General features: G+C 40.6%; 11 protein-coding genes and 1 long non-coding RNA gene across 22 annotated transcripts in view; 6 read left to right on the top strand and 6 right to left on the bottom strand.

Moving 5' to 3' along the window:
- The window catches only part of Scgdelta (sarcoglycan delta), a 178,227-nt gene extending 116,765 nt beyond the window's left edge, over window positions 1-61,462 (bottom strand). The window contains exons 1-2 of one of the 4 annotated variants that reach the window (XM_069049979.1): window positions 61,287-61,462; window positions 34,365-34,420 (exon numbers count right to left, since the gene is read on the bottom strand). The gene's annotated coding sequence lies outside the window, so the exon portion shown is untranslated. Of the gene's footprint in view, window positions 1-6,209; window positions 6,474-34,364; window positions 34,421-44,815; window positions 44,832-61,286 lie in introns of those variants that run through there. The other 3 variants (XM_069049985.1, XM_069049981.1, XM_069049980.1) reach the window with 3 other exon arrangements.
- Window positions 33,603-36,094, top strand: LOC138132483 (uncharacterized). Its single transcript, XM_069049989.1, has 5 exons — window positions 33,603-33,987; window positions 34,041-34,231; window positions 34,736-34,874; window positions 34,934-35,125; window positions 35,183-36,094. Exons 1-5 carry the CDS (start codon window positions 33,865-33,867, stop codon window positions 35,615-35,617), a joined length of 1,080 nt encoding a protein of 359 aa, XP_068906090.1. The 5' UTR covers window positions 33,603-33,864; the 3' UTR covers window positions 35,618-36,094.
- Window positions 36,236-41,898, top strand: LOC138132466 (proton channel OtopLc-like). The gene is made up of 9 exons (XM_069049954.1): window positions 36,236-36,687; window positions 38,911-39,019; window positions 39,306-39,507; window positions 39,784-39,892; window positions 39,946-40,219; window positions 40,279-40,454; window positions 40,507-40,876; window positions 40,933-41,161; window positions 41,217-41,898. The coding sequence occupies exons 1-9, from the start codon at window positions 36,280-36,282 to the stop codon at window positions 41,782-41,784; spliced, it is 2,445 nt and encodes an 814-aa protein (XP_068906055.1). The 5' UTR covers window positions 36,236-36,279; the 3' UTR covers window positions 41,785-41,898.
- A 14,233-nt stretch (window positions 61,463-75,695) lies between the features above and the next one.
- On the top strand, window positions 75,696-87,523 carry LOC138133110 (uncharacterized). The gene is made up of 20 exons (XM_069050914.1): window positions 75,696-76,153; window positions 76,209-76,502; window positions 76,559-76,776; window positions 77,128-77,241; window positions 77,385-77,548; window positions 77,805-77,834; window positions 78,718-79,084; window positions 79,149-79,445; window positions 79,497-79,998; window positions 80,113-80,137; window positions 80,898-80,935; window positions 80,991-81,101; window positions 81,154-81,265; window positions 84,233-84,326; window positions 84,727-84,816; window positions 84,882-85,042; window positions 86,115-86,496; window positions 86,555-86,769; window positions 86,817-87,037; window positions 87,092-87,523. The coding sequence occupies exons 1-20, from the start codon at window positions 76,128-76,130 to the stop codon at window positions 87,456-87,458; spliced, it is 3,828 nt and encodes a 1,275-aa protein (XP_068907015.1). The 5' UTR covers window positions 75,696-76,127; the 3' UTR covers window positions 87,459-87,523.
- Window positions 87,524-91,469: 3,946 nt separating this feature from the next.
- Window positions 91,470-91,843, bottom strand: LOC138133334 (uncharacterized). Its single transcript, XR_011160328.1, has 2 exons — window positions 91,710-91,843; window positions 91,470-91,657 (listed from the first exon to the last, which is right to left on the bottom strand). It is a non-coding gene; the product is annotated as an uncharacterized lncRNA (long non-coding RNA).
- Rpt3 (26S proteasome regulatory subunit Rpt3) lies at window positions 91,472-93,450 on the top strand. Its single transcript, XM_069051204.1, has 4 exons — window positions 91,472-91,625; window positions 91,752-92,002; window positions 92,375-93,134; window positions 93,186-93,450. The coding sequence occupies exons 1-4, from the start codon at window positions 91,593-91,595 to the stop codon at window positions 93,369-93,371; spliced, it is 1,230 nt and encodes a 409-aa protein (XP_068907305.1). The 5' UTR covers window positions 91,472-91,592; the 3' UTR covers window positions 93,372-93,450.
- Window positions 93,451-93,587: 137 nt separating this feature from the next.
- Window positions 93,588-100,014, bottom strand: bbx (bobby sox). Of its 2 annotated transcripts, none has more exons than XM_069051201.1 (4): window positions 99,621-100,014; window positions 96,640-97,197; window positions 96,059-96,586; window positions 93,588-95,136 (listed from the first exon to the last, which is right to left on the bottom strand). In XM_069051201.1, exons 2-4 carry the CDS (start codon window positions 97,144-97,146, stop codon window positions 94,546-94,548), a joined length of 1,626 nt encoding a protein of 541 aa, XP_068907302.1. In that variant the 5' UTR covers window positions 97,147-97,197; window positions 99,621-100,014; the 3' UTR covers window positions 93,588-94,545. The 2 variants fall into 2 exon arrangements, with proteins under 2 accessions (XP_068907302.1, XP_068907303.1); XM_069051202.1 differs by lacking the exon at window positions 99,621-100,014 and adding an exon at window positions 99,246-99,400.
- A 169-nt stretch (window positions 100,015-100,183) lies between these two features.
- Window positions 100,184-101,555, bottom strand: Ype (yippee zinc finger protein). Its single transcript, XM_069051207.1, has 3 exons — window positions 101,405-101,555; window positions 101,130-101,343; window positions 100,184-101,079 (listed from the first exon to the last, which is right to left on the bottom strand). The coding sequence occupies exons 2-3, from the start codon at window positions 101,328-101,330 to the stop codon at window positions 100,912-100,914; spliced, it is 369 nt and encodes a 122-aa protein (XP_068907308.1). The 5' UTR covers window positions 101,331-101,343; window positions 101,405-101,555; the 3' UTR covers window positions 100,184-100,911.
- Window positions 101,556-101,587: 32 nt separating this feature from the next.
- Window positions 101,588-105,074, top strand: Aasdh (Aminoadipate-semialdehyde dehydrogenase). The gene is made up of 4 exons (XM_069051200.1): window positions 101,588-101,955; window positions 102,000-103,628; window positions 103,679-103,991; window positions 104,463-105,074. Exons 1-4 carry the CDS (start codon window positions 101,759-101,761, stop codon window positions 105,066-105,068), a joined length of 2,745 nt encoding a protein of 914 aa, XP_068907301.1. The 5' UTR covers window positions 101,588-101,758; the 3' UTR covers window positions 105,069-105,074.
- Window positions 105,075-105,218: 144 nt separating this feature from the next.
- On the bottom strand, window positions 105,219-107,715 carry Gdi (GDP dissociation inhibitor). Its single transcript, XM_069051203.1, has 3 exons — window positions 107,168-107,715; window positions 106,767-107,121; window positions 105,219-106,519 (listed from the first exon to the last, which is right to left on the bottom strand). The coding sequence occupies exons 1-3, from the start codon at window positions 107,516-107,518 to the stop codon at window positions 105,894-105,896; spliced, it is 1,332 nt and encodes a 443-aa protein (XP_068907304.1). The 5' UTR covers window positions 107,519-107,715; the 3' UTR covers window positions 105,219-105,893.
- Window positions 107,716-107,900: 185 nt separating this feature from the next.
- Window positions 107,901-134,898, top strand: LOC138133323 (phospholipid-transporting ATPase VD). 7 transcript variants are annotated; one of them, XR_011160324.1, is made up of 12 exons: window positions 107,901-108,057; window positions 112,227-112,733; window positions 112,784-113,128; window positions 130,302-130,506; window positions 130,566-130,758; window positions 130,809-131,053; window positions 131,104-133,177; window positions 133,229-133,491; window positions 133,547-133,734; window positions 133,846-133,931; window positions 133,987-134,071; window positions 134,138-134,898. XR_011160324.1 is itself a non-coding variant. In XM_069051195.1 (11 exons), the coding sequence occupies exons 2-11, from the start codon at window positions 112,237-112,239 to the stop codon at window positions 134,184-134,186; spliced, it is 4,218 nt and encodes a 1,405-aa protein (XP_068907296.1). In that variant the 5' UTR covers window positions 107,901-108,057; window positions 112,227-112,236; the 3' UTR covers window positions 134,187-134,898. The 7 variants fall into 7 exon arrangements, 4 of the variants coding, with proteins under 4 accessions (XP_068907296.1, XP_068907299.1, XP_068907298.1 ...); XR_011160325.1 differs by having other exon boundaries at window positions 134,120-134,898; XR_011160323.1 differs by having other exon boundaries at window positions 133,846-134,071.
- Window positions 134,899-135,520: 622 nt separating this feature from the next.
- On the bottom strand, window positions 135,521-138,831 carry Tis11 (Tis11 zinc finger protein). Its single transcript, XM_069051206.1, has 2 exons — window positions 138,613-138,831; window positions 135,521-136,789 (listed from the first exon to the last, which is right to left on the bottom strand). The coding sequence occupies exons 1-2, from the start codon at window positions 138,661-138,663 to the stop codon at window positions 136,088-136,090; spliced, it is 753 nt and encodes a 250-aa protein (XP_068907307.1). The 5' UTR covers window positions 138,664-138,831; the 3' UTR covers window positions 135,521-136,087.
- Window positions 138,832-143,075: the final 4,244 nt, after the last annotated feature.

Here is a 143,075-nt window from a genome sequence, read left to right as displayed (position 1 = left end):
GCACGCACGAGTTTAGGGCACGACGAGCTTGCGAGGAGTGTCATGAAGGAATAAGTGCTATAAAATGCCGTATAAATGTGGTATCATACACTGTTTTTTCTATTTTGCGCTTTTTTATACCCTTTTTAAATAAAAAATCTCAGTTGGTAACACAAATGCTGCACTGGAACATTTGAAAGTTCAATTAGAAGTTATCGTTATATCGTTTGTTTAGCGTGATTTGGCATTTGACATTTGATGTTTGACAGTTACCAACCTTGAAAATGTAAATTGTACTGGTCTATTACAGCACTCAAATCAGCTACTAATGCACTATTTTGAGTGCTATAATAGCTTTGTTATCAACGCAAAATAGAAAAAAAATTTTTTAGCTGTTTTATACTAGTGAAGTTCTGTTAACTTAGGATGTAGAAATTACTCGGTGTACAACGGGTTTTTATTTTATTTTTAAATAAGCGAGATGTGAACACATCAGAGAATAAAATCATTATAAATTAAGCTAAGAAAAATTGTCTAAATAAGAGAATATAGACATTTATAATTCATTCATCAGCAAAAAAGTGTCTCATTTCTGCAAAGAATCAAGACCAGGATTTTTTAATTTTTTTAATAGTAGTGGTGCTAGATTCATTTCTATGTTACATGAGATTCGCCATAATGAAATCTATTAATCACACTTTTTGGATTTCAACTAGCTCTAGTGCTAACAGAGATATCATATTTAGGGAAGAATATTCCGGCGCCTCCACCATTTTTGCAAAACATAAATCTCTGTGTTTTTTTTTTAAACCAGAAGTAAAGTTACAGCTATGAAATTTGTTGCATTCTATTTGTCACTGTTAAATCCTTCAAAAAAACTTTTTGGGTTCGATTTAGCTTAAGCAGTAACGGAAATATAATTTTCTCCGGAAAGATTTCCCGGCGCCTCCACCATTTGTGCAAAATAAAATTGCCTATTTTTTTATTCGTAGTTATAAGAAGAGGTAGAGTTGTTTTCACTCGATTCACAACAATTAAATCTCTTAAATCTTTTGAAAACAATTTTTACGTTTCATGTGGTTCAAGGACTAACAGATACATATCGTCATTTCGACTGAAAAAATATTTTCATTAATTAAAATATAACGCCATCCCTCGGTTGCTGGACTGACAAGTTTCCCCTCGTGACCTTGAAAAGGATCTAGTGTCACGGTCACAAGCAAAAATCGATTGGAAAAAATAAAAAAGGGCGATTCTAACCGGAAAGCTTGGTTTGGAAAAAAATACAGCAAGAAATGGAGGGGGACAAATAAGATAATAATGGTAATGGTCGGATGTTTTATTTTGTGGATAAATTTGTCCTTTTCTTGAATTTAACGCGTCAGCCTGCGCCTCCTACCGGTACCTTAAAAAAGCAATAATTAATGTGCATCGTATGTTTGTATAATCTATCCAGTTTGTCATTGATGATGGTTTAGGGACGGCAGTAGATTAATTTAGGGGTGGCCGGGGACGGGACGTTAATATTTATCATCGAATCGGCGAAAACGCAATCCGACCCTGGTTCTCTTCCCTCTCGCCGTAATCTGTGTATATACGTGTGACATTATACAGAATTGTCGGCCCCGGCTTTGTGCTTCTCTTGTATTTATGATTACGTGCTCGCCACATTATTAAACTAGATATCAATCTTTTTACGTGTTTATACACCTATTATCAACATGTGTTGCCTTGTATTACCACCGACTCGATGGCTTTTTTCGCAGGTTGCGCCGCCGACACCGTTACGTGCGAGCCGGTGATTTTTCATTTTTGTTTTTCGGTTTTAATTAACGTTTCGACTGCATAATTACGACGCGCGATCTCTAATTTTTACGTTGACGACCCATAAAACACGGCCAAACGACCGCGATTGTTGCAGGCTAGCCACCCCAATCATATAAAAATTACTGCCGGATTAACCTGCGCCAAACCGAACAACATGCACGAAACGAAGAATTTCAGTTGTGCGATTTGATTTTTGGAAAGTACCTGTGTCGCAGGTGGCGTTAAAAATTCACGTGTGAGTCTGGGGGCGGCTCGAGACGATTGTCGGTTGGGGCGCGGAACAAAGCCCCCGCGGCATTGTTTGTAAGAAACTAAATACGGCCGTTGTTAACTGGAGAGGAACCGTCGAAGACAATATCGTCGTATCGGCATCGCAAATCGACATCTCTTTACAACCCAGCCAGCTTAGATTGAGCGTTTCAAATCCGGACCACGAAAAGGTTTCCTCGTTGAGACAATGCCTGCGACGCCATTATTCGAGGCGAACATCACGATCCGGTTGCACCGTCTCCTCGTGCATCACGTGCTCGTCGATGGGGGCGGTCGGGGAAATGACAGGCTTATGCGCGACTGTAAAATAAGTCTTGCAAGTGAAATATCGCTGTTAAATTGGCGGAAGCGCTTGTCGGGCCGGTCTTTTCAATTTTCATAATTTTCCACTGGGTGAACAATGCGATCAAGGGAAACAAATTTATTTTCGAGGGAAGAATAAACGCGATCGACCTTTGCCGCGGCCACCAAACGAAATTGAAGATTATTTAAGGTTGGCGTGTGATCAGGCCGGTTTTTTTTATCGTTAAATCTTCAATCTGCATGAGAAATTCCGCCGTGTGCCACTTCCAGCCCTTCAAGATCCACCGCGAGATTACGTCCGGATCATCTCGACTTCAATCCCATTTCATTTATCAGACGATTGAAAAACCCAACTAATAGCACGAGGACGCAAGATGCAGAAATTAACACAGACGCCTCAACAAAACTACTGCGAGGACGAGGCTCAATTAGCTCAAGATCTGGCTCTTCCACAAGGGATTATCACAAGTGTGGAACAAATCTGCGTTTTAACGATTGGGACAACTTTGTCTGGAGCACCCCAAGGCTCCAATCTTGGATTTCTGTTACTCCCGGGACACAGTATTACGGAGATGCGTGCAATTATTTTAAGGAGGTTTCTTAAATTCGATTTTTCAATCATCCTTTTAGTTTTCATTTGATAAAGAAAAATCCAAAGGAGATTACGCTCCCAACGATCGATTTAATACGAAACATGTTTTTAAATTGCGAATTGTTGTCAAATATTGACATAAGTCAAGTGTACTTTTTGCACTATATAATGTCCTTTTCGAGGACTCTATTTGTTCTTGTTATGATTATTTTTACTACTAAAAAATTTAAACAACCAACAGTTTATGCAATTTTCTCCGCGAGATTGTGCAGCCTCGGCCGCAAGCGGCCTCGGCGACAATTATTCTCTCAGCACGTTAAAGAAGGATTTCGCGTCCTTGATATAGAAATAACTATAATAGACTTAATTATGAAGAAACATTAAACTTAATGAAACTATCACCACTACTAATTAAAGAAAGAATTTAATTTATATTTAACACAAACGCTGGAGGCATCTTCATTAAATCGTCAACAAATGGGTTAAAGAAACTTAATAATAATACATTAAAGCAATAAATTGATCGAAAAAAAACTGCATTGAATCCAACCTAGAAGTGCTTTACGTAATAATGCTTGACGAGAATCTTCCAAATGAAGAACATTTTAGTGCAGTGCGATGAGTTTTCATGAAGTTTTCATTGAAGGAGCTCTAAAATAGTTAATTGTGTATCAAGGCCAAAAAGTGCATCTTTTTCGTCCGAGTCTGGGTTTTCTAGCCGAGGCGCAGCCGAGGCTTAAAAAAAGTTGAGGACCAAAAGGCACTTCTTGGCAGAGGTGCATATCAAATTTTTTAGGCATCCGCATGAACTACAAAGCAAAAAAACATCATTGGAAAAATTACAAATTTATTTTGTATCTACTTTTTTCAAATAGATAAATTTATTAATACATATCAACAATTTTTTAATTGTATTTTTTATCAGCTTGCCAACAAAACGAGAAATTTACTATTTACAATACAATTACTTGTTTACATAATTTAATGTGACAGGACAATTTTGCGATTATTATCTGCGATGTCCGGCGGCGTATTGGACATTGTTATTCATTAATTTCACTGTTGTTCATTTTCTTATTATGCACCAAATAAACGATACTACACTTTTTCAGGCAAAATTAAATTAAGCGTCCGAAAAAGAGTTACTTTTCGTCCGCTTGGGAGTACGTAAAATTACCTTTTTGTAGAAAATACTATTATAATTAACAAACACAATTATTATTATACATTCGCGCTTGAATGGTACTTCCTAATCGGTAAAACGTCTTTCGGAAAACCTTCCGGCATTCGGGAGAATTAAAAAATGGCTGGATCGCCATAACGAAATGCTGAGTATTCCGTGAGCGGTCCTGGAAGCCGTTCAGTTCCGCTTGCTGCATGTAAACTACAAACTGCAATATCCTGGCCACGTCTACAAAAATCACCACCGCAAAGTGTAGGGTAGGTAAAATAGAGCCTCGCCAGTTCTTATCGGCACCCCATGGGAAAATCATTACCGACGAAAGAGAACGGCAGTTACAGTTTTCCTGTAAATGATTTGACACCATTCCGGCCACCTGTTATGTTCCGGAACGGCGGCGGGGATGTTCCGGTTAATTTTTAAAACTGTCACATTCCGTCGATGGTTCGATCCGGCACCGTGCAAAGGAAAAATCGTCCGGACGTGTTGTTTGTTAATTTTTAAATATTCATGGGGGAGCGAGGGTCCGTTAATTGTGTCCCGCAACACGCCAAACGTGCGGTCGAATCTGCGGTGGAAGTACATTAGACAGACCGAAATGGCTCGCTCGATAAGTCGTTAAAGTCATCATAGGAAATTTACCGGAAGAGAAGTATATAATCGACAAAGCGCTCTCATGTGTCCGGGAACAAGTTCCCCGCCATTTCCGTGATTGATGAACTAATATAACGTTTTATATCGCGGCTGCGATAACTTTAAAACTTCCCAGCCGGATCGGAAACTCGCGCCAGGAAGTAATTTCGATCTTTTAAACAAATCGTCACGGTTTTGTTGTGGATTTTCCGGAAGCTGAGTCATCTCTCGTGGAACTGACAAGACACAAATTGGAAAAACTACAGGACCGGATAATTATCGACGACCAAACGAAAACTACACTAATTGCTCCAGTGGATTATCGGGATTTGATCGCGGAGGCGCAAAATTATGAAAGAGAGCCATCTCTCGTTCGGCGAGATGAAAGCGTGACGAGCCAAACCAAGGATTGTGATTGCAAAGCACGTGAAGCATTGTAGGCAAAGTGCACACAGTCATCTCCAAACAAAGCGGCCAGCTGGAGCCACTAACGAGCGGAGCCCGAAAGCTCCTACATCAAAGACGGTTTTATTAAAACTCCCACAAAGAAAGAATTTCAACGTACGAAATAATATACATGAATAATCGGACTGCGGAATCGAAAAGCCGGTCCTGACGATCCGTCCGGTGCTTACCGTTAAAAGGCAATTAAGACACTCGTGATTCTCGCCGGACGAATTCTTTAACGACGACGGAGATAGGGTGGCGAACGCAATAAAAACGAGGACCGCCTGGAAATAAAAATAAATAATTACGCTCCTCAGATAAAATGGAACACGATTTTTTCCCTTATCTTGTTAAGGTTAAAGGGGAGTTATCGTTTTAAAATACTGGTACCGTCGCTAATGTGCGCCGAGCTGGCCAACTGTGGGAAACTTGATTTGTCGCGGGGCTTCCCGTAATTACCAAGGCTTCGAAAGGGTTGCGTTTCGCGTAAAAAATCAGCACGCGCGTCCTATCACCAATTAGGGGTTGTTCGGACGCATCTTCGAGACGTCGACGTTCGGTATAAATACCGCGGCGTCGACGAGGAATTTATGTGGGCTTCGGGATCCGATTATTTCTGTTTGTATTGCTCCCCGAAAGGCCGTGGAAAATTTACTTTTTAGACAAGATCCAATTTCGCGATACTTCTTATAAGTTGCGGCGCGGAGGACGATCCACCAGTCAATCCGGGCGTCTAAAAAAAAAGAAGAGGGAAAAAAACGAAAAACCGCCGTTACGGCAAGCCATCCGGAAACCAATAACACCGGCGCCGAGCGAAAGAGATATGTATAGCGTCAGCTTCCGGAAACGACAGAGAGGACATACGTCAAGAATGACTGCGTAGCATCTGTGCAGATTCCCAATAATGTGCAGCAGTCGGGTCGAAATCATATTAAAATACCTAGAGTGTACCCCGAGGTGTATTTGGTAGCCACATACCTGCTTTATGCCCGTCGATCTGAAATCGATACGGCGCCGCTCGCGGTCACCGAGTTATTCCTCCGCCAAATTCCGGCCTTTTGTGACGTCCAACTGCATCTACCGTCGAGGTAATGATCCTCGTAAATTGAACACATCAGGAATAACAGCTACGATAAAAGACCGGAAAGTGATTACCGTTTTTTCGATCGTCCACTTCCTGCAGGTATGTTGTTAATTCTGTCGTCACTGGAGGAGAGGAATTCGACGGACGCGTGGCCCACACCATCCCTATTCGGTTGTAGGACTTCTAAGAACGAACGAAGGTGTAAACAGGCAGAACAAGTGAATACTAGGTTTTCGCAGGATTCACTTGGTCGAGAAATGCAAAATTGTTGACCTTGACCTCAATAGGATGGGGAAAAGAGAAGGAAAGTTTGATCGAATCGTGGCACTGTACAGATTTTCTCTCTCTCTCTTTCTCACTCTATGTTTATCTAAAGTAGTTATCAAAAGTAACCAGGAAATAACTTTTTCCCATTAGAAAAATGAATTTCCGATACTTAATTGTTTAAAAAATGTCTAGTCTGGTAAACCATGAAAATCTGAAAAATAACTGACGCATTGGGAAACTCGTGAAATAGCATTGAAATGCCTTGGAGTAATATTTGGTAGAAATCTTCAGCATGTTCTGCCTGTGCAAACTTGTTGCCGCAAGTTACTTTTACTCGCTTTTACTTTCTGAGCAGAAGTAATTTTCTCAATAATCACAAACTGATACGTCGTGTGTTAAATATGTTACCTTATTTGTTCGTATTTATGATGATGTTTTCATAAAATATCTTTTTTTAAATTCCTTTAAAATAAGTAAATTTTTTTTTCATAGATTTTAGTGTTAGAAGTGTCACTGTTTTTCATTTAGTCCACTAGAAATTTCCGGATCTGAATCACTCATTTTCACTTTTATTGAAACTGACATAAAACTGTCATAGAAGATAATTTCAATAAACACATAACATTTCCTTAGTTACCATAACTAGCCACCGCACTTGACCAAAATGGAAGAACAAATTACAGTTAAAACAGGTTTTGATTTAATGGAATTTAAATTTTTTTATAGACAACTCGTGTTAGCGTGTTTTTTTTTCATGCGTGTGGATTATCAACTCGCCAACGGCTCGTTTAATAAACTTCCACACTCATGAAAAAAAGTTGCACTTCTAACACACGTTGTCTAAATAACTATTTTATTATGCCTGAATCGTAATCTATGTTTTTGACACTAAAATGCCTGCGAAAAAGGGCCTTTAAAACACTAAACTGTTATAGGCACGTTAAATTTTAAGAAAAAAGTAAAATCTTGATGCATGCGTCTGACCCTAAAATGGATTATTTTCTCGGAAGAAGGACATTATTAATTATCTCAGCTGGCGGTGAAGGCAGTTTTGCACTGTTCTTCATTCTACCTCTCAAACAAAAATCTTCACAATGTCAACTACCGAGCTCGAAAGACAGGAGACATCGATTGATTTCTCCGCTGATAGTGGAACAGAAATTTGCAGTTTTATTTATTTTCATGTGAAAATATTTAAATGGATAATCCAAAGTCTTCCTAGCTCGAACAAGCCGACTTTTTTCGATCTTTTTTAGGTTAATTGTGATTTTTCTCGACTGACAGCAGAGATTTTTATTCGATTTCTAATGTGAAATCTTACAAAAGACAGAAACCCCATAAGGATAAAGTTGAGAATAAAATTTTATAAATACTGTTCTTGTAATTAATCCAATTTCTACATCTCATAGTTCTTATCTGAAATCTGATACTTTGCAAAGACAACAAAATAGTTATATACAGGGTGATTTACGAGGAATAATGAGCCCGACGGAATAGAAAATGCAACCCGCAATTCATCAGGAGAAAAACCCGGACATTTACCGCTTCGATATCCGGCTTTTTGTTGCAATGTATTGTGGGTTGCATTTTCTATTCCGTCGGGCTCATTATTCCTCGTAAATCACCCTGTATTTATAATATAAGTGTTAAAAGTAAGATTTTATTTTGAGAGAAGGGAAGATTTCGGAACGAGCGCAGCGAGTGGAGAAACCCTTCGAACAAAATAAAATCACTTTTAGCACGAATATCATACACTAAGCATTGAGTCATGGAGTGTTGCATGTTTTCAACACCGTCCCTCGATTGTAGGTAGCTAGAGCTTATTATTCTGGTATTCATGAGTTTTTCTTTTAACACTAGCGGAAAATTTTTTAATTTTTAATTCATGTACGCCGTGTTAAAAATTGACTTTTTACTACTGTTTGTAGAAAAAAAATATACAGGATGTCCCAAAAAAATACGAGTCCATAAGTCTTTTATTTATTGGAGGATTTTAATTATTTATACACCAAATTAAATGGTCATGTATAGGCTACAAAAAGGCCTAATAAATTCCCGTATACCCTTAAGGACTTCAAGGCTAAACTGTCAAAAAAATTTTTTAAATGGGAACATAATTTTTTTTAGTAATTCTAATAGAGATTTTTATTTTGAAAACAACAATGTATCACAAGTATACACTTACATACCAAAAATACAAAAAAAAAATTGTCAAAAACGCTACTATCGTCTATACTCCATTTTGCGCTAATCATTGGCCGCATATCTGCGCAATCCCATATGTTATTATTTGTCATTTGTTTTTCCAGCTAACTTAATTTGGTTATTACAATGCAATGCATTTTGATAACTTCTCGCTTGGTGTTCGTCATTTGTTACAAAAGTTAGTGTTATTTTTGTACGTGAAGTTATACTTGTGATACATTGTTGTTTTCAGAATAAAAATCTCTATCAAAATTACTACAAAAAATATGTATTCCCATTTGAAAAAAAAATATTTTGACAGTTTATCCTTGAAGCCCTTGGAGCTATACGTGAATTTAGTAGGCCGTTTTGTAGCCTATTCACAATCATTTAATTTGGTGTATAGATAATTAAAATTCTCCGATAAATAAGGGCTATGGACTCGTCTTTGTCTTGGGGACACTCTGTATATAAAAACATCTACCGCTTTTAGATACTCCTACGTCAATGCTTACAATTCTACCGCACTTTCTCTTGGGTAGGCTAAAAAATTTACTGATCTGCAGTCAATTGGTAAAAAAATTTAAAACTGTGATTTTTCATTTAAAAACGACACAAATAGGCTCAAAATAGAAAAAAAAATTAGCCTATGGCATCTTGTTTATAAGGGATTTTGTAGCACTTACTCTTTTACGGCACTCCTCGCAAGCTCGTCGTTCCCTAAACTCGTGCGTGCTACAAAATGCTTCTTATAAGACTTGTATCATAACATACTATTCTATCGTATTCTCCACTGCTCCAGTTCCATCTTTTATTTCGTCATCAAGATATTTAAAATTCTTAATTTGCTTAGTATACGTCAAAATTCAGCTATTTGTAAAAAATTTGTTGCAACTTGTGTGCTCTTTTGAATGCTAATGAGGGGACTTATTATCGGACGGCGAGTACATTATTGTCCGGACTGTGAAATTTCAATACCTGATAAATGGAGTGTCGGCCGTATTAATCGGATTTCCAGGGAATCGTGATATTAGAGCGCACTTTTTGCATACGTCCGTCCCCTTCGAACAAAATGTAGCCGTCACGTGGCCGAACGGAAATCATCGCCCCGTCACCGCTGCATTCAAATTTCGCAATTTCCGATCTGAATCGTGCTCGTAATTCCCGTCGCTTAAGTGTCCCTAACGTATTTATATCGCAATTTGCGGCTTCTCTTTCCAGAGATCTGGATCGCGGAACGACGTCTCTCCATGCTTATGTTATTATTTCATTTGGATTTCTTCATTTCCGGCGACGAATTGATGGCGCGCAAAATAACTTATCAAAGTCGAGACCCTCGCGCGAAAGGCGCCCCCCTTTTTAATTTCCAACTTACGAAATTTCAATAGGAAAACGCCTCGGAACCATCGCTCTCATTTGCCAGCACGCAGAAGCTAATTTCGCACAATGGAACGGCGGGTGCCTCCGGGAGGGGGCATATCGTGATGTGGCGATATGTCATGACCGCATTACGGCGCCGGCTTCATTTCGAAAAGGTGCAACCGGAAAAAAATCCACTCCGCCGACTAGGGATATTTCGAGTGGAGTGGAGGAGGAGTAGGAGAGCGCCGACCCAGCGGGTTTTTTGTGGATTTATGGTTAATTGCGGTTTAATTTGGTTAAGGCCGACGCGGCCCCCTCGTCGATGACGATCGGCGCCATCGGAAATTGAAATGATGATTAAAGACGTCTGTTTGTCCAATTTAAATGGAAATTAACGTCGAGACGGGGGTTTGTCTGCGTGTGGGGATTTTTGCGTGTTCGGGGATTAGGTAAAGACCGTGAGAGGGTATCGAGTCGTGAAAATGGCTTCCGACCCATCACCACCGCAAGCGGATTACCAGTGTCGAGGTGCGAACGTCTGCATGACAATGGATGTGTAAATAAGAAGAGGTGTTCGGGTGCGAGAGGACGATCGCGACCATCTTAATTCCTTATTCAGACTGTCGTTCGTATTTGAATCGCAGATTTAACCCTCAAATCCGGGAGAGGAGCAGGACCAAACGTCATTCGCTTTGATGTTTTTTGATTAAGTTGCTTGCCGGTGTGTAATTGAAACAGAAACTATGGTCGGGTAGGCAAATGCGTAATCTGTATGCAAGACAACTCCCAATGCTATCTGGAGATGTACGGTTTAGTACCGATGAATGCATCGATCCCGGACCGAAACTCCTAATAACAAAAACTTAATTTCGTCCCCACGTTCTATTAGATTATCGTTATGAAGTACATTTCCATTTCAATGGAAAGCCGCATCTACACTCTTCCGACTGATTATCGCAATTAACCAACTTGCCAATCAGACACTTAGACGTTCACCGGAATACAACTTTTTTCCGGACAACCCCCAAAATCAATTAAGCCCGTTCCGGGTGCAATATGTACGACCGCTAAAACTGAACGTTCGGCATTATCAATGTCGTCTATCTTGCGGAGCGCCTAAAACATGGAGGTCAGGACCGAACATATCTCATAGTCTAATTTCCGGAGGTCGCTGACTAATAACGGCCCTTTTACATAACTCCGGAGCCTGGAACGTCCCAAGTTTCCTTTCTAAGACGCCGACGTCGCTCCTATATGACGCCGTTAATCATACGTGCTCGAATTATCTCGTGCAGGCGCAATGCAACATATCGATGATCTATCATTGTCAAATTTGGCGCAGGTACCGGAGTTATCCATGTAAAATTCATACGTCAGAACAACACCAGAGACCCACACGTTGTTCACCTTCTCTACCTCAAACCTTCCTCCTCTCTTTTCAACCCCAAAACAACACGTCCAATTATTATCCTTTGTTAAATTAAACGTTGTTATTTCGAAAAACTTGCGCGACTTCCTGTTCCCGAGACACCCAAAAATAAATGAAAAATCTCCACACTTTAAGTGCTCTTATTGTGATATACGCTGCACATTAAAATGACCTCAAGCTTAGCTTTGCAAATATCGATTTCACCCATAATAGACAGGACGAAATGTGAACGCTACACATCAAAATGTGTTTACATATTTTAACAAAAATAATAAATATGCATTATATTATTTTGCATATATTCACAAGCACTGTTTTGTAAATCGAGGATTTAGGACGCAATAAAACTTCCATAAATATCTTGTTAAAATGTCAATCTTACTTCGTTATGCAGTAACAATTAATTCCAGTGTACTGTATTTTTGCATACATTTCTTCTACAAATGCACTACATTTTCATACCTCGGATAATTATTGCCCTCGCCGCGCTCGTGCACACAGTACAAAAACATGTACTTTCTTCCATACTTTATCATATTTCGCCCTGTCCTATTAATTTTATTCCAGTTTTATTTAAACATTCTCCTTCTTTTGCCCTCAAACGATGCACACGTACTTGTTCGTCATTAAACTGTGTTTTTTCTCCGGATCGTGTCTTAGTAGAAAACCCAAGACCTGAACCGGCACAATCTTTATTGTCAGGTATATTTGAGAAGCTCTCGTATTTTTATTAACTTCAATAACTCCCATATTTTCATGTTCGCATTTCAGTTTCATCAATTTAATGCTATTGGTTCTATTTTCCCTAAACTCTTCTTCTATTTCGCGATTTTACGATTGGACTTGATAACGTGTACGTTGTCACTTCTGACGCGTTATTAGATCTCTGTCCGGTGTCGTAACGTCGGCGTAACATTTTACGAATTTAATATTTCATGAAAGTTACTTCACCATTAATGTCTCGGCCACTTTTCTTAAGTTGAGCGTGTATAATGTTGCATGAAGAACGGCGAGAGAGGAACAATCATCAAATTGTAATCAGAAGGCGTAGTAAATCATGAGCGTTGCGCGCGACTGCCAACATCTGTCGTTGAAAAGCCCTGTTACGTCCGAGCTCGATATTATCTGCTGTCTGATACTTGGGCACAATGTTTTTATAATGCGCATCCTCTCGACGACGAATAATTGATTATTGTCGAGATCGGCGCGGTAATTAAGTCATTATGTTCGAAAATTTGCAAAGGAGGGCGCGCCCGGACAACATCATCCATTATGCCGGATCGAACTCCTATTTTTTGACGAAAGCTCGATTAATTCGTTACACGAATGCGACACTTCGCGATTGTCTGAACTGTAGTTCCATCCAATCAAACTACACCCAGAACTAATCAGAAACACCAAACTGCGACCATCTGTAGGTAATAACGACAACAACCGCCCTACCACGAATGGTGCGCTGTTCAACTTCTTCCAGTTGGTCTGATGCAGTTACAAAGAACAAAGCTCCTAATGGTCACTTTTTTCTTTTCAAATCTACCGTAAAGAGTCACACACCTTCCTGAACGGTTTTTGTTCTTTTCTGGCCCCGCGTTGGGCGCCAACCTCTTAGTAGTCAGGCGTTCGACAGGCAAATAAAAAACCTTGAACAGTTTCCCTACGATTGTGGTCCCCGTTGAGCGCCAAATTGCTACGAGTCAGGCGTAGGATAGTTAAACAAAACGCTTTCTTGAACGATTTTTGTTTTTTTCTGGCCCCACGTTCGGGGCCAACCTGTTATAATTCAGGCGTCGGATGGGCATATAAAACTTTCTTGAACAGTTTTCCTTGAGCTGTTCCCCGTCGGGCGCCACATTGTTACAAGTCAGGCATCGGGTGGGCAAATAAAAATCTTGAAGAGCTTCCCTTCGACTGTGGTCCCACGTTGGGCGGCAAATTGTTACGAATCGGGCGCCGGATTGGTTCATAAAACACAGTATTGAACAATTTGCCGTCGATTCTGGCCCCGTGCCGGGCGCCAAAATATTACAAGTCAGGCGTCGCATGATTAAACAAAACACCTTCGTGAAGAGTTGTTGTCCTTTTCTAGCTCTACGGTGCCAATCTTTCATAAGCTAGACGTCGGACAAGCAAATAAGAAACCTTGAACAGTTTGCTTTCGATTGTGGTCCCAAGTTGGGCGCCAAATTGCTACGAGTCAGGTGTCGGATGGTTAAACAAAAACCTTCTTGAGGGGTTTTTGTTCTTTTCTGGCCCCACGTAAGAATCGGCTTTCGGATGGGCACATAAAACACGTTCGTGAACAGTTTCTCTTAGACTGTGACCCCGCGTTGGGCGACGAAATGTTACAAGTCAGGCGACGGATGGTTAAATAAAATACCTTCTTGAGGGGTTTTTGTTCCTTTCTGGCCTCACGTTGGGCGCCAAACTCTTACAAGTCAGAGGTATGAAACAAACCCCGACTGCACATGCTTCTGCCCACCAGCCAACGTAGCAATCGCATAATCTTTTATTACTCAATTGCGGAACTAGTCTCTAGTCTTCCTTATGGAGAAGTCCGTTTAAATTTTGATATATTTCGTTTCTGATCCACGGCAGATCGGATTCCTCCAGCTCTGTCGTGAACCGATGTCTAGAGGTTGTGGACCTTTTGCTTGGATCTTCCTTTCACTTCTTGTGGTTCAATACAATTATTTGTCGGATGTGGTGGGGCTTATCGAATCTCTCTCGTCTCGTGATGATTTCCAATAAGTCTGTTGTAGCCGGTCTGATGGATATTCATAAAACGGGATCGTCCGGCGGTCGGGCCGAGTGTTAGACCGGAAACGGCGCGATATAAGAAGACGTCCCCTTATCGGAACACCGCAGGCGTCCCAACTTAGGCAGTGAATCTTGCCGCTGTCTTATTACACGCCGAGTCCTAGTTAGTAGCCGTAATGCTGTGTTAGTGCGTACTTGGCACGTTATGCCGTATGATTAGACAGATTTATTCCGGAGATTCCCGACATTATGTCAAAGGAAGTACAGCAAGACGGGGGCTTTATGAACGCCGTTCCGTCTCTAATGAGATTCTCTCTTGACGGCCATTACAATCATTTCCCAGTTATTACACAATTTACATATGCTTATTAAGTCCCACTTCTGTTGGTACGTGAGCGGCGCTCTTCCTTTAATTGTGCCCTACCACACACACACACACACTTGCCGAACCGTCTTTTACGAGGCTGCGCTCCGGGGTATCCACTCAAACAAATAAAAATTATTGACAATAACTCCGCGACGATAAACGCCCAGGATTGTCTCGTAAAAAACCCTCACCTGTAATTTATCTTCGTTTTATGGCGACGACGCCGCTTAATTACAACGGAAAAGACGTAAAACTGCCGCATTAACGGTCCTCGCCGATCAACCCGCAGACTGGTACACTCAGCCCGTATCGGGATTAATAATGTGCAACGAGAAGTTATTCTGCCGCCCCCGGCGCCTCCGCCAAAAACAACCACTACATCGGTAGTTGCAGAAACAAAATGCCGACAGGATACGGTCTCAGTCGACGAGAAAGCTCTCCGAAATGCGTCTCCTCTGCTCTCCAAAGCTATAATAACTACTGCAAATGGCACGTCAATTTTGTATAACAAATTAATCAACTCATTAGTTTCGTCCCAGTCCAACAGGACATCTATTTATTTTTTTTTTAAACAACAATAATCATTTATTTTATGTATGCCCGTGCGATATCATCCCATTTATCCCACCCATTTCAGACAGGTAATGACTTACTTTACCGCACGCGTGCGATAATATTCGCATTCGTACAAATGTCCCTATTATTTTCAAAATAATTCACTTTCATTTTGACTTTAAATTCAATGAAAAAAAAAATTCTAAGCGGGTGTAGATACAATGTTGTACGCGACACGTAGGCTACTATATTATTATCGCACCTATGTCATTACATAAACTTGGCGACGGCTTCGTTTTGTAAACTTCACATGTGTGCGATAATAATGTCCGCATCCCACTTGTTGCTTAAATAATGATTATGTTCCAACAAGGATTGACAACCCAATTACAGGTTTTCAATAGCAGTTCAATACTATCTCTTGTGCATCGAAAAGTAGTAAAACTGCTTACACAACGGAAAGGGGAAGTCTTGTTGGTAGATGTTGATGAATTGGATAAAATTAGGGGAATAATGAAGTATCTGAAAGGAGAAAATGAATTGGAAGAATGAGTGACTAGAGGGGGAGAGAAATGAGTACAACTAACAAGATTTATTTCAATGAAAATGTAGAATAACAAAGACCAGAATAAAATTTAAAAAAGGTAAATGAAGTTTTAGTTTATCTTCTTGTTTTTCCTTTCCCAAGTCCTTTTTTACCTTTATGCCAATCCAATTACTGTTTATTTACTGTAAATTTTACTGTCTTAATTAGACTGTCAAATTTTCGTCTTATTAACTCACAATTGAGTTTATTTCTTTCAACTATCATTATCATTTCTTCGTTTTCTTCGAAGTTTTCATCTTTACATTTTTACATTGTTTATAAGTCTAGCTTCATCAGGTATTTGTTTATTTCTTGTTGAAGAATCTTTGATGAATGTTATTAAACACGATAGTTTTTGAGAAAACAAACAACAGTACACTCTAAAAAATAATTTTCGGGTGTTTCGTTATTAATTTGTTATCTTCAATGTAGAAAAAATTCAAATAAACATAAAAAAGTTTTAATATAAATCGAAAAAGAATTCTTATTGGTCTTTTGAGTCACGCTTTTTTTTTCGATTTTAAAAATTTCCAGATGGTGGTAAATGACATGTTTACACATTTTGAACAGCTACAGTATCTTGATTTTTACACACTAACCAAACTATCTGTCATTTTACAGCGGTGTGTGAAATACCACGAAAATTTTAAGCTTTCAGGGACCTCCAAAAAAACTCTTAGCTTATCATAAATAAAGTCTATTTATACTAAGACAAGATACCGCTACGATTGATCCGTTCAGTTTTCGAAAATGAACATAATTTAATTATTTTCTTATGAAAAATTGTGAAGTCTTATGGCGCCATCTTGTGGTATAAATCGTAAGCATGTCAGTTATCGGTATAATAGATAACTTTCTGGTATTTCATTAATCAAATGTCAGTCTTTGACAGGTTTTGCAAAATTATTGGTTACAACAAATTTCAAATTTGAGAAAACGAGTCGTCGGCCAAAAAGATTAATACATTACTAATGCGGTAGGTATTTTACATAGCTCGGTTTTTGTTTCAATTTTTAAACCTCCCGCTGTAAAATGTAGCCTACCGCATTTGTAATGTAAATAACTATTTATACTGAACACGTGAGACACTACATTTTTATCGTGTTGATGCGATTACACAACCTCGACCTTGGGCCTCGTCGTGCAAACTTCACACTCGTGCGACAATAACGTATCGCACTTGTTCCGTAAACATCTATTATTCGTCAACGGGGATCGAAAGATGTTCAGATTTTGCACATATTTTCCTGAAAATTTGAGTATTTTGGAAAAATGTTCGCCCCGGGAACCGGTTCCCCGTTCGGTGTAATCCTTGCAGAAAACTTGTCACGATTAATCTGAGATCTATTAATTGGCGGAGAGCAGCGTTCGCGTTTGGGGTTTTCCGCCGTTAATTATGGAGTTTTTCGGGCAACTTCGTCGAAAGTTGTAAATGTGCGTAAGTATCGATTGAACAATAACGTACGAGTGGGCTCGCGGGAACGAAGCATAATTTGTACCTAATTTTGTATCGGTCTGGGTAACGCCGTCAGGATTTGTGTTCTATTCAAGGAGGCGGTTGAGGATCTCAAAACGCCTGGTAACTTCCAGACAGTTATTGTAATTTAGGAGTGGCAATTCCTTTCGAGACATGTGTAAGGCACGATATGAAATTCTTACTCGTTCGTAATTACTTCCACGTGAAAATATATCAAACTTTATTAAAGCGACGGCTCACCCTCCAGTCCGCCCGGGCCGCCACTTCCACCGATTATTATTGTTTAATCAATTACGGAACGAACAAGTCGAACGGTCCTGGAAAAACGCGTCTGCATCCTTCCCTTTGAATATTTCAAGACGGGAATGAAGCTGGCGGCACGTTAATCCGACAAAGTTTGCTCTCACCCGAGCGGTTTCGGGAGGAAGCAAAGTCGGAGAGAGGGCAGATGACGACGTTTCCTGCCGATGTTGCTGTCTTGTCTTCTGCTTTACGACTGCATCAAGTGTGGCACGAGTCCTCGAGCCGTCTCTGTCCCACCTGTGGCCGCCATTATCCTCGTATGGGGGTCATAAACTAGCCTACTTCAACTGAATGTATGCATTGTTCGAACTGACTGCGACATCCGTTTCCGCTGACCGCAGCATCACGCCATTGTTACGACGTAATTGGGGTTTTTCGAGACCGCCTGAAATATTCAAAACACGGTTTGTGCACCCGAATGCACAACCCGACCCTGTGATCGTCGCCCCTCGGCCCTCTAATTTCTTTTTTCTTCGCCCCATCGTCGTGGTCTGAGCGTCCGCCCCTCGAGATGAATATAGAATTCATGTCGATCTTCGAAATCCGGGGATCCACCTTTTCTGCGCTCGCAATATGAGATATTATTTTACCGGAAAAGCAATAAAAATTTGACAGACAATCCATAGCACTGATATAACTGAAATACAATTTTAAAGTAGCAAAGAACATGAAAAATAAAAGTTCGCAACAGCCGATCGAATGCCCTCTTATATGTTACGGGCGGCTGAACGCGAATCGCAACCGGTCAGACACATGATGATGACGACTGCTATTATGTCAGGACTAGGCCGGCGATCCTTTTTCGATCTCTCCTTCTCCCCATCCGACGGGACGCCGCCGCCGCCGCCGCCGCCGCACAGATATGCACTTTATGAGATTACGACTGTGCAGGTGGACTATATATCGGCATCGGGTCCGTTTAAACTCTGCTCTCTTCCTTCAGACCCCCACATTAAGACTGATACCCCCTTTGTTGCCTCGGCTCTACAAAAGAGCTTTTCTGCAGCCCATCAACATATCCGACTATATACCCACTTTGTCGTTCAAACGAAAAAATTACTTCGGCTTCTTCTGATAAAAGGCGACTCGCTCTCTTTCTGACTCCACCCTTGAACTCGGCCCTTTCGCCAAATGGTCCACAATATCCTTTGTCGACACCTGGATGATTCGACCTAACACGACGATATCATCAACGAGAAACGGCCCAAAACATCAGGGAAACAATGAAGACGGTAAAAAAGGGATTAGGGACGACGCTTCCTCGACCGGCCACGACTTAATCTCGCACCATTCCGATCGAGAAGAAATTAACCCCCACACTTCCTCTGCAGATACTAATCTACATCATGGCAAAAGCGCAACCCACAACTACACTCTGCAGCTTAAACAGTTCGTGCACGTCTCCAACATTCTTCTTCTATTTCTATTTAGATGTTTCTGAGTAAATTTACGAAACTCAAGAAAAATCCAGGAGCTCAGATGCGACAAAATATTTATATGAATAAACAGAGAAACACTTTTTGAAAAATATGTTATACAGGGCATTTTCACGAGTGGTAATGAGCCCGACGGAATTAAAAATGCAACCCACAATACACTTGCAAGGTAAACCTAGATATTTACCTTGCAAGTGTGTTGTGGGTTGCATTTTCAATTCCTTCGGGCTCATTATCACTCGTGAAATACTCTGTATTGTCAATTACCTACACTTTCTCCGAATTAAGACCATCAGAGTGAGCACACCTGCCGTTACAGTTGGTGGATTCAAAAAAAAAACGGGACAAACAACAAAAAAACTCATTTTTTCTTGCACTGTTAATGAGTACCCATAAAAAATATAATTTGTCAAAGTCTAACCCATTTATTTATAAATTGAGATACCCTGAAATCATTCTAACCGATTTCTAATAAACCTTTTTTGTTCGACACTGTCAGAATTTGAGAATTTTCTCCTATGTGAACGGATTTTGACAAATGTGACAACTTGTTTTTAAAGATTTTAAGCGATTTGGAGCCTTAAGGGGGTCGTCGAACAAAAAAACGTTGTATTCAACTCGTTCTTGCGTAAACTGGACTTCTTTTGGGTCTGATGGGCCTTTAAAATGCTCGTTTGACTCGCGTTTTAATCTGGCTCACTCATACCAAAAAAAGCCCAATTTACACACGAACTCGTTAAATAAATAACTATTTTCAAACTTTAAAAAACCAAAAAATTGTATCCATTTTTTTGGCGTGTCCCGTTTTTTTTTTAATCCAAGTGTACCAAGAGGTTGCCTTTTCTAAACAATTTATATTATTCTTGCAAGTTTTGGTTCGTTTTCAGTAATTTTTGAGGAACCAATTCCGGGAGTGACTCTGACGAAAACGTTCTCTTAAAATATCGATGACACATAATTGGATTTTTTCACGATTGGGGAGTAGAAATCAACTTCTCGGATGTCAACGTCGTGACAGAAGTAGAGCATTTTCTCCCTAGGGAGCAAATATTTGTTCCCTAGTGAGTTTTCATTTTTTGACAGTTGTGACAAAAATCTAATGGGAGTTTTCATTTTTTTTGACAGTTGTGACAAAAATCTAATTGTGTTGTCAAGGCAAGTACTAATTGCATTAAATTCATCGAAAGATAACAACTCATTTGTCATCATTTTTTTATTCTTAAAATTTGAGATTTTTGTGCTGTTTCTACTCACTACCGTGAAAAAAATAGTATATATACTTCTGAGAATGCTCATTTTTCCCTCGGTGCTTTATAAACTGCACCTCAGGAAAAATCATGCATTTCTCTCCCTCAATATATAATATACTAATATTTTGATTTAATTAAAAAATGGATGGCGGAAAAAATTGCCAAAAAATTCCGCGAGATATTATTTTGTTTGTTTTTCAGCAAGCTGAAAATGTTAAAATAATATTCCACGTTTAGAACGAACCCGGTGATTATGAGGAAATATGTGGAATCGATTTTATAATATTGTACGATTAACGTTAATAAATAAACTGTGATCCTTGATAAATCTAATTAATTATCTGTCATTTTTGGCAAAATTCGAATAAATATCAACCGGAAATTTTTACTTTTACTGCAAAGAGCGTAACGGTATATTATTCAACAAGCATGTAATGATGGCTATTACCCACGAAGATTGAGTTTACGGCAGGAACCTCAGACGAGTACTACAGCCGTCTACGAGTACGTGCAGAGTCAGCATCATTACATGCGAGTGGAAAACGATACTTTTTCTACGAGGTACACTTATGACATTTGAAGATAATTATGACATATGAATAATTACGCGATAGCAACTTTACAGTCTATGCGATGATTTGTAAATGTAATTTTTATTGTTCAGAACATGTGGAGTAATTAGTTATTTCATACTCACCGCCGTAATTAATGAAAATCATTACTTGACAGCTGGCTCATATAATGAATGTATTTTTACTCCCTATAGGAAAAGAATGCCGTACTTTCGGCCCTAAAGCGAGAGAAAATGTCTGCTCTCAAATGATGTAATGGAAAAATTATGCTATAAAACAGTCTTTATTTCACAACCTTTGTATACAGGTGTCCCAGAATGAACCAGCATAATTTTAACCACGAGCTACTGGCTTCATGTAGAACTCGGAAAAAATATTTAAAAAATTCTGTCAAAAAATAAAGTCATTTAATTTTTGAGGTACAATTTTTTTGATTGCTTTTAGTCTTCTACGTTGTCCCACAACCTCCTAGGTAAAATTTCGGCACATTTTAAAAATACACCCTGTATATCATATTTTATAAAACGTACACCAATGCGGTTTCCTTGTTTTAAAGCATATTTCCTAGAGGTTACTTCGCGTACATTTTATAAAATATGATATACAGGGGTGTATTTTTAAAATGTGACGAAATTTTACCTACGAAGTTGTGGGACCACGTAGAAGACTAAAAGCAATTAAAAATATATATATATAGCGTTATTTTAGTCGCCCAAGAGAGGAAGTAAAGTAACGCTTTTAATCCCTTGGAGACTTGACAGTTGTACCATTCACCCATGCTGTGACTAAGAAAAAAATGTGTGTCCCTGTCTTACTGTCTTTTTGCCCAAATCACCTTTACGATTAAACGATTGAATGAGTTGAGTCGTGCAAAAAAAGGGTAGGTATATACCACGGGACTGAAATGCTTCTTCATCCCTCGCGTATTCATTGCCCTCGCTGCAACAAACTTGCACGCGGGACAAAAAGACACATTTTGATGCCTCGTCATATAAAATGGTTCGGACCTCTGCCTGCTTGACGTTTAGCAAATTACAATTTAAAAACTAGCAATAATAAGAGTCTCGATTCGTTCAATTCGTAATGGAATTTTTCCATATCCTCGTCCTGGGATTGCGGAACCGCGTTAGCTGCAAGAAAGCTCGAGATTCCAACGTCGGCCGAAAGAAAATGCGAGCGGATGGGAAAACAAAAGTAATTAAAGTTATTTGCAAGCAGTGTAAGTCGCAAATACGTATTTCACCTGCTAATTGCTCGGCTAACACGACACGCGGCGTCTGGCCCGGAAGGAATTCTCTCTCCTTCCGACGCTGGTCCGTTTCCTCGTCCTTATATTCCATTAAAATCCCCGCACAAATCATCCTTGACGCTAAGAATGCAATATTACCTCTACCTACTTTTCATCAAACTGCGCTCTCTTACATTTTCTTGTTCAATTCTTATCAAATTAAAATTTACTAGCGCGATATTGTTCGGAACTTATCGTATATCATTTGATATGCACGTGCCTGGGATGCCGCCCCACATCTCGCCGCCCCTCCACCACCATCAGATAAAAATATTTCACGGCGCAAAATGCCGATTGTACTCGCGTCAGAAACCGCAACGTTTTGCCGAAATCCGAAACGCTCATCAGCAACTTTCGCCGGCTCCCTTCTGATCTTGATATTCAAACGCAGTTGTTGTTTTTCTTATCGTTTGTCTTAATATTTTTTATTTGTTCCGAGGTATTTACGCACCCCGGGGATTACTTCCGGACCGGTGGGTGGGGTCGCTCCAACGATTAAAATTAATACGACCTCGGGAAATTCCCAGACTTTTTCCGTTCCTCACCGAAACTTCCTTTCACCTCCTCTTTATCCACCGATGTCGAAAATTACGACGCCACTTTTTAAATATTGACCTGCTGATCTGTGTCGACCAAAGCAAACACGACGGTTAATGTTTCCATTGTCCAAACTCGCTCATATTGATTTTATACAGATACCATTTCCATTTGTACTCCACTCCGAGCCCATTTACCGGATCTTTGTCTTTTTCAGAAAACCTACTGCTGCATTTTATACATCACTTCTTTCAAAAGCGAACCGACAGGATATTCCCCTCACGAAAATTTCTACTTCATTCCTAATTAAATATACAAAATGTGCAAGCAAAATCTTTTACGCTGCGACAGTGTTCTCGATACATTCAACGATCCAAAAGGAATTCTGTAAAATTAGTAATGACCTCCGGTAAGTATCCGTAATCGGCTCACCAGGAGATGTTAACGTCAATAAGAAGCATCTCACAACACAGTCGCTACCGTCAATGCCGGAACTTTCTCTAAGGTTGCCTTACAGCTTTTTTTAAATTAATTAAGCAAAAAGCTACTTACAAAAATGGTGGATGCGCCGGGAAAATACAATAAATCAATGATTCTCTGATTGCACACATTCAGATCTAACAATAGTTAATTACCACTTTTTGACAAGTGGGAAGTATACACATACGAGAGCAGCCAGTGTTGTTATAAAAAGATTCTTAATTTTTGTGGCAAATTAAACAAGACTGGGCCAGGTGTACTTGTATTCGCTACGCTCGCGAGCGTGACCTTCCTACTTGTAAAAAAAGTAGTACACCTGCTCATTAATAATTATTATTTTGCACTACGCAGTAAATTGCCCTTTCAGACGCATGATATTGATTTGGATCGATTAGATTGTCAGTTTTTTTACTGGTGGTGCAAAAAAATGTTTTTGGAAGGTTCTGGCGACCGCGTCGCGGGACTGCATTAATTGAACGAGCGAAATTCTTGTGAACAATTCCATTTCGGTATTTTGTTGTGGATTTTTGGAAATTTGTACAATTAAAAATCCGCAAGCGGCCCCGGGAATGCTGTTGTCGGGTGTGCGCGTTTAATCGCCGTCTAAATTGTGATGGGGAGCAATTATGGGAGGGCCGCGATGACGTTGATAGCGCTAAACTAATATATGTCTTCGTTGAAATTTAAGCAGTTTTCTTTGAAGGGCAAACATTCATTTTCACGCCATTAACTGAATCTTAATTAAATATTTTCCACGAGCTGATATCTCCAAGTGTCACATAACTATGCAGGAGCATCTCACCGGGGCCGGAAGCCCCCTTAATTTCGGGTCGGTTGCCAACTAGCGCGGTGGCAGGTGGAGGAGCTACGTGTGGCATTAGACTGGAAATACAGGTGTTCATATATCTTCAGTTACTCGAAATCACCCTCCTAATATCCTGCACTTCTGTTACGTTAATGACGCAGTCTTAAATTTGACCCCGGCAATTTATCGATTCCGACAACAAGAGGAGAGCAGAGAAAAAAAAATCTCGTCTAATTAATGATTTCCATCGCTTTATAACACGCCGCTTGTTTCCCGCCCTCATATTTCACCGCGGAAATTTAAGAAATGAGAGGGCATAAAAGGAGCGCGAGGCGCACACACACACCTCGCGATCTATCATTGTAAATTAAGAAACATAAAGAGCTGTGACGTAACGTATGTGCGCTATAAATTCGCAAAGAGGCGGTATCTGTTTACGCAAACGTGTCGTTGCGGCCGGAATAAACGATATTTGTGAAAGTTCGGCGCGCTTTCGATAAATTAGATAGGGAGAGAGAGCATAGTTTAATAAAACCGAGGATATCACATAATTCAAGTTAATTATGAAATTACTTGTGCATAATTAAAACAAGGTCGTAAATATTTTACAAGATGCGGTAAAGATGTTTTACGCGTTAAGTAAGCGCTCGCCAAACTCGGCTGCTTTCTTTACCGCCAGGGCTTTTATGAACAATATCGTAAACCACATCCTAGTAACCGTCTAGCTGCATCCTGTCTATCGGAGGCCATAATTTTACATAATTAAGCCGAAATTTTTAACTTCGACCAACTTCAAACCTGACCTGCTCTGCTTGCTTTTCGACGTCGACTTCCTCATCGTGGCCTGATGTTGGGGCCGAAGAGGATTCGATCCTTCATTGTCCTTCGCCCTCAAGGACTTCCGTTGGGCTTGAAACCTCGACACGACATTTCTATTCCAGTTAATAAAAATATAAAAATCAAGATGTTGTCGCAAATGTCACAATAAAAGTTTCATTTTCAACAAAGAAATGTTTTACGTGAACTTCTTCTAACGACCTATCAGATGGAACTCCAATAAGTTGGTAATAATCGAACGATCTGTCACAAAAAAAAACGTTTTAAAAACTTGCTTGGGACTGAAATCTGAATCTTAAATGTCTTTAATATTTTATTAAAAGGAAACAATTTCGATAATTGCTTGTGGAACTAGATGAACTGTAAAACCGGTGTTTTATAGAGTTCGATGCAGTAAATAAACCGCTAGACTGTTATGAGGAAATTTCTAGTATTGAAATGCCGACGTCTCGATTGTCTGGTGAATTATATCAAGTAAAAGAATTATATTGTGGAAATGTAGATCTAGACAACAAAATTATAAAAACGTAATGTTCGAACTGTTTTTTTAAGTATACCGGGTGCGATATAAAAAACGGCCACTATTATAGTGACCAAAGAAAATCTTTCGAAATCGATTATAAGTAGTAATTTACAATTTTTTACCACGGACCCATTAATGTTCGATTATTCATTTGTCTTTTCATATATCAACGCTTATTTCTATAACTGACTTTGGTAGATCCTTTTAAGCTCTATAAGAAGTAGAGACGTAAAAATGTACTTATAAAAAAATACAAATTCTTTAAAATTTAATTACTAAATACATATACTACTTATCATGGAAAATGCAATACCCAGAAATAGCATATTTTGATGAAACTTTGTACAATAATTGGGCCATAACTAAGATAAAACGGTGAAAGTTTCAGTAACATTGATCTTCAAACCTGGCACGACAACATCGTAACACAGTGGCCACATTTTGTCCCACACGATGAGCGATTGCCCCTTTAAAGAAAGTTATATGCAAAAAATGTTGTTATTTTTTGCGATTTTCTTGAAAATGAAGAGGTACCTATAATTCCTCAAAGGAAGCGCCTTGGCTATAGAGGAATCGAATAGTGCAAGATTCATTGCGATATGTTGCTTAATGCAGGAGCTATGGCTGTTTAAAGCTTTTTCTTAGGCAAAAAAAGAGATAAGGAGGAGTAGGTCCTTTTTTCGATAAATGTTTTGTTGCGAATCCGATCCAAATCGGTGTTAAGTTAACGGACGAGTTGAATTCAAAAATAGGAAAGTTCCGCTGACAGACGGGGTTTTGTGTCCTGGGAGCTAAAACGAAGAAAGAAAAGTCATCTTTAAAGCTAGACTACTCGGCAACTACACCTCCCAGGGTCAATTAGTTTATATAAAATGCATCAGGAGAACGAGGAGAATCCAACGGTGCAAGAATCCTTGCCGTATCTTCAATAATAAGCGAGATCGTGTGCAAACCTAAAAATTCCAAAATTCGAAAATTTTCGATCACCTCCATTGTGAATGATTCCAAACTAAAAGTGGTCTACATGATAGAATTCGACGAAAGGATCCCATTGAGGCAAGAATCATCGCCGTAACTTTAAATAAAGTTATGTGCAAAAAAAAAGTTTTTTAGTTTTTTGCAATTTTCTCGAAAACAAAAAGACCAAGGGATAATTATTTCACCTCAAAAGAAGCACCTTGGCTAGAAGAATCCGATGGTGCAAGATTCATCGCAATATGTTGCTTATTACGGTAGCTATGGCCGTTTAAACATTTTTTTAGGCGAAAAAAGGGGAAAAGGGAGAGTAGGTGTTTTTTTTTTTGGAAAACTGTTTTGTCGCGAAACCGACCCAAATCGGTGTTAACTTAATGTAACGGACGAGTTGAATTCAAAAATAGGAAAAGTTCCGCCAATAGACGCAGTTTTGTGTCTGGAAGCTAAAAAGAAGAAACTTGCAAATCATCTTTAAGGGTAGATTAGTCGGTAATTACTAGGGTCAATTAGTTTACAGAAGATTCATCAAGAGAACAAGGGGAATCCAACGGTGCAAGAATCATTACCGTATCTTCAATAATAAGCAACATCGTTTGCAATTCCAAACTGATTTTGACCAGTCCAAAATTCAAAAATTTTTGCCATTGTGAATCAGTCCAAACTGCAAGTGGTCTACGTGATAGAATTCGGCGAAAGGATTCCATTGAAGCACGAATCATCGCCCTAGAGCCACTTTGAAGAAAGTTATATGCAAGATTCCATTGAAGCACGATAGCCACTTTAAAGAAAGTTATATGCAAAAAAATATATATTTTTTTTTAGTTTTTTACGATTTCCCCGAAAATGAAAAGACCAAGGTGTAATTCTTTCACCTCAAAAGAAGCGTCGTGGCTAGAGGAATCCAGTGGTGCAAGATTCATAGCGACATGTCTCTTAATACGGGAGCTATCGCCATTTAAAAATTTTTCTTAGGGGAAAAAAGAGAAAAGGGGGAGATCGTTATTACGCACAAGTGGCAAGTCTAAAGGTGGCCTTACACCAAGGCAACAATTGGCAACATATTGCCTGCAACATTTTTTAGTAATGTTGCCGGTCATTACTAAAAAATGTTGCCGATTGTGGCCTTGGTGTAAGGCCGCGTTTACACCGTTACTGTTTATCTTGAAGTGCATAGGATATTTTTTATCATTTACTCGTTTGGCTTTGAATCACTTGCATTCAAGTTTGTGTTCCAACAACATTCGTCGAATGTCGGGACGGTGATGCTGACAATGTTTGGAATCTTTGATCGGTCGGCCACTCTCAGAACCGTTATAATAACATAATCGGTGCGGTTGTCTGAAGCTTTCGAGGCATTACGTGTGTTGTGTACAACGTTTTAATTTATTTGGCTAGTGTCAGATAGGATGTTGTAAAGTTATCTTGATGGTTAATGACGCACAAGCGGCTTATCTACAATATGACAAATTCGCCCCCATCCCATTTCCACGTATTGTTAATTGAAATTGCTATTTAACCACAACTCATAATACGTCTCACTGTTCCATCCTGATAAGGCCGTGGTCGGATTCTTGATACGTTCACATTCTAAACCCACCCTCGACGTATATAATACCAAAACCACTAGAAGAAAATGAGATATATAAAAGTCGAGCTAGATAAATTGTTAACGTTTTGTAAAGCGCCATACATGACATAAATTCGTGAAATTCCCAGTAACAAATTTTATTTTCTCAGAAATTTGCCTCCGCAATATAACGGCGTTATGATGATGAGGGGGGGCCTGGGGACGTGTCGGGACATATTAAATGCGTTCTCGCCACTATTAAAAGGGACGATAACAAAAATTAAGAGCTGTTGCCGCGCCGCGTATATCACAGGCTTAGGGGGTTCCTCCGTGATATCTCTTCATATGTGCGCGAAAGTGTATTTTTGTTGCCTTTTTACGAAGACGAGTGTTCGTCGAGATACCAGAATTGAGCTTTTAGCTTCTCCTCGAGGCTCAACACCTAATTCCCAACCTGATGCCACTTACTCAACGAAAATAACCGCCGACAACGACACAATATCCCGACAGCTTGCCAATTAAACCGCGATAACTACCCGCCCTGATTACTCCCCCCAAACAAAAACAAAAAACAATTCAACCGATCAAATTTTCACGAATTACAAAAACAAACAGACGGAAATCGTTCCGCTACGGCATTTTTATTCGACAAACGTTAAAAATGTTGTCACCCGACTCGCAACTACAAAGAATTCTCTCGCACGCTCCGACTGCACAAACTTCTTGATTCGACTCGCGTAAGAGAATTAAATCGCGAAAGGAAAACACAACACAAGAAGCGACTTTTAAAACGGAATACTTCGATATTTGTCGCACCTGTTATAAATACACTTTTCTTTGCATATCGTTAAAACAACGCGAATCGAGCTCGTTCCGTTCTTTTAGATAATATGAAAGAGGTTGTGAAAGGTTACCTTTGTTACAGTTTCAACAATACCGACCTTTGATATCTACTTCAGTGTAATCGGTGTGGCTTCAACCAACCATCATATTATCCCAGGCAGCAACATCATCAAATTTACAGACTTGTCTCGACTCAGCAAATGCATCGTCAATATTACGTTATTCTTAAAAATTGACAAAAGCGATATACTTTTACTATTGCGATCGATGTTCTGCAACAGTGGCGTAACAAATTCTTTGCCAAATCCGTCGTAACACACGCCTGGACTCCTCTAAATCCCTAGAGTCTGTTAAGAATCTAACTCTTAACTCATCGTCTTTCGACCTCTAGAAGAGTTTACAAATTTTTTTGCAGCGCCTCTAATGTAATGGACGTTGTTTAGTCAATTCTGAAACACTTGGCTCGAGGCTTTAAAAGATATGAATCGTCACTTCGTCAGATGCGTACGACGCCAATTAGTGAGCGCTCCTCTTAACCCTCTGCTGGATGAAACAGTCAACGATATAGTGTTTTTTAAAAACGTTCCCGTTCCATTTCACTCAATAAAAATGTTTTGTGCTCTTGAAAGCTACTCAATATTTATGTTTGTGTTTCTCTGATCAGAATATATCTGTTAAAAGTGGCTTGCAGAACACGCTCATTCGCCCATGATGTACACACCGGACAAAAAAATAGCTATTTTCAATACAAGTGAGCAAAGTAGTGCATTTAATCACGAGTACGGAAGTTGGGCGTCTGAGCCGAGGGCGAGGACGCCAACCGTACGAGTGATTAAATGCACGTTTGCTCATGCGTGTTGAATCTGATTTTTCCCATGATCATAAAATAGAGTCGCGGAATTGAAATTTAGGGCAGCATTTTTTTGTCACTTTTTGAATTTTGTGTTAATTGCAGTAAGTGTATTTAAATCATCGCTTTCACCTGCTACATACCCCTTATTATGCCACAAATCACTATTTTTTAATGTAAATAAAACAAAATGACAAAAACATGACAAGAGTAAAAAATGAGGTTACATTAACGTAAACTGTACATATCATTATCTATCTGAATCACTATTTTTCATAACTGTTAAAATCACTGAAACAATAACTTCTACAAAATTATCCCAACAGGGAACTCACGAATACAGTTTTTCACAACAAAACGTGGATCAACAAAATTCCAAACAAAAGAGGTTATGTTGTTAGGCGTTGCGTGTTTGTGATTGGTTTACTGATTTTAGTTTAATCAGTGATACCAACACATAATGCATTTAGCATGAATTTTTCCAGAAGTTTACCCCAAACAATTTCACGTTTTTTCGTCAATTTCGTCAATTCTAAACAACAGGTTAAAAATTTAAATAAGACAAAAATAAGACAAGCTTTAGTTATTAATGAAGTTATTAAGAAAGTATTTTGAAAACAGATTTAAAAAATTGTCAGTACCTACAACATATTTAGCACCCTCTATCGACAAACTCGCAAAACATTCACTTTGCTCACTAGTGAGAAAATATTTTTTCTTCACTAGTGATTCAATTGCCATCTTTGGTCACTATTTTCAGTGAGCAAAGACGACTGAAATTCAATGATCATGGAAAAAAGTGTTTTTCTAACTGCAAAATACATTTCTAAAACGGGATCAAAACAACAATAGAATTTTTACACCTTGAAAATACAAAAAAAATCATAACCGTCGCGGCAACGTGTACTATGCGATCACGTGATTGTCCTATTTATCCGATGCGTACGACGTGACCCAGTGAGCGCCCACCTTAATTCTCTGTAGAATGAAACAGTTGTCAACGTTGTAGTGTTCCATTTCGGGCGGTAAATTTTTTTGGAGAGTTCTGTCTTGCACCAAATACCTACGTTGCGATCCTTGGTCATTTTTTCTCGTTGAAGTTTTCTTTCGAATTTTCCCAAATGATAACTCAGCCAATTCCGAAGGCTTACCACGCTTGCATTCTTGAACGCTACTCAATATTTATGTTTTCGTTTCTCTGATCAGAATAAATCTGCTAAAAGTGAGTTGCAGAACACCCATAAAGTACATCCCGGGCGTTTGAACAAAAATTTCTTCACAATTTTAAGCCTGGACCTTAAGAATGCAACTTTTCCGCCGGACTGCCCAACATATTTCTAAGACGAAATGAAAACAACAATAGAATTTTTACTGCTTGAAAAGTGCCAAAAAAAAAATAGAATCCTATCTTCAACGTGTACAATGGGATCACGTGATTGTATGCTCTGTCCGATGCGTACGACGCTCACCTTAACTCTCTGTAGAATGAAATAATTATCAACGGTATCGTCTTTTTAAAATCGTTCCATTTCAGCCAATATTTTTTTTTTTTGAAAGATTCTGTCTCACACCAAATACCTACACTTCCGATAATTTGTCCGTTTTTTCTCGTTAAAGTTTTCTTTTTAATTTTCCCAAGTTATAATTTGGTCAGTTCCGAAACCTTACCACGCTTGTGTTCTTGAAAGCTACTCAATATTAATGTTTGTATTTCTTTGATCAAAATACATCTGTTAAAAGTGAGTTGCAGAACACGTCCATTCGGTCGTTTGAACAAACATTTCTTGGCAACTTTAAGTCTGCACCTTAAGAATACGACTTTTCCCAAGTGCGCAACATATTTGTAAGACGAAATAAGAACAAGAGAATTTTTACTGTTTGAAAAGTGCCAAAAAAAAATCATAGTCCGTCGCTGCAACGTATACTATGCGATCACGTGATTATCCCGTCTGTCCGATGCGTACGACGTGAGTCGGTGAGCGCCCACCTTAACCCTGGATAGCATAAAAGAGACGTCTAATGTCTGTGCCATCGCGTTTCTTTAAGATTGTTCCATTTCAGCTAACAAAAATGTTCTTGTGCCTCGCGAGAGAAATACAATTTTGATCGTCTGCAATTTTTTCGTCGTCGAAGTCTCCTTTCAAATTTTCCCAAATTATACGTGGCCCAGTCCCGAGAGGTCGGCACTCTTGTGTTTCCAACATCTGCCGATCGAGGAGTACTGACACGTGAAGAATGTAAGTTTAGAGGTTATCGTGACAGAAATTACGACGTCCGTTCTTTGTGTCGACAGGAGTTTGCGAAGATGATCGCGTTCATTACGTCGTTACCGTTTCGACAAAAGAAAGTCTCCGATCTCTCATTTCGGAGTAGTTGTCGGGATTGTCGACCCTTAGCCGTCCTAAAGGGGATTGTTGTTCGGTCGGGGATTGCGTGGAGTCGAATTAGATGCGATGCAACTCCCGTCTCGAATAACTTTTCAATTTTCAACTTATTTCCGATCGGTCCTCATCCTTGATCGAATGTATAAGGTGAAACTGCGTGTATTCCAATGTTCGAAGGTAAACCAATTTCGGTTCGGCACAATGCGGATATTCCTTTGTGTGTAAGTTAAAACGTTGTAAAAACCGTGGCGCCGGTGATTGGGGTACCTCAAGGTATGCAGCTGAGGTTATTGCTTTTTGGTGTCTTTGTGAACGGCACAATTTCAATATGAGGAAGACAAAGTGCCGGGCTTATAATGATAAAAACATCAAGGCCCGAATAATCTAATAATATAGCATGTACGAGTATACGGATGGGTTTTGCATACGCGCGGCCACGTTCGAGAGCCGATATATCCGTTTTTATTTATTCCCCTTTCGTGTTTATGCAACATCTTCTCCGAAGACGCGGATTAAGCGGTCCCGGAACGGTTTATGCCACAATTAAAATGATTTAGTGCCGGTTTCCGTGCACTTTTATGCCTGAGGAGCGCTTTGCTACATTCTTGCCGAAAATGTTGCCGAATCCCGCGATTGTCGCCCCGAACATTCGCGACCCCCCCCCTGACACGTCATCCTTCGCTCCGGACCAGGTGGGTCCGCCGCCCCCCGATCAACTTATAATTTAATCAGAAGCGAGCGATTCGCGTCGAAATGCAAATGAAATTGAATCTTTGGTCGGCGGCACTTCGTTTGCGGCAAACGAGAGCCGGGATCTCGGAGGCGGCTCGACGAAGGGGGTGGGATTTGGCACGCGAGAAGTCGTGAGCGGAATTTAATGCGTGCATTTGCCGGCGGAGTGCAGGACGACACGAAGTTTCGCATTACTGCCACCGTTTACTGTTGTTTGCCTGCTCACTATCCCCTCGTTATTTGCCCAATTTACGGCGGGACGATGCAGCGCCGCCGCCGCCGACGACGCCTCCTCCGCGAATGATGTTTTTTAATAATATCTAATTGAACGGAGGACGAGCGAAAAGTGTACATTTTTAATGAAACCCTCTTTTAATTAGTTTCATTATTTTTGAGCCTTTGTTTAGCGCCACTTCGGGGAGTAAATACTGAAATTAAATTGTGTCACGGCTAGGCTTGAACACCTCAATCCTCACCGTTATTATGACGAAGCAGGGGCGGCTCGTCACCATCTCCACCAAAAAAACCTTACTCCAAATTTTACCGAGTCGATCCGGGGTTTTTTCATCCGGAATCGTGCTCAAATCCGGGCACTTGACGAGCCAATGCGATCTGAATTGTTATTTGCGACGGCTCCCAGGATTTAACGACCTGTTATGCCAATAAAGGGTCGTAATGACGGCGAAAAAACTGTTATTAGTAACATATTGACCGATTCCGTTGGCATTAATGGGCATTGAGTCATTTCCTTCGTTTCTTTCATTCCGCTCCTCATTCCTCTGCATACCAATTTCCTTTTCAGGCCATCAATCCGTTTTCGCTTTGAACTCTGACTTGGCTCATTTGTCCCATTTTATTATATCTTGTAGCCATCAAAATGTATTTCGCCGTTTCCCCTCTCTCGGTTTCTTTGCTTTAATATTGTTTCAAAAGCATTTATCCAAGGGGAATTACAAGATGTATTTTTTTATTAAGCGAAAATAAATTCGCAATATACAAAACGGTTAAAGATATTAATATTTGTAGTCGTCGGAATCCGAATCGATAACGTATCCTGGTGCCCGTTTTCCGTGTCTCCGGTCAAAATTTGACATTTTATCGACAAAACCGCACCGGTTGCCATGCGAAAACTCCGACCGTCTGTCAGTTTCCTCCGAAGGAAGTGCCAAAGGAGTTGTCCGCCATGGATGTCGACCGGCCCAAGTGTTCTCACATCATCCATCGCAACAAATACGAACGCAACGCTCCGGAAATAACCAACTGGTGGCATAAACTGTTCGATCTGTTGGAATCCGAAGCGGCTATCGTGAGTTGGTAAGTGAAGTTTTTAGAGCGCCCTCGGTTATAACCCCTTTTTAGCCGCCCGATAGACGACTCGACGTCGTAAACGAGATATTCCCGCAGAAACTTCTCCACAGGATTCTCTCCATATTGAGCTTCATAAGGACTTGCAAAGAGCAAAAGGACGATGAAGCCCCCAGGAAAGCATCCGACGACGGCAAAACGACCATGTCTTTGTTCGGGTCCGTGTCGGAAGGGGGAACACATCGGTAACCGAATATTCACCTTTTCAAAAAGATTCGAATCTGACGTTTTCACCCTCACCTTTCGAACTTTACCCCCCTCGTTTCCGCATAAAACTGAGCTTTCACCAGGACCCCTACCCTCGAAATTAATACTCACTTAACAGACTCGGCCCCAAGACCGCTCCCCGGTGAACTCCCACCAACTCCAGCAACCTACAAAAAAAAAAAAACATCTTTAAACAAAAACTCACGTTTCATTTGTGGAAGAGTAAGTACGTCAGATAAACGTTACAATTTCTTGTATTTTTTTTTCAACATTAATTATTTGATAATTTGTGGAACATAAAAAACTGCTTGGTTTAAAGAGAGCTGAGCCTTTGATGTGCACTTCTGCATTAATTTTGGTGGAGATAAGGGGTGATTTTTTCGTCTTAAGGCGGTATAACTTATGAAAGGCGAATAATAAAAGGGTTTTATTTGAAGGGAAGGTTCCGCCCGGAACCCACCCTAACTGATTACGTTTTCAAGGGAAGAAATCGGCCCGAACAACCCCTACACGAGATTCTTTCGCCGGCGTCCGGATAGGGCCGCGATCTGGCATACCTTGCCGCCCTTATCTCTGGAAGAAATGAATTTGACTCAAAAGGCAGAAGCCATTACGACGGCGGTAAAGGAATTCCGATTAGAGAGGTCGATAAACGTAATTAGCATCGTTCGTAATTAAAGATAGCGACCGACTTCGTCGAGTGGATGCAGAACATAAGCGACGAGGACTCCCCGACGTCCTTGACCGTGCCCTTGGTGTTGAAGATGTTCGAGATAGGGTTCGACACGCACGCGGCGCGTTCCCTCCAAGTCAGAGTGAAAGAGATGGCGTCGGTGCCGGACGGCGTCGCCATCCTCAAGGGTGTACCGGATGTGAGTCGAATCGGCCACCTCTGGCGCCCTCTCACCGGCTGAAACGCGCATTTTCAGATGGCGAAGCGAAGCCAACTGCACAGACAGCTCCTCCGAGACTTGGAAGCGTCCAAGCTGAAGAAGAGGGTGTTCGCGTTCGGCACCAAGCTCGACAAGGAGTATCAGATTCTGCCGCCGAAGATGGCGGACATCAACAAGTGGCTGACGTGCAAGAGGGTGCCGCCGGAGCTCGAGTCGATGGCGGCGGTCTGGCAGGGAATCACCCATCTCAGGTCCACCAGAGCCTACTGCGAGTACCTCCTGGAGCATCCGGACATAACTCCCCCCAAATATCTGGTCGATATGAAGATGCTGAACCGCGAGACCTTGCGCGGCCAATCGCAGTATGTCGCTGAAGTCGAGAAAGACGCTGGACCGACGACAATACCTTCGAGAACTCTGACAGCCGAAGAGAAACCTCCAACGAGTGGGCCCTTGCTTATCGGCTCTTAAAACGACAAGAAACCTGTAACATCGACCCATCTCTTCGCCGTACAGCGCCATCTACCACACAGGAGAAGATCAATGACTGGTAGCAAAAGCGGAAGTTGACAACGCAGTCATTGAACGTTTCCGTCCGTTTTTACGAACTTGGCCCTAATTTAGTAGGAAATTCGCCTAAAATAAACAATCCAATAAAAACATTAATCTATCATTGAGAAACCGACAAATTTTAGACCCTGCGCCCGATGAGACATACATATTATTTAAAAGTATTTTTTTCACATTTGCAGCCAAAGCTTTAAAAAGATTACGCCTAAATTTTATTGTTTTGTTTTGCGACATTTTTAATTTTGCGCTTGAAACCACCGCAAAAATCACCAAAAAAAAAGTTTATTATTATTTATTATTTGCGTATCACAGTTTTATGACAAGTGTCCTGTGTCTGCGTCTTTTAATTTATAACCACAGATCCGGTTATTTATTGTTCCAAACAATATTATCTGAAATTTTGTCAAGATAATTTTTTCGGATTCTGTCCTGCCCCACTCAGATGCATTTCGAAGAATTAAAGTAATAAACCACGAAGTGACTAGAGGATAAGGAAAATTTACAACGCTTCGATAAAATCGGCCAAATTGTTCGTTTCGAGTCCACTTTTGACACATCCATCAATGGCTTCATCACGTACGAATGGTGAGAGCCAGGATGGTTCCGTGGAGTTGCGCAACAACCCACGGTCGCGTGTGTCAAGACAAGTTTCCGGTGAGAACCACGACGGTGTGGAGTTGCGCAACCACAGGTTTCAAGTGTCCAGGTTGGTTTCCGTCACAGAAGATGGCAACATGGTAGGGCCGGAAGTCAGCCCCGGCCGAGACAAATCGGAACGATTTGCGTTTGGAAATTTCCAAAATGGAGGGGAAAATCAACAGGTTCCTCCGATTTTGCACAGGACTTTGTCGTCGGTGTTGCCCAGGTGTGGCGAAAATCAATCCGAACATCCGATTCTGCACAGGTCGGTCTCGACGGTTTTTTCCAAGAGGGCACCATCACCCACACCCAAAGCCGAAATTTTGAGAAGCGTAAGTTTGGCTCGTTGAACAAAGTGAACCCCAATTAAACAATTTGCGTTGTTTTGTTGTGGGAAAATTGTGCAAACAATCAAATCTTATTGATTGAGACCAGTTCCCACAGTTTGTTCTACAACATTTCACGTTGTGGTTCCCAAATTTTTAATTACAAACATAATTACATGAGCAACTATTCTATTTACAAAAATATTTTCATTTAGAAACATTCTCCAGGTCTCCCGTGCTGCCTTCAATGCAATTATTTTCGGAAATTTACTATTCAAATTACTTGTTTTTCGAAAAACATAACTGAAAAAATTTGTTCCTACAACATTACGATAGCAGATTACCCTGTCAAAATAATTTATAAGTAACGGGTGTTCAGAAATTATCTGTTTGGAGTAGGCTGTGCACCTCTGAAAATATGTCTTTTCGACACAGAGGTGACGTTTCATTTTATGTTATGTGGCTTAAGTAACGGCAAACATTTTTGAAAGCACAGCCAACTTTAAATGTGATAGTTTTTTAACGCCCGTTGCTTATTAAAAAAAAATGAAAAGATAAACCCTTAAGAATTAATTATTTTCACATTGTTTTGTTCTTTATCACGTAATTATAGTCCATTCAAAAATCAAAAAACCACCAACGTCGCATATTCCTCGATAATTACTATCAGCAACGCTGTCTAGTGTAAAATTTGGTGAGAATTGTAATTTTGAGGTTAAGTATTTATTAAGTGTTGTGTTTCTGGGCATGTTTAAGCAAAAATAATAAAAATTAATAAATAAGTGAATCGTACTGAGCAATAATAAAACAATTTGAACGGAATTCCAAGCAATTGAATTTTATTTCGAATCAAATGTCATAATTTATAGTTACAAACATTGCAAGAAAAACAACTACCTAGGGTTTTTTAAATTTTACCAACCTAAAGCAACAAGTGATGATTTTTTTTATTTTTGAATGGACTTTAATTATTATTTAAAGAAAAGCGTGACGTGTAATCAGTAAGTACATTAAATCCAATTTAATCAACAATTGCGTCAAAAACTTATTAAGGAGAAAAACTACAGATAAAACAATAGATAGGAAAATGACTATCTGTGGGGTTTCTAAATCAAACATTGACGACTTGCTGATTTATTGTACATAAATAAGTGCAAAAATACAACATGTCGTAAAATAATAAACCAATAAAAATTAATAAAACACTGATCCTGGCGTTCGTCAGATGCGGAAATATTTTTTAAAGAAAACCATAAATTGCACAACCGGTGCAAAAACAAAATCGATTGTTCAGGATAACGGACCGAAAATTATAATCGATGTCATCAATCTTGTCGCTTGCATAATCGACTCCGGTTAAATATCTGTAACAATTTCTCGAGAGGGGCTCTTTCACAAACTTACACGGTTGCGATACGATTTCATTGTTTGGTTGGCGGTTTCCGAAGAGAATTTCACAGTTTCGCAGTCTTCGCGCAGTGGTCCGGGGTGATTGATCGTCGATTGATTTGTGATTTTCGGTAAGCTCGGTCCCGACTTAATCAGGTTCTTGATCAAGTTCGCCCTCTCATTTTCGCCGAGGCACCCCGGCGTTCCGATTAATTTTCGAAAAAGGTAACAAGACGAAGAAATCCACCGTGAAACTCGAACTAATTGGAAAAACTGGTAAAACCGAGGTTTCCCCGGATTCGCTTAGATGCAACAATTTAATTCCATTCATGAAACTTTCTGACGTTCAACATTAGCACTCATTTACGTCGACTGTCGCGAAGACAAGCCGATCTAATTGGTCGCGAGATTTTGCAAAACTGAAAGGCACAGCAAAAAATTTTATTTACTCTCCTCATCCTGTCACAATTTGATCGATTTATCGCCGGGCGGTCGCGCTCTCCGCACTTCGATTCGTCGAGCCGCCAATTAAGTCGCGTAAGTGAAATTAAAAGAAAATTACACGACAATAAAAGATTGTTTTACATGGTGGAACGAAGAAAAAAGCCGTTCCTAATGCTCGCCCAGCGAAAATACAATGCGTTCGCTTTCCGTTGTTCTTGGCGCAGTCTTGTCGAGGGAACCGTAACAGTCTGACAAATTAGCGATGTCTGTGAAAAAATTCGTTGCAAAATGCACCGCACGCATGATCGGCTTGTTACACACACTTTTCTGAAACAATCCTGCCGTTTCCGCAACTCGAACTTGCACAAGCCTAACGACTGCCTCTTGTGCACGCAGAACATCGGCTCGAAGAATGGCAACATGGTCCTCCAGCTAGTCCTGCCCTCCAACAGCAACGCCGACAACGGGACGTACCTCACCAGCAACTCCTTCGAAGAAATCTTGGGTGAGTCCACCAAGACTAGAGTACGTTCAAATCGAGATGTACACGGGCGGTCCTACGGTTTACGTGATGGCCAGACGGGCTGGACACCACGTGATGTGTACCTGCTTGCTCTTTGAACGTGCAGCAGCATGGACAATTACTTGGAGATCCGTTACATTTGTTTTCGGCACAGTTTAGAAAGAAGGAAGATACCTATATGTATTTCTTTTGAACACTAACAAAGATACTAAATTAAAGAAGGTGCGGAAGATTGTTCCGGGTTTAAGCTTTCATCTGTGCCGTTTAGGTGGACAAAACAAGAGTCGAAGCATCAGTGGCAGCCAGCAGGAGGAGTACTCGACCGTCGGTACCGAATGCTATGTCAACCAGGGCTTCACCAACGACCTGTCCGAGTATGGTCGCAACTTCGCCCAGACGCCGGTGTCGTTGGCGTCGACGCCCGATCAAGTAAAATCGACGAGCCTCGAGGACAAAAAGCAGAATTTCAGGTGAGGACAATGCGAATAGTTAAAAACCAAACGAACAATAAAGCGAATCGTGCGATGAAACATGTCGAAAATAACGCTCGCAGAGCGGGGAACGTATTATTGTAATTGCATTCTGCGAGGAAATGGCAATTACGTTTTACAGTTGGGCATTGTTGGCGACATCGGTGCCATTTGAATCCGAAATTATGGCGGAATTATGTGAAGTATTCAGTTACGAAATGATCTACACGCGCAATTTATTCCGCACAATATCCCGATATTCATCCGGAATTTCAGGAAACACCTCACCTCCATCCTCAGCTCGATCTACGCCCTCTTCATCGTCACCTTGGGCCTGGTGGTCTACATAAGCGACATCGTCTTGGGCAACAGCCCTCTGGCGGAAGTGAGTGCGAAGCGGCGACGCGTTCGATCACGTTTCCTCACGTGTTCTTTCAGACGTTCAGCCTCTACCTGGTCATCATCGCGCTCGTCTTCATCCTTTACGTAACCGTCGACATAAAGCTGTACGTGAACAAGAGGAACCGTTACAACAACCTGATGGAAAAGAACGTCGCCGAAGAAATCGAGATGAAAGAGGTGCCCGGCGGTGATTACCAACTTAATATCAGGCTACCCGAAGCCGTCAAGATAGTGAAACAATTAGAACATCATTACTGTTTCAGCAAGGACAGGCATTCAGCCAATTTCTATTTGAAAATCGGCGCTGCAGGTGAATCAGCAGATTGTGCGATAATTAATTAAGACGATTGGTTTACGATTTCTCCTCAGGTTTCTGCGTCGGCCATTTGATACACAGCGGTCTGCTGCTGGGTTATCAAATTCTGTTCTTAACCTCGGACGGTGAAGCTTTCTACGAGTGCGCCACCGTGATCAGCCTCGTCTTGGACATCTTCTACCCCATCTACTCCTTCTTTCTCCTCTACTTCATCTTCAAGTATTCGAACGTAAGACGATCGCGATCGCCGCGACACGAACGACACCGACTCTCGATTCCAGATCATAATCAACCGCCACGCCGCCGTCGTCCGTTTCGGCGTCATGCACTGCATCTCCTCCAGCTTGTGCTTCTGGGTGTGGACGATCCTCCGCGAGACGGTCGAGGCCCTCTCCAACCACGAGTACGAAGAGGAGACGACGAAAGAGGAGACCTCCACCTTGTCGGAGATCGCTTTCTACACCGGCCAGCCGGTCGCCCTTCCCCTCACCTCGTACAACAAAAGGGGCGCCAGAGTCCTGACGGCTTATCTCAACTCGTCCCTTCGTCAATTCGTCGGCGAATGTCGAAACGACGCTGGTCTCAGCCTGATTTATCGCAACTATTCCCCCTATTTGTATCCGTTCACTGTCGAGTACAGCATCCTTGTCGGTAAGCGTCAATTCACTAATAACGTGTGCGGTCGCTCATTCAAACTAAATGTTTAGTTGGGGTGTTGTTCGTGATATGGCAGAGCATCGGGAAATGCAAAGAGAAAGAGGAAATGTCATCGACGCGACAATGTGACAGTCCCATAGGAAACAATGATAATCTCGAGAGCAACGTCGTCATTCACGCCGATTGCCATTCAGCCAACAAGGGCCTCTTCAGCGGCATAGTCATCATGGTCCTGACGGTTGTCAGCGTCATATTGTTCCTCATCGCTTTCAACGACTCGTAAGCGCCGCTTCTTTCGCAACTCCCCCACCCTGACCGGTCTTCTCTCTTCCAGACGCTACAAAGAAGAAGCCATCTTAATCAACAGCTCGACCTCCATCCTCATCGTCGTCCTGATGACGATCACGTGCATCTTCGCCTACCGACAGATCACCAAGCTCGACGTCAACAACGAACACGTCTCGCTCCTCGACGACCTCCTCCTCTTCATCTGCATCCCGGCGTTCTTCCTCAACGGCATCGTCAGCATCATCCCGGCGTTCCTCTCGCACAACGGCTCCAACATCGCCCTGCTCGTGCTCGAGGTGATCCAGGTCCTGATCCAGACTCCTCTCATCATCGACGGGCTGCGGCGCAGCAGCAACTCCAAAGAACTGAGGAGGGAGAAGCCCGGCAGGGAGCTGTTGACCTTCCTGATCGTTTGCAACGTGGCCATGTGGATAATGCAAACGTTCGAAGTGAAATCGCACGGCCTGCAGGACAACAGATACGAGTTCTACGGGGAGGAGTTGTGGACCATCCTAGGCCACCTTTGTGTCCCTTTGATGATGTTCTACAGGTTTCACTCCTCTGTGTGCATTGTCGACATATGGAAGTACGCCTATGAGTCCGCCAAACACTAGGACTTGCGTAACGAATTGTGATAAGTTGATTGGATGTTGCGTAAACCGACGCCGTTATTGTTAATCTTATGTAATTTATGTTTTTCTACAATAAACGATATTCAAAGAACACAATTTTCAAACATACACAATCACCCTCTCCAAATAAATACGAACGCAATTTAACAATAAGTGTCCACGTTTGGATTTAAAAAAAAATTATCGCTGCGATTATTGCCCACTAAAAGCAAATCCCTTAAAGCGTCGTTAATCCGAAATAAGTGGAAGTTTATTTTTGTTGTCGTCATCGAGTTTTACTAATTTACAAATTCCGAAACGATTCTAGAAAAATTTTTATTATCCGCAAAATTCCAACACAAAATAACTTCGCGACAGGATTTTTTTTTCTCATCGTTTAAATTGCAAACCGTGCTATGTCGGTGTCCCAAAAGTACCGCATTTCCTTGAAGGTACAAATAAAACTGGAACAAAAATGACAATCACATAAATTCAAAATTTAGACATCTCCAACATTTAATTACGGCTTTATCACAAATAGGTTAACTTTGGTATGACATATTATACAGGGTGTCTCAAAAATGGCGCCCAATCTCTTGAGTGGTTAACATATTTGAAGAGTTGAGTTAAATTTCGTTGTGAAAATGTTTTTCCTTTGGTTAGTTTCGAAATTATTAACAGTTAAAGTAAGCAAATGTGGCAACATCGGTTGGTATGCACAATCAACTAAACCAATTCTCCTTTGAGGTCATTGTTGCCGCTGTTATTTTAGCGTATTTTGGTCGGTCATTACTCTAAAAAGAAGGACTTTTGTGTTATTCCACTACCAAAGGGGTCTTGGAAAAATGAAAAAAGTAAAGTAATTTATAATTCACCTGTAAAATTTGTTAATAAAGGAGATACATCTCTTTGAAATCAGCATATTTAAGAGCAAGTTGTACAAAATCTATTGTTCCGATCAAACTTTGTATTGAGATTTACCTTACCAGACTTCTATTCTTTAAGACCCTTAGGAGATTGGGCGCCATTTTTGAGACACCCTGTATACACACTGACAAATATATTGACAATTCAATAGTCTGATTTACATAGATTAAATTTCAAGTGTCCCAGTTTTATTTGTCCATCGACCCTACCTCATTTTGGAAAAATATACACGATTTGAAAATATAAAAAAACAACGCTGTACACAAATTTTACTTTGAGTGTGGAGTCTTTAGAGTCCCATTTCTTGAAAAATAAAAAATATTTATTTTTTAAAAATATTTTTGAGCACTCCATGACACTTCTAGATGACGCACCTTTAAGGAAATGCGATACTTTTGGGACACCCTGTATGTTGCTCGTCGGTTTCATTTAGAAATTTTATTGTCGTTCTGCGTGAGAAAGAGTAAACAAAGTAAAACTAGCAATAGGAGAGATAAAAAGAGGACGTCAAAAGTCTACAGATAGCTTATCAGAGACGTAAAAGTTGAATAATAATCGAAACCGAGTCGGCATAATTGGACGAAATTTTTCTGGAGCGAGTAAATTAGGACGAAGGGCGCCTCGAATCCAGCTCGTAAATTGCTTGATTCAGAATGACGTGAGAATTTATCATAGGAAACTGATGTGGATAAAAGAGGAATATAAAAAGGTTACAAATCAGATGACGGAATAACTGAAATTAAGTTAGACCACTCCCAGGATTTGGAATCGAGTTTATCGAACGCTCTAAAAAGAACTCGCACGTTATTAGGACAAATTTGAACTATCGATGATGGAGTTCGATGTCGTCGTATATAGGGGAAAAGGTTCTCCTCACCAGTTGGGCATAAAAACATTTTAACTCAATAACAAGCCATTGAAGCTTGTTTGTAAACTAATAATGAATTCAATTTATTAAGCGAACGACTAATTTGATCAAAAACAATCAAATTACTCCGACATAATTAACGGGAAATTGGTTTGAGTAATGTTTAGAGACCCTGTCAAAGGTAGCGAACTATTTCCTTTTATTTTCGTCGATGTGAAACGGGAAGAATCGAATCTGTTGTTGCTAATTGGAACGGCGGTGGTGATATTATGCGAACGCCCCTCCGCCGGCAGTCCGTGGGCGGCGAAAAACAACCGATTTTAAAGCCGCCCCTGTACTAAAACACGCGAACACAGAGCTCATACATGAGTGACGAAACACAATCGGATGTTCAGTGGACCGTCCTGGTACACGTCGAAGGCTGGCCAAGTTTGTACAAAAACTTTTTTGTTCCTATTTTTAGAGAGATCAAAGTTAACATTTCCGTTTAGAACCAATCCCAGTTCCCATTCTCGATGGAAATATATTAATCTGGAATTGGACGTGCACCAATGGATGCCCGGATTCAATTAACTGTTTTATCTGTTTTAATTACTTCCAGGCTGGACAGGCGCCGCCGATGGACGCACAAAAAAAAATAATCGCACCGTCTTTCACCTCGCAAAGCTCCCGAGCCAGATTTCATATCGCTCGAATTTAAAACTGCCCCCGCTTCGGCTTAAATACGCTCGAACAAAAGTAACCCCACATAAAAATACAAAAATAAATTCTACGCTCACGAAATAATAATAATACAGAAACAGTAGCAGATCTGGATTTGACCCTTGAGGCACCCCAGACTTTTTAGGTTGAAAAATTATTGTTTTAGCACGTGAATTTATTTTCCGCATGTTGGTATGTGCATCCTGCAAAATTGGCACGCTCGGCTGGTAATCGTCGTGATCATCACCCAGCTCGATTGAAGTTTCAGGAGTGAGGCCCTGCAGAAATGTAAAAAAATCAATTGGGACGATTCGTGTTGGTTGGCCTTCAGGTGTTGGGAGCTTTTGGTCGATGCTTCGTTAATAAAAATGCGATTCCATCAGTGGCGTTCGGAAATGGTTCCGAATGTGCAATGGTCGTATTTACGGTGGGTAAATCAGAGAACGGAAGGAAGAAGGGGGGAGATGGTATACGGGAGATATGCCTCAGCGACAAGGGCGTGACACAAACTCATGTGCCCCCGGCAAACTTGATTACCTGATTCAGCTTCCAATTCATGCAGTTCCATCATCACAGTTTCGGCTCGGCTACCTTAAAACGTATACCCAGTGTTTCGGCCCCGGCTTAATCATCCACAAAGGGATTTGCTGCACCCCCTGGTCCGGTGGTAAGCTCACAATCGAACGCACGCAGCACACCAGCCTCGCCCTCGCACCCCCCTCGAGGAAAAAAAAATCAAATCAAATCAAATTCATGGATGTAAATCGTGCCGAAATGATTCGCACACACAATTTTCCCGTAAATAGAATCTTTATACAAGTTCAATGATATCTCTGCATCCTTTTACTAGCGTTTCGGTTATACAACGAATCCGGGATTCTGACGTTGCGTACAGCCCCGCTGAACATTTAGTCGACGTCCGTTCATACGTTTCATCCGTTTTATCCGTCTGGCCAACTATGAGTATACTCATCATTCATTTCTGCAACGCAATCCCTCTTATATCTATTTCCATCTCCCACATACATCACATCTCTCTTCTTCTGATCGCCGCTCCAGGCGCCAAAGTTAACTTAAAATGGAAATTGAATTCGAACGCGGTTTTCGAGAATATCTGGTCCACTAAAGCCCTCCTAAAGCTCCCAGACTGGACGCTTTCCTCTATACGTGCTGACCGAATTTCAACGGCGGATCATTTTAAATTAGGCTCCGGGCTCGAGGCAAAAACGCCAATTATTCCCGGAGTCCGCCCACGGAACCTAATTCTTCAACCCTTCTTACGTCAACCGCACCAAACTAAATTGCCAGACGATAAAAGAACAAACTCGACGCGAAAAAAACGCACTCGTAAACGATTTCCGGAAAACGTTACCGGCTCCGGGTCAGATTTATTCAGCTTGAACGCGTATCACAAACACTACACGTTTTCCATGCATGTCCGGTCGCTGACGTAATTGCTCTAAAAGCGGAATACATAAAACCTAATTGCAGATAAGCAAATTGTCATAATCTTGCCAGGATTAAACGTTATTCAAATTATGGCACCCTTAACTGCTTTATAATTTCCACCACTTATCACACCATTCCTCACGATGTACTACGTTTATGGCTGACGCTTAACATTTGCTAATTTTTATGGACCATAACTGCAAAATCCAAATTAACTCTCTACAACTACATACATACCTATTTTGTAATTACCAATTTTGTTACAGAACGGTATTTTAAATCTTAACAAAATTCACAAAATAATAATAATAACAAAGTAATTTATTAATTACCAGGAAAAATAATACTTCAAAAGAAAATCACTTCTTGATAGAAACATCTGTGATGATCCGGCCTCGATGCCGTGTCCCCTTTTTCTAATAAGGTTGCCAGCAGTAAATTATTATCATTCAGTCAAAGATGCTAAGGATGTTTTTTTCTTTTCACTTATTATATCCCAAGTGCAAATTTTTTTATCCGGAATTTTTTTACTAATGAAGGAAAATATCCATAAATGAGGTCAGAACACCAATTATTAGCAAATAAGAGCACGAGACGAAGTCGAGGGCTTTTATTTGATAATTGGTTTTCTGACCGAATAATTTATGGATGTTTGAGTTCATTAGCAAAAAAATTGCCGATATTAAAATTTTGCACGAGGGGTATACGGCTGATTATTTCCTGAATAGAATGAAACAAAACGCATTATTTCCAATTCTTTTTATTCAAAATAATTTAAAAAAAAATCAGGTACCGACATTTTTTATCAGATTATTACACATATGCATTACGGAGAAATTTTATCGGGTTATTTTTTGTTTTCTCGTTTTGATTGGTCAATATTTGTCACGCAATTGGTTGCTAAACACATGAAGAGAATAATCACAATCAATTTTGGTTTCTGGCGGCATATTTAATTGGACTTAATCTCTCAATTCATAGTAACCAACCTTAAGCATTTAAAATTACTTTTGAAAATTCTACTTACAACATTATTTCGTTATTTCCCTAACAGTTCGAATTCTAGGGAGTAATTTATTTTTGACACGATTATACAGGGTGTCTCAAAATTCGCGAATTCCGAATTCAGAGCGTTGTAGGGGATCACTTCAGTAGTCCAAATATGGAAATTTAAAAAAAATTGGGACTCCCCCCACAAAGATACATTGGTCTGAAGGTGCACTCTTTGAACTGCGTTTTCTTCAAATACATGCTAAAAAGTTCAGTGTTTATTGTTATTTATGGTGTAGATGATTGTGAAAAATAATAACGTAAAACAATTTTTTGGAGAATAGCTTTACTTTGGAGTAAAAAAATCTAAAATTGCTGTAATTTTTTCTGAAAAATGGAACGGCAACGTAGCTAGAATAGTATTTTGTCACTGTGGATATAAAGGCTGCTATGTAAGGAACAATATTAAAGTGCTTATATCTTATTCAGGAAGAGCGATTTTTTTTTCTAAGTATTTTTCGAGCTCCACTGGGTCCTTCCGTACCATGCTCTGAATTCGGAATTCGCGAATTTTGAGACACCCTGTACGTTTCTGTTTTCCATAATGTGATAAACTCCGACCTATATATCGAGTGGAAAAAATCGAAAAATATATCAGGTGTTCATTTCAGTTTCTCCCCAATGTTGGCATTGAAAAGCCGATTTCGATTGTGAACGCACCACTCGTCAATCTGCATTGTAAAAATCCAAACAACGCAAAAAGTGAGGTTAGATTTAAACAGCTGATCCGTAATCCGTAGTGCGTTCACAATCGACTCTTCAACGCCAACTTTGAGGAGAAATTTAAATGAAGACACGATATAAACACCTATGAAGTAATGTGTAAATAGTGTTTTCGAAAAGGAATTGTGTATTGTTACTTGATATATTCGTATCAATCTTACAGATAGAAAAAGAATTAACTTCTCAAAAGTACTATAGGAGAAAAAAGTGGTCAAAGTAGGCTACGAACATAAAATCGTGTGTCTTAACTTATTTCTTTATTTGCCTAAGGATAGTAATAAAGCCTTCGAATGGATGTGGATGGAGTTGTTTCCACACTTCGCCTTGCATTACCTACTAAAGTGCGTCTATCGATATTTTGAAACGACTTTTTAAAGACTAGTTAACATTTTGGGTCGTTTATGATGGTCTCATTACTAGGGCATTATTTACCTACCCTGTAACAAAAACTCTCGATGCCACCTGCGGATTATTGAGGATCGGTTACTCACTACTTTTACGACAATCTTTGTTAGCCGGCAATAAACCACTGAAGGAAGCAAAAGGTCGTTTTAAAATATCGATAGACGCACTTTACCTCTCTGTTCTTTTGTTTGGTCTCTACCAGCATTTCCGTTTTCTCTAAATAATCCAACATTTTTCGTTGTAACTTGGTAAACGTCGTCATAAGAATGGTCGGCTGCTTCGGCGGAAAAATTAAATGTATGAAGAGACGCGAAGTTTGATCCACAGCCGACTTTGATTGATTTTCTTTTCGATCTAATCGTACACATGAAGAAATAGTCGTGCCGAATGTCACTGGTGCATGTAAATCATGTAAAACTTTGATCGACAGTTCTTGCAGACATTAAATTCAGATAAAACATTTTCTAGTTTGTCTCATTTCAATTATTAGAACAATTTCCTTCAGATATTTTCCCTTTTTTTAAGACTAACGATACATTCTTGAAGGTAGATAAGAATCTTTTGTTTTGCCCACAAATTTGTATTTGTCACGTGATAATCCCTTAATCCCGTCAACAGACGACCACAACAGAGGTCACGTGACTGATTTATGGACCTTCAGTCAACGTCACAATTTCCCTCTTATTTAATACTCAGATTCAGACCGTCATAATCTCAAAAATTACAACAATCATAATTCACTCGCTCTCAAAAATATATCTAGAGAGATTATTATCAAAGAGTTGTTATCTGTCTGGGGCCGGCGGAGCGAAAAAAGACCGGTTATAAATATCGATAATAATTTGACAGGCGGTTACCCCGTTGGTGTTATTTTCGGCCGCACGGCGTCGCCTTTGTGCTGCAAAGTGTCAACATTCCCCTTGGGGTTTGTTCGCTTGGCAACAATGGCTTCGGCGTAAACTTTGTCGAATAGTAAAACTGTTCTGTGCGATAAAATTGAAACGAGCCGGTACTGTTCCCTGTAAAAATTTAATTAATATCGTCGCATAACTTGGAGAGACCGAACGAATCTCCTCCAAGTTCTGTTTGTGTTAATTTCCTTTGCGGTAAACAAATCATTGTTGCATTGTTCTTCGGCCGTCATTGTTCGCTTGAAATGCACGTCGGGGGACCGAACCGTCTAGATAAAACTATTCATAAAACTTCATAAAACGCTTACGAATATTGTAAGTAAGTTATTCATAGTAATGGCGTGAAATTGGATTTTAAATAAATTGCCCTTGCTCCTATTTACATGTCATTATTGCGTCATCTATTCCTCTTCGTCCCTATCTTCTTACACACTTTCCTACTCTCGTTTTCGTTTCATTACCCGGCGCGTTTTCAATCAGCTTCTTTTGTCTACGTGCACCGTCGTCGATTTATCAACGCTTATTGTGTTATGTAATTACGTTCGAACGCACGTAAGTCGCGGCGCGTCACCGAAGCCAATCTTTTTCTTCCTCTCTCCTCTTCCTTTCTTCGCACGACTTTCCTACAGCTTCCTCTCGGGACGCATTGAAAAGGGGAGAGGACTCGGTCATCCCGATTCATGATATATGGCGCGCATATCACAATTCATTTATTCCACGGGGGATTTCTTATCCTGAGCTCCTACATGTGATCCGGCCTTTCAGGGCGGTAATGCGGCGAATGGAGGCGAGAGCCGAGTGCGCCGCACTTCCGCCGAACTTGCTCCAATAAGACAGGAAGAGGACGAGTAATTGAACTAGAAAGCAAAGGCGTAGAGGGTCCTTTCGCAGCAATAAACGTCCACTGTCCTGATTACTCCTTCATCTCCGCTTCGAGAGTCGACGGGGCGTTAGCGACGACGACTCAAACATGACCCGACAACCGCAAAAATGCTCTGCAAACAACAATCGCAGGATGCTCCACTTGCACTCACTCTATTAACAACATTTCCACAAATGACACCGAATAAACTTTCCCGGAACGCGATTTTCTGATTCCGCTTTCGGTTAGCTTCTCATTTACAACTTCAGAAATTGTCAATCTGCTTCCTGAGCGCTCTCTATTAGGGAAAATTTACTGTTCAGTTGCCGTGTGGGGTCGCGCATCCCCTTGTTGCACACGTTCCAAGGATGTCTACCAACGACTTGTTTACGGTTCTGTTAACGAAATATACAACGCAGCGAATAAAAGTGACTCTTGAACCTCTGAAGAGGATCTGAATTTGCTCCTCATTTTGATATTGTTTATTCAGTCGACTGCAATGTTTTCAAAATTTGTATAAATAATTCGAAACAATCCAGAGTTCGTCGGTAATCAATTCCTCTTAACATTACGCAGACGTAGTTCTATTGTTACCCGTCGTTACCTAAGGCCGATGTTAATGAGGAAATTGTTGCAAGAGTGATACGTTTCCCGTCCCTCGGGCGCCGTCCTCTCCGATGAGCTTTTCCTGCGCGACGTGTTGCACGAGAAAAACTTTTTAAATACTGCACACTTTATTTATTGGCCATGTTGTCTGAAGCTGAGACAAGATTGCAGATCGTTTAGTCCCGGTGGCCGTCTAGTCGCCTCGTTCTTTTTCTATTTTCCGTTCTTACTCACCGAGGGCGTACCTAATAATTTCGAGCTTTGATTAAATAAGAAGGGGTTCGTCTCTGTTCGGCGGCAATTTTCCAGCCGGCTGCTGTATCGGAACATGGGTTTCCGATCAACAACGCCTGGGAGATCACAGCACACGTGGTGCACTCTCCCGGCCCCCTTTGTGGCCGATAATCGTCTGATGTGATTTCATAGATGAACTGTCCCGTTCGGCCGCCACAAGAGTATTAGTGTGAGGGGGACGGTTTTAAACGAGCCGAAACAAAGTTGTTTCAGAGGCATCCATCCGGCTAACCCGTCGACACTACAGATTCCGCGTGTATCAGGTGAGAGTCTTTGAAACGGCGTTTTGAATCGGGGGGCGGTGGTGGCGGCGCCCCCGGCTCGTTATTGAATGGCGCTGTGGCTGTTTGCCAGATAGGGAGAACACGCGAACACGCCGGCGACACAATGAGCCTTTAGATTACATTGTAAGCGCCCCCGCGAACCCGCCGCCTTGCTGGGGCACCCCGCGGGGACGGCGGCACCGCGATTTCGGTTTTTAATTGTTCCGACCCCGACCGCGACACGTCCGCGTACAGCGCGCCGCCTCCGCTACCATAAATATACGTTCGACATTATTTTGGACAACGAATTTTCAAAATTCCTCCGAGCTTTACTTCACTCCAAAATAGAATCCAAAATTGAATTCTAGCAGTTCTAAAAAGTTTATTTCTGTTGGAAAAACTCTTTTTTATGCACCCTTAATGAAAACGGTAATTTTACGTACTCACAAGCGGACGAAAAGTAACTCTTTTTCGGACGCTGACCGTGGCGCCATCTGTTTAGTAAATTTAACAACGAAACCGACAAAACCGATAATTGTCCTGTCACTATAAAATATGTAAATAAGTAATTATACTGCAATTGTACTGTTGGCAGGCTGATAAAAATACTATAAAAAATTGTCAATATGTATCTATTAATCTGAAAAGGTAGATACAAAATAAATTTGTAATTTTTCCAATGATGTCTTTTGCTTTGTAATTCGTGCGGTTGCCTAAAAATTTAATGTACACCTCTGCCAAAAAGTGCCTTTTGTCCTCGCCTGTTTTCAAGCCTCGGCTGCGCCTCGGCCAGAAAACTCAGACTCGGATCGAAAAAGATGCACGTTTTGGCCTTGATACACGAATAACTATTACTCATAAACTGATATAATATTCCACATCTTTGATTTTTTATCTTTATTATCTTTTTTAATACTCGTTAGTACACTGCGCCGTAAAATTAACGCATAATTTTGAAAATTAATCGTATTTCTTTTAAGAAAATTTTTCACTGCCATTTGGAAACCAAAAATGTTCATTGGCATTATCTTAAAGTTTAAACCCGATACTCATTAGAAAACCACTTTTCATAATGTATCGTTTAAAATTTAAATTTACAGGCTTTTTTAAAGTTTTTACACAGTATGCGCTAATTTTGAGGCGCAGTGTATTAGAATTATTCTTTTGATCTTTCGCAAGTTTGCATTTCCCGTAACATTTCTAAACGCAATCCTTTTAGTCCGTGAACCTCTGTTTTCGCTCCTTTGTTATTGTTCTCGTTTCATTCAAATGGTATGCAACCAACAATATGGTCGATAATGCAGATTTCCGATGACCTAAAAATAACGGGGACGTCCGAACTTGTGCATTTTTGCTGTTTCGTCACTCCCGCGTCCTTTGTAGATATTAGAGTTAGATTTTAACCTTTTACCTTTATTATTGAGTGAAACAATACACCCCCATTGAACCCACTATAAAGCAATTCAAATTCATTAAAATTTGATTAATTTGACCTAAATGCCAGTGTTCGCCATGTTACACTCTGTAAATTAGTACAAATTGCGTGGTTTACTCTAAGTATCAAAATTGTATTCGATTTTAATATTAAACTTAACTAAAATTTCTCACATTTTATAACAGAGATGAAGTTTGTTTTTACGTAAATCGAAAACACATGCTGGTATATCTGTTACATTACCACCTAATAAAGTAACTTCTTTTCTTTTTAGCTAAAAATTTTGTCAAAAGCGGCAGATTTTATCATATACAGGGTGATCCAAATTTTTTTTTAAATGCTCTAGCAACTTTATTTCGTGTCCGATTTCAATAAGCGATATATCAAATGAAAAGGCGTTTAAGGGACTATAAACTCCCATAAATTTATTTTTTAAAGAAGCAGTTTAAGTGGGGTGATATTTAACTTTCTTATTTTAAATTGTGACATATGTTTTTTATTACTTATTTTTAAAAGTCACTATTTTTCTAAACATTGCTGTATAAAAATATTATTTGTTTTTTGAAATGTTATGAAGAAATAAAAATGTTTAATAAATAATAATTGAGACATTTTTATGAAAAAGCGAATAAAATCAATTTGCTTTCTACAGCATTTGTTACGCAAAGAATTTGACAAGTTGTTAAAATTGTATTTCCTCGTAATCGTGAGTAAAAATGAATACCTTTGAAGAAATGACCGACATGCTTCAAGCGTATTTTGAGTGTGAAAAAAGTGCACAGGCCGCTGAATTATCAAATTCTTTGTGTAACAAATGCTCTAGCTGACAGGTCTCACAAAGCAACTTGATTTTAATCGCTTTTTCATTAAAATGTCATTTTTATTTCTTAATTTTTTTTCAAAAAACAAATGATATTTTTGTACAGCAATGTTGAGAAAAATAGTGACTTTAAAAATAAGTAATGAAAAACATATGTCACTATTTAAAATAAGAAAGTTAAATATCACCCCACTTAAACTGCTTCTTTAAAAAATAAATATTATATGCCAGTTCATGGTCCCTTAAACGCCTTTTCATTTGATATATCGCTTGTTAAAATCGGACAAGAAATAAAGTTGCTAGAGCATTTAAAAAAAAATTGGATCACCCTGTATAATACAATAAGTGGTCTAATTTTTTCCGACAAAATTTGTCATTTAAGACATGAGTAGCTTTTGCAACGAAAATTACACGAGTCGACGAAGGAGCAAAAGCTGCGAATGCCTTAAATGTCAAATTTTGCAGAAAAAATTAGACCACGAATTGTGTTCGACTTGACAATCCACCGAGAAAATTTTCATCGAGTTGACCTAATAAATTTGACGTTTCATTTCGACATAAATTTTTTCGCTGAAAAACCAATAATTGTTTTTTCACTCAGCTAGTTGTTTTTTCACTCTGCTCGGTGTTTTTTTCACTATAAATCAATTTGATTGGTCCAAATTTGAAAAATGCTGCAACTTGATTGGTTAAAAATTTTCGAGTTGGATTGTCTTACGAAAATCTTTTATAATAGACGTTTATCTTCAAGCAATTGAAAATCACGCCTTTGTGTATCACCATAGAGACGGTTAAAGTTTCTTTTTTCTGAGCGGAGTAGAAGTACTTCAAGTCCTAGGAACAGGTGTCCCACAGGCGGCTCGACCGGGTCAAATGTAAGGTTATTTGAAGTATTTGCCATGATTTATTTATCAATTACAACAAACTATCAACTACACGAATGGAAGCTCTTTTTGTACTTCGCCCAGTTGTCTGGTCTTGGCACAAAAAGAGTCATTTCTACTCTTAATGATATAATATACTATCGGGCTGATATAATATACTATCGGGCCTTCAAATAAATATATATTTAGAGTAGGCGTAGGCGACATTCTAATTCTGTTAACAGTGTAAAGTAATTTTTCTAGGTAACCAATTATTCTCCGGAGTTACACAGGTTACATAGTAAGCTTTTTCCCAATTTCATATTCCGTGAGGGGGGAATAGGGAAAATGCACTACAAAAATTAAAAATATTTTCTAACCTAATTTTATTTCGTTAAAATGTCAGAGGTTTCTTGTGCCATTTTCTACCTTGGAAAAATGTTGCAAACAATTGAATTTCCATAGGTTGCTCTAAATATAAATTTATTTGAAGGCCCGTTCTTAAAAACAATGAGGAATATGTTCTATTACGTCTTACAAACAGCTGTTTATTATTTTTTCTAACACTAATATCTTATACTGTTTCCATGGTGCATTTGAGCTCACACCTTATGTTTCCCATAAAATACGCTTGTCTCTATAAGACACGTCGTCAATAGCAACGTATCTTATAGAGTCATAAAATACGCTCACACACATCATTCAAGTAACATTTTATTCATCATTTTTACAGTAATTATCACAAAAGTAAAAAGTACAATTATTGAATTGGAATTGCCATATTAGCTTCGTGCTCTTGTTCCTAACATCTTCTTCTTTAACTTCTGCTGTTTCATCCAATGCAAGTGCCCGGCCATTGAAAATGGCAATCTTTACATTTTCTTCAAATAATTCTTGCCGTAGTGTGAATTAACTTTTAATGAAGTTCTACACGCTTACCCCATATCAAGAAAAGCCAAAATGACATCTTCCGTTACCTCCGTGATGTTTTTTTTATTGTTCCGGCCTTGAAACGAAACATACACCTTTTCGTATGCACTTTTAAACTTCATTGGTAACAAATTGCCCCTTTTTTCTTATTTCTTCTGGAACGTTTTGGCACATTTCAACGATGAAAATTGTTTTTTTCCAAATTTGTTGATATTATTACCATAGTACCCACGGCAACCTCCGCATTTTGTGTATTGTGACGCGCCTCGAATAATTTCTGAATTTATTAAAATTTCTGATAAGATGTTAGTGTTAGAAAAAATCTTGAAGACAACGCGTGTTTTATAGTTTAAAAATCTCGATCTATTAAATCCTCGCTCCCTGCGGTCGCTCTGATTTAAACTACGATCTCGATTTTTAAATCGTCGATAAAACACTTGTTGTCTTAAATAGCTATAAATGTAACGAAATACATTACATAAAATCAGAAAAATTAATTAATTGAAACAACTCACGAACTTTAAATACTCAGAACAAGCTAAATTTTTTATATAAAGACGTGCCTTGAGGTTCCTTTAAATTGACAAAAATCACCTCGCTAATGGGGTTAGTATTTTCATTACATATTTAGTTTTGTCTGTGGTAATTAACAACCAAATAGACACCAAATGTGTAATTAATATTTAATTACCACCAATGCACCAATAAAAAACTCTTCATGATTACTTCTCTTTTTTACTCTAGTTGGCGACCAGACAGGGGCAGCTTCGTGGCTGCTCTCGGTGACTTTCTCCCCCCACTGACTCTTACCAACATCTAGAAAACTGGCGTAAGTAACCGCCAATAATTTAAATTTCTCCGCTGCAGATTATATTGTAGATTTAAATAATTTATTAAGATGATGAATTAAATTTCCAACAATTTTAAGTACGTATTAATATTAATTAACAAACAAAAAAAACAAGGTAGGTATTTTGGGTAAATGTAAGAAATGCAAACTTTTCACAGATAATTTTGTATGGTCATTAAATTTGATCACAATAAAAAAAGTTTTTATTATGAATATGTTTTTTTAGGTTTTTTGTAATTTCGTGCAGAAAAACTTGTTATTTTTTTGACAAAAAAAGTTTAACCACTCCTACATCATTTAACAAAATGAAAGTTGACCCAGCCAAAAACAATACAAATTGCATTCGTCTGCTTATAAAAAAAATTGAATAAGATTTAGATTCTTTTCATGGAATAATTTAAAACAAATCAAATCATGGAAACAAATAATATTTCACTCTTCACTCCACTTTAAAATTAATATCTAAAAGATTGATTAAATTAAATTCATCTGCTTCTACCTCAGTTTTAGTCGGCACCGACTCTGGAGGGCAATCATACCCATCAATGCTATAAAAATAGTTCGGTTTAGGTGAAGTTTTCGTGTGGAATTGTTTCTTTGGTGGTGTCAAGAATCGACATCCCATAGGCCCAACAGTCTCAAAGCGGCTATAAGTCGTTGATCGGTGAGGGTCTCTGGATGAAGCCTATCGGCATATTTCACAATTCAGTGGCATTTAAAAACGTTTTCTTCCAATACCCAATGCCATTGACACAACTTCCACACAAGATTTCGAGTTTGCGTCGCGTGTTGCGCTACCACCAAACCCGGTGCATTGTTAACGCGGCACCGACAAGCTAATAATTCGTTATTTGTAGCAATTTTTTTAAAAAACACCGTTTTCAAGGAACCGGTCCACATAAGTGATGATTTGAAAAGCAGAATTTTCGTAGAATCGTAGGAAAATAATCTTTCTCAAGCTTTTCCTGAAAATGTGATTTTATGACAGTACATTCAAAACAATTATTATTTCGAATTATAACGGGTGACTATTAAAATTTTCACTTGGAGTTGGCTTTGAACGAGTTTTTTTTTTTCTGTTACTTTAGACACACGCTAGAACGAACGACAAATGTCAGTCAGTACAATTGAAACATAACCAAATTAAGAGAAAAAACATTTATTGAAATGTCAAACTTGTCAGTATCTAAGGTGCAACGGAAAACAAAGAATGATCCATAGCCAACCCTAAGTGAAAATTTTAATAGTCACCCGTTAGATGTTTCAACAGAGTCACTTTTGTAAAAAATTGTTTTATTTTTCTTGTAATTTTGGACAAAAACATCCCAAAAATTGATGTAAGAGTTAAAATATAAGTCTAAAATCTAGATTATTTTTTTTACCACTTTCATTGAAAAGCGGGTCGAAAATGTAGAACGATTAATTGAAATAGAGCTAAAATTTTAAATTTTTAAAATTTAAATCAACTAAAATTTGTTTTAAAATCTTACGTTTATTTTTAGTTTCCTGTAGGCATTTACCGAGGGTTCAGAACTGGTTTTAAGGTATCTGGTGCTAAAATAACCCGTGAACACTTCGGTTACCGCAACCAATTCATCAGAGTCGATCGGAATCGACCAAAACGAGCAAATTTCGAAACACTCGTGCATAACAGCGAGACCACACCTCTTCACCAACAAACGAAATCAAATCCATCGTACGTCTGGCGTATCGAGAGCCGCGTTGTCGGTTTCGCATCCGACAATAATATAAATTTGATATCTTGTTTAGGGAATGCGCCTCAATTTAATAACGGCACAAATGGATATCGGGCTCTCGTAGCGGAACAATTCCACAAGCGGAACAGGTTGCTCCCGCTGAAATAGGCCATGACTGTCAATTTTTATATCCTTCCCCACGGTCCAGACTTACAATACTGCCCTGATTATTGCCCGATAATTCCGCACCACGAGGAGAAAAAAAAAGCGAGAGGCGCGAAAAAAATAGCTAGCGTGCAGCAACGACGACGCCCGCGGCGAGGGGTTGTTCCGGGACGATTGCGGCGGCGATTCCAATTAATTGGCCGCATCAGGGGCATAATGGCGATATTCCCATCGTCGGGGCGAAATGGAAGGGTTGCGGCGGCATTCAACGTTCTATTTGTATGTATAGCGCGCTCCATGGCGCGCCATTACCCTCCGCCCTCGTGCAATTGCGACCACCTTGATATCGTACGTGATATACACGTCCTAATTAACTTACCTGAGCCCAGGTTTTGCGCAAGATTTTGCATTAAATCGGCATCGAAATGAATTTACTGTCGCTAACTATGCTCCACGGTTAAATCCACCCTCGATTTAATTCGTTTTGTGAAAGCGCCGATCTAATTCCACCTCAAAGGCACTCATTACGCGCCGAAATAATACTTCTTATTTTCCTCCTGGCCAACACGCGTCCACTCTTTTCCCGAACATTTCCCCGGAACTGAATACCTTCCCTGACAATATAATTTTTATTTGCGTTTTTATGATGGCGGAATAAACGCCATTTCGTTCACCGCTCCGATATTACCGGTAGCGCAATCTGAATACCTGTCACTTCGAAAACGGACCTTAATTACATCCGCTCGTGCCTTTGACAATCTTTTTTTTTGACGAAACCGTATTCTGAATCTGGCACATCTCTTAAATGAATCGCTGTACAAGTCACCGTAAACCCATCAGCGATTGCGTAACAAGATGGATTGGAAATTTTACGAGGCACGGTGAGATGCGAAAAACCACCGGCTCACGACGTTCCTCCCGCAAAAAAATAATAATAACCGCACGTGGGTGAGGCGACTAATTTGAATCTCCTGCGAGTTAAAAACAAACACGGTAAAACTTATCAGAGCTGAAGCACAAACCAGAGAAAAAGTTCCGAGACTTCGTCTACTTTATAGGCAGACATAGTTTTTTCACTTTTATGGGGTTAAAATGCATTAGCCAGTCTGGGTCTGGCAGATGTCTTGTTGCATAAATTTGCAAACTCAAATCGGCCTATCGAGGACGAGAAAGTGGTCTGTGGACGCCCAGACGCACTCATCGCGGAACAAAAACTCTTCTGGACACTACTCTGGACAACCAGGATCCTTCAGAGATCGATAAAATCCTGGTCCTGTCTCGCACATCCAAATTCTGCCATTCCTTCACCCAGATCCTTTAGATATGAACTTCTTACTTCTTGTTCTTTCTAAATTTCCACTATTCAATTTTTCAAGAATTTTTGTTACTCTTGGCTTTCCAGTTCTGAGTTACGACTGGAATCTTTTCAAAAATTTTGTTTCATTCTCCCATTTTCTTTCTTTTGACTTCTTTATAAATAAGAGAAACTTCTGAACTTGACCGAGACACTTTAAATCTTTTTCTTGAATCTTTTAAAAAGGTGTTGCTTCTTTCTCGATTTATTTTCTTTTAACTCATTAAAAAATCAGAGCAACTTCTGAACCTGATCAAGACATTCTTGTCATTTTTCTTCAGTAGTGATCTTTAATCGACTGTGTTTATTTCATCACCAAAATAAATAAAATCAGGTTTTTCGAAACAATCTCATCTGAAGAAACATTTACAAATTGGATATATCTCAAAATTGGTTTTCATCTCCGAAAATACCTGAAAAAATACCCATGACTGATATGATAGCGTAATAACACAATGGGGTAATTGACAGAAGAATACGTCTTCTTCACGGTACTGTCTGTCAAACCTACAAAGCGGATGCTTCTGTCTCGAAGTACTATAATTTCCGATGGCGACAACTGCAAACTTGGTTGTCCTCCTGCCTTTTTCCTCCACTTTTTATCGATGCAACGCTATAATTCTGCTACTAACAGGAAAACTTAGTTGAAAACTTTATTTATTGGTTGCAAAACGCCGTGAGTCTTTGCCGAGCGCATGATGTAATCCGGGTGATCGTCTTTACAATAGATCGAGAAAAATTAAGTGGAAAGAATAAATAGAGGATTTGGGAGGAGTGCGCCAAGTGAAGGAAGTAGTCGTGAGGTGTTGTACTTAAACCGCCACCCACTTGTGCCGTTCCGGTCTTTAAAACCAATCCCCCGATCCGGGCACCCTCCGGGTGAGCAAAAGACGCTCACCCCTCGGTCCCGGGGCATGATGTGCGGTGACCTGGTATCCGATTTGAGGCAGATCGCATCAGAATGATAAATGATATCTGTCCAGAGCACTCCATCTAAAGCCCGAGATTTGTGTAAGCAATCCCGAGCTAATGAGCGGGCCGCCCGCCGAGTCTCTGGATACTCAGGTACGCCTGAGTCCCTAATGGCCTCACTAATCATACACAATCTCGCACAACACCGACATTTTCCTAGCACACGTGACTCCCTCGTAGAAAACGTCGATTTATTAAAAAGTCCAAATGTGGACGTTTAATTCGGCGGTGGGGACTGGAGCTAGGAGAGGGAGAGGGATCCACGCTTCGGGACGCGCACCTGAGGGCTAACGGACAGGCGCCAGTTTGGGGACCTCGCATCCGCGACGCTGGGGATTCTGCAGATCAGTCCTGTTGGTGGCGTCGCGGCGACTGCAAGCGCCGCTCTCACGTTCGGGAAGTGATGTACCGCACGTTGACACCGACACCACGACGATGGTAAGACGACGCAACCCCAAACGAGGACGATCCGCCTCCCACACCCGACGCGGCTCGCACGACCAAACGCCAAAGCGGAGAGTAATTAACTCTCGACGATGAGATGGGAAAAGTAACGCGGCCCCGCGGCACCGTTGCCGCTATTTGGGGGGTTTGATTAATTCGAGACGGATGGTGGGGGCCTTATTCCGGATTAAAATCGCGACCACGTGGAGCACGTGTTAGGCGATAAGGTGTGGGGGCGATTGTTGCCACGTTCTGACACGCTTCGTGCCACAGCTTTTTCTCTCAACTTGCCACTTATCATAACGTACAGCTTTTTTTCTCGTAACCGACACTCACGTCACACCAGGCACTTGTTTTCAACTCAAATCAAAAGCATTGTAGTTTGTAGTCTCACAGATTCGCATTTGTTAAACGCAAATTTTCTTTTCACCAAAACTAATTCCAAGAATTTTTAGAGTATTTTACTACTACAACTACCCGAATAATTAATTTTTTTGCTACGCCGCTAACTAAACGTGATATCATTCCGTCCTTTAGTTTTAATTTCTCTGAAATTTACCCATTTAAATTCTTTTGTTGCATAAATCTTTTTTTTTACTACAACAGCAAAAAATCATGTTTATATAATTACATACATTACCAATAGTGTCGATTTTTTCCCATTAGCTCTGTTTGTTATTCGCCGGGTCGACAATCTTTAATACGCCCCTGGCTTGATGACGGCTTTTATCATCGTTAAGTTAGCGGCTAATTATGTGCCTACATTCATTTCATTCGCGTTTTAAAATCTTTTCAAATCTGCTTTTTCGGCTAAAAAAATCAAAAGAAGTAATTACACATACCGTGATAGAGATGAGAAGGAATTAACGCTACAAGTATTCAGTGAGAAAATGTTTGAGAAAATGAAAATCTAACCTGTCAGCAATTGTCACGTTACGCTCGCATTTTCAGTCATCCTGCCCAGATCTTGTGTCATCAGTGGTAAAACACTCGGAAGACCTCGTCAGACAACTTCTTTTGATATTTTCTGCAAAGATAATCCAACATTCTGGAACGAATTTCGCAGACAAAAACACAAACGATGACGCCTTACCACATACCACCCACATAACACTAATTACCCTACATTTTTAGTAGCGAGGGCCGGACTAATTTGATTTGTACAACTACATTTATTTATACGAAATGAAACGATTCACAAAGAATTCATAAACATTTATTAACGGATGCTCTGATTTAGCAACAGCCACAAGAAAATTGTGTAATAGAAATGTTCGTATTGTACACATGTGTGTCACTGTTACCAACAGATATCTCTTAAATAACTTTAGGTTTTACTCCAAAATGATCTTCGACAAGATCAAACACTCTACATCTTCATTTTAGATATGTTTAAAATGTGTTTTGATTCACTGTTTTGTGTGTAGGGTAGAGCAACCAACAATACAGAGTGCTCAAGTAAAACATGACAGGACCAACTTGAGTTAATTATTCAAGGGGAGTGCATTTTTTAATTATGTATAATTGTTTCTATTTCTCGAGAGGGTTCTGGTTAGCAACTTTGTATTTTGTAGGATTTGCCAAGCAATGATGCCACCCGGCCATATCCATTACCCCAGTTTTTTGCGGTGAATTTGAAATTCGAAATTAATTCCCGTTGGCGTAGCAGCGTCCGCTTATGAAATCGGCTTCGGCATTGTGCCGAAATAAAAAAGCAATAATCCGCCTCAAGAGCCCTAAATCCCATCAATGGCCGAGTTAATGCGTCCGACCACTCGATGTTATTGTCCCATTTACCAACAAAATGTAACATTGTTGCCCACGTCGTCCTTAAAGACTTAATTATAAAAATGCGCCGACAAGGTGAACGATCGGCTCGATCTGTTAGCTGCAATCGGAATTTAATTTGGACGTTCGATTAATTGTTATTAAGTTCGCGTGGCCGTTGCGTTCGCAACAGGCGGCTCTTAAATTTCCATTTTAAGAGCCGGCCCGGATTAAAATCGTAATTGTTTACGTCGGAGACACGGTTATTACTTAAGGTGGATAATTCTCGATGCTTTTATCGTAATAAACGGGGCGAAATTTATAGATAATATACCCTGGAGAGTGGACGTGTGGCCCGAGATAATAATTTTTCTAAAGTCGTCTTGGCGAAATGAAATTCCGAGATGGAGCGCGGCCCGAGGTAATCTATAAATGCCTCTCAATTAAACGAGAAACAAATTTGTTTCTCGTTACAGCACTTGGTAATTACTTGAGAAAAGACTTGTTATTGCATTTTCGAATAAATTTGAAATGAAAGATAAACTTCTTAAAAGTTGAGGAATAATTTTTGCTGGAAGCGCTTTCGAATTTATTTACTTAAAAACTTCCAGGTTTGATATCGAGCCTCGTTTTTACCTCTGCGGATGGGTCGCCGACGATTTAATCATATTACAGCCGAATTACATGCAGGTAATATTTTAATTATGCCCCAAGATTAGTTCGATCATAAATTCATTTTGTTTGTTTAGCTCCGGTTAGTTTGCTGCTAAACCTGACAATGTAACGCTTTATATTAATTAACGTTACCGGCTATTAATATCCCCGTTATTTTATACAGAATCGATATGCGAATTTTCGTCGTTTGAAGTTCTTCCCGCGCCATAGTTTCAAACTTTCCCTCGAACACGAATCTTACAACTAGCACGCGGATCTCGCTGCAGAAAGACGCCAATTAATCCGTCTTCAACTACACGAACCCCATAATTAGATCCAATTTTCAAACGAGAGTTTTACTCCAACTCATTTACATCATCTCTCCGCAAATGCCACAAATCCCACCAATCCACTACTAACAACCCAATTGAATAACTGGTTGTCTATACATCAGGGGCCAAATCGTTTTCGCCTTCTTTCTTTTTTATTTTCCAGCCTTCCACCACTCACATCACCAAATCAGTGGAGCTTGTTGCATCACATGTTTTTATTTGTCGACGGAGACTTTTGCTTGTAAATTGTAAATTTCGCAGATGTTACACCTTTCTTTAGAATTTCGTCGTGTTGACAATCATCCGACGAGAAGCGAATGCATTTTCCTCGAATGCATTCTCCCTTATTTATTTACTTTTCAGATGCAAATAGCCACCGCGAACTAGTCGCGAACTGCATTCGTTGTAGAAATAATTGCCGCGCAATTGTTAGCTTTGTTCTCTTTGTCCGATACGTCAACAATAACGTTTCGACGCCCATTTTTCCACCATTCTTATTACCCTTGGTCTGCAGTCGAGTGCACAGCCCCAAATTGGTTACGGCGTCGTTTCGTGTTTTTAAAGCAGTAATCACGCCTGAAACGGAGAGGAAACTCGCCGTTCTGACACATATCGAAACACAAACCCAATATCTCCAGTTTCTGGAAGTGATTTATTTCCGCATTAAAATGTCGACGGTTTTATTGCGCTTCCACGGAATATCGATCGGTCGGGGTCGACGAAAGAAACATAGTGAAAACAAGGATTAAGGCCATAATCTGTAATAATTTGTTAATTACAAACCCAGTGCGGCGTCATGTAACTAGATTTAAAAGCGACGGAGCTTAAGCAGTCGGCCGCATCTTGGTAATCAGATATCTGCCTGCCCCCTGGCATTTATTTATAATTACTTCTAGGTCTTAAATCCCCCGGAGGGCGCGACCCAAAATACTTACGCGCCCCCAAATCTAGATTCCGGTTAATCTGCATCATAATTGCGTTCGGATATTAGCCGGCGAAAAAGGCGCCCCCATCCCACCCCCATTCGTCGCCGCTCATTATTATTATTATTTCAGGTGGATGGCGCATCACGCGGGTAAGTTAGCATGTGGGACTTTTTCACCGACGAGATTATTTTGAGTGACAGTAATAAGCTGTTGGGAAAATCGTTAAAGCGCTGATTTTCTCTCCCCTTTCGAAACCTGTCGGTTCCAAGCACGTTATTGCCTTCTGCTCGGCTGGTGATTCTCTTTGTTTCCGATACTGCGGTCTCCGTTGGGGAAATTTTTCGGTCTCCCATCTTGGAGGTCCTCGGACAAAATTTGGGCGTAATTGGAGCGACAGGCTTGTAATTTCCCGGTGCGCTCCCCGCCTCCGGGACAGGTGTTATTGTCCCGAGTTGGTGAATGGGTGGCGATAAACATATTGTCCCACTACACATCCTCATTTGAAAGCTATCGGAGCTTCTGTTTCGAAACGCCACTTCAGCGCCGAACCTTATCTGCGAGCTTTCAAATCGACTGAAACCGGAAAAGCACTACACTCCGAACAAGTGATATTTCACCGGAAAGTGCATTCTTAACTACGCCGCCTGTTCTTCCAATAAACCGTCGGCCTTCCATCACCGTGATGGCACATAATTAACCGGTGGAACATCAAAAGCGGCTCGCCATCAAACAACAACACGCTGCACCGAACTCAATTAGAGCCGGCACTGGATGCACTCAAGATGTTTCGAATTTGATAATTAAATGAGGGCGATATTAGCCCGGCGCCTCCGCCATTTCGGGTATATTTCATAATTCCTGCGGAGAGTGGAGCCGTGTCGGACGTCGGGGCGAAGTGAAACAAATTGTGATGGTCTGGATGCAGAAGGATATCCCATAAGTTACGGGTTTCGCGGCATCGGAACCGATTCTAGACTGGTTCGTTGTCGACGAAACCTGCAGACTATGGGACACAGACTTCCGGATTTTGTCAGTTATTTGGATAGCGCGGAATTTTGATCGAATTTACCACTTGCAAACATAATTAGGGCCTAAAAGCTTTGTCGTTTCGCTGCGAAAATACTATTACAATAATAAACACAAAACGCATTATCCTGGGAATTGAATCAACAGAAATCGCCGTCATTCCAATTTTATTAGTGCATTAGTAATTAATTAAGTAATTCATATTATTAATTTGCATGGAGATGCAGATACGCCCACCGAGGGCGACGTCATTCCCATACATTTCCCTCTCACAACAATGCCACTTCATACTAATTAGCTCAAATTAAAATTAGCATCCTCCTAAACAAAATAAATTAAAACCTAGTTCCTAATTATCCTACCCAGTGCCTCCACCATTTTTATTCATTTAACCAGTGTTATTTTTAAATTAATTTTTTGTAGTCTTTCAACATTTTTAACTAAGTACACACATCGATTCCTAGGCACTTGGACAGTCTCAATCCATTAAAATGACGCTTTTTATAAAAACGAACAAAACGTAATGTAGTCCATACAAGAAAATAATTTCATTTTTACAACGGGAAAAAATGCACTGTATACTCGAATACGTACTTTACAAATAGAATTTTTTCTAAAAAAATAAAAATTGTATATCGTCTGCTATTTGGAACACAACAAAAAATAGAACGTTTTAGGAACAATCCCACCGCCTCCGCCACATTTATACATAAACTATGTTACTTATACTGTTGTAAATAGTAAATATTTTCAACTTCGCGCAGTTTTTTAATTTTTTAGCTAGTGCGATTTTTCGAATCTGAATAAAATCAGAAAGTAACAAGGATTGTCATTTATGTCATTTTTGATTATGAATAATTAAACAAACTATTCATCTAAGACCAAATTCAAATTAGAATTTTTAATACACCCTGCATAATAAATTTAAAAAAGATGTACATATTCCTTACTTGACACTAAGAGACCGAAGTTGACCTGCGACGGTCACAACTTGTATTGTCATGGTAACGGCGCAAAATTGCAAGTTTGAGAAAGATGACGCATATTGGTAATTAATGTGTGGGACAAAGATAGCTACACATTTGCGCTCCACCATCTATTTGCGACAATGACTTGAAATCGGGCCCTAAATCGGTTACATTGGTTTTGCATATTTTTCTTTTTCATTGTACGTAGGTTCGCCCCAATGTTTAATTCACTGGACCAGAACAGAACTTCTTGGACGTAGCTCGGTGGCCGCATGGCTGTCGGAGACAGTGCTCCAAGGTCGCGGTCCCGGCGCTAGTGGGTTCGAATCCCACCGAAGGGGGAGGATTTTTTCGAAGGAAGGAAACTCCGCCGGGCCATGGATGGGTGTGTACGTCTAGTAGGGGCTGACGGTAGGGTGGTGGAAGGAAGAGCGACACTCTCCCGACACCACCGCGAGGTCAGCAGGGTTCAAATCCCAGGCCGGATGGGCCCTCCCATGGATGTTTGTGCTGTATTTCATGTTGTGTTGTCCAGAAAGAAAAAAGGAGAAGAGAGGGTGGGTGTGGGTGGCCACTCACGTTTTAAACTGGCCCACTCATGCCAAAAAAGCCCAATTTACACACGAACTCGTTAAATAAACTACCTACTATTCCCTGCCTTGGCAAGAAAATCGAAACAGGAATTTTTAATGAAAGATTTTAAGTTGGCGACACTAAATGTTAATGTCATGTGGAGTTTTTGTACAATTTTTTAAGTGTGAAATATTGATGTTGGGCAAATTTGTATCCTTTATCGCAAGCTGTACATTGTGTATAGCACTAGAGGCCGAGGGGGTTATCAATTGATTGACTTTTGTATTGTCAGTCGCTTCCTATAAGTTGCCAATGGAAAAAAAATTAATTCCCTAGTCGGTAATATTTTAAGAAAAATATTACATTTTGCTTTAAATAAATTGTCGACCGAAAAAACCGTGTATTACACGGTTAGACAATGTTTTGCAAGTGTTCGCACTTGTGGAGCCTCGGCTGACGCCTCTGTCTCACCACCCTTGCTTGCACTTGGGAAATGGCATTTTCTAGCCTTGTGATACAAATAATTATTAATTGCCTAGGTACACTACATACAGTAAAGCGGCAATTTTCCAGAGCACACCACATTGTTTGGAACCTACCGTAAGAGCAAAAGAAATGCTATCAAGGATATACTCCGTACGGTGATAGATTGCACGTTTTTAAATTCTAGTTCCAAAACATGAAGCAGTGAAAAATACTAAACTCTCCATCTCAATTGTTTCACGTTATGTAGAAAACCATTGTATCCCTGCAGATTAATTCCTGCCAAACCGGTTTCTGTGTCTGTCTTCTGTCAAAAAACATGCAATCTACCAGAGTACGGAGTATAGCTATGACACAGTCTATAATGCGCTTGTGCACTGTAAGTTGCAGGGACAAGAAAGCAATAATACCTACAATTGTCTACTTAAATAACCCATTTCAGGATTCCACAAATGCATGACGAATTTCTTAATCAAAGACACGGCACTTTCTTTTTCATAGCTATCCTTGATGGCATATTTTCAACGTTCGTTTTGACAATTCTAGAACCAGAATAAACTGAAAAAAAAACCTGTGTTTTTATTTACCTTGTAATGTTGACACATCCACTGTTTTTATAATGAATCATGCCATAAATCCTTTAGTGAAATTTAAAAAAAGAATCATCAATCAATTACATACTTTTCGTTAATTTTCTACAACAATTTTTTACAGTAGTTTGAATATTTACTACCTTCGTAAAATTCTCTGCCATTGAAGCCAAATCCACCAATTATTTTCGTCTAATCCTTTCTCAAATAATTTTGTAGTAAGTGACCAAGTCTGGCAAATTTACTACCCACACATCTTAATGAAGTTTTGTATCGTTTCTTGTGCGATATATAACTTTGTACTGTGGTAATAAATAGAACTTCCTATTTGTTCGTCAAATGTACACATTTTTTCTCCATCTCTGTTCAAATTTGTCTCTTAAATAAATATTGCATATTCTCAAGATAATCAAACAGGAGCACGGTTACTTAAGAAAAATAAAAAGAATACATAGTGTATCTAAGATTTTACTGTATTGAAAATTTTCTTAGATATACCGGGTGATTCAGTTTGGTATTCGCGGCCCTACATCTTTTTTGTTTAAAAAAAAAAGTATAGCAAACCATATATATTTGTAAATCGCTTGTGAAACTACAATGGATGATGTTGTCAAATCTTCTCTACGATGACATATGTCAAAGTTAAGATAGTCAACTTTTTTTTTTTAATAGTACACTATACATTTCTTAGCCTATTCTTGTAAACCTTTTTTTTCTACATTTGAATGTGTAAAAAAAGTTGACACTTACATCAGAAAAAAATCGAGAAAAATAATAAAATATGATTTAATTTATTCGAAAGCGTTATTTTCTAAAAAGAGCTAGTAAGTCAAACATTTGTAAATTCGCATTATGTTGGTTCCCTGCATGTCACTATTTACAAGACAACCACGTAGCCAAAAAATAAAATGATTTGACTTTGTTTGTTTTCAAGCCTCGGCTGCGCCTCGGCCAGAAAACTGAGACTCGGACGAAATACCAAATCCATACTGAATTTACTATGCTAAATTCGCGTTCTGTTGGTTCCCTGCATCTCACTATTTTAAGAATTACATAGCCAAAAAATAAAATTATTTGACATCCTGAATTTATTTTATTCGAATATTATAATTTACACTTATTCGAATTTTACATAGTCAGCTATTCAAATATTCGAATAATTCGAATACGATTCCCAAGACTCATGACTGTCATTCATGCACTATCAAAATTCAACTACATATTTTCATCGTGTATGCATTCAAAGCGGTATAGTCAGAAAGAAGTTAGGTTTTGAAGCCAGATGTTATATCATAGTTAGTTATTTAAATGTAGGTTATAACATAACTATTTATTTAAATGTAGGTACTTTAATAATTGACGCTATTAATGTCAAAATTCAATTGTTTCCATGGCTAACTAGCTCTTTTTAAAAAATAACACTTTCGAATAAATTAAATCATATTTTATTTTTTTTCTCGATTTTTTCCTATTGCAAGTGTCAACTTTCTTTACACATTCAAATGTAGAAAAAAAAGCTTTACAAGAATAGACTAAGAAATGTATAATGTACTATTTAAAAAAAAATAGTTGACTGTCTTAACTTTGACACATGTCATCGTAGAGAAGATTTGACAACGTCATCTATTGTAGTTTAATAAGCGATTTACAAATATATATGGTTTGTTATACTTTTTTCTTAAAATAAAAAAGATATAGGGCCGCGAATACCAATCTGAATCACCCGGTATATAGAGGTGGTAAATACAGACAATTTGTATTTTTGTGTTCTAAAGAAAATTTTTGATTAAAGTGGATATAAAATATTGAATGTGTAATCTGTAGACATTTACATATACTACAGGGTCGTTATAAATGATTGTACCATCGTAGTTGGCGTTGAAAACCCACACAAATTTTCGATATGGCAAAATTAGACAAATTAGTACGGATTTTCACTACCGCCAGCAGCGCTACCTATCGGCGATACTAGTCTCACTCATGTTATGAATCTTGCGACACATTCAACTGAGCCACCAACGCCTACTACGATGGTACAATCATTTATAATGACCCTGTAGAAGGCCACATAATAAATAAAACTTGACTACGTTCTCTTCGTGTATGCCCTTTAATAGTAGCCATTTGCACAAAAAATGTATGTACGGCGTGAAACACTGAGAAGATCAAAAAGGTAAGTAATATTTTAGCAGAAAAAAAAAGACTCACGATATGCAGGAAAAACTGTGTAGGACTGTAGCAACTTCCTTGGAGATACTTTATAAGTTCATAAATACTTCCACCGGGGAGCGAATTTTGCATCTGCAATTTCGGCTCGACGTACGCGCGTTGCAAACCCGCCGCCCCCACGATTTTAATATCGCATAATTGTTATTTTAAACCCCGGAGCCGGTTTACATTTCCACCCCAAATCCGCATATTGCGTTATTTATTTGCGTGGCACCTCGACCATTCGATCAGTGTTCCAGACCCCGAACAATCACAGATAGAGCACAGAGGATGACAGACAGGTCGTCCTGTCACCGGCAATAAAAGCGCCACAGTCCCACATAATAAATCCGAAAACTTTTCATAGAAAGGCAATTATGCGTGGGCGTTTATTCCAGCATCGGAATTAAATGAGCGGTGTTTATTGGGAAGTGCAGCGGACGTGTTCCTAACCAATTAGCCTGGTGCATCACAATGGGACTTAAATCTAGGAGTTTTTCTGGAGGCGGCCGGTCGATACTCAGCTGATGACAGATGCAGGTGATGTTGCATAACCGCGACCCACCCACTGGGCCTGTCAACGAGCCATGTGACGACCCAATAACTGCGGTTGCTACATAATTAAAGGAACGTGGACAATAATTTTAATTGTGACGGAATCGAAGCTGCGAGGACACTAATTGCGTCAAATTTTGCACAAATGTGGAACGGCGACCCACTAGAACCGCCGCCCCCATCAAATTCCACGCTATTGACGAAGCAAAAGTCTTTCACGATTTCAAAAAAAAACACATAAAGTGCGTTGCTCGTTGAATTCTTCGTCGTCCAATTTTAAATCCTCATTATTATTATTCAACAATAATACGATTTGTTTTTGTTTCGGAACAAATGCATTTTCATTTTGCATTTGTTAAGTTCGTCGAATTACTTCGGCAATCGGATCTGCAAATAATAACCGACTCTGTTGGAATTGTTTATTCATAACATCTCTCATAATAAGCGTTTTCAGGTATTTTTCTTCAGCACGATTTCAGAAAAAACAAAATGTCAATTAATTAGAGCTGAAACAAAATATCAAAGCTCAGCATGTACAAGGTGATCAAAAAGAAAACAAATCAAGAGTACGATCTCATCTTGTTTTATCGAAACGTTTGTCTTACTTTGATCGTACGCAAAATTATACGTGCTATGCACAGTCGTTTTATTGGTTGCCTATGCACCCCTTTTCAAAAGTAACATTTTAATAAAAATGTTTTCTCTTCTTACGAATGTAAAATGTTGCTCTTGTTTATTTTATAAATTTCCCCCATTATCAATAAAATGCACAATTATAATTCCAATGTCAAAAATTACCGACATGACCGATAATTTGCTACGCCTGCTGTGATTTGTTTTCTTTTTGATCACTTTGAACTCATTTCAATTTTGAGCTTATGGTAATTTCTTTTTCTTTTAATTTTGGATAAGCGGATAAAACTTGTTCTACTTAGTCAGAATTATACATAAGTAAAACCTACATAATTATATCCCGGCGCATCCACCATTTCCAGGATTATTTTGAATGATCAAGCAGAAGGAAATTATCAAAATTTTACCAGTTTTCATAAACTTCGTAAACAACTATCTAAGACAAACTATTAGACAAATTTCCACTACCGCCGGTAGCGCCACTTATCAGCGATACTAGTCTCACTCATGTTATGAGGCTTGCGGACGTCACCAACGCCTACTGCGATGGGACAATCATTTATAATGACCCTGTATACGATGGACCATTTCGTACCAGTCATAAAAAAATTGTACTTTTAGAGCTAACGCATCAGGATCCGTCGGATAGACTGAGCGAAGAACTATGCAGTAAAAGTTAGCTTATCGGAGAAAATATCAATAACTTAATCTCTTAATTGTTGACTGAACGTGAAGGTTTTGTTTGTTTGCAGAGAAATCCTTTTAGTTTAAACGAACGTAAATTACAATAATCGAAGAAAACTTCACCAGATCCGTCCCGGCTGGTTTCTGATCGCTAATTGCGGCCGAATCAGTCCCGAATATCGCATTTAGGTGCAGCGTTAATCCCGTGCCTTGGAGGTCCGCCCGCAAATATCAATTTACCAAATCGTCTTGATTCGTGCCAGTCAGGCAATCAACAGAGGGCAACAGTTGACCGTGAGCAAATTGATGGTCGCTCTGTATCATTATTATATACATAAATTTCCATCACAATGGCCGCCCGAGCGTCGGGCTCGATCCAGACGAGACTGCAGGATACGTGAATTAGAACTCAATCTCGGCGCCGAACACGGTTCGACCAGTTCGGGGGCGTCGAAGGGGATTCACACGGGGTACGAGGCCGGATATGAGCTTCCGTTATGAACAATTTACTATGAAATTGAATGATCGCGCACTACCAACCGTTTCCAGATTTCTCAAATTCAATTTCGAACGCGAAAGCCCCTAAACGCGTTAAACAAACAAATCGCCGATCGAGAGAGGGCGGCGACGGGATCGTTCGGGGGAATAAGCACCACTGGAAGACGTGGTCGAAATGGCTAGCTTGATTTTTACACTCAAATTAACTACTCACAATTTTATTAGAACGGCTAATTACGACCTACCGGCGCATTACGGCGACCAACAATTTTATTTTTTACAAGAGAGCTCTTCAAATTTAAATTACAGCATCAGAGTAAGCACACTTCCCATCATGGAGACTGTATTTTTATACAGTTTATTAAAGAGAGAGTTTACTGATAATTAGATTTGTTACTAAAAAAATCCAGGAACCAGTATGAAATGGAATATGATTTATTCAGACAAATTGATAACAAAAAAAAATTACAAAAAATTACAGATGTCATTTTCTCTTATTTTTCAGGCAAATTGAAAGAAAACATTAAAGTCAAAAATTTAGGTTCGGAACAACATATCTGCAATATATTCTACAATGTTATGCGATTAATAAAAATAAACAAATTGTGATTGTTTTTAAATCTTGTAAATTACAAATTACTCAGAATATTAATTTTTTTTACAATTGTCATGACATTTTAATTTATACTTCCTAAGGAGGAAAAAATATGTGTACTCCCTAAGAAGTAAAAAACCATACTTTCGACCCTAAACCTAACGAGGAAATGGCTACATCCGCTTGAGAGAAATTTCCGAAAATTACTAAACGTTCTAAAATTCCAATTTAAACTAAATCGGGTATTAGAATTTTAAAACGATGGCACCCCTGTAAGGAACATCCAATAGAAAGCTTGCGTTGGGTGCAGTTGTCATGGAAACAACAAAAAGTCCGGAAATTTTTCGCGTTTTCAAAAAATTAATAAGTAGGATTTTTTCCGTACTATTCCGGAAACGGAATCTTGGCCAACATTTTTTTGAGATTTCTAAAAAAAAATGATGTAAACCAATCATTAGTGTCATTAATAAATGACAATTATTAAAAATCAATTTGAAGTTTTTCTTTTGACATCCAAAAAGCACGGAAATGGTATTATCTAGTAAAAAGTTGGGTTATATTCAATAAAGGCCAGTTCACACAAATTTGTCAGTTAAATGTCAGTTGTGGCCGTGTCCGGAATAGTACATACGATCGGCCAAAACATTTTTTTTATCACTATGTACAGTGTGCCCATTTTATCGGTTCCCGCCTTAAAACTACAAAATAGGCAACACAATTTACTTTTCGGAGGTTGCTATGTTTAAAAAATATATTTTTGAAAATTTTCAAAAGGTTGCCTTGAATATTACCGTCATGGATGACATCAGTCATCAAATACTTCAAAAATTTGGAAATAGAGGAACTCTAGTTTAAACTATTAGGTTATGCGTTGTCACCTTGTGGCATATTAAATGTTTCACTTTGGCTAACTATGTTTCTTATTTTAAAAAATTAATAATTTCCACCAAGATATCTGTGCAATGTATTATGTGTTGCCTATTGCTAAACCGTAAGGCGGGAAGAGATAAAATGGGCACCCTGTATTACAGTTGGTTGCAAAAAAAAATGCAAAAGGAAATTTTCCTGATGTAAATTTGGTTTTGTTCATTTGTCAATTAATTGTCTACTTGACAATACCTGTCAAATATTTTTTTTAAATGTCATTGAATTTTGGCCATAATTCTAACCTATCTCTCGTATGAAGCAATTGTAAAAATATGCCAATTTTATTGTGACAGTTCCCGTTTGTTTTTTGCAACCAACTGTACCATGCAAACTCGAACGTTGCAGATTTGACATTTAAAATAAACACACCTCCTCGAGTAACTACTTGATGTGGGCGTGCAATTTTCTGATTGAATCTCCAACGTGCATGTGAATTAGTTTCTCTAATTTTTCTTCGCTTTTCACTCATCTGCGTCTGCAATTCGTGCTTATTTCCACAAGAAAAGCGTCCGCACATCCGAAAAATTCATGCACCAGAAAGATTAACCTTGATAATTTTTTGCCAAAACATCGAAATATACAAATTTCAAACATCTCAAAAAATTATATCACTTAAAATGTTCTAACGAAACATTATATTTTCACCAAGAATTTTTGTTCAAGGAGTTTTTCAATGACAATCCAACTCGAAAATTTTTAACCAATCGAATTGCAGCATTTTTCAAATTTTGACCAATCAAATTGATTTATAGTGAAAAAACACCGGGGAGAGTGAAAAAACAACCAGCTAAGTGAAAAAACAACTAGTGGTTTTTCAGCGAAGAAATTTATGTCAAAATGAAATGTCAAATTTATTAGGTCTACTCGATAAAAATTTTCGCGGTGGATTGTCAAGTCGAATACAATTCGTGGTCTAATTTTTTCTGCAAAATTTGTCATTTAAGGCATTCGTAGCTTTTGCTTTTGGAAAATTACACTCGTCTCCTTCGTCGACTCGTGTAATTTTCGTTGCAAAAGCTACTCATGTCTTAAATGACAAATTTTGTCGGAAAAAATTAGACCACTTATTGTATTATATATGAAAAATTACTTAATGACGAATTATTTTAAAAACAAGACTTTACCTTTTAGATGACGAGAGATTAGTAATAATTTCTGCCTGTCAACCTTTACACTAATTAATTTCTTATGTTTCGATATCACTACTTTCGTTGTTCACTTCTACGCATCCCTAAAAACCGTTTTGTTTCGGACTTGGAAGTTTGACAGACGAAGCTCAAACAATTTGTTAAAGTTTCTTCTTGTTTTACTCTTTAGAAAACCCAGATAACTTGCTAAAAAAAAATACTAACCTGCAGATAACAAACAGAATGAAAACGACCAGCGCCTACGAAGCCTACAACAACTTTAATAAATAAGTGAGCATGCACTCCCTTAAATAATAAATCCACGCTTTACGTTTATATTGACAAACAATTTTAAATAAAGCTCACTAAAAACTTGTGGTGTTACGATAAAAGACACTAAACGGTGTTCAAAAGCTGTCATAATTAATTTAGCGATTCAAGCCATTCAAACGAAGCGTGCCAGATTTTTCAATCGACAAGTGTGGGAAATTTTTGCGATAAAATTTAATTCTTGGGCTGTAAATAAAAAGGTATTTTGGACGTTTAAAAATAACTTGCAATATTTGCCAGTTAAGTCCAATATTTTGCCCAAAAAAATGCAAATTCCTTGCAAACATTTGCCATTCTTTTACGGCTCTAGTGTCACCGCGACAGCGACGTCACCAGGAATAAGTGTTTAGTAAACATAAAACGTAACGTACCACCGCAACACATCTTCGCAGTTGTGTTTCGTTAATTGTTTCAGTTAGCTGCAAGAGTGCGGATTAAAAGAGAACAGTGGCAGGTGTGAACGGAGCGTCATCATGCAAAGCAAACAATTGAGATTTCCAATTATAACCAGTTGCTTTGATCAAACTTGATGAACCCGTGATGCTGTTATTTGTAAAAGAATAAATCCGATTCGAAGATGTTCCAAGGTCGACACCTTTTGTTAATTAAATTGTTTGGACGGGGCTAGGTGTTGTGTACTTTATACTTCTTAACAATAGTCGTAACTCGTCCGCGGAGTAAAGAAGACGCAAAAGCTGGAATTAAAATTTCAGTTATCGGGAGCTTTCAGCCGCGCTTTCAAATTATGCAACAACTATTTTATCTGAAAAGTGTACACGTTTTCTAAATATTCCCACTATAATTTCGCCCGGAAGCGCGCAGTTCCGCAAAACTTTTAATATAAGAAGATTACGATACGCCACTGGGGAACCGTAATTAGATGGACACGGTGCACGAAGAAAACAGGTAAGAAAAACTCGCTCCTCGCCGACGTCTGGTTGAACTTGTGATTGTTGTGCAGCCGCGCCGTCCCCCAGCAGCCCAAAGACCACCTCGTGCTGCCCAACCTGGCCCTGATCAACGAGACCGTCGACGAGGAGCAGAATGACTCGGCCTCCTCGTCGAGGAGGCCCTCCGCGATCATCGCCGCGCTGCGCCGGCCCTCCCAGGCCATCGCGCTCTCGGCGGCACACGCCGTCATGAACCAACGCCGCTACTTCCTGGGGCTCCTCCACGGACAGAGCGAGCGATCGATCGCCGACAAAGACGATCACAAAGAGGAGTTCCTGAAGAAGCGAAACCGCCGGCTGGGAGAGTAAGTAGGGAGTTGCAAAACGAGAGGAAGGAACGCATGTTTTTCTGTTTAAACAGCGACGCTTTGACCACAATTCTCTCGGCGCTCTACGCAAAGCTGCTGGTCGTCTTGGGAATGGCTTTTCCGATTACCGAAATCATATCGAAGGACGTCCGCCCGTTCTTCTACCAGGGATTTTATTTGTATTTGTACTTGGGGAGCATCGTGTTCGTCGCCTACATGTACGCCACCTTCGTCAGGGAGAAGGCCGTCACCAGCATCATCAACTCGTACCGTAAGTGCCCGGGGGCGGTCTGTTAATCCGCATTTGCCAATGACAACACAAACATTTGCGTTGGACTGTGTCAATTTCCACACCCTCCACCGATTTGTTTGTTTCATAATTAATTCGACTAATTACGAATAATTATAAGAATTACGCAACGCCAAGTCAAGTAATTTTGCTAATTACAAGAGCAAACAGTGCGCTCGTTCGAGATGCACAAAGCTCTAATTGCGAACTTATTGCGTTTGGATGTATTAATTTCGCAGACTGCATAAGTTGGGAGATAATTTTCCAAATTTGGAGCTGAATGTCCGTTTTGGAGCGCACTCCCGTCTAACCCCGCAAATCATTTAATTCCAGACAAAAACGACAAGCCCGCCGCCGCCGGCTTCTTTCCCCATAGACTGTCCGCCACCACCGCTGCCAACCGACCGGTCAAATACGGAAGCTTTTATTTGCGCCTTGGCGCTATCGGTGAGTATTTTTTAATTAAATTATTCAAATAAACAAGCGGTGCCCGGTCCAGTGTAATCCGCTCGGTCAATAAGCCATAATTTAAACGGCAATTACAAGCAATTAACTGCATTGATCGACTTTATTAAAGCGCATTATTGCAGCTTTCGGTATCGGGAGCATGGTGTATTCCGGACTCGAATTCGGACGATATTTCGAACTGAAGAACAATCACGAGTGCTCTTCCAACGTGCTCCAGGCCATCACGCCGGCAACGAGGATGCTGCTGACGCTGGTTCAAGTGCAATTCATATTTCTGAACACGAAGGTAACTGTTTCATTACTTCGGGCTCCCATTAGCGAAATGAGAAACACCATTTAGTTGATTGGGCGCACAACAAACAGATATCTTCCAATTACTAAAACAAACTAATTACGAAAATTACCGACAAGTCCACGGAATTCCTCACAACTATAATTCCTCACAATTACGATTAACCGCCCAGTTTCACAGAACTATCATTTCTCTTTGTACTAGTCACAAACTACTCTAATTCTCTAATTAATTGTATTTTTCTTTCAAGATTCTGTCCACAATTGGCGAGATGCACATGGTAGCTACAAATTTATGTAATTACGAAAACTTCAACTAATTTTACAAATTACTAACAATTTCCCACGATTACAACACACTCCAAAAACAACGCCAACTCCCCACAGTTACAAAACATTATTTATCTTTTTTTCATGATCAAATCCACAGTACTCACAAACTTGTGTAATTACAAAAACTTCAACTAATCACAGATTACTAACAACTTCTCACACTCATCACAATTACAACAAATTGCAATTACCAAAATGTTTCTCTCGTTTTCTGCATAGAACTAGATCCACAGAAGTCATTATAAGTTCAAGCTTGATCCAGATGATGGTTTCCAATATGTTCAATTACAAAACTTTACCAATTTCCTCACTTGCGCAGCAAATTCTCCAAAAACTGCCCAAACTCCTTTAAGTTACTTGTACATTTTTTCCAAGATCATAGGTCGAGTTGGCAGGATGTACGAGTACATGACAGTTACAAACGTGTGTAATTACAAAAACTTTAATTACACAGATTACTAACAACTTCTCACAAACAGTTACAATTACAACACACTCCAATTAGTCGCAGTTACCAAAATGATTTTTTCATTTTCTGCATAGAACTAAATCCACACAACTATAGCTTCGAGCTTGATGCAAACGATGTTAATTGTCTTTTTTTCAAGAGAGTCTGTGTAATTACCAACATCTCAATCAACTTCTCACAATTAGTACAAAATTTCTCAACCCACAACTACCAGTAAAATCACAAAATAAAACAGTTGTGCGATTACAAAATCTCCAGCTAATTCCACGAGTGGCCAAAATGGCTCAGAATTCCGACAAACCTCCCAGGAATTAGTGAAATTCTCTACAGTTATCGATCTTTTTGTTTCGTTTCCTGCACAGAACGTTGACCTAGACCGGCACAAGATCATCGCCAGGTTCGGCTTGATGCACATGGTGGCGACAAATTTGTGCGAATGGTTGTACGTCCTGGTGGAGGAGACCAAGCACGAGATCATACACCTGGGGGAGCAGAGTCACAACTCGACGAATTCGACCCTGCACGCCAAGTACTGTCAAGAGGGCCACGTGATGGGTTCCCTTGTGAGAAACGCAAGTCCGTTCCTGTTCCCTTGCACCATCGAGTACAGTCTAATTTGTGCGGTCATTTTGTTCGAAATGTGGAAGAAAGTGAAATCGGTCGAGGTGAAAGCGGAAGTGGAGACGGCGTCGCACAAAGACGACAAAATCGCCACCCACTACAACTTCAGTGAGTGTCAAATGCGTGAAATTTTCTGGCGGGGTTTCGAATGCTCATTTTCGGTTGGTTTCAGACCCCTTCGGCGGCAGCCCCGTCAATTCCAATCACCATTTCAGCGTGGACTGCTCGAACGCTCACCGCGGCTTGTTCGCCGGGATTATGATCATCGTCCTGACCATAATTTCTTTGATAATGTTCTTCGTTCTGGCCAGCGAACCGAGCGAAAGCGCCGACGGTAATTTGTCTCTGAGGAGGATGGCCGAATTCGAAGTGAACATAGTCGAGTTGGCCCTTTACATTTTAACCACGGTGGTGGTCGTCGTGGCCATGGTCCAGATGCGCTCCCTCAAATACGACCGGAAAGTCGGAGGTGAAACTTTTCCACGCGACCGCTAATCGACGCTAATTGCATTGTTTCCAGCCGAAGGTCAAGCGGGCATAGGTCTGGACAACACGCTGCTCGTCGTCGCCCAGACCGGCATGTTCATCTACTGCATGTTCTCGGTGATCGGGTGTTACTTCACCATGTCGAGCAGCTCCCCCACGGGACTCGTCGCCGAGATCTTCTCCTTCATCCAAACCTGCCTCCAGACGATGTTCGTTCTGGACGGGTGGTGGCGCCGCTGTCGCAACCTCGAACAAGTCAAGAACAAACCCGGGAAGGAACTGATCACGTTCCTCATCATCGCCAACATGGCCATGTGGACCATCAACACCCTGGAGAAGAACCGAGCCGAGTTTCGACCCACCCATCTGCTCTTCTTCGGCGAGTGGGCCTGGACCATCATCACTCACGTCTCGATGCCGCTGGCCATCTTTTATAGGTTTCACTCGACGATCTGTCTCTTCGAAATATGGAAAACCGCCTACAAAGTTAAGGCGCAATATAAGAATCCCGTCTTTCCCGTCGTGCCGAATCAATAGTGGAGATGTAAAAGTTGCAGGAATAAAGTGGAAAAAAAGAAAGTTGTTTGATTTCGCCCTGACCCAGACCGCAGCGCGCTGTTTAAAATATTTCAAAAAAACTGTCGATTAAGCTTGTGGGGGAAGTACAACCAAATGGTGAATTGCTGGTTGCCTACTCTTAATTTGTTCGGAACAAATCAAGAGTTCAGAAGCGATTAATTAAAGCGAGTTTGCCGACAAAATTCGTTGCAAAAATTCCCTGTAAAGGGTCCCCATTGATGGAGCCGTCTCCGGATCGCGAATTCTCCACCGCATTCATCCATTTCACATCTAATTGGGCCCTTTAGAGGGCCGGATTGTCGCTTAAACGCACGACCGATTCCAAAATCCCGGCACATTAAATGCCGGAGTCCTGATTTCATAACTCCGTGATCACAGCAACGTAAATGTTGCACTACTTTGATTAATTATTATTAAAAGCGCGGTTGTGTGACACACATGAGCGCCTCCACATTCAAAATGAAACGTTAGCAGGAGCACATCCGACTCGGTTGTTGTGTTTAACTTTGACACAATTAACTACCTGGCTGAACCGTGAACAAGAATGCGACTCAAGAAGAGATCCGCATCTGGAGCGTAACAACCGTCACAGGATTTATCGACGTCTTTATAATCGAACGAATTCGGAGGCGGCTGCTAATCGCGATCGAATTATATTCGGACGAAATAATCAATTCAAACGATAATAATTAACCAGACAAAGAGACACACGATCACAACAAACAAATACACTAATTCCATTTTTAAATATAGACACGTTCTATATGTGTTCAAATAGTTTACGTCAATATCACGGGTGCAAATTTTTCGTGTACACTGACTTCCAACAAAGAGTAAAAGTGTAATGCAGATCTAGTCAGTTCGACATGAAACCATGGACCAGACACACAACAGGTATTTATCAATTAATAAAAATAATAATGATAATAATAATAGTGGTGATGTGAAGAATTGAGCGACTTCACCAATCGTTGCCCGCTCTGGACTTGGACCTGAACGCCACTGAATCGCGACACAAACCCGAACCAAAATACAACAAATACGGCCAGAGCAAAGGCGAGTAAGTGTTGATTGTTATTTTGGGACCGGCTGTATATGACTCGATGTTCCAGTGACGTGCTGACGTTCATCATTTCTGCTTTCTACGCCAAGTTCATAGTGATTCTGGGTATAGCTCTTCCGGTGACCGACGCCATAGCCACCAACGACTACGACACTTACGATGTGAGTAATTTAATTTAAAATTAATGCAAATTTCTTAATTTGGATTAAGTGACAAGACAAATATTAGCTGTGCTGTTGTAATCGATAATGAAGCGGGCAGGGGCTCCCTTTTTTTCTCCTCCTTAGCTTCCAACGGCGAAATGAAGCGGGCTAAGGGAGATAATAAACGCTCAGTTACAAGTTAAATTAAAGCGTCAGTAAAAAACGGTAAACAACGCACCGAGTGTGTTGCCAAAAACAAGAGTAAAAAACTCGCGATTTAGATCGAAGTACAGGACAATTAAATTTAGCGGAAAAAATCGCAACGTGCGAGGGACGCGCGTGCCATTGCCATCTACAGCGTGATCAACAATGACTGTCTGTTGCCAATGAAACAGCTGTAAAATATTGATATTTTTTTGTCTCACAATTGGCAATGACCGATATTAAAAAAAATTAGGTTATGTCTGTTATGTTTATGCTATTCATAAATAAAATAAAAATACTATTTTATTTTATCCATGATGCTTTTACAAAAATTAACCTTTGATGGTAGATAAATGTCAAATTTGCCTGTCAACTCTGTCAAAGCTGACAACCAGAAATGCGTTTAGGATACAGTGGTACCAAAATCATTCAAATTTTCATTGTTACCAGCAGATTCAGTCATTCTTGATCACGTTGTACACAAAAAAGCCTTAAGGTAGAAATTGTTTTCGATCGTGACGTCACAGTAAAGGCTTCATGGAAAAACGAATTAAACCTCCAGAATTTAATAAAAACAGTAACATTTTTGGTTAGCACTCTTTTTTAGTAGAACGATGTGTTTAGATTTTACTGCCTCGTGGAATAAAATGCCATTAATGACGCGAAAATAGTCATTTACAAGTGAGGTTAAGTTTGTGTATTTATTGTTTTTGCGTAATTTTTATTTTGTGAATCATTTAAATAGCACCAAATCACAACAAATGCTTCTTACAAGTTAATTATGTATATGTGTAGCAAATATTTTTCAACTAAATTGTACTTACAACGATTTACAATCAGGAAAATGTGGATAGGGTATAAAAATACCGTGCGATCGAAAATAAAAAAAAATCGAAATAGCCATGATTAATACACTTCAGTTGGCAGCACGTAAAAATTTAATTCAAATGTCAATACAATGGTAATTGTCATTATTAGTTATTGACTATTAAAATTTGCTGTTACAATATGTTCACTTTAGACTCTTTAGAGCAACAAATTTTCATTGTCCAGTGTTTCTTCAGCAATGAAGAAAGGCTTGGTCCTATTCGACACCGCGAGTTTTTGAGGAATTTCAACAAAAGTTTCCGGACTTTCAAGCCACTTAACTAACAACTTGCCCGGAAAATCTACAAATGCGTAAACACGTTTTTGGAAATAGGTAGTGTTCTGCGCAAAAAAGGCAGTAGACGACCTACAAAAACATCAGCTGAAAATATTGAAGAGGGTGAACAAAGAATTATCGCAGAGATTAACCCAAGAAACTAACCTATCATTTGGTACAGTTCAGCTTATCTTTAAAAAATATTTGCACTTTTTTCTCTATCGTGTGTCTGTTGTCCATGAAATTACACCTTGACAATAAGAGCCCCCACAACCGACAACAACCTCACTGGATAATATTGATTGATCGATGATCGTTGGATCTTGGATCGATTTATAAAGAGGTGTGCGCGTGCTCCGGGCTCACCGTTGACGTTAAATAAAAGTGCGGGAGTTTGAAATCTCATTATTTCATTGCACTAGCTGAGGAAATTCTTTTACAACTGACAGGTCACACAAAATTCTTTATGAAAATCAAGATTTCAACATTCTCAAAATCACTAACCTAACTTTAAAGACTGACACCTGTTAATTGAAATCTCACAAATTGCCAACTGAAATGTTTGGTCAGCGCCTACTTTAATTTTTTTTTCTTATATCACGGTACTTCCCAGGTTACAACGTCTTGTGCGACTTTCGATGAACAGTAAATACCCTGGTATCAACTGAAATTATTATACCGGGTGTTTCTGAAATAGGTGCATTAATTTTAACTGGTAATAGAACTCTTCAAAAGGAACAACTTTTCTATCTACCATTTTGCCGAAAAACGATGTTTAATTCCAAAAAAAAATTGGAGAGATTTTTCACTAAAATAGCCCTACGCCACTAAATACTGCAATGGCTAATTGAGATCAGCGCTAATATGAAAAAAACATCCATTTTCATCCGGAAAACGTGTTTTAACGCAGAAATCGAAATTCAAATAAATCTACCCGTATAGCAAAAAATCCACTTCGTAAGAATCTGGTTGTTTCACGTTTTTAGGTAGCTTGGTTTTGGAGATATGAACGGTTTTAGGAAAATCTTTCCTACTTTTTTAAGCCATTACGCAACGTTTCTCGCCAAAATGGCAGAGAGAAAAGTTGTTCCTTTTGATGAGTTCTATTACCATGCACCTATTTCAGAAACACCCTGTATACACTTGCCATCAAGCTTTTGCTTATCTCACAATTTTCAATCTTCCATAAGAATGATTAAAATACCGCATTTGATATTTTCTGAAAACGTAAACAAATTTTGACGTTTGGCCTTCCTCGTGACGTCACACGCTGCCTAGAATGCGCGTGCGCTCTTGCAGCTACATATTCGGGGGTTTATTTGGGATAACACCACGTGTGGATCGGAGGGGTTGAGGAGTCGTTAAAACTTTAGACACAAGTTTCGCGATTAGCACTTGTGTTTTTGCTGAAACAATGCTTTCGCACAAAGGACTGATAAACAGCGGGAGTCGAGCTAATCCTGCAGTCGCGATGTGTCAATAAACCAACACAAAAATTACAGGCAGCCTAAAACAACCCCTCGAACTTGTTTTATTACAAAATAAAGTGACTGCAGAAGCATTAATTGGAAAAGTTCCACCGCTGCATCTCAAAACTTGTAAGATTTCATTTCGCAATTATTGCGATCTCGTTCCAGGCCTTCTACATGTACCTCTACCTGGGAAGCATCATTTTCCTCTTCTACATGTACTTGATCCAGATGAAGGAGAAGTCCGCACAGGACATCTGGCGTAAGTAGATTTCGGAAGTTTCTTTAAAGATGCGTTCGAGTGGCGTCCTTGACGGTCATGAGTTCTTTTACTCGATTCGACAAAGCTCCATCTTGTTGGTGTTTGTCTTTTTGGTGAAATATCGTGTAGCGAGTAAATCGAGATCAATCTGGTTGTTATGACACTGTGTACCAAATCGGTAATTAGAATTTGGTACAGTTAGTGTATCCAAGAAACATATCGTCCATTTGGCGGCGTCGTAAACAATCTGATAATCGATACTTATTATCCCAATTACGGCTACAGCTCCGGCATCAGTGTGTTCATTTAGTCGGTCGGTTTGCCACCGACGGCCCTCCACCCCGAAGACGCCTCCCCCGGCGCCCACTCTTCCGTCGATTTGTCAATTTGTGTGTTTTAGGTCGATCGACGGACTCTGGCGAGTCGTTCAACATCAAGAAGAACCAACACGTCCGCTACGGCAGCTTCTACTTTCGAATGGGCGTCACCGGTAAACAAGTGCACCCCCTCGACTGGAACTCGACAAAAATAAAAACACCGACTCTCTGTTTTCAGGATTTGGAATCGGTTCGGTTATTTACTCGGGCTTGCAGTTCGGCCAGTACTTTGAACTTTCTTCACAAAAGGATTGTGATAATATGCTTAAAGCAGTGAAACCACTTCTGAGAATAATATTCGCTCTTATGCAGATGCTGTTTATATTTTCTTACAGCAACGTGAGTCCCGCGCCGGGGTGGGGGCGCTCGTTTCACCGGGATTTGCAGACACAGCTACAATCATTTTTTGCACTGGAACAGGGAGGTGTAGATTTACCGCGCCTGCCGCGTAACTCACCCCGAAACGGCGTCGTCTTTCGAAACAGAATCGCGCCCCACAAAAGTGATCAATTTTCAAGGGCAGATTCTTTCACATTCCCCAACTCGAAACCACATTCGACGTTGACCAAATCTATTCAAACATTTAAAACTTACTTTTCGTGTTCGTTTAGGCAAAACATTAATTTATTGTAAATTTTGAGGTTATCTTTGACAGATGTCAAGTTAGGTAGGTATATAACCATGGAAGTTTATATATTTACATAGTTATATACTACTTTCCCGATTATATATCCCAAGAAACGAACACGAAAAATGTTATTCAATATTCGTGCGCTGTCAGTTTTCAGGTATTCGGCCTGTTTTGCAGCACTTGGCTCACGCCTCGTGCTTCAAATTTCGGCCTCACCTGAAAAGTGATCTGATAGCGCTACTCATATGAAAATAACTATTCTCAAACTCCACCAAACCTTCCGTCCTTTTCTGGTCGTTAGGAAAAATCGAAAAATTATTTCATCCAAAACAAAATCGAACAGAGGCAATTTATCACCCTCTGGATGCACCCCAGTCGATTTCGATTTAATTTCATTTCCGCCGCGGCTATTCAGAGTTTTAAAAACATTAACTTCACTGCGAGAATTCCAATTATCCCAATTATTCGTTGAAATTTATTTTTACAATACAATTTGAATCCATAAAACATTCCAGTTTAATAGAAGCACCAAACAAAAACAAAAATCGGGGATAAAAGTTGTGGCAAAATTGTCTTTTCTTTTTAAATAAATAGCACGTCCTTTGCAAATCCTTAATTTTTTCAAACCAAGACCCATAACTGCCCAGGACGAGCGCCCTTAAGAGACCTCTCAAACAGAACTGAAAATTTCTTCTTTTTGGAATGTCTGTGTCTTTAAGCCACCGTCTACGCGACCGCCCCCGCTCTGTCCTCGATCCGATCATAACGACGTTGTTTCAGTTTTTAGACGTTCAAAGGACCAAGATCATCGCCCGTTTTGGGTTGATGCACATGATCGCGACGAACCTGTGCGAGTGGTTGTTCGTCCTGATCGAGGAGACCCAGCACGATATTTACAAATCGGCGAAGAAGCGCCAGGACAACGCCGCTCGAGACAACGTGTCCTTGTCCGAGGTGGATTTCCAGTTTTTGAGCTCGAACACGTTCAGGATAACGAAGCAGCTGTACGAGCACAAGGTGAACTGCCTCCAGTCGGACGTCATGGAGCCGATTTTGATCAAGTCCGAGCCGTACCTGGCCCCCTGCACCGTCGAGTACAGCCTCTTGTGCGCGGTCATCCTGGGGTTGATGTGGAAGAACGCCCAGGCGGACGAAGACCGAGGTGGGAAAGCGGTCGAGCCGAATAAGCGCCTGGTTTTTGAGTGGTGTTGGTGTTTCAGACACGCTCGGCGACAACTCGCCTGAAATAGGAGAGAAGCAAAGTGGCTGTAATGTTATCTACAGCAGGAGACAAAGTCAGTTTTCAGTCGATTGCGCTCAGGCGCACAAAGGATTATTCACGGGGATTCTCGTCCTGGCTGTCACCGTTATAAGTCTGATTATGTTTTTCGAGCTGGTGGGGTACAAGCACTTCAAGGATATCGCCATCCTGCAGGTGCTCTGCCACTCCGCCGACTTCCAAAATTGAGACGATTGTTTCAGGTGAACGTGTGGGAGGCCGTGCTCTTCGGCATGGGCACCGTCGCCTCGGTCTTCTGCATAGCGGCCCTCCGCGACGTCGGCTTCCGCCAGCTGAAGCGCGACTTGGAGCTCGAGCATTTGCTTTTGCTCGTCACACAATGCGGCGTATTTATGTACTTCTTGTTCCAAATAATCGGAGCCGTACTCATGGGACTCAACAAAGGCAAGGGAGGAATAATGAGGTAGTAGTCTCCGAAGAAAAAAATTCCGCACCGATCGATCCTCTCCGTTTCCAGAATAATCACGCCGCTCTCGGCCCTCGTCCAGAGCTCCTGCCAGACCGTTTTGGTCCTGGACGCGTGGAGGCGACGCTGCAGCACACCCTCTCAGATGCGTCGCAAGCCGGGACGTCAGCTCGTCACTTTCCTCCTCGTCGCCAACATAGCGCTCTGGATGGTCAACAGACTGAAGAACAACAGGTCCGTCTCGCATCCGAATCAGATGGACTTCTACGGAGTGCTCGCGTGGAATATTATCACCCACGTGTCCATGCCGCTGGTGGTGTCTTATCGATTCCAGTCGAGCGTGTGTTTTTACGAGATTTGGAAGCACGTGTACAAGATGAGGCAGGTCAGCGACGTCAAGGCCGAGGAGAATATCTGAGTTCTTTTACGATTATATCGATCCGATGTGGTGTACACGGTTCCAATTAAATTTTTTCAAAGAAACTGGAGAATTTGTTTCCTTGCGGTGAAATCCATAAAGAAAAGGGTAGACATACAAATTCAATTTGATTTTTTTTTGTCAGGTGCATCCCAAAATAAGGAAAAAAGAATTATGTAGTAGGTGCTAAAAATTACAAAAAAAAATATATTGGCAAAGAGAACAACAGAATTAGAAAAAGTGTTGACTTATTGATTTCCTAAAAAGGTAAAAATCTTCGAAACTGTTGTCGTAACAACCGTACCAAATGCAAACTTTCTGTTGGTTGTTTGTTGCAAATCTACGAATTTACTTTTAGAAATGACAAGAATTTTCTATTCCTTTTTTGCTTTATAAGTTTACTGGTAATTAAACAAATTATCAAACATTTTATTTTTAATGGTAAAGCTTGATTTATAAGTCGCTTTCAGCTCGTGACAAAAATCATCATCAGTCATGACATGAGTAATAGCCATCATTACCCGCTCGTTGAATAATATACCATTATGTATTTCATATTTACACATGATGTGTCGTAACCTCAATTATATTTGTGTCCAAACACATCTTACGTGACAATTTATACATGGTGTTCCAAAACTGACGCCAAAACTTTACACTAGGTACACGATAAAATATGCTATCTTGAATAATAAACATTTTGAAAAAATCTATTTTTGTATGTCTCCAAAAGATAAAGAGTTGTAAAAGCCAGAAGAAAGAGATCATATACCTAAGCACTCTATGTGTGTACGAGTATGTGTATTCACGCAATTTTAAATGGGCATCCATTAAAAAAAAAACTCACTAACCTCAAAATGATATTTCGCAAACGCAACAGTTAACCGCGAACGTAGATTTCGCGCACTAGTGCTTTAAAATCATCCAAAAAGCATTGGCCTTTTTGAGCATTCTGAAAATAATTTGACTTGATAATAATAAAACCTGGTTTACAAAACGTCATTTCGCCAATTTGGATGTTGAAAATTTCGGAAGAATGAAAATAAATCGCTATTAATTCGCTTGACACTTGGGCAAACGCCATCTATTCACTAAATTGAAAACTATTAGGTAATAATTTAAATGGTAATGTTCGTTTCAAAAAATATTGTACAAACCTGGATGCCCGAAGACGTATTCGGCACATTCTCGCAAATGAAGCACTCGCTCCTTCGTCGCTTGTGCCTCATATTATGCGCCCACGTGCCAAAAAATTCTTCTCGCACTCGGTTCGTAAATAACTATTTCCTTCTTTTACAAGGCTTTCGAAACACTCGTTTTGTTTATTTATTTTTTAATTTACATTTGCTAACACCGATTTATCTTATAATTTGCAATGTGCAATGTCAAAATTTAATCAAGTTATAAGGTAAAAGTTTAAAACTTATACAGATGCATAAAAAAACCGTTTGATTACCGGAACCGACCCGGAGCCTACCCGGAAACCAACCTGAGTCGTCCCGGAAACCACCCGGAGCCGTCCCGGAAACCACCCGACCTAACCTGACCTGACCTGACCTGACCTGACCTGACCCGGAACCCACCCCGAACCGACCCGGAAACCACCCGGAGCCGACCCGGAACCCATTATTATTATTATGTTTGAATGTCTCTTTATAAAAATAGGTACACCATTTTTTATCTCTTCTGTTCAGTGAAATCCAGAGGCGTAAAGCCGATACAACAGCTAGTTTTTGATATATCCGGAATAAGAATTTTGATTCACTTTTAGAAGTGTATTATTGCCTTTTAATAAACTGGGAAGTAGTATTTAATATCACATTTCCAATAACATCAAAACAAATAAAATGAGAAGCCTGTAAGACCGGCGTATTTACTTTCGGTTTGTTTCACTTCGATCATGTGTTCGAAACGCTGGAGAGGCGCCCGTGCAGGTCTTTCTGACCCCATAATCAAGCAGCAAAAACGTTGATTAAATTTTGGGCTTTCTGCACGCTCGATGTAGTATCGATGGTCCAGACGCAGCGCAATTGAGTGCCTGAAACGACGTTACCGCTCCGCGTACGGTTAAAAAGCAAAGTGCATCTGACAAGCGGAAATGCAATATGAAATCAGCAAAAAGCATAGTCTAGGTGGTTGAGTGGGAGCAAAAATAAATTTGCTCTTGATAAAGCCCGCATCGCGCGCATATTCACTGCACTAAGCAAATAATAAAAATTTGATTTCGAATCCGGGCCTGAGAAATATTTGCCCGATAATAATATTTATCGAGAGGCGGAACACTAATGCAAGTGAAATTAGAGAAAATTGAGACATTTCTGTGATTATACTGGAACGGCGCTGATCCCGCAGGTTCAGCGATAATCCGATTCCGGGACGCGGCGTCTGCTCGACATTTAACGGCGTCCACGTCGCCCGACGTCTCCGCCCGCTGCGAGAGGAGGACGCCCGATCGGGTCTCACCTGGACGCGCGACCTTATTTCCGGCACTTGCACAATCGGAAGTGAGGACTACATTCAGCGATTTCAAAGGCCGCTTTTTGTACGGCTACGCCGAAGCCTCGGCCGTAATTGCGAGCCGATATGAATCAATTACGTCTGCCGCTAGTTTTTGTTATTTATGTCTGGATCCTGGCGAATCTGTTCCGCAGGTAAAAGCAGGTCTCAGGTGACATAAGTTCGTGTAACGCGGATTTATTGCCCGGATGTGAAGGAACAGCCGCGCGCCCTGCGACACCACCTCCAGGATAGTTTCTTTTAATTCAGACACATGTCCACGGCTCACCGTGCCAATCGATAAGTGCAAACTGCAACTATTGTTTTTTTATTCATTTCTGGTCCTTCGTTGTTCTCCTCTCGGACCGCTGAACTATCTCGGGCCCGCGGACCTCCCCCGGACAACAATTGTTATTAAATCAAATTGTGTAGCCAAGTTAATTCTAGAGTGAATGAAGACAGTTCAAAAGCCAGTGTTACAGAAAAGAAACAAAAGCCCGGCTCTCGAGCACAATGGCTGTGCTGAAATAAAAGTAAACTGAAGTGGACAGTGCGGGAGAGGAAGCTCCACTAGGGGGCGCTATTATAGAACGCAATCAGGACTCCGGTGCAGTCACCCGGTAAAAAGACCAAACTCCGAAATCTCATTCGGTTTTCGCTTGTCACTCTTCACACCGCATTTATGTTGTAGCATGTTTACTTCTTACGCAATTACCTTTACAGCGGAAACAATTTCCTACACACTCATGACGGCGCTTTAATGCCCGAATTTTTCACCAGGTTCACTAAATCAAATAACGCGCCGGAAGCCTCCCAAGGGAACGAATTCTGACAATAATCAAAATTTATTGGGGGAAGTTTTGCGAAAACTTCGACGACGTCCCGACGTCGATTTGGATTCGGCCAATTTCAGGACAACCTCTTTAACAAAAAATGTAAAATGTGTAAAATCTTATGTCCGAAAGTAACGACAAATAAACAATAACACTACCACCTATCTTACTTACCTGTCGATAGTTTATAATCAATCAAACTTAATCTTTCAATCAACTTGAGCCTTAACATAACAAAATTTTATCGTATTATAGTTTCAAATTTACAGAAAATAAATAAATCGTCCTTAATGAATTACTACTTCTGGACAGTTGTTTCAAATTATATGTATTATATTCTGTTATTCTCGTTTTAAATTATCCAAAAGTGTAGAACACTAAAGTGCAATAGGTACATTGCGCTCGTGAGTCGTAATTATACTACAATTATTCAGAACACAAAAGTTATTAACAATAAAAATGATTTGTGCGCCTGCGGAGTATGCAACCAAAAATTCACAAACAAATTGATTCTACTAAATAAACAAAGATATTTTTAATTTGTACTCCCTTTTAAGTAATTAATCTCGCAAATTGGTTGGACACCGATTGCAGTTTGCTTCTGAAATTTGTCCAAACCAAGAATTCAAGAAATCACTTCAATCACTTTTCAAATTAGGAATCTGCAATTCTGTCCAAGCGCCCTCTTACGTCACTTTATTACATTAAACTCGATACGTGTATTTTCGGCCTGTAAAAAATTTCAAATCTACCAAATCATCGCAACATAACCTAATTTCTTTATACTCGTAAAAATTGAGAAGCAATGGACGTGATGGATGTTGTGGTTCCTGAAAAGGTAAGTCTTTCGACGTTCTCTTTTTTGCTGAGCTATGGATCGAGTGCTAAAACGTCACAGATCGTCTTTTGTTTTAAAACTAACCTCTAAGATCCGAGCTGAGTCAGCAAAATGCACCCGTTTCAGGATGAAGGTAGCCCCGCGGAGGTCAAACCCAACTTGCAGGACACCGATATGGAGGATCTCTACACGAAATACAAGAAATTGCAGCAGATGCTTGAGTTCCTCGAGGTCCAGGAGGAGTACATCAAGGATGAACAGCGCAACTTGAAAAAGGAGTATCTGCACGCCCAGGAGGAGGTAAAGCGGATACAGTCGGTCCCGTTGGTGATTGGGCAGTTTCTTGAAGCTGTGGATCAGAACACTGGAATTGTTGGGTTTGTTTAATTTTTTTGGTCAAAGTGTGCAAAAAATTGAAATTTGAAGGACATTGTGGTAGAACTCACTTGCAGATGTAGAATTTTGAAAAATGGTCGCGTTTTGTAATTAATTGTGGTCTAATTAAATTAAAGAAAGGGAAATATTTATCAGAAAAAAAAATCAAAGTAGTTTGGTGACTAATGAGTAATGACATATGTCATTTGAATCCAAGCCACTATGTTTTTCCTTGTGTTAAAAATATTTGGTGTCTAAAGTAACGCAGTTTTTGAAAGCGAAGAGGCAGTAAATTCAAATTGTTAAATCTGAAGTAAATTACCGATGATTTGTCGTTAGAGACAATAGAAAGATATAAAATGGATTCTGACTAGGTCCACTACCGGCTCTAATTACTACGTCCGCATCCTGTCCACCATCGACCGCGAGCTCCTCAAACCCTCCGCCAGCGTGGCTTTGCACAAGCACAGCAACGCCCTCGTCGATGTTCTACCCCCTGAAGCCGACTCGTCCATAAGCATGCTCCAAGCGGACGAGAAACCGGACGTCCAATACAGCGACATCGGCGGCATGGACATGCAGAAACAAGAGATCCGCGAAGCCGTGGAGCTCCCTCTGACACACTTCGAATTGTACAAGCAAATCGGCATCGATCCTCCTCGCGGGGTACTCATGTACGGACCACCCGGTTGCGGAAAAACTATGTTAGCCAAAGCAGTAGCCCACCACACCACTGCAGCTTTCATCAGAGTCGTCGGATCGGAATTCGTGCAAAAGTACCTGGGGGAGGGTCCCAGAATGGTCCGCGACGTCTTCAGACTAGCCAAAGAGAACTCGCCCGCCATCATCTTCATCGACGAGATCGACGCCATCGCCACCAAGAGATTCGACGCCCAAACTGGAGCGGACAGAGAGGTCCAAAGAATTCTGCTGGAGTTGTTGAACCAAATGGACGGATTCGATCAGACCACCAACGTCAAGGTCATAATGGCGACCAACAGGGCTGACACGCTGGATCCGGCGCTGTTGAGGCCAGGGAGGTTGGACAGAAAGATCGAGTTTCCGTTGCCGGACAGGAGGCAGAAGAGGTTGATTTTCAGCACGATTACGTCAAAGATGAATCTTTCAGAAGAAGTGAGTCAGAACGTATGGCCAGATTGGTTTATTTCTTTTTTTTAATTTTAGGTTGATCTGGAAGATTTTGTTGCAAGACCTGATCGCATCTCTGGGGCTGATATTAACGCGATTTGTCAAGAGGCAGGAATGCACGCGGTCAGAGAAAATCGCTACATCGTTTTGCCCAAAGATTTCGAAAAAGGATATAAGAATAATATTAAAAAGGATGAGAGCGAACACGAGTTCTACAAATAAAAAAATTAATGTTTCACGGTTTTATTTAATTTTTTTTCTAATTGTAAGTCATGTGTATTAATAAATTGACACTTCTAAATTTCCTGTTTACACTTTTTTCAAATGCGAAGGTTTGTGTATATTGATAAAGTTTTTTGGGGTTGAATAATCTCGCGTTTTATTTGAAAAATAAAAAAGAATACAAGTATGAAATAAGAGGGTGATGGAGTCGGCGAATGATGTTACGTAATAAATTTTATTAAAATTGATACATATTTGATTACCTTCCTAAAGGCATAAATTTTAAATATACATTGTAAATAAATAAAAAGGCACAATCTATACAATCATATAAATAAATCTTTATATCCCTGTCCATTTCTTGATAGAAAAATAAAGTATCACATTCCAAGCATCACGTCTGTACCTTACGATTCCAATAACTCTGATAAAACGAAACTCGATCAACAATTGGTCAATCACATATCAAGTATTTTTATAAAATTTGTTATTAAACGATAATTGTGGATAATCTTCTTTCATCTTAAAACTACAACTATAAGGCTTAGATTGTTAAAATATTATATTTGGTCGATTTAGTTGGACAATTATGAACCGAAATAATTGAGACGCTTCCATGGACAACGAAAAAGACGAATACTGTCATCGAGCAAGCGATCATTTTTTTAGTGTAATGTCCGCAGAATTTGAGACTAGTTCATAATTGTACAAAATGACTAAGGAAGTATTATCTCTTACCAACTAGAATGAATATTAGTGCAAGAATATAATAATCTCTAAAGAAACACAAGATCATAGTCAGATCATACAACGAAACATTACAAATCTCATTAAAATTATTGCGTTCATTAAAATTATGAATAACATATGTTCAATAAAATTGTAACGTGATAACGATTTGGTATACTAAATGATTAGAAGAGGCTAACACATAACAACAAACATAACGAACATTTTACAATTAAAAAAAAAAACTTAACATAGCCTTCAAAAGATCCACAGGTTATCACAATTCTAATACTTGGAAATAAGGCTATTCGAAATGCTCGCCCAATAGAATTTGTGAAAGTCTGTTTACATTTTGAATTACGTTAATGAGGCACATGCATCTAGAATACCCGATAAAGTACATGGAATATACCATAATTATTGCGAAAACAATCTTTAAGCCATCTTAAGCGACTGAAAGGCTCGAGTCCGAGTTGATCTTCTCGGTGTTAGCCGCCACCTCGGCTAGAGTAGCCAGCGCCAGGAGATCGCAGCCGACGCTCTCCTCCTTCAAATGCGTGATGCTCTGCTTGTTTTTCCTCTTCTTGGAGCCGACCGGCTGCTGTTCGTCGTTCTTCGCCAGCTTCGCCACCTTACTCTTCGACTCGCTATCCGACCGTATCCTGTTCTTCCTCTTCTTGCTGTCTTTCTTCCGCTGGTGGAACACGTCGTAGCTCAGACTCGGCAGGTTGCTGATCCTCTGGTTCAGGTTGAAGTTGGCGTCGTGGCTGCTCTCCGAGACGGTTCGTATCCGCTCCTCGCTCTTCTGCTGCTCTAACACGCCCTTCATGTTGGTCCTCTCGGCTAGACGCTTGATGGTGTGATCTAGATTTGGTGTTTCTGGTTCGGGTTTGCTGTCCAGCTTCATGTTCAGCTCGGTTTCGATCGAGCTCCGCTGGGAGGTCAGCTTGGCGTCGCGCTTGTTGCCCAACAAACGGCCCTCCACCATGAACTTCTCGTAGCGCTTGCCCTTGCACTGCCTTCCGGACTTCCGTACCTTAAAGAACGAACCCGTCTAACAAACGCCCCAGAAAATTACAACAAGCGCAAAACAGAACTGTCGATCACCACTTGAGAATCTCAAGTGGTTTCTTATTGGAACACGCAAAGTCTACATTTTTATTCACTCTGATGGCATAATTTATCTATTTCTTTTGCAAAACACTTTGCAGTTGCGAGATTCGATGTTATTTTCAAATTTCACAAATTACACAAATTAAAATTTTTCTCCGCGCTCGAATATGTCAAATGTCAACAAAATGTCAAAAATACAATGGATTGTCAAGGATGTTTTTTTTTAATTGTTCATAATCCTCACACTTTAATACAGAAACAATAATTTCATTGATGAAATAATTTGTTTCAACATTATTCTACATTTCATTTGATCAATAAATTTGACAAAGAAAACGTGACAAGTAATGTCATGTATTATAGGTTAGGCCCGTTCTATGGGCCCGTTTCAAACTACCTAGATCACTTAAATTGTACTGTTGTATTCAAAAAAACCGCGTACACCTATTATTTGCATGCGTAATTTTCTTGTTATAGCGTCTATTAACGTCATGCTGTAACACTTAAGTTATTGAAAAATGCCAATACCAAAAGTTTGTGAACAAGAAAAGTGCAGTTATAAATGAAAACGGCGCCACGACCAAATATTAATGTAATATTCAAATAAAATTATCTAAATATTATGACATAACCTGTTTTATAACTTTTGTCAAAATGACAGAAAAAGTCCGTTTTTAAACGATACAAAAACCTATAAAAATGGCTTATTTGATTTAAATGATGTAAGCGTTTTTTTTAATACAACTGTACAAACAAAAAAGACAATGAGAAGTTAAAATTGATTTGGCGACCACCAAAGCGTCCTTAGTGAGATTCGTTGTGGACTTTTTGGACTGTTACGTTACCTCTTTGCGTTCAAAGTCCTCCGGTTTGGTGAAGATCTTGTCGACGACCTTGTCCATCAGATCTTGGTTTGTCATGTTGGAGCCATCATGATGCTGCTCGGATATGTCGTTCTGTAATATGTTTCGGACTACATTCTTGTTGTTATTGTCTGGACATTTGTCGAATGTCCTTTTCTTGAATGGCTTGGGAGGTAGAGTTGTTTTAATTAAATTGACTGGGCTCTTCGGCGAGATTTCGTAGTTTTGATCGGCGCCGTCCTTCTCTTCTATATTATTGTTATTCTCGTTTGATTTGGCTGTCTTTGTCGGGGCGAAGTTGTTCATCAGTGACGTCAAACTGCCCAGTTGCGACTCGTCGGCCAACTTGCCGGGGGTAAACTCTGATTCGGTTAAATGGTGAGTGGGACTAGAAACTGGCGATTGGACTTTGTGGGTGCTCGTGGGCCTCACGTTCAAGGTCCTGAGCGGGGGTGCTGGAAGTTTGTACCATTTGAAGTCGGGATTGGCGGACAAAAAGGCATCTTTGTACTGCAACAAAACATCAACTCATCACAATTCCACAACTCGTCTCTCGGTGCTACCTCTTTGGCTAGGCCGGTGTAGGGGGCTTTGTCGTTCTCGTCGAGGAGGGCCCACCACTCGCCTAAAATCCTCGTCACCCCTCGGTTCTCCAAACTGGGGAACTTCTCCCTCACGATCGGCCTGTGCTTCTTGCAGAAGATGAGGAAGGCGTTCATCGGCCGCCGGGCGTGGTGCGACGGCGACGTCTCCTCCTCCTTTTCTTTGGGCGCCTCCTCTTCCTCATCTTCCTCAACTTTCACCTCCTCCTCGATTTTCTCCGGTTCCGCGACCTCCTCCGTGGTCGCCCAAGTTCTGTTGTAGTCGCCGACCGTCGCAGTCACACTACTCGTGTCGAACTTGTACTTGGACCACACCTCTTGTATGGTCTTGTCGCCGTTGGTCGTGATTTGATTATTGTTCTCGGTAACTTGACTTCTGTAGGGTAGATGCAGACCCCGAGGCTGCGTCTCGGGGATGTAATTGGTGTGCGTTTTTACGTAAGCGCTGTTCATCGTTAAGTAGTTCATGGTGACGTCTTTACGGATTCTTCCATAATCGACAAAGAAACGAAAAGTAACCTGGAAAGTATCGGAGCGATAAGGCAACAAGTCGAACGATTCATTCGGAAAATAAACAGTCATTCAGGCTGACGAACAAGGAAAGTATCCCGAACGCCGCCCGGAGGTAGATAAAGGAAACAGTTCAACTATGCAGATAATAAAACAACTGTACAAACATATTTGATTACTTGGCGAACAATGGGGCTAGTGCACCCAGGGGCATACAAATCATCGATCAGATGTAGAAACTCGGCAGCCGAATAACCTGTCGTGACGGCGTGTTGGATAGGTCAAACGCACCAAAACTAGTTCTAGGCCTTGTGCAAGACGAGTTCTTGTATTTCGTCGAGGTATCGCACATTTTTCGACCGTTTCGAAAATCAGATCCGGCTCGAAGGACCAAACAAAAAATACACCGATCATTTGCGACCCTCCGGCGGTCCATCAGGATGATCTATGCGCTTGACAGGTCGATGGAACGACAATTTCTCTAAATCATGATTCATCATCCCCGCGTGGGTTTCAAATTTTCCGCAAAAAAAGCGTTTCCCTATTGGTGCATTCCGGAGATCCTGCATTTTTATTGGCGTACGTCACATGTCAAACGAGATTTATTTTTTGTTCAAAAGTGACAAATCGTAGTTGCACCAATGAACTTTTGACCTTGAAAACAATTTTACAGCTTGGAATGAAGTAATCGATCATTTTAGGCGATAAGATAATCTCTTCGGGATGCTAATAACCACCGCAAATAACCCCATACTCCCCCCACTTTCTTCCGTTTGGCACCCGTCCAAAATCGCGCGTCGTTTTGGACCTGGCGATTTGCAACGTTGGCACTACTGTACGTGCAAAGCTGCTGGGTTTTACTTGTTTGCGTTTCCTATTGTTTGTTTTTATAAACAGGGCGTCAAACCGCACGATTGGCTATCGAGATAAGCTCAGTTCCTTTTTAGATAAGATCCGGTGATAGTCCCTCCGCCACCCCCGCAATCGAAACAATTGAAGAAACATTGTGCAACCACCACAAGTGGTGTTGGATCGTGGGTGGTGTTATCACAACGGTCGAGACAAAACACGATCAAGATAAAGTGGCAACGGGTCTGTTATCAAACGGGTCGATTTTCGACCATAAAAATTAAAATTGGAAACGGTACACAGCACTTAAGAACACATTTGCATGTTATTGTAAACAAAAAAAATGTAGCTTCAAGGTCAGATTAAACAAATGAGCGCGCATGATAGGCGAGCAATAAACCTAAAACAACAGGTGCAGGGTTCGGATGATGGAGGTTCCGTGGTGGGTGTCGTACAAGAAACAAACGAAAGAGCAAGTGAGACCTTGGCCTTCATAATGGTGTACGGATCTGTCGGTCTGCGTAGCGGCTTGCTCCAGAAATCGCGAGGTCACGCCGAACAGGTACCCAAAGGGTACTATTGATAGCCGAACCATTACGAGTTTATAGATACTTTAAATTACAATAAACATATTTTATGGGAATGAATCACGTGGGCTGGATTTTTTCGTCGTAGGGGAATACGCGAAGCTCCGCCTCCCCTACTGGCTCCATCACACAAGCACAAGGAAAAATCGAGTGATTGCAGCCATGTTCGAGACAAATATTGCGTATGAGCGGTGCACTTAATGAAAACGGCCACGAAAAAGCGATTACCATTCATAGGTGAAACGTGACGTCATCGCGTGCGATCCTCAAGGTGTGGATCGCCCTTAAGCTGGTCGAGCGTCGCCAAACAATTAGATCGCTTATTAAAATGAAAAAATACACACACGTACTATTTTTAGATGGCGATTAGAACACGCGTGAATCCGTCTGTTCGACAGTTTTCCGAAAATAGTGCGAATTTTCTTGGAAACCTTCACGTTGGCAACAAGAAAACTGAAGGGCGCGTTCCGTCGAAAATCGCGTTGACGGACGGCGACTCGATCCGAAGAAAACATGTTAAAAAATGGTGTATTAATGGCGGACGTGTTATTTAATAGCTGAAATTATAATTGATCACTTTCAATGTCATTCGAAAAACAACCAAGAAGAGAATACACTCACGAAATATTTTAAAGCGGCGATTGCGAAACACCTCGTCCTACTTATACACTTTCCCAATAAAAACGTCGAGCAGATGTCGGATTGCGGCCGAATTCGGGAATTTTCATCGAAAACTTGAATTACACTGCACCCACACCGTCTTCGAGCGCAATATTTAATTGAAGCGACTTGGGATAGGCATTATTTTAAAGGCAAAATCGTCCAAGGACGAACCACGAATTACCGAACGATCGGTTGAAAAGCGATTTTTTCAATTAAACCGGCCCCCCGAAACCGTTTCGTTACTGAAATCCGGGCCCGGGCTACCGGGTTCGGCCTCTGCCGCCGTCGGGGCCCTCCTGGAAGCCCCACAAAGCCCAAATTTTGTATATTTACCTTAATCTAGTACTCCATGAAAACGCAATCACATGACGTCACGCACTACTTAGAAATTATACGGGAAAATGACAGTACACTGTGCAACAAACAAAAGAAAAACAACCCCGGACCGGTGACGAACTGCCAGATGACACCCACTTATTACGTTTCTGTCATATTAAAAACATTGAGGCAAACTCGACACCCGCTGCAAATTGCAAGATGTCCGTAATGTTTAGTTTGTCAGCTGTTCCCCACTTTCCCCCACCACCGCGCTCTAATACTTGACAATGAATTTCATTCGCCGATTTTTTTCCCCTTTGTGTACGAAAATTCGGCCTTGTGACACAGTTTTTCCAGACTTCACCCCGACGACAGCCCCCGCCCCCGGACACACGACCGGACGGTTCGGTTTCACCGAGACAACAAATTCATCCCTCACAATCGAGCTTTTATTGATGACTTCGTTCAATTGTTTCGAATGTAGGCGTGTCAATATTTGACAGTCATCTGTTTTGTATACTTGTTGTGTTTATTCCTGCACACATAAAAACCAAGGACGCCCAAATAAACCTCACACATTATTTTTGCTAATAGTTTTTATTAAACGAAATGAAATAAACCTACATTATGGTAATCGACTTAAGCCTAAACCTGAATATGCGCAAAAATAGCGATGACCACCTTCATGGCCCTCTATTTTTACGTTGCTATGGGTAAAATGCACCGTGACAGGTTTTAGTCAAATTCTTCAACGTCACTTTCACAGATTGTCACTTGAACAAATGACCAACATTTGCCACTCGTTCTAGGTATCAAAAAAATACAAAAATTATGAAAAATCGATTACGACTGAACACTTGAAGGTTTGTATCACTTATCATACAGAGTGGATCGTTAAATACGGACCAGAACATCAGGATGTCTCCATTAACATCGACGTACAAAAAGGGAAGTAGAAGAAGAATTCCAAAGTTGCGTCATTACCAACCTTGCAAAAAAAGCAAAACTATTAACCCGACTTGATTCCGCAACGGAAGCGAATAACCAATTGCAAAACTCGTGACGTCATCCAGCCCAATCAGAAGTTGGGCAAGTCACGTGTCAAGCCTCCAACTGGCCGACCCTTGGGTTCCGTTAACGTTACGAAATTGGAAATTCAACGTTAAGTCCGTGCATTACTGGCGTAGTTCCTAGTTCAAGCTAACCACAAATACTCCTTACAACTACAAATCATAAATAATCAAACTCTAACATGAAAATATAACACAGATAATAAAAAAAAAACCCTAAACAAAAAAATCCTCTTCTAGTGTTGCCTATCGTTGTAGGCCCTCTCCTCCATGCCGTCGCTCTCTGTGACTAGAGCCCTCTCGAGAATTACCCTGCCTTCTTTATATCTCTGATTCTCTTCAGTGGCAAATTCATACATCCACCCCAGTTTGGCTTCACATGCCTTGCACGAAACATCCCTCACCTACAAGAAACTAAATCGATCGTTTGACCCTTGACATATAGTCAAGTTACCATATGACGTCCCGTCAGCATAACTCTGTCTTGTACTTCACTGTACGTCAAATTGACCACTCGACTGAAGAGGAAGGCTCGACCCGTAGCCCCCGTGAATCTCGTGCTGATCAGTTCGGATCGATTCGTTAGATTCGTGTCGCATCTGGCGCAAGAGAAGAGGCGGCTGCCCCCCATATGTTCGAGGAAAATTCGCCCCATTGTTGCGTACGTCCTAGATAAAGGAGATTCGTTGACCTCGCTTAGAGACAAAGGAAGTGATTGACGCGACTTACAAATAGTGGAAAATCGGACCGACAGGATAAGCTAAACACCTGGAATTTCGATTGGGAGAATTTTTTGTGAAGTTTCGACACGATCGCACGGAATTTGTCGATGAATTTTGATAAACAAACGTCAGCTGACTTTCACTTGACTGTCATAATACGTGTGAAGTTGGCGGTAGGTCATTAATCACGATTTAATCGATAACGAATTGGTGGCGATTGGTGCGAAGGGTTTTTGTTTTGACAGATTGGGGCGTTTTGCAAGTCAACAAGACCATAAAAGACCTAACTCAAATCGTATAGTAGAGGGTTAGTATTTGTTGTTCGGCTAACTTCACTCGGTCAACATAACCTAAAATTAGTATGAAAATGAGGCCCACAAATCAAACGGCGATCATTCTCAGCGATTGCGGTGAGGTTATTAGTGCACTGAGTTACGAAGATGTTCAGAACAATCAAAATCTTGTGTCAGATTTTGTTTCCAAACATTTAACGGAGAAGCACCTGTGTGTGGGTCTGAAAATGACCCACAACATCTACATACCTTCAATTGTGTTAAGGTAAATAAAACCTCACTCGGTTTGTTGTCATCTCTTGAAGTCAGTTTGCAGGAGTTGCAACACGCGTTTATTTTTCTACCCACTGAAGGAAATGAGTCACAATCGATCATAAATGATTTGGGGCTAGTGTGGGTCTTGTCTTTTACTTCCAGTGACAAATGTGAGGCTACACTCGCATTGAACGGTCATAAACTCATCTTAGAAAAGCATCTCTCTCAGAAAAAAAAATATGAGAATATTTTTTACGTAATCAGAACTTCTGGCACCACAGGCCAAAACAAATTTGTCAGGGTTGGAAAACACTGTATTGAAAGTAACGTGAAAAGTCTCAGTAAAATTTTTGATGTCAAATCGACCGACACGATTTTTTTCGGCACCCCCTTAACTTTTGATCCTTCAATGATTGAGTTGTTGTTGGCTCTGCACAACAACGCCTGTCTGTTGATTACTTCCCCAAACAATCACGTCAACCCTGCTCGTTTGCATCAGACACTTTTCCACCCCCAAAATGGAGTTAGCGTTCTACAAATTGTTCCGTCGTTGTTTCAAAGGTGGTCTCAAACACAAATCGAGAGTATTCTCGTAAATCCTCGCTTGAGAGTTCTCGCTTTTGGGGGTGAATTCTTCCCTCGATCTGTACTAGAGTACAAAAAATCGGATGGACTGAAAATTTTTAACTTGTACGGAATAACTGAAGTTTCGTGTTGGGCCACTGCTTGCGAGACAACGGGCGAAGAACTAGATGAGGTGGCTCTCGGTCATGCACTAGAGGACACTGTAGTGGAATTGAGGGATGAGAAAGGGGGAAAAGTCACGAATGGGGAAGGCGAAATTTACATCGGAAGCGAGAATCGCATGTGCTTTGTCGACGACGAATCAGTTCACTTGCAGAAGGTTATTTTTCGGGCCACTGGTGACATGGCGTATGTGAATGAAAGAGGACTTTTCTACAAGGGGCGTAAAAACGACGTTTTCAAGCGTTTGGGGCACAAATTACACTTGTCGAAAATCGAAGAGATGATCAAGAACGAAACGGGACTAGACAATAAATGTGTTTGGTGCAGGACACAGTCGAAATTGTTAGCGTTTTTTGTGATCGGAAGTTTCGACAAAAACACCAAAGATAAAATATTAGATAAGGTCAAAATAAAAATGTTACACACTCTACCGCGACATTGTTTCCCTGATTACGTCGATATCGTTCGAAAATGTCCGATCACCTCTCACGGCAAAACAGATAAAAAAGCACTAGAATCGCTATTTTTACATAGAAATCGACCCGATAAGAGAAGTGTTATCGACACTTTCACCTCTCTAATCTGTCAATATTTTGGTTTTGATTTAAATCAATTAAGTAAAATCCAAAAAAACACATTTTTCGAAATCGGTGGCAACTCGATCCTTGCCGTTCAACTCCTCAACGAATTTAGAGACGAACTGGGGGGCGAGTGTCCCCCAGACTTAGTCACGGCGCTCTTCGAAAAGGACCTAAAGGCGTGTTTCGACAGCGCTCGACTCGTCACACTCGCACCCTCCAGGAAAAGACCCCAAACGCCTAAAACCGACACAAACTGTGTCCTGAAAAAATCCAAAAACGAGGTAGCACTGACGATCGCGTGGAAACACAACTTGGAAGCGTGCGTCGACTCTTCTCCCCTCGTTTTTCATCACAAGTAATTCGCACCCACACCTAATACAAACTTTTCTAGTTTTGCTTTTGTAGAAGTAGAGCGTTGGTCGCTGTTGGCAGCTTTTCTCACATCTTTGCAGTTCTGGACACCTGCACTGGCGAAAAAGTGGCGAAATTTGTTCTCCCTGACGTTGTCGAAGGCCAACCGTGCTTGTCTCCTTGCGGAAACTTCTTGTACGTTGGTTGCTTCGATGGCAAGATGTACTGTCTTGATTTCACGAGCAACGAAGTCAAGTGGAGTTACGCCACCGCGGAGAGGATAAAATGCAAACCTGCTTTGTGTCGAGAGTCTACAGCAATAGTTTTTGGCTCCTACGACAAACAAGTCCACTGCGTCGCCATTTTGGTAAGTTGAGGTATTTTCATATTTAGTGGCGGAAACAAAAGACTGAGAAATGTCACAAAAATGTATTGTCAGTGTCAAATTTCTCATAAACGCGGTAAAAAGGAATGTCTAGGTAAATTTAAATTTTCGCTAAATAGATTGAAAAAATAAATTCTAAGGAAACCAATTTTTGTCAGTGGTTCAAAAGGAAAAGTTATTCTCATATAATCAAACGTATTACAAATTTTGTCTCTAGTTCGACGGTGAATAACTTTCTTATTGCCAATTTGCTGCATTTCTGTCAAAATCACGAACGTCTTTGAGAAATTTGACACTGACAATACAAATTTGTGACATTTCTCAGTCTTTTGTTCCGCCATCAAGTATGAAAATATCTCTACGTAAAAAACAAGGGTACTCGAGGAGCGCCCCCCAACTCATAGGGCGCAAGTTCACGAGTCTCGCACTAGTTTCTAGTTTTTATTTTTCCAGGACGGGTCTCCAGTTTGGACAACGCTTGTTTCTGAAAGCATCGTGTCCGCTCCTCTTGTCCAAAACTCCAAAATATACATCGCCACGATCTGTGGGACGTGTCTGTGCCTGTCTGAAACCACCGGAACTATCCTGTGGACGTACAAAAGCCCGAGTCCCATTTTTGGAGCCCCTTGCACCCTCTCCGACTCGATCCTGTGGCCCAACGTCCACGGAAACATCATTTCTTTGAGCGCCGAAGGCCACAAAAACTGGAACTGCGAGTGTCAAGGTCACTTGTACTCTTCTCTAGTGCGTTACAAAAATTCGGCAATATTCGGGTGTCATGACAGAAACTTGTACGCACTGCGAGTGGAAGATGGCGTCCCCAAGACTGAAGTGATCGCGGGCTTGGGTGACATTTTGACAACACCTTGTATATGTGAGGATCGGGTAGTCGTCGCGGGTAACTCAGGGCACCTATTTGTCGTGGATTTGGAGGGAGGTTTGATGGGAAGGTTGCGGCTTCCGGGTCAGATATTTTCGTCGGTGGTGACGCTCGAGGGGAGGATGTTTGTGGGATGTCGAGACAACAACTTGTATTGTGTCGTGACTAATAAAACTTAAGGAAAATTGGGGAGTTTCATTTGTTCCTACTTGAAAAGACTGGGACTCGTTGGGAATTAATTTGACGAGGGCGAGACAAAAGTTTGAAGGTTTTTGGCATTTGGGTGAGTGGAGAGTTGGGGATGTGGGAACAAAGGAAAAGTCTTTAGGTACCCTTTTAAAGATTTTTATTTGTTTTTGTAAATATTTTACAACATGAGTTTGCCACAGTATTCCTAGTATCACATTGGGATTGGATATTGTTGAATGTGATGAGGAATAATAATAAGAATACTGTGATGTTTTCACAAAACACGATCTATTAACATTTTGTGAACATTAACCTATGATAATATGGAATGCGAAAGCTTCAGTGAGTTAATACACAAAATTTTCGTATTTTTTGGTATATTTGATCCATCACATAATACATATCAGTGTGCCATATCACCAAAGATAATTTTATGTCAGACATGCATATCTAATAGAACATAAAGCTATAAATACATTTTTCACATAATGACTTATCCGTAAAGATACAATAATTCCCCATTGCAAATAAAAAACTTTTTCATTTAAATTACTAACGAACGATTCTCGTTTTTTTCATCAAGCTACTGTTCCTGCACATCGGGATCCTTAAAATTAAGCGATATTTTTTATTCACTAAGGTATAAATGTTACTGTATATACAAATTAATTGTGCTTGGGCCAAGCTACGGAATTATTTTGTATAGAAGTAGAGTATCAATGCAGCGGTGTAAATGAAACAATCATATTATAAAAAAAGAATCTTGCACATAGAATACCTACATAACTCTGATTTACCAAACATAACCGTTAGCATTATTGTTCTTCGTCTCCTAACTCGTGCTTGATCTTGGAGAAGTCGAACTCTTCTCCCGTTCCGCGCTTGAAGATGTCCAGCACGTCCAAACATGTTGTCTCGAAATGAGTCGTAGCGTCGTACGATTGCGAGATGAAGATCTGCGACTGCAGTCCCTCATCGGTCGGCTCGTAGTAGTCCGACACCGAGATGAACTTCTGGCGGACCGGCCCCAGCAGTTCCAGCCCCGGCTTGATCTCGTTCTCGGGGTTGTCCGTCTCGACCGTGGTCGACACCATCGCGATGAACCAACCCTTGGCCGCCACCTGATGGGTGTAGCTCACTAGAGAAACGTAGATGTCGGAGTTTCTCCCGACTTGTTTCTGTGGAATGATGATCTGGGTCGAGAGGGCGTCTCGCGTGTTCGATATGGGGTGGTCCATCAAGCAGATGCAGCGCACCACGCGCCCCTTCTTGCGCACCCTATCGGGGACGTACGTCGGGTCGCAGTAGACTTGCTTGCACTTGGCCACCTCGTCGCCCGAACGCACCCCCACGACTTTTCCTCCCTCGCCTACCACGATCTCGTCGATCGGCTTGTCCAGCATGTACGTGCCCCCGTAGATGGCCGACAGCCGAGCGAAGCCTGCGGATCACACAAAGTGACAAATCGGTCGGACTTGGGGCTAACGAGCAGCGACAACTCTTGCGAGCCGTTTCGAACCGCAACAAAAAGTTTCTGATGAAGCTTTTTGCTGTGATCGCATGAAATGATGGTGTTTTCTTGCACGTTAGAAAACGTGATGAGCCTGAGTGGATACCGTTACTCGCCGGCAAAAACTGCGAATGCCGATCGGCGAAGCGTGTCGCTCGCTTTTACCAGTTCTACTCACCTTGTGGCAGCTCCCCTAGCCCGTACATGGGGTACAAGTAGGGCGATTTCCCGTATCTGGCAAGAGAGTCGGAATAGAGCTTGATCCGCTTGATGGTGTCGATAGCGGGGCGCTTCAAGTACTCGTCGTCCCTGAACAACGCCAGCGCGTGCCCTGTAAAGTCTTGAGTATTCTTGTCTAACCCGAATTTATCATAGAGAGCTTGCATGTCAGCAGTAGAGGGGTCAAAGTCCTTCCATGTCTTGGGGTCGTCCTGCTGGAAGTCCTGGACGTAGATAAGGAAATTCCTGAATCTGCGCTTCTCGAACATTCCCATCAGATCGGACGCGAGCGCCTCCTTCTGGTCGACGGGGACCTGGGGGTCGGGGGTTAGAGAGGGTCGCGCGATCGCGGTCGGTTACCTTTGAAATTTTGCCTCCTTTGTAGACGTAGCTGCCTTCGACCGATTTGAACTCCAAGTAGCGAGTGACGCCCGTGTGGATCAGCAACTTGACGAGCTGCCCGTTGGCCATCAGGAACTTGGGGATGAGGTCGACGTTCCAGTCCCTGCCGCGGCCGTAGCTATCGTCGGGGGCCGGCGCGCCGAACTTGGTGAACAGCTCCTCCAACGGGCAGATGGATGCCGACTCGCCGCCGTAGTACTTGTTCCTATCTACGTGGAGGACCTTCTTGCCCGACACGGACAACATCCCGCTCAAGATGCACTCTTTTAGGCCGGTGCCCAACACGATGGCATCGTATTCTTCATCCATTTTCACGATCTTATTGATAACTCGGCGAGATTAGCGAAAGACGGCACCTACTAAATGATACGTCACGTCAACGGGAATGACAGTTTGCAACTCAACGGGCCGAAAAACACCAACAAGTACCGTTAAGGTCTCCCGGGACTCGATAATTCACTCGCCCACGTACGCAAATCGTTCAGTAACAAAGAATGACCGGATCTGGTCGCGTTATCGCCGACTAATCACTCCCGACCTTGCAGATAAACTTTTTAGGGCGTCAAAACTGATCGACTAGTTTTTTATTTGACGGGATTGGCACCCCTGGATTTTGACATTTCACGATGACGTAACGGGCAAGTGTGGGGGAAGCGTGGGGTTTTCAAGCCATTGGTTGGTTCCGAGAAAATAGTTCGACGTGTGCGAGTTTGGAAGTTGGTGTGTGCTCCTTACAGACTTTATTATTTATCACACGCGTGGCTCCTAGTTTTGTAGTGATTAATTTCGACGTAAACCTGAAAAGAGCCCGGCAAGATTTGGATTTCAGTCAAGTTATGAAAGATAAGGTAAACTTCCAGGCAGACTCCACAAGTTTCTGTTTATCTCATTAGTGCCCTTTTGACCATACTCCGTGCGGAGGGAAGTTCAAAACTATAGAAAAATCTTCTTCCTTCATGCTCCTCGCACACGCATTCCTTCACCGATACCAGCTCCACTAATTGTCCTAATCGGTGGCACTTAATCTGACCATTTCGTTACTTTTCACCAATCAAAATTGAATTTATTATTAATAAAAATCAAAGCAATTTCTTGACAATCGGAGCTGATTTATGGCGCTATTGTTAGCCCCCCGATACTGAACTGAACTGAACTTCTAAATCAGCTCTACCATTGCGAACCTTGAAGGTGTCACACCTACTGACATTATTATTTTCAGGAGAAAAAACTGGACGAACTGTAATAGAACATAATATCCGGTTAGATCAAGATTACTGTCATTCCAAATCTGGCAATGTTTACCAATTAACGCAATATTTCAGTACTGAACTGAGTCACAATACCCAACCCACCCTAGCACGCTAGAAAGTTAACCATTTCATTCCGGTGCAAACCTTTTTTCACGTGGATATGTCGAAATTCGTGGTTCTAGTCGAACAGTCGTGATACACTTAATTAGGGGACCAGCAGGCAAGAGTCACGGCGCCACACCAAATCTTATCACTCCTTCCGGAAATGTACTTCTTGCAGGGGAGTCCAGAACTGTGATACGATGGGTTGTTGGAACAACACAGGTCTGGAACACAACCCTGTCTGTCTCCGGTTGATGCCCCAGTCAAGCGAAAAATGATGTAGGTCGGGACCAAGCCACAATTAACAAATAAAAAGATTCACTGTCGCAACTTGCATTTACATAAATTTCAGTTATGTCACTGTTGAGCGTTTGGCAATGGGTTACGGCGTGGGCTTGTGAGTTATTACAATTACGAGTCGCCTAGACGAAGAATTATGTCAGTGGGGTCAGAAAAACAGGGCAATCTAGAAGATGACACTTTGACATTCTATACAGATCAATTTTATTGCCTTAACAGGTACAACTGATACTACTTTGAACCTTTAATGAACGCTGTTTGCGCGCGTCTTAAATTCTTACGCGGTCCGTTATCTACGTCCGATTGTTCGTTTAACGGTGACTGTTTCGTGGAAACACAAAAATTTTATCGTTGCGAGGACGAGCAAAGTAATTATTTTTCGAATGATCGTTGGCAGCGGATTCCGGGCATTTCTCAAAGTGACGGCATTATGAAAACACTTACGCAAATTTTGCCACAAATAAACAAACTACAGAAGTTATCCATTAGCGCAATCGAAACTTTCCAATAGTTTTTCGCCGAGGTTTGCCCATTGGTCACAGTCATGGGAGGCGACTCGAACCGATCCAAGAAGTCGGCATTTCGCAATCGGAAAAGTAAAAATAATTTCTTTGCTCTACTTTGGTATCATAAGTAGTGTCACACAAGAACTTTTTGTAAAACTTTTTTTTAATACGTATTACGTTGGTATTGCTGTAATAGGCTGGCCGGCGTCCGTCATCTCTAGCGAGCTCCTGTTAACAATTAAAACATTTGAAATTTGACATAAATGTCACAGGAGTGCCACCATAACTCATGCCACACAAAACTCCCTAGATTATTTCATAATCAGATTTTTGAGTTTTTATCAAATTCATGCGACGAAAGTACCAAAGTAGAAAAAATAGTATAATTCCACTCGTTTTATAAGACGCACTGTGATAGTCAAGCGTCTTGAAAACTCTTATAATAAAATACATACCTACTATTTTGTAGATGTGAGGAAAATAATGCACCGCAAAGTTTTCGATTGTTAAACTTATATTGTATTATTAATTTTTTTCTGTATGTTGGGAATGGAAGAAGCAGCTATTTCAGAATGACGTTTTTATTTGGAGTTGCACAATCCTAGAGTAATGTAACAGTACAAGTACAAGAGTGTGACTCACAAGTTGATCAGCGAAACAATATTTTGTATTTAACAAGACGTGACGCTTGTAAACTTCCTCATCGGCACCGGAAGGAATTCCACCGTCCCGCGACATCATCCTGGTGTATTTTATGTTTTTCAGATTTGCTCTTTGGCTCTTCAGCAGATTTTTTTTTACTTACATTTTCCCCAAGGAAATGGAACTGTGATGACGGGGTTGAAAAATCGGCTCCCCGATAACGTCTTCTAATAATACTGTCTGCAAAATAAGAAAAAGGTTTTCCCGAGAGTTTTCCACATGGCGGCTTCGCTTGTGTCTGTCACAACTTTTGTATGTCTCGATTTGGATTGTCCTTTTTGCAAAATATTTGTCTCAATAAGGACTGACCGTCTGTTGATTTTGATGACAATGGGCATAATATACAGGGTGCGTCCTAAAAAACGCCGCAAGCCATATCCAAAAACTAAAATAAATCACTTTAAGGCGCTATAAGCACAACATACTCTTTTTTTTTCAAAATGTCATTCAAGGTCAGACGATAGTCATCTTTGTTTTTTCAAGTAGCTTGGTATATTTTTTTATACCCATTTTGAAAGAGATTATTTTTCTGAATCTAATGATATGCCACATGTTAGAATGCATTTAACAGTAACCGTGAAAATAAATTAATAAAATAGCATTATTGGAAATTTTTTCTCCAAAAAAAAAATCAGGTTACTATGGAAAACAATCCTTAACGCAATAGCAATACTTTCTGAAGAGCAGAACAAAAAATAATGTGACAGAATGTGTAATAAATACTGCGTTTAGGATTGTTTTCCATAGTAACCAGATTTTTTTTTCAAGAAAAAATTACAATAATGAGTGATTAATGGTATTTTATTTATTTATTTTCTCGGTTACTACTAAGCGCATGCTAGAATGCGGCATATCGTTGGATCCAGAAAAATAATCTCTTTCAAAATGGAAAAAAAAAACAAGCTATTTGAAAAAACAAAGTTTACTATCTGACCTTGAATGACCCATGAAAAACCCATTAATCTATATTGTGCTTATAGTGTTTTTAAAGTGATTTATTCCAGTTTTTGTTTTATTTAAATCGATCCATAAATAACGGAGATATGGCTTGCGGCATTTTTTAGGACGCACCCTGTATAGTTATGAACATGCATACATCCAATTTTCTTTCATTTAACCCAGCTTTTACTTCGTTCACGATAATTTTGATGACAATCGGGAAAATGGTTTTGGAAATTTACCCCATTTTTCCGCATTTTCTTTCGTTTTTTTTTGCTACCACAGCTTCGTTCACGGTAATTTTTGCAAAAATGAGCCGAGTGGAATTTTTCTTGTGCAAAACGTTTAATTAAACCCCTTAATTTTGGTACCAATCAGATAAATAGTTTTGAAAATATAACCGATTTTTTGCGATTTCATTTCCTTGACCATAACTTCCGCTTAATTCACGATAACTCCTCCAAAAATGCATCGCTTTGAATTTTTCTTCCTGCAAAATGTTCGCCACAGCAAGGACTTTCAACCTATTGATTTTGATGCCAATCGTACCATATTTTGTATCTATAACAATAAAAGCCTTCCCGGCAAGTTCGACAGAAATTTTTCACATAAAAAATTATTTAGAAAAATGATTTTGGACATGCAAGTCATGTATCATTGTCTAGTTCGTGTATTCACAGTCATTTTCATTTTCCATTATCGTGGAACATATTTGTTTATCATTAGCAGCGATATACTCGTATGTATTCAAATCTACACGCTCCTACTTCCAATTTTCCGTTGAAATCATTGTATTATGACGGTCATTATAGTACACCGTAATTATTGTACAAAATCCAATTTTATGGACATAAAATAAAGCGCGCACACTTCTTTCAAATTGGAGTGTGGATGTAGTAGATTAGAGACATTCGTCATAATTAATAAATTGTCCTCGAAAACAAATTTTATCAATGATTATTATCTTTATCAGTTGAAGATTTTAAAGTTTTCGTCGAAACGCAATTGTCGTCACGCCGCTCCTCATATATTTCGCAGTCTCTTCCGTGGCGGCACAGCCGCCGCTTCCACTTTGGGCAATTTAAGTGCCACGAAACCGGGCCAGGTATTCGCTGTTTATTTTCGCAACCCGTCCGCTTTCCCAATTTACGACGAATTTCCTCTCGTCGAAAACTTTACAACCGATAAATCTACCCTGAGCTTATTTGTTCGTTCCAGAGTGTAAACGATGTCAAATTTCTGCAACCCAGAGAGCGCTGTGAGCAACCCCCCGGCGGCCCCCGGGCCGCAGCCGCCCCAATGCTCGACCTACACATTTCCTGAAGTCCGTTCGCCGGAGAGCCGCGGCCACCTGCGCAGCGTCAGCCATGGGGGCAGCACGTCGCTGGGGGGCAGCAGCTCGGCGGGCGTCGTGGGGCGGCCGTCGGCGCTGAAGGGGGCGCGCGGGCACCAGCGCGCCTTCTCGCAGGGTCAGATCGCCGCCGACGCCGTGCGCCCAGGTCACAGCCGCGTCGGCTCCAAGACCGACTTCATCCTGCCCCCGGGACACAAGGACGCCGACAACGTGAGCGGCAGCGCGTCGAAGGTGTCGGCGAAGGGACACAGCAGGCAGGCGTCGCGCTCCGAGAGCATATACACGCTGAGGAGGACGGCGCCGCCGCCGCTGTGGAGGCGGCTGCTGTGCGTCCTCCTGAGGCGCTCCCCGAAGTCCGAGCCGGAGGAGAGGTGAGTCCCGACAAGTCGAACGGCAAAGAATGAAGAGCGAGAGCTTGCAGGTACAGGGTCGTGGTGCCGAACCACCTGGTGCCCCCGAAGACGCCGCGCAAGGAGCACCCCAACGGGAAGAGGCCCAACAATAAGATTAGGACTACGAAGTACACGTTGTTGTCGTTTGTGCCGAGGAACTTATTAGAACAGTTTCATAGAGTAGCGAATTTGTATTTTATTTTGATCGTGTTGCTCAACTGGTTTCCCGCGATTAACGCGTTCGGAAAGGAGATCGCCATGATACCGGTGATGTTCGTGCTCGGAGTGACGGCTGTGAAGGATTTGTTCGAGGACAGGAGGCGGCACGCCAGCGACAAGAGGATCAACAACTCCACGTGCAGGATCTATCAGAGGTGAGTTGCGGCACAAGTGGCGCCACCACCGCCCATTTCCCCAACTTGTCAGGTGTCTTGTTTGTATTTTGTCCATGCGTCGTGCATCTCTTCAGGTGATTTACCCGCGCGACGTCACGCATCCAAGAATAACTGCCCCGAATAGGCGGCGGTATTAATAACGATAAAAATTGCGAAACTTCCTACCCGGAAGAGCTCCGTCGTCATACGTTGGCGCTTGCGATGGTTCGTAACTCTGCGGTCTGGCGACGAGGCCACGCAGCTTTTTCGAACCTGGATGTTTGTTGTCAATTTCACAGAAACTGCGCTCAGCTGACGTATCAAACAATGGAGCGGTCCAGTTTCGAAACGTGCCAGCGATTAATTAGTTTATGATATCCTCGCCAGCGCAGTCTGCCGGCAGTTCGTTGAACCGGAGTCCAGTGGTGGTGCGTATTTTTTTCTTGTTCTTTGATTGATTGATTAGTCGTCTCGACTGTTGGCTCGCCGATTGTGGTGAACTTTGGCCGAAACAAGTTCAACATTTGACTAGGAACGCGGCTAGAGTGTCGTGTGACGAAGTACGACTTTCTCTGCCAGCTGATCGAGATAAAGTCGCTTATCGCTGCCGTTTTGCGATAGGAAAGACCGCTCGGAACGCGCTATTATTCAACCCACTTCGATTCCGGCGGTGATTCGATTGGAAAACGCCTCGGTGTCAGTGGGACACTGAAAATCGCAGTCCACCGAAGAGATGTTGAGATCTCGCGCTTGAGGATGTGCGCTCGCCCACTGATAACAGTCCGTGTGGGTTGCTCGAAATCGTGTCAAAATCGAACTGACACTAGGACAGGTTGAGTCAAGGCTGTGGTGTAGGTGACTGTAAATAAAACACTTCGATTGGGAGAAAATGTGATGTGTGGAGGAACGAAAAGGTTCGCTAGAATTGTTCGATTCTTGCAATCAGTGTTATTCAGTAAAGGTCGAGGCGATCAAGAATTTTTGATAAGCTTGACTTGAGACGATAATTCCATGACTCACGATGAGGGGACTGGGTGAGGGATTTGTGCTTTGCAAGGAACCAGTTCGGAAAATTGTACAAGTTCGACGGATTTTGGTACCGTTCATCGAACCTTCCTAGAATCGGCGCGTTTTCAGAAGAGTCGCGATTGGAAAAAATCCCAATTAAAATTGTTTTGCTCGACGTTGGGAAAATTTATTTCGAATGTTATTGAACAAAAGGTCGAGGTGATAAACACTGCTGGCTAAACGATAATTTCTTTAAATATTTATGCATCGTGGGGTACACGAAAACTGAACGACTTTCTCTGCTCCAGCCGGTGCATTTTAACAGTTGTTTTGTCTACAGTACACGAAACCGCCATTGCTCGGTTTTCGGTGATTTATGCGAATAATTATTACCATTGTCGGCCAACGACGGGAATTTTCGCTGTGACAGGTGGAAGCCTTGAGACAGGTTCCCCCCAGTCGCACTGTTAGATCATTCAAGTCTGGCGCGTCCTACGGAGAGAATGCCGGAAGACAACGAAAAAAGTCCTAATCGACGCTGCTCATTGCTGTTATTGTTACGTGAGATCTCGTGATTGGTCCGTCGATCGAACCGGATCCCGTAACGCATCCAAATCTCTGTTTTTTCGCTCAAATAGGCGAAGGTCGACGTAAATGAACCAAATGGGCGAAAACAAACACACAATTCTGTCGTCGGCCGAGGTCGCGAGATCGCCTCTGGACGACGTCCACACGCATTGTTTTTTGCGATGGTTCGGAGATGAGGTGAAGATTGGAGGTTTGTTACATAAGCGCCGCGAATGGTGCTCAATGACGACCGAACTGCACCTCTTTCTTCACCTTGAAAGTGGCGGGTGTGTTGAGCGATCCGAAGAGCATAAATCGGAACGGTGGCAACCACGACAATGAAGTTTATGTTGGGTGTTTATTTGTCATCGAAAGAGTTGATTAAGAAATGCAAAATGGCAGGAGAGATGTCTCTGCTGAGCGGTGAATTTTGGGTTGGATCTAAAAAAAAAAACCAGTCTCACAGTTTCGCGTTAATAATCGTGTTAAAACTGTTCTACTAACATTAGAGTAGAGAAAGATAAATGTCAACGCTGATCGTTCAGTAAACTACTGAGGCAAAATGCAGAATAGCACACGTGTGAAGTATGTGCTACTTTTTTTTACACGGGGGAAGTTTACACACACGAACGCAGCCAGCCGCTGTTTTAACGTAGATGACCTGCTAAAAGCAAAAAACTGTCACTATGTTGAAGTGTACACATTTACAATTATTTTCATAATACGAGTGAAAGTGGCACTGCCAGATATTTCACCAGAAATTCATTTTGTTTTCTTTGCTTTTATAGCAAGAAATGAAGTTCTCCAAACTGTGAAGTAAATTACGTTGTTTCACTCGTGAAAAAAGTCCCACTTTAGACGCACGATATTGATTAAAAAACAACTGTGGGTAATTTTATTGATGGTGGTGCAAAAAAGAACCTATTGTCTTATCGTAAAGTAATTCTTGCGGTCGCAAATTTAAACGCCAGTTGCTTAATCTATGACTCGGTAAATCTTTTGGCGAATAATATTTTTGATATGGCTGGATTAAAATGAACTTTATTTATCATCAAACGGTGATAAATAAGTTTTACATTTATTCATAATATTTTTATTTTGGATCTTTACGTTCGTTAATTTGGAAGCTAAGTAAGTTTCCATAATTTGGTATGGTTCAGTGATTATACTGGGTACCTATAAATGATTGTCTGGTCCAGCTTGGTATGAAAACTTGTCAAATTTTGAATGTGCCGCTTTATAGGTATTGGCGAAATCCTACCCTCACAAATTTTGCCAGTCTGTTTAGCTCTAAAACCGGACGTATTTGCTATTTGTATTGAAAAATACAGATTTTTGGTTTTGTTAACTGTGATAAAACGAATATAAGGAGCGAAAACTGTCAGAAGTGACAGTTAGTAATAAATTAAAATTGGGCATCTGTTTTAAAAAGGCGGCACAATAATATTTTTTTCCAAAGCTGACTTGACCCGACAATCATTTAGAGATAGCCTGTACATATGTATTTAGGAAAGCACTGAAGTTACAGATTTTCTGTCTGTTTGCCGAATTTTGGTATAATTATACTTTATCTAATAATTATAAATAGTATATCAAAAGTATATGTCAATCCGTTGTACTGAAAAAAATTTACATCGCTTGAAGAGTGTCAAAAATAAGTTTTATATCTCCTTATCTGTTGGTCCCGTGATTGAAACAGTTATTATCAAATATGATGTAGTTTAGGAAATTGTCTACGAAGAAGACAAATAGATAAGGAGATATTTGCTGAAAACTCATTTTTGCCACTTACTATGCGCTGTAATTTTTTTTACGATGAGTACTTTTAATATTGCATTTATAAGTACAAAGTGTTTCTAAAAGAACGTATATCGAGAGTCCTGTGGAATTCGAATATACATAATACGTATTTGATTTTTGCCGCTCTGTTGCATAACCAAATAGAAAAACAGAGGTTATGTAAGTCCATTAATCATAGGTTTTAATAAAGATTGCTGTAAAATGAAAAGTAATTAGAATCTAGAAAAACAACCAAAACAACTAAGACGTCGAACTCAGAACCGAAGATTTAATAATTTGACGTTTGACTGTTCACATCTGATTTGACAGCTCGACATAGTTTGACACAATAAAATTATAGAGCCCCACAATTCCACAGGACTCTTGATATACGTTTTTTTAGAGTTACTTTGTACATTGACTATCACATTCTAAAATTCAGCTAGTTGGCAGAAAATTCGTCCATTATTCCTGAACTATTGGTCGTTTGTTTCATAATGTTTTTTTACCTACTTGTGATGTAAGTTTAAAAATGAAAACACTCAATTCAAAACGTTTTCTTTTATTTTAAGGTATCGGGTGTTTTTTTTTTAATTTCACCTCAAAGTTGGCGTTGAAGAGTCGATTGTGAACGCACTACGGATTACGGATGACGGATCAGCTGTTTGAATCTTACGTTTTTACACGCGTGGTGCATTCCCAATCGACTCTTCAACGTCAACTTTGAGGTGAAATTTAAAAAACACCCGATATCAGTTATGTAGCAAACGTAAATATAAAAATCCCAGCAAAATATCCATTCTTCATAAAATACAAATGCGATGAACTGATTTTGCAAAGTTTACGAACTGACTCATACGTACAATATGCACATACATTAGGACATAGCACTTAGATTAGGAAATATGTTAACAACAAATAATAAAAATTCAAATAAGAAAGCTTTATTTTTTAGTTTGTCCAAATAAAAGATATAAATGTTAAATGAATTAGATAAACCTAAAAGGTTAATATCAATCATTCAATCGTTGTCCAAGTAATTTTTTTCATTCCTTCTATTGTTGCTGATAGGAAACGAAATAAGTAACATCCAACGAGCGTTCAAAAAAATGTGTGGTCCAGGAACAGGTTTTCTTCCTCTTTTACAAACCCGTTGTTTTTTAGTTGGTGTGCTTTTAACATTTCCTTCAGATACACCATCGTGTTTAATTAGAAATATAAACCAAGTAGAAACCATCACGTACCAGTAACAAAGAACTGATTGCTGAATAAATTAATCACACCATGCCTGTTCGCAAAATAAGTTCTATTTGACATCTTAGGTTTGACAGCTGTCGAAACTACGCCAGACGTTATCGCATCGCAAACATCAGGTTACTCGACCACAAGGTTTTTTCAACGCTCCTTGTTTCTTCTTTTTGAAATCAACTTTAAATCAAGTTTAGACGAGTGCCAGAGACATTACGCGGTTAAGACCTTGTACCTAATCATTTTGTAGAATTTTACTTTACCCTGAACCTGTCAGAGTGGTCCCATTCCAAGTTCCCACATCAAAATCCAGTTCCATGTTTAGCTGGGCAACATGTGAAAAGCAAAGAGTTCACTTCTTGTTGATTTTCAAGTTGTTCAAGTTATTTTTACGTCTGCCAGTTTTTCTAATCTTTTCCACATTTTCAACTCGTAACGAAAATGATCGCTCTTCTGATACTTTCAATCTGATCTTTCCTAGTATTGACACAGCTCAGTTGAAACTTTACAAAGCAAACAAAAAAAAATTATTTGTGGAATTGCGACACCTATTCCTATTGAACAGAAAGCAAACGATTATTTTACACTGATAAATTAAGAAAAATTGATATGTTATCTTTTTATCCAGGTAAACATTTATATAATAAACTAGGTATAGTATTTTGTTTTTAAGTGATAAGAGAGATTTAATATTCAGTGACGAACTTTGTAATCTGATGTGATGTATCTAACATGTAGACGTAATAGTCCCAAAATAAATTTGACCCCGAAAAATCCATTTAGTTAATGAAAAGTTGCTTTTTGCATAAAAATTTGTATTTCACTGGTTTGCTGCAATCAATCAGATCGCGATTGAAATTACGAATGCAAATTAAATTTTTTAGATTTTTTAAAATTATTTACTACATTCTACAAATTATTTTTTCTATTTTGCACCTTCAACACGGTATAACACTCAAACGGGTTTCGAAAAGGAGTTCTTTCCGGTACCGGTTTCAGGAACATTTACTTAAATTTTTAATGTTGGCAGTGACTGACAGTGCTACGTTATTTAACACTTTAAATTCAAAACTTGCAATTATTCGCCTAGTTACCAGTGTTAGCAACCCTTTATATTTGCCAAATACAGGGTGTCGCAAAATTAACGTATTCCAAGTCGGGGGTCTTGTAGAGAAAATCTCAGGAGTCTCAAAAAAATAAAATAAAAAATATAGGGTAGGTCTTGACAAAAATATATGGGTCTGAAGGTTCAAATTTTTCATCATGTTTTCTTCAAATAAAAAATATAAATGGTTGACATTCATGTTGAAATATGGTGAGGATGATTATGTAAAATATTAAAATATAAATGAATAGACATTTCTTGAAAAAACAGCTTTATCTCGAAAAAATAAGTTTTATTTATCCAATTTTTGTTCAAAAGGGAAGTTCAACATAGTTAGAATATTAATCAAGTACTTTTGAACAAATATTGGCAACTTTGATATTTTTTTCAAAGTGACAGCAATTTTTTTTAAACATTTTTACTTGGTCAACAGGATGTCCCCCCTAAGCGAACTCGGAATACGATAATTTTAAGACACCCTGTATAATCTTCCTAGCATTATGTTTTGAACTTTTTTTTAAATTCAAAATTTAAAATAGGGGCAAAACAGAAAAAATGTATTACACTCGTTTTATAAGGAATTTTGTCGCACTTGCTTGCTTTATAGCACTCCTCGCTGCGCTCGTCGTGCTCTACACGCCTGCAACAAAATGGTGTCTTATAAAAGTCGTATAATAAATTACATATTATTTTCAAACTCGTAAAGAAGGAGCAGGTTATGTCGATGGTGTGTTCGCACTGAGAAAATGTTCTGTCTTTCTTCTCGATGACTTTTACTTTCGTGTTCGTATCCCAATTTTTTTTAACAAAGTGGCCGCTAAAATGCGTTTTCATAACGGAAATAAATCATTCGAATAATTTTTTGTTTTGATGAGGCAATACTCCAGGTGCAAAAAATAGAAAATCAAGAGCTTTATTACATATAATTTTTTCATCTGGTACAATTTTGAACGTCGGTAAAATTGTCATCGTTAAAATTGAAGTGGGTTAGGACACGGAATCGTTTTTGCCTAAAACGCGCTTTTATTATTGTGTTTTAATGTCCGAAGCCGAAATGTTGCTTGTGTTGGGATTATTGTGTAAATGTTTAACGTTGTGGTTTCCAAAGGAATGTTTGCTTTCATGTGGGTTATCGATCATCATTCGCTTGTCTCTTTCATGTCTCCGTCAATTTTTTTTCGCCGATTTGTGTGACATTGTTCGTGTCCGAAACCTTAACCCCTGGAGAAAGCGAAGCGGTCGCCTCCCAATTCGCAGGACCATAATGGAAACGTGAATAATGGAAACCGTGCCACCTAACGGTCTAATAAAGCTTATGAACCATTATTATTAAAAATGACGTTCCCGCGGGGGCAGACGACCCGATCCGCCTGGTGATCGAAAATTTACGAGCGCCGCCCCCGACGCCGAGATGTGCACGTGTTGCATAAATATTTTCGGTTTTGTCCAGTCGACGAACTTATTATTATTGTAACACAACCGGGTCATGTGCGACCCACTAACGTTAACTGTACACGGTTTGCGTGCCGCCGCCGCCCGTTGGGTATCGGCGGCGTGGGAGAATGCACACCGATTAATTTTTCAAGTTCGCCTCGTGCACATTTTATATAGGTCGCTCCCAGCACACACGATCCCGAATCAAATCAATCATCGCCGACCCGAACGTTCGGCATTCCTTGGACGGCGTCCAGAACCTTCTGGAAGCGCGGTGCAGTTCGATCGGGTTGCACCTGGTGCAGACACGCTGATCAAATATTCACGGCGCGGAATCGATCCGCCGATCGGCAGGAAATGAAAACTGATAATGTCCTTGAACTGTCGGGTGCGTCCTTGATTTTCACGTACCGTGGCCGTTGATTGGAGGTAATTAATGATCGACCGGTAATGGTGGCCGACCCCTATTTCGATTCGAACTTTTACTTTCCATATGTGAATTTGGAACGACCGATATGGACAAGTTGACGGAACCGGATCGCGGTACCTCGAGTCGTTAAGCTCGATTTGGTGGCGACTTTGAAAAATCGCAACGTTTAAGGATTTCCCGCAGGATGGACCCGAGACCGTGGCACGAATAAGGATCGCTTGTTATGGAAAAATCAATGGAATCACTCCGAACGGGACAAAATGGTTTTCGTTCCTGACTCGAATGTGTAATTGGGAGTTTCTGTATGTTAAATTTTTCAAACGCAGTAAATAAGTCCGTGACAGATTGCGAAAGCTGGTCCTGATTTTGGTCAAATAATATCAGGTGTACCACAAGGGTCGGCTCTGGGGCCTACACTTTTTTCAACGTTTGCAACAGTTTCACTCGGTGTGTTTAATTTTCAAAAGAACGAGTATCGATGGATCGTTTGCAATTTCACGTCAGTTTCGGCAAGTCCCAATTTAGCTTTTTCTTATTGTTTCAAAACAGTACATATTTTGATAAACAACTGGCCAACAACAGAAGGAAATCTTGAATTTCAATTGAAAGTGATGAATCAATGCATCTTGACCATTTTCCAGTTCTCGTATTTCTTCTTCCTTGTTTCTTCCATTTCTTTGTCACGAAACTAATGTGAAAAATAAATCATTTGTCCATGAAATAAAATCGAATGTAATGATCTCGTCTTCGACCTTCTCACATTTCAGACAATGACATGATATTTATAGTTTAAAGAGCGTAAATTTATATTTTTTAATCAGAAAAGCAACAACTGTCATCTGTCACGTGTCGGAAACGTAAACTTCTTTGTGGATGTGAACACCGTTCACGTTGTTTTGGCATAATGGCAGGACATGGTTTATTTTTTTAACGTTGGACACACTGTTTGATTTCCGCCACGAAAATACCTGACACGCGGACCTATCAAAACAAACATAACATGTTGCTGAATTTCCCGCGATGTCTCAGTATTCTTCTATTGCAAATTAGTAAAACTGACAACAATGCACTAGACATTGACGCTATTTATAACCTCAAATTTAGAAAAATATAACTTCATTCAACAGACAGCTCTACTACCAAATTAAATGCAAAATTTCCATGGCCTCCTCCATTATGCCAAAACAACGTGAATGCATTTTAACACAATGATGAATTTTTGAAGGTGGGGTGTTTGGAAATCCGTTTTAAAGAACCAACCGTCAAATAATTTTTTTCAAGAACGACGTTTTTAATTTTTATTGTGGCGAGTTTGAGAGATGGACGTTTAAGGATTTTCCGCAGGATGGACGAGTAAAGATCCTTTGTTGGAAAAAATCGGTGGGACCACTCTGAAGTGAACAACAAATATTTGTTCCTGACGTGCGAATGTGTAATTATTTCTTGTTTGCATTTTAAATGATTGAAATTTTCAACAGGTCGCAATAAATAGTTCATCGACAAATTGTGAAAGCTGGTCCTGATTTTGGTCAAGGAATATCAGGCGTACCTCAAGGGTCTGCGCGAGGACGTACACTTTTTTCAATTTGTTAAAGAGACTCTCTCGATGTATTAATTTTTGAAAAGCAACTATTGACAACTATTTGCAATTTTGCCTCAGTAATTTTTTTCTTGGTCTTGTTTTAAGAGAGAATTTTGACAGACAACTAGCCAACAAAACTTATATGTAGTCCAATTTTTACTCTTTTGAGGTGACGTCACGATTTCCTTCCTCGCTTGCTCTTTATTGAAACGACAGAAACAGAAAAAAACAAAAAAAAAGGCACGTTTATTTATTGATGGTTATTTTGAGGTTATTTTATGCTTCTGTCAATTTGACAATTTTTAATTTCTTTCACTTATTACATTGATTACAAACATAACCTTTCGAAGCAATTGTCAACAAATTTGACACATTTATAGTTATTTATGATCAATTCAAATTTGTTTCTGATCCTAGCTCAAACATACGTAAAGTTACTAGATAATGACGTCACCTCAAAAGGGTAAAAATTGGACTATACCAATTATTCGGGAGTGCCAACTCACTAAATTTGTCTCAATCATTGAGTCACCGGGTATAACACGAATGGGGTTTTTCAAGGTTAGGATTCTAGATTGGTTTCAAAGATACCAACCGTCAAAATAGTTTTCCCTAAAACATCCATGTTTTAATTATTATTTAGGCGACTTCGAGAAATAACAACGTTTGAGTAATTTTTAAGATCTCTATTAACAAGTCCCCGTAAATAAATCAATGACAAATCGATAAGCTAGTCCTGATTTTGATTAAATCATAACAAGTGTATTGCACGCTTTCTTTGTAGGAGCTGCACGTTTGTAAATTTGTTGGAAAAGATTTTGTAAAAAACGTCAGTCTCAAGTAGTTTTTCTTGTTTTTGTTTCAAGGCGAAATTTTCAGAGACAACTAGTCCGCAAAACTTGCAGATTTAAATCCCATATAGCTAATGTCATTAACAGCAGCAAAGAAGGAAACATGAACAATGATTTTTTTAGGGTCACAAATTTAATGTTCCTGGTGTTCTTGTTTCTTGGATTTCTTGGCCGCCTGAGAATGAGAAATAAATTGTTTGTCAATGGACCAAGCTCCAGCCTGATGTCTCGTCTTGTTCGATTCGGCCTTCTCACATTTCACACAGTGACACAATATTTACAATTTAAAGAACGCAATTTATATTTTTTAATTAGAGAAAACCAGCAACTGTCATCTGTCACGTGTTGTGAATGTAAATTTCTTTGTAGATAAAACACAAATGAAGTTTTCCAAGGTTATGTGTTTCCGGATTCGTTTGAAAGATACCGACCGTCAAATGATTTTTTTAAAAAAACGTCAATTTTTTAATGTTTATTGTGGCACTTAACGAAAAAACAATGAGTTGGGAAGTTTATATTCGACGATAAGCCAGTTTTTATGACGATTTGAAATGACGTAATCCCATTTGAAAGTTAATGATCGGAATGGTCTTTCTCCGCAGGTGGAGATTTCGACTGTTCCCTTCTTGCGTCGAAGATTAAACAAGATGTTGCAAAACGGCACAGTGCTCCCATGTGCGCCCATACAAGGAAGGACGATCGAATTAAAAATAACGCCGAATCCTCACCAAACAAATCATCCAGCTTTCGCTAGTACGTTAAGTGCGCGTGTTCTAACGCATATCTGAGCCACTTTTAACCGTGCCAAGTACACCAGGTCCGCAATGTGCAAGTCGAACACGACCACCTCACTAGCGGTCCCATATGTTTTGTTTGTTTGAAGCATTTTTATTGCGGGGCTTACGGTAATTCCGACCGACATTATCTCCGCCTCGTTAGATCCGAACAGTGCAGAACAAGCGAGAACATGCTCTGCAGGAGCAAGAACACGCGACACAACACAATGCGGTGGGCAATTATTATTTAAAAATACTCGCACTATTATACTGAGACGGTCTAATAATACCATTAAAAAAAATCTATCCGTTTTACGTCACCACGTGTCGAGATTGTGACGATAAAACGGTCACGTTGTGACGTCAGATCGGCCGTTTACAACGTGACCCCGGTTCACCCCCTCGGGATTTGCATAAGAGCGTGCCGAGGGGAAAAATATAAATCAGGTGGTTCAACCCCGTATGGAGATTAACGGCGACCTACTTCGCAAGGTCGCAACTGGAACGGTCATTTTTCTTTTGGAGACATAAATCTGGAAGACACCTTCCGGTGAAAAAAAAAACAACAAAAGTGGGTAATGGGATTCCCCTGGTGATGTGCCAAGATGAATGAAGCGACACCTTACGGGAAAAAAGAAAACATGGTGGGGGTTTTCCTGGCGAAGTAGAAGGAAGCAATACCCTCCGGTGAAAAAACCAGAAGGGGGTATACAGGGTAATTCGCGAGTGATTATGGGCCCGACGGAATTGAAATGCAACCCACACTACATTTCCGAAAAAAGCCGGCTGTTGAAATTAAATGTTCCAGCTTTTTTTCGAAAATGTATTGTGGGTTGCATTTTCAATTTCGTGGGGCTCATTATCACTCGTGAATGACCCTGTATACTCGTGCCAAATTGAAGGAAGTGACACCTTCCGGAGAAAAATGTTTCGGCAAAAACGAGTAGTCGGGACTGCCCCCGGTGGCGTGCCAAGTTGAAGGGCGAGTGGGTGCGCACTACGCCGCCACCGCAACATCTGCGGGAAATAAGCACCGATCTGATTAATAATAAATTATTGTGGCGTGACGGTCCGTTCGGCGACGATCGAGTTTCATTTTAATTGCGACCCCGGTTGTCCCCTTTGTAGATTTTATCAATTACGATAGGACACATCGGGAGTATGGCCCGGTCAAGGTCGTGTTGTGGGACCGAAAAGTGCGCTTGAATTTTTTTCGCGAGATCAAGGACAGTAGGGGGCAAGACCGGGGGCCTAATATCCTGATTGAACGACGGAGGAGTCGATCGATACAAAAATGAATGTTTTAGTTTAATTAAATGCGGCGGCGGAGATTAAGGTCTGGTGGAGGTGGCGATAATGGGATTGCGAGGGTGGAGGGTCCAGACCCGATGAAATACGCGCCAGTCGAAGGATTTTTCCCGTGGAAACATTTTACTTTGTGGGGTTTGAGGGGGCGGTCCAATCTTGAAAAATGTTTACAACTTTTTCCTGACAAGTAGAAAGAAAATCATCACCAAAAGTTCATCTCAATTTCGCGATATTTTTTTAACAATTTGTGGCTTGAATTTTGATAGACCACTAGCCAACAATACTTACAGATTTAAATCCCATATACAGGGTGTCTCAGCTAAGACTTTCGAGCCTAACATCTCTGTTATTTGCCAACGGATTTTTATGAAATTTAAAATGCAGATATTTTAGACCGTGAAGGTTCAATTAGTAATAATAAAATTACCTCAAGTTAAAAAATGTAATTTTAAAACATGTTTCTTTTATCGATAATTATGCGCGATTATTATTAGATTGTTAAACATTAAAAAATAGGGGTCTACACAAACAATTAAGTAAATCACTTGTCTGATTCAACGAAAAGATTAGATTTTGTCGTTAAAAATTTAATGTAAAATTTGAAGGTATTTGAGCAGTTACCTTTTGAAACAAATGATGATTAATTGCCAAGCAACATTTTGTACACACTTTAAAGTCTGTCAAAATTGGACGCGCTTTATTAGAAACGTAAAATTGTGAAAATTTATTGAAATACTCTAAAAATAGGCAGAAATTTCAATATTGTTGAAAAAGGAAAAAAAAATTGCCTATGGAGAGTGTCGTAAGAACTTCAATGACACAGTTCGTTTTCTCTTGGAACACTATCCAAATGTAGACTTTACAAAATGTAAGGTTAAGAGAGTCATCAATTTATTTGAAGACACAGAAAGCCTACGTGTACTAAATTACCTTGCTAAAATATCCCGATCGTGTTTTAGTCCTTTATGGAAGAATTAAAGCATCCAGTATAATAAATTACGTCCAAATGTTGTCTTTAACTTTTTAAGTGTTTGTAAGGTTAGCAACATAAACGTCAAATATGTCACCTGCGCTTCTGCGAAAAGGGATGACCAAAATTCTGCAAAATTGCGCATTTGTTTCATACGCGTCTACGTTTTTGCATTTGCAGCCACGTTTAACACAGTTTTTTGCTTTTTTCTTGCAAAGCAGACGTCTTTCAAGGACGAGTTTTTTCGTACAACATTTTTTATTGACGATCAATTTTTTATGTAAATCTTAATTGATTCAACATTTTAAAAAGGCATGTAAAAATTACGTTTTTAAGACTTGGGTGATTGCATTAATGGAATTTTATTCTTCACCGTCTAAAATATATGCATTTTAAATTTCACAACCATCCGCTGTCTTAGCTGACTGAGACAGCCTGTATGTAATGTCAGCAAGAAGGAAAACTGGAGTATGTACATACTAGTTTTTCAGTCTGAATTTAAATACTAGTACAAAAAAGAAGAATCAATGCGTCTTGACCTATTTCCAGTTCTTGCATTTCTTATTTCTTCTATTTTTTGGTCACGAAACGAATGTGAAAAATTAATTATTTGTTGATGGAATAAAATCCAACACAGTGTCTCGTCTTGCTCAATTCCGTCTTCTCACATATCACAGAATGACACAATAGTCATAAATCATAATTTAAAGAACGCAATTTATATTTTTTAATTAGAAAAAAAAACAACTGTCATCTGTCACGTGTTGAAAACGTAAATTTGTTTTTTGGTGTGACACAAATGGGGTCTTTTAAAATTAGGTGTTTCAAAGACCAAACGCCAAATATTTTTTTCATAACCGGCCATTTCTTTTTTTTTATTGTGACGACCTTGAAAAATGGCGTTTAACGAGTGTCACTCCAGGATGAACTTTTTGCCGTGGCACGAATTAGAAACAGAAAAAGGTTTAATAATCACTTCTTTTTTGTATTTTAATATTTGAAGCCTCGCAACAGGTTGTGATCGATGACAAATTGACAAAGCTGTTCCAATCTTGAAAACTTCTCTAGGCGCACTCATACATTATTATTATTATTCTCGGCCAGTGAATTAGTTTTCAACCGTCACGCGTCACGCCGCACGTCACACGCTCCAAGGTGAAAGCTCATTCAAGACAATTCGGGAGACCCGAGTTTAGCCGAGCGAGAGAGAAACTCTTAGTTGTGCGTCACTTGCAAATTTTCATTGTATTTAAATGGTTGTGAATAGGTTACAAAATGGCCTAATAAAATCACGTAGCCCCAAGGGCTGCAAGGCTAAAAGTCCAGTACGCTATAAGCAAAAATATGTACATATACAGGTGTCCCCAAAAAAAAGACGAGTCCATAAGTCTCTTATTTATTGGAGGATTTTAATTATTTATACACCAAATTAAATGGTTATGAATAGGCTACAAAAAGGCCTAATAAATTCCCGTATAGCCGTAAGGGCTTCAAGGCTAAACTGTCAAAAACAATTTTTTTAGATGGGAACAGATATTTTTTTTTAGTAATTCTAATAGAGATTTTTATTCTGAAAACAACAATGTATCACAAGTATACACTTACATACCAAAAATACAAAAAAAAAAATTAAAAACCCTATTCCTCTATACATACTCCATTTTGCGCTAATCATCATTGGCCGCATATCTACGCAATCCCATATGTTATTATTTGTCATTTGTTTTTCCAGCTAACTTAATTTGGTTATTATATTGTACATAATGCAATGCATTTTGATAGCTTCTCGCTTGGTGTTCGTCATTTGTTTCAAAAGTTAGTGTTATTTTTTTTTATGTGAAGTTATACTTGTGATACATTGTTGTATTCAGAATTAAAATCTCAATCAGAATTACTAAAAAAAAGTATATGTATAATCCTATTACAAAAATATATACAGTGCATTTTTTTTAACTGTTGCCATAGGGAATTGCATGGTAAAACTTATACCACCTGTTAACTTTTGTTCTGATGAAAATATTCAAACCATTTTTGGAACAAAGTTTGAAGATTTTTTAAACTATCGGATAGATTACAATTCAATATCCTAAACTGTCGAAAAAGTTGTGAAAAAAATATTTGTACCACGCCGGAATAATAGTACGTCGAGCGGCCGCCAGAATAGCGTCCTTGTCGGCTCAACCAGCAACTGCCTATCCCACTTTTGATTTTTGTCAGTTTCATTTAAAAAATAAATAGCGAGATTTTCTCGTGGCTATGATTAAATTTCTTTATAAAGAAAACAAAACGTAAAAACGTTAACGCACAAATAATTCAACAAATTAACAGAAATTATCATTAGTAATACAACGAGAGGGTACGAAATTGTCTAAGAAACAAATACGAGTAAAATGAGGAGAAAAATTTCCCGCAATTTCGTACCATCGAGTTGTATTCGGCATGACAATTCCACGAAGGAAAATTTCATTTTCAAATTTTACACAATTTTTTTAATTTATACGTATTCTTATGACTCCCAAAGCGTTAGTTAACGTAGTTGAAAACAACAAAAATTTTGCTGTGGACCAAAAATGAGTTTATCAAACTTCGAGGAAGGAGGAGAAAATTACAGCGATAATTTTTGGAAGGTGGAGATGATTACAGCGATAATTTTTCGATAATTTTAGGACCATGCTAAATTATCGGTGTAATTCGTTCCTAATTGGTCCAATGATTCAAAATACTACAAGCTGATTGGTTGAAATTTTCTGAGTGGAATTGTCAAAGGAATTGTTCGAAATGTTTTTCTTCGACTATTTTGTAAATGTCGCATTGTAATGGAATTTGGTCAGGTGCTGGTTGAGCCGACAGGGATGCTATCTGGCGACCGCTCGACGTACTATTATTCCGGCGCGCTTTAAATTTTTTCACAACTTTTTCGACAGTTTAGGATATTGAATTGTAAACTATCCGATAGTTTAAAAAATCTTCCAACTTTGTTCCAAAAATGGTTTGAATATTTTCATCAGAACAAAAGTTAACAGGGGGTATAAGTTTTACCATGCAATTCCCTATGGCAACAGTTAAAAAAAATGCACTGTATATTTTAACAGTTTAGCCTTGAAGCCCTTGGAGCTATACGTGAATTTAGTAGGCCGTTTTGTAGCCTACTCACAATCATTTAATTTGGTGTACAGATAAATAAAATCCTCCGATAAATAAGGGAGTTACGGACTCGTCTTTTTTTTTGGGACACCTATATATTAAATAATCACATTTGATAATCTTCACATAACAGCCGTGATGAATCAAACTCTAGATTTATGACTGCCCTTGTTTTTTCCAGATATTTGAATCGCGTTTATCTTTTAATAAACCCAACAGATGGGATGATCCAACTTTATTAATTTCTATTATCAAACACCTCAATAAGGATATGCGCAAACAGATTTTTGCTCGCTACAGCGTGTAGAGCACACCACATAAATATTTTTCGAAATATTATCGATGATTTTTGCAGCCATGAAAACGAAGGTAATAGATAATTCAGATAATAATCTAGATGGATAATACGCTGAGGTGTCATTTTCTTGGAATATACATATTTTTAATCGAAAATGTCATCAACAATTTTGCAATTGCCACTTGTCTCTATTAGTAATTATCTATTTCGGCACTCGTAAATATTGTTTCGCACCACAAAACCTTTCTGATTGTTATCTGTGATTAACCGTACATATGTGTAAACAAGGCGGAAATCGATCAAATCGGAACTCATAAACGGTCATGTGCGATGAATAATTTCGGAATGTTGGCTTAATTTGTTTGACCATCAACCCGGCTGTCGTGAATTCCGTACGATTGACACAAAATCAATCACAACCTTGTGTGCACAATCAATCATTCAGTGCGGAAACCCACGCTTGCACAGTGCAACTAATGAGTTGAAAAATAATAAGGTGAGTCAACGCAAATTGTGCGTTCATGTTGTCGGATGCGTTGTTAGGAGGGACAATATTTGGAGAACCGAAGCAGCGAGAGTATTTGCAGAGAGCGTTCGCTATCTCGGGAACAATAACCGCTGTACACAAATGTTTTCTCCGAATGCGACCGTAATTGTTGTGATTTTTTTGCAGCGAAGCGGCGCGCTACAAGAAGGTCCTGTGGAAAGAGGTGCGAGTCGGCGATTTGATCCATCTCTCTAACAACGAAGTGGTGCCAGCCGATATCTTGCTGTTGCGGTCGAGCGACCCCAGCGGGTTGTGTTACATCGACACGGGCCACCTGGACGGGGAGACCAACCTGAAGCAGCGCCAAGTCGCGAGGGGATTCGTCGCCAAAGTATGCACAGTTTGGTTGTTTTGTCGGTCGCCCCCGAAAGATGCAGATTTGTTTTGCAGCAAGATGTGTTCGAGCCGAGCAAGTTCAGGAGTCGGGTGGAGGTCGAGGCTCCCACGACGAAGATCTACAGGTTTCACGGCGCCATCATTCATTCTTCCGGCGAGCGGGTGCCAGTCGGCACCGACAACATATTGCTCAGGGAGTGCCTTCTCAAGAACACCGACTACGTGGAGGGGATCGTCGTCTACGCGGGTCAGAACTCTCCGAAAACGACGAATTCGAAATTTGATCGTGTGTTGTAGGCCACGAGACCAAGGCGATGCTCAACAACGGGGGACCTAGGTACAAGAGGTCGGCTCTGGAGCGCCAGATGAACCAGGACGTCCTCTGGTGCGTCCTGATCTTGATCGTCCTGTGCCTGATCGGTGCCGTGGGTTGCAAGCTCTGGTTGAACCTGTTCGACCGACTGGAGCCGCCGTTCAGGACCGACGACTCGGAGAGCATGGAGGCGTTCCTCGCCTTCTGGACCTACATCATCATTTTGCAGGTTGGGGGTTCGATCGGCGCTCCGGTGCGACTCTAGCCGACTGTTTCCAGATCATGATACCGCTGTCGCTGTACGTGACCCTCGAGATGTGCAAGATAATCCAGGTGTACCACATCCACCACAACGTGGACCTGTACGATTCCGTGATGGACAAGCGGACGGAGTGTCGCGCCCTCAACATCACCGAAGAGCTGGGACAAATCCAGTACATCTTCTCGGACAAGACCGGCACCCTCACCGAGAACCGGATGATCTTCAGGCGGTGCGCGATCGCGGGGGTGGACTACAACCACCCGAAAATGGAGGAGGAGGGGAAGAACGGCAAGCTGGGGTCGCTGAGCGTCGTGGTTAATCCGCGCCTGATCAGCGACCTCAACCAGGTCGGCGCCGTCACCGAGCAGATCTACACCTCGCGACAGACGCACGCCGCCAAAATACAAGAGTTCTTGTTGCTTTTAGCCGTGTGCAACACGGTGGTGTGTTCGCGACACCCGCACTACGATCTCATGAACGCTTCGGGTCTGATCGAGGCGGTCCCGAACGCCTTCGACCAATCGGACTCGTCGGACAAGTACACGAGACTGGAGGAGTCCAGATCGGTGACGCCGTCGCCGCCGCTCAATTTTCTAGAAGCTCACAGATCTCCGAACGTGCCATCGGACAGTTCCTCGGACGTGGAAGTCAAGAAACCCAAACTGCTGAACATACCGCTTCTGGGAAAAAAACAAGGCAGCAGTACCAACCTGACCGACGAGCAGAAGGCCAAGTTGAGGTCGTCGACGCCGAGTCCCCACGATCTGAAGCCGATTTTCGAGGCGGAAAGTCCCGACGAACTGGCGCTCGTAGATGCGTCTTACAACTACAACTGCAAGTTGCTGAAGAGAACTCCGCTTTCGGTGTGCGTGGAGTTCTTCGACGAGGGGAGGTTGACCTACGAGATCCTGGACGTGTTGCCGTTCGACTCCCACAGGAAGCGCATGTCTGTGGTGGTGAAGCATCCGATCACCGCTGAGATCATCCTGTATTGTAAAGGGGCAGACTCCACGATTTTCCCTCACTTGGCTCCTGTCGAAGACGACTCCGAACAGAAGGTCATCATCAACAAGACCCAACAACACGTGAACAACTACTCCAAAGACGGCCTCAGGATATTGTTGATGGCCAAGCGGGTGTTGACGCCGCAAGAGTACAGCGAGTGGAGTGAAAAACAGCAAGAGATCAACATGTCGCTCGACAACCTCGAGAGGAAAGTCCAAGAGAATTACTCGCGCCTCGAGTCCAACTTGACTCTTCTGGGGGCGACGGGGATCGAGGACAGACTCCAAGAAGGCGTCCCCGAGACCCTCTCGGCGCTGATGTCCGCGGGTATCGTGATCTGGGTGTTGACAGGTGACAAGCCCGAGACCGCCATCAACATAGCCTACTCGTCGAAACTGTTCTCTCCTCACATGGAGCTCTTGAAACTCATGACTCGTTCGAAGGAAGCCGCCGAGGACACGATCCAGTTCTACCTGGCCGAGATCGAGAACGCCAACTCCAGCATACAGACAGTGTTGCCAACTTCGAGCACGCGGCGACAGCTGAACCGGTCCGGTCCGAAGAATCGCAGCAAGGCTCTAGTCATCGACGGGAAGACGCTCACGTTCATCCTGGACCGCCGCTCCAACCTCACCAAGCCGTTCCTGAAGCTGACGGCCCACTGCAGTTCGGTGCTGTGTTGTCGCGCCACGCCGCTCCAGAAAGCGTACATAGTGAAGGTGGTGAAGGAGGAGTTGAAGATGCGCACTTTGGCGATTGGCGACGGCGCCAACGACGTCTCCATGATCCAGACGGCGGACGTGGGGATCGGGATTTCGGGGCAAGAGGGGATGCAGGCGGTGATGGCGGCGGATTTCGCCCTCTCCAGGTTCAAGTTCTTGGAGAGGTTGCTGCTGGTGCACGGCCACTGGAGCTACGATCGCCTGTCGAGGATGGTGTTGTACTTCTTCTACAAGAACGCGGCGTTCGTGTTTTTGGCGTTTTGGTTCCAGCTGTACTGCGGGTTTTCCGGTTCGGTGATGATCGACCAGATGTACCTGATGCTGTACAACCTGCTCTTCACGTCGTTGCCGCCCATTGCGATCGGTAAACAATCAAATGTCCCAAACGATCTATGATTAATTTAATGGTGTTCAGGTGTGTACGATCAAGACGCCCCCGAGGAGTTGCTGAGGGACAAGCCGTACCTGTACCGACAAGGTCGCTTGAGCAAAGTGTACAAGACTTACTCTTTCTGGTTGACCATCGCCGACGCCATCTACCAGAGTCTTTGCATTTTCTTCATCTGTCAGGGTACGTACGCCGATTCGGACATCGACATTTTCGAATTCGGGACCACGGCCACCACTGCCTGCATGTTCGTCATGCTCTTGCACGTCTCGATAGAGATCAGGTCATGGGTAAGTCGGAAAATTTCCCAATCTACGAATCGTACTCTCGAGCTTCTACTTCCAGACAATAATCCATGTGGTTTCTATCGTCGCATCCATCGGTGCATTCTATTTATACTCCTTCTTGTACAATTCCCTCTGCGTTAACTGTTTCGGACTGCCCAGCACCTACTGGATAATCCAGAAGGCGACAGCTCGACCGACGTATTGGTTAGTCACTCTGCTATCTTGCGTCGTCGCAATACTGCCGAGGTAAGCACATTTACATACAATTTCAATCGAAAGTTTGAAATTTGAGGTTAGATTTTCACGCATTTTGCAGTCGGAATTGAGGTTATGTTCGATGATTTTTCTCGTTCGCAGGTACGTGTTTCGGGTGATGAAGACGTTGATGGCACCTGATGACGTGACGAGAGCTGTAATTTCGTATCGGCGAGCTAGCAGAAGAGGTGAGGGCTTTCTCGTATCTTGGTCAAGGTCTACGTCTACATCTTCCATATACAGGTAGCGTAAACGGTTGCGGTTTCTGTCGCTTCTAGCTAATTCACTGACAAAAAGTAGTTGCTTGCTCTTTCGCACCTCTTGCAAGGTAAGTGCTGTGTTTCATGTCTTGCGGAGTTTTCACGAGAATTTGAAGGATTTTCTTTTGTTGCAGAACCGCAGATAACAGGCCTAAGAATAACGCTATAACAGCTGTGGGATGAGGCACCGTGGCCTTAACTAGGAAATTTACAAAGTGCCAGTTGAGATAAACTTGCATTTTACAGGCTGTGATGCGTATAAATAAGGGACCAATTAAGTTATTCAATTCTTCAACTCTATTTATGTTTACGTACAATTCTGTTTTACCATTTTTTAAGTATAAGTGGAGCAATCATTTTTGTGCCATTTATTTTTGTATTCGATAGGAACTGTTTTGAAATATTTATGTACTTACGGTTTAAGCGAATTACAAACTTGCAGTTACCAATCATCTTCATGGAATTATGTACTCTACTTCTCAGTTATTTCAAACGTATGTTCCTGATTATTTTTTAACTTGCCAAATGAGTTATAGCACAATTTTTATGTAAGATAATTATTTTTTTAACGCGATTTTTTAAATATCCATGACTGTGACGACTCTATTTTTTAGTATTTCCAAGGTGCTAACTGTACAGCGTACGACAAGGTGGCGACGAACGAAATCAAACTTGTTTGGTTGCTTCTTTTGTTAACACTTTTTAAGACAACTCGACACTCGTTTTTGTACATTTCTCCACCATTGCCTTACATAAAATCTATTCTCGATAGACTGTGTGATGTAACATGATGTTGATTTTATAGAGTATAAGCAGAATGTTATCAGATACATTATTATTTTAGAGCCGATTTAATGAATAAATATATTTATGTACGAATAAAGTATCAGTATTACGCTCGGACGATTCTGTCGCCTCCCGGTGTAACCCATCACTCGTTCCATTTCTTCCCGCAAGGTGGCGCGGCGCTTGAAACAGTACGCTCGGTAGACAGACTGAAGCGTACCAACACAAGTGCTGAAGAGTGTAGGCTGGGTTGCATAATGTTGGCTTCCATTTTTGTTTTGCACAGTACGCTTATCGTTTACAGGAAACTGTTTTGTGTTTGGAGTTGTGGTTGGATGATCGGGTGCTAGATGTGGTCAGGATGTTGGAAACGATAAATTCGATTAAATTGAGAATATTCCATTATCTAATTTAAGTACTTAAGGGCTAAAAATATTCCGGTACAATGGCTCTTCATCGCTTGTAATTCAATGAAATTTATGACGTGCGCCAGAGTCGGCTTCGCCCGATTTGCGTGGAAAGAGGGGCCAAAAATAGAGTCAATTAGAGGAACGTAAACATGTTAGTTGTGGAATTAATTTTGATCGGTGGTATTAGATGAAAACCGTTATAAACGTGTGCAAAACATATTGGAAAGTTGCGCAAGGTGAAGTAGCAGGAGCAGTTGAGGATAAAATCTCCGTGGGCGCCTTGGGTGAGGCAGCAGCGGAGCGTGCGAAAGACAGCGGTGGTACAGAACAAAATATAATTTATTGATAATGATACAGAAATACAAATATAAATAATAATATACAGAGGTGGAAACCCCACAGTTGGAGAGCCAACTTGTGTGCCGATGGCTAGCACAGTCGTCCACTATTATACAATATTGCGACAAGGTATAAATAAGTTACATATAAATTATAATAATAAAATAACTAAATAACATAACGTGTCGAATGAGAAACATAAAAATTAAATAATGATTTAAATAACAAAAAAAACGTATTCTTTCATCGGTCACAAGTCACACATCAAAGGGATAACACAACGAGAAAAGCAGTAATAAAATAATAAATAAACTTCGATCACGGAATGTTACGGAAATCGAGACCGACGACTGAAGAAACTAAACCTAGGTTGCACATACACAATCAACATTCGTATAAAACACGCCTCTAACTATAATATAATAAATTTTAATATTTAGAAAATCACACAATATCAAAATCACGCCGCCGGAGGGCGGACCTACTTGTAACATAAATAAGACACTTTAATAAATTAGTCTTGAGTGGTTGGTGGGCACGGGGTGTGCGCTACAGCACGAGGTCCGGTAGGGCGACGAACTGGGGCTGGTTCTGTTGCTGCTGCTGCACCAGCCTGTTGAAGACCGGGAGGCGGTCGTCGAGTCCGGCGCTGGTGGGCGAGCTGAGCTCGGGTTCGCTGCTGAAGAACGAGCCCATGGAGGAGGTGGGCGACTGGCTGAGGCTGCACGGAGGACTGGCGCTGTCGAGCGATAGCGTGGGGCTGAGCGCCGCCGGCCTGGGCCTCGCCCTCGCCATCGCCTGCTTCTGCTGCATCACCACTTCGTCCTGGTTGTGGACGAAGTGACACCGGGGCCCGTACGGGCAGAACCCGACGGTGTGGTAGGTGCGGCACAGCTCCGTCTTGTACTTGGGGTGCCTGGCCAGGCTGCGGAGCTCCGCCCCTCCGTGAGCGAACTGGCACTTGTCGCCGTACTTGCACACGCCGAACTCTTCGTACGGCCTGCACAGCTCCGTCTTGTACCTGGAGGTGTTGACGGCGGAGGCGGCGACGCTCTGGGCCGGCGCCGGCGCTGACTGGGCGCGCTCCAGGCGGCGGTGCGGCTGCGCCAGGTTGCCCAGCAGGAGGGTGATGTTCGACGCGGCGGCGGAGGTCGCCGGCGTCGACGCCATCCGGGTCAACGTGAAGCGCATCCCGGGGGAGCCCAGGTCCAGGTGGGCGCCGGGGGCGGTGTCGCGGCCGGACACCGTGCTCTGCAACAGAGGGTGGCTTTGAAACATCCACACTTTCATCTCTCAAGACACAATCGGTAAAAGTTCGTTCTACAAGCCTACTTTCTCGCAGTGACAAACGCGTGTGTGTGAAAGCTAACCGGTGGGAGTCGACGAGCATTTCTCTTTTCTCGCGCCACCAAAACAACGACCGTTTTCGATTTTTACGGACGCCGCCAGTGGCGTAGCCCCATGAGGGGGCTCACCGCGTACGCGCGCACGTCCCTCTCAAACCACAAGCTTTCCCCGCACAACAAATAAACCACCCCGCGTATTCACCCGATTCCGACATTTTCCAATTCTGCCAACCAAAAACCGAAACTCACGGCAATCTAGATTCTCTTCAAAATTGCAATTTCCTCAATTTCTTAAAAACAAATCTTGCTTTCAAATTACAAGTAGAAATATGTATTTCAGATGTTTTTGGACATTTCAACTGTCAATCCTGACACCGTCTTTTTTAGCTTTATCGCAGCAGGGTCACCAATATAAAGTTTATTGCTGATAAACTGGATGTTCTATTTCGTTCATTGAAAAACAAACATCATTGGTTGACAGCCTTATGAAACTATAATTGATTGGCTATAAAATTCAAGTGTGGAAATATTAATTAAATGTGATAATTCATAAGCTCATTGAACAACTGAACAGATAAAAAGTCGTACGTTTTCGAGGTAACAGATATTTTCCCAGATTAACAAAAAATTTATTACTTTGTTTTGAAAATTGAATTGGTAAACATTTTCAAAAAACTAACCAAACAATGGGCCGTTAAGATTTACTTTTTACTTCTTGAGCGGCATATTGGCGTTTTAAATAATTTCGTTCCTCATTACGATGAGTTGAATTTCAGAAATTTCTTTTTCCACATTCCAATTGTTCCAAACAAAACTTTCTTTCAAATCAGGTTAGATTAAGCGAGTGCAACAACCAAATTCTTATTGGTCATAATTGCCAACGTCCCGAACTCCAAATTTACAAAAATTTTACCGCCAATTTAAATTTGTTGCAACAAATGTAATTAAATTGTCCACTTGGAAACTTTAAAATACGATTGAGTTCTATTTGTAACGATTTGCGTTGACAATATGCACACCAATCAAAATGGTTAATTTGGGAAATTTTCCAAATTCGACCCGATTAACCGAACTTATCGTGCTCCGAACGCATCAAGACTTGTGAGTCAGCGCCATTAAGAAAATGACAACGAAAATCGCTAACAAATTGATTTTGAACCATGCTGATAGAGCTTTTCGATTGGGAACTGCATAGTGGCACTTTCCTCGTGTCGTTGGAAGTTCGGAGTTGCGCCAGAACGGTTCCTTTTCCACGTCGAAACATTCCGGTTTTGAAAAAACCTGCACCGATTACGGTGCACATTAACGCGCTTTACACAACGCAAATTTGGTAACACAAAGTGTAGAAAAATCGGTGTTACATAAACATTTGAGCAACGCTGCCACGCGGTCGGAACTCGTCCCGGATTTTCCAGTCGGCTCGAGGAAAACGTGCGTTGTTGCGGTACGTCGAGAAAACGCGCGCGCCCGGACGCGCGTTACGCCACTGCGCGACTTTCTACTTCGAGCGCTCAAAAACGTTATCGCCGCGAAAAAATGCGATAAGTTTTTGGGCCCCAGGAGCGGCAACAACGGAGCAGCCGGTTCTGGTCGCGGTCCTTGAGAGGACCTGACCCGTCTACCTGCCGCAAGAGCCGCGGCGATTGCAACGAGCAGGTAGGAGAGGACGGCCGTCGCGCACTGGTCAAGCAGGAAAGTTCCTGGTTTTTTTCGCTGGTCGAGCCTCACCTTCATCAGATTATCCCCGAAATCGAAACGTGCCATGATAGCGGTAGACATATTCCTGGTTGAGCACTGCACTTATCTGGAGGAAACACTGCGATCCTGCAAACTGGAAGACTCGCAACAGGCCAAACAAACAAACAGACGACGTTTCGGACGCGCTTTTCCACAACGCAGCGATCGCGTGTTGACTTCTAACAGCTCTAGTGCTGACTGGGGCTTCCAAGTGTACACTCCCTGGCAGTAGTTGCGCCCCACCACTCGGGCGGTGGGGCGGCTGCCGCGTGACGTCACGCTTCGGGCGCCGAAGGTCCAATGTCGCCTCTCACCCGGTGCCTCGAGAGGCGCCCCGCTCGCCTCCTGCCGCACGCGATTCTCGACCCTCTCGCCGGCGAGCGTTGCCGGTTCTTGCGAAGAAAGTGAATCTCGTCCGACAACGCGCTCTTTCCAAATTAAATGCTCTTTTCGCCGCCGAGTGCGAGCTCATCTTCCTATATTGTTCACTTTCACTTTGATTGAAGTGACTGCGCCCGCCGGGGCTTTCTACCAGACCTCTTCGACGCTCGCCCTTGCTGCCGATGGTTTTGGGGCGGATGGTCACTCCGCCCGGACCCACCGAACCGACTTTCTCCTCTGGAAATGAAACATCCACAGGTGTCGGAAAATTCCTTTTCCATTTATCGCCCGACGATATAAATAGCCACACTACCAGTCTGGTAAATATAAAAATGACCCGCTGGTATCAATCGCCTGATGCGGTCACCGATAACAAGTCTTCCGAATTATGTCGAAAACACATAATTATGCAGCATCGCGTGACATCACACTTTGTATTTCAACGTATTTAAAATCATGTTGTTTCACACCACTGACAAATTTGTGCATTCAAGGTTATTTTTTATCATAACACGTGTCTAAATGCCGCTTCGCCACCACAAAATGCATTCGTCAAGGTGTACCAACAAAGAAAAACGATCACGAAGAAGTGTGCATCATCGCTTTGTCTCATTTTTTGACATTTGCAACAACCCGAGACGAACTAAGCTCAGACACTATCTAAATCTGTCACAGCCGACTGATTCCAAAACGAAAACCAGAAAAACGTCAGATTTTGTACTTTTTGACTGGCATCTTCCTCAACAGTAAAAACCAAGTGTGTTCTCGTTTACACAACTTTTGGAACCTTGTCATTTGGTGTTCCTAGAAGTTTTTACTGTTCCTGGAAACGTTCTCTAAAAATAGAAGGCCTGATAGATGCATTTATTACCACAGAATGGTGGTACATTTTCTACCTGGTATTGAAGCGTTGCAATGACAGATTGATCTCAGATATGAATATCAAACGCTGCATGTAGTAACTTGATTCCTAGAACTGAAAAGCTGACAGGTAGCCTGCCATCAAATTGTCTAGATTTTGAGCAAAAAAACATTTGCAAAGAGTAATTTTGAGGTGTGGTGATGGTGATTATATTCGAATTTCAACAATCGATTTGTGTTTGTTGACTAGGTGAGGTGTGACGTTGCACTTCTGCACCAGTTTGAATTATTTAGCCGACATTTCCCAGTTGAGATGACAAACAAGAAAATTTATTAACGAGAGTTGTCTCACGACATTCTCAATATTGCTTTGGATAAATTGTGACAACACTCCAATTCTGGCAAATAACAGAAAGCTCTGACAGTTTTCGGGAAGCCAAAGTTTTTTGACAGTTTGAAGTGACGTCACGAGAATTTTTCTATCGAAAGATAGAAATCCCCAAGTATCAAATAATCAAATAAAAGTTGTTCCTGATCTTGCTGACGCCACGAACAACTTGTTCTGATGTCGTTGAAAATACCTGCAGTGTGTTGTGACACGTCACAGGTAAATAAGCAAAAATGGCAGCGAGTGGTTGTGTCTGACGTCACGACATGTGTAGGGTCCGACGTAATTTCGAAGAATTTAATAATGCACGTATTCATCACAACTGCGGTCGAAATGTCATTTTTACAGTGTTGTGACATTGTGCAAGTGACGGAAGAAATAGAGATCGCTACAACAAGAAATGTTCCAAGTAGGAAACGATAAGGAAAAGAAATGAAAAATTTGAATTTTTATCTAATACCGCTGTGAACTTTTGTTGCGGTGGGTATTTTTTGACAGTCACGTTGTTTTGGTATTTGATACAAACGGTGTAGACTTGAAAACGAGGTTATCTCAAATTTCGTTTATTCACCGATGTCACTCCTTTTAGATTTTGTGATGTCACAACACTCGTTCTCTCTAAGTGTACGAAGTTAGTCCTCGTACTGGTCTCGTTTGCGGTAAAATCTAAACCGCAAACTGTCAAATTAATGTTTTACTAATTTTATTAATTGGTATTCTCGATATTGACCTCGAAGCAAATCGTTTCAAATGTCAATCAAGGCATCTATGTGTGGCTACGATGACGTTACGCTTACGGAGACAATCTGGCTACAAACAATGTGTCTAGAGTCACAAAACATCTACGGTGGGAGGCAATCTTAAAAAGTCTGTTATTGATATCTGAGGTCTAAATGTCACATTTTACAGTGTTGCCAAATTGTGTACGGCTCTTCCCAGAAAAAATACTTATCACAAATATTGCGAAACGTAATTTGACCGAATTATACAAATTTGAATGTTTAATCTTCCGGTTTGGGGTTTTGCGATTGTGATCAGCCTATTCTTACCAGTTGTGCTATAATCTAGCAGTAATGACCTCTTTTTCGTATTTTGACAATAACTTAAAGAGGTTGCTTTTTTGGGAAAACATGAAATTTTTCGATTCACAATGTTGTGACGTCACAACCCTACTAGTGTCACTTATGACAAAATTTAAACCACAAAGTATCAAATCAAAGTTTTATTAATTTTACCAATTAGTACTGATATCGATGTTCGAAGCGCTTGTTTAATTAAGTGGCTATGATAACGTTCACTAAATAGACAAACTGGCTACCAAGTATTGTGTCTAATGTCACAAAACGTGATAACTTGAAAGCACATATTTTGCACTAAACACACCACAAGTATTTTACTAATTTTATTAATTAGCACTATCCATTGTCAACATGTCGATCAAAACACCTACGATGTGGTTACGATGACGTCACAAGTAAGCAGACAAAATAGCTACTGGAAGTTGTGTGTGACGTCACAATACGTCACCGCCGTAACCGGAAGGAATTTGAAAAAGTGTATCCTTGACTGTGTTTTTGTGTTATAAAAATTGAAGCAGGCTGTCTCTTTACACACTGTTGTGACATTGTGCAAGCGTGATTCCAGGAAAACGTGCTGATCACTATTATAAGAAAAGTTTTAAAATAGATAATAAGTAAATGTTTTGTGTGATTATTACAAGGCAATAAAACTTGAGTGCTCCTGTTTTAGCGTTTTAAGATTTTTCGAATTTGTATCGACTATTGAACCATTTTTAAATATTTACTTTCACATTGTTCCTGATGTGTTAATTGATCGGGGAACTGGTTGCTTCCAACGACTAACTCAATTGATAGCAAAAATATATTTAACTAACACGTCTGCATCGTTGAACAACCGAGAATGGCTCTAATGGGCATGGGCAACGGTTGTCAGATTATAAAGGCGCCAGGGCAACACTTTTGCCCTTCCGAGAAGGTCAAATGAACCAAAAACATTAATTTTATGTTTCGACCGAAAACACTTTTTAAAAAAATAATAACTTTATTAAACACAAGTTACAAAATTAGATACGAATACGACAGTGACAGTGTCGTGCACAAAGATGGTAAGAAAAATGCCCCCGTGTGGACGTTACGTTTGTCTTATATAGGGAGTGATAATAAAAAAAAAGAAGATTAACGACTAAGTGACATCCACACGTTCACAGAAAGTAAAAAAGAAATGACATGTGAACCAAATCTGAGTAGGCAAAGTAGTAATATGATACAAACGAAATATTGGGCGTGTGAACCAAATCTGAGTAGAAAATGAGTAATATGATACAAACGAAATATTGAATTTTTAGATAACTGGTGGGAAAACTAAAATTTTAGTACATCTGCGTTAAAAGCAAAGAAATAAATCAGCTTAAATTATTAGGGTCAGGGTTAGTTATCAGTTATCACTTCGTCCGGGATGGTGCACTGTGGGAAACTAGCTTAGCACTGCACTGGGATATAACACTCCTCCCTCCGTAAGTCTCTTCTTCACCAGGTGGAGAAGAGTCAGAGTCTCCTTTTTGTGGACAATGACGCCAGCGGGATATCCCTTTGGTAGGCGACCTCTTCGGAGTGGTCGTCAGTTTCGATTCGAATTGAGGGTCTTCTCGAGATGTTGGACCTTATGTTGCAATAATTGAAGATCTGCGGCCAACAGGAGCCAGGACGAGGGGGACCATCGTCAGAATGTGAGCCTTTGAAGTAGCCAACTAAACCTTTAAATAGCCGACATTTAGAACATATTACGTAGACAATTATTGCGACTA

Source organism: Tenebrio molitor, chromosome 6, assembly GCF_963966145.1.
Source record: "Tenebrio molitor chromosome 6, icTenMoli1.1, whole genome shotgun sequence".
Classification (NCBI taxonomy): Eukaryota; Metazoa; Arthropoda; class Insecta; order Coleoptera; family Tenebrionidae; genus Tenebrio; species Tenebrio molitor.
Note: the sequence above shows the minus strand (reverse complement) of the source record. Positions and strands in the feature narration are given on the sequence as shown.

Coding starts and splice junctions, on each gene's coding strand:
- LOC138133323 (XM_069051195.1), top strand. CDS start 112,237: ATGTCAAATTTCTGCAACCCAGAGAGCGCTGTGAGCAACCCCCCGGCG. Junction 130,759..130,808: donor GGGGATCGTCGTCTACGCGG/GTCAGAACTCTC, acceptor CGTGTGTTGTAG/GCCACGAGACCAAGGCGATG. Junction 133,987..134,119: donor TCTACATCTTCCATATACAG/GTAGCGTAAACG, acceptor GAGAATTTGAAG/GATTTTCTTTTGTTGCAGAA.
- Aasdh (XM_069051200.1), top strand. CDS start 101,759: ATGAAAATGAGGCCCACAAATCAAACGGCGATCATTCTCAGCGATTGC. Junction 101,956..101,999: donor ATACCTTCAATTGTGTTAAG/GTAAATAAAACC, acceptor TCTTGAAGTCAG/TTTGCAGGAGTTGCAACACG. Junction 103,992..104,462: donor TCCACTGCGTCGCCATTTTG/GTAAGTTGAGGT, acceptor TTATTTTTCCAG/GACGGGTCTCCAGTTTGGAC.
- Tis11 (XM_069051206.1), bottom strand. CDS start 138,663: ATGTCTACCGCTATCATGGCACGTTTCGATTTCGGGGATAATCTGATG. Junction 136,790..138,612: donor TCGGGGATAATCTGATGAAG/GTGAGGCTCGAC, acceptor CCTCTGTTGCAG/AGCACGGTGTCCGGCCGCGA.
- LOC138132483 (XM_069049989.1), top strand. CDS start 33,865: ATGGATGTCGACCGGCCCAAGTGTTCTCACATCATCCATCGCAACAAA. Junction 33,988..34,040: donor TGGAATCCGAAGCGGCTATC/GTGAGTTGGTAA, acceptor ACCCCTTTTTAG/CCGCCCGATAGACGACTCGA. Junction 35,126..35,182: donor TCCTCAAGGGTGTACCGGAT/GTGAGTCGAATC, acceptor GCGCATTTTCAG/ATGGCGAAGCGAAGCCAACT.
- bbx (XM_069051201.1), bottom strand. CDS start 97,146: ATGAACTACTTAACGATGAACAGCGCTTACGTAAAAACGCACACCAAT. Junction 96,587..96,639: donor ACACCGGCCTAGCCAAAGAG/GTAGCACCGAGA, acceptor GTTTTGTTGCAG/TACAAAGATGCCTTTTTGTC. Junction 95,137..96,058: donor AGGACTTTGAACGCAAAGAG/GTAACGTAACAG, acceptor TCGTTCTTTAAG/GTACGGAAGTCCGGAAGGCA.
- LOC138132466 (XM_069049954.1), top strand. CDS start 36,280: ATGGCTTCATCACGTACGAATGGTGAGAGCCAGGATGGTTCCGTGGAG. Junction 39,893..39,945: donor GCAACAGCCCTCTGGCGGAA/GTGAGTGCGAAG, acceptor GTGTTCTTTCAG/ACGTTCAGCCTCTACCTGGT. Junction 40,877..40,932: donor CGAGTACAGCATCCTTGTCG/GTAAGCGTCAAT, acceptor CTAAATGTTTAG/TTGGGGTGTTGTTCGTGATA.
- Gdi (XM_069051203.1), bottom strand. CDS start 107,518: ATGGATGAAGAATACGATGCCATCGTGTTGGGCACCGGCCTAAAAGAG. Junction 107,122..107,167: donor AAGGAGGCAAAATTTCAAAG/GTAACCGACCGC, acceptor CCCGACCCCCAG/GTCCCCGTCGACCAGAAGGA. Junction 106,520..106,766: donor GCTAGGGGAGCTGCCACAAG/GTGAGTAGAACT, acceptor TGTGATCCGCAG/GCTTCGCTCGGCTGTCGGCC.
- Rpt3 (XM_069051204.1), top strand. CDS start 91,593: ATGGACGTGATGGATGTTGTGGTTCCTGAAAAG. Junction 91,626..91,751: donor ATGTTGTGGTTCCTGAAAAG/GTAAGTCTTTCG, acceptor CACCCGTTTCAG/GATGAAGGTAGCCCCGCGGA. Junction 92,003..92,374: donor CAGAACACTGGAATTGTTGG/GTTTGTTTAATT, acceptor GATTCTGACTAG/GTCCACTACCGGCTCTAATT.
- Ype (XM_069051207.1), bottom strand. CDS start 101,330: ATGGGGCGAATTTTCCTCGAACATATGGGGGGCAGCCGCCTCTTCTCT. Junction 101,080..101,129: donor TGCTGACGGGACGTCATATG/GTAACTTGACTA, acceptor AGTTTCTTGTAG/GTGAGGGATGTTTCGTGCAA.
- LOC138133110 (XM_069050914.1), top strand. CDS start 76,128: ATGGACACGGTGCACGAAGAAAACAG. Junction 85,043..86,114: donor TTATATTTTCTTACAGCAAC/GTGAGTCCCGCG, acceptor ACGTTGTTTCAG/TTTTTAGACGTTCAAAGGAC. Junction 87,038..87,091: donor GGCAAGGGAGGAATAATGAG/GTAGTAGTCTCC, acceptor CTCCGTTTCCAG/AATAATCACGCCGCTCTCGG.